The sequence below is a fragment of the Aedes albopictus genome, chromosome 2 (genome assembly GCF_035046485.1).
Source record: "Aedes albopictus strain Foshan chromosome 2, AalbF5, whole genome shotgun sequence".
NCBI lineage: Eukaryota > Metazoa > Arthropoda > Insecta > Diptera > Culicidae > Aedes > Aedes albopictus.
The window spans coordinates 240653612-240797790 of record NC_085137.1 but is presented as its reverse complement, the minus strand read 5'-3'; the positions used below and the strand labels follow the sequence as shown (position 1 = coordinate 240797790).

The 144179-nt window shown below is 41.2% G+C and overlaps 1 protein-coding gene across 1 annotated transcript; it reads right to left on the bottom strand.

Moving 5' to 3' along the window:
• Positions 1–66136: 66136 nt before the first annotated feature.
• LOC134286413 (uncharacterized) lies at positions 66137–140299 on the bottom strand. The gene is made up of 3 exons (XM_062848024.1): positions 139700–140299; positions 134008–134996; positions 66137–66276 (listed from the first exon to the last, which is right to left on the bottom strand). The coding sequence occupies exons 1-3, from the start codon at positions 139711–139713 to the stop codon at positions 66137–66139; spliced, it is 1143 nt and encodes a 380-aa protein (XP_062704008.1). The 5' UTR covers positions 139714–140299.
• Between the last annotated feature and the right edge of the window lie 3880 nt (positions 140300–144179).

Sequence of the window (144179 nt, the reverse complement as noted above, 5' to 3'; positions counted from 1 at the left end):
GTGGAACGATTTGAAATCATACGGCCCATCAATTGAAAGTTCTTGACCAGCCAAACAATTTTGTCGAGGACACCAACTGTCTAAATAGTTAGGATCTTAAAATATATGGGATGGATATTACGTCAGTGTTACATCTATTTTTGATATAACAAGAATCGCCGACAAACAGACGTAACACCTACGAAATTGAAATTCATATATCTCAGGACTCTAATTACTTAGATTTTAGACTTTTAGAATGTTGATGTCTTTGGAAAAGTTGTTTATATTGTCAAGAATTTTCAGTTTAAAAGCCGTTTGGATCAAGTTTCGAACTGACTAGTGGTAGTCGAAATTTTGAAAAATTATGCACTTTATATTTATTCAAAAAATATTCAACATGTTGTAACTTCTTATAAAGTACCCAAAGATTTTCCCAACTAGTAAAAATTTGTTGAAAACTTTTTGAGAAATTCTAAACTATTGTAAACTTTTAATTAGCGTCGCCCAGTGTGTCTGAATCTCACATCCAATAGTAAATCAGCTGTAAGTTTTTGACTTATCAAAGAGCTTTGCCAAAGACACTAACTCTCTAAGTAATTATGACTCTGACATATATAGGATGGATTTTTTTTTTGTCAGAATTAGATCTATTTGTCTCTGGAATCACAGAAATTGATGCCCCTAAGTGGTATGCAGATCCTCAGGTATGTCTTTGTTTTAATAATTGCTCGCACATCTTAAAGCGTTTTTAATTGAATCAATGACATTGCATAAATTATTGAAAAAATGTTTAATTCGACGGCGTGATGAGTTATATGCTGGAAAATGTTAATATCTGGCGGTGCAAAATAATGGATCTCAGCGCGCTAGTCTTTAGAACAAAACTAGAAGAATATGGGTGATACTGAACCGAAGATGGGTGCCGGTGTCATTAACCTTCATGAAGGAGTATTCATACTATTGATAGCAATAACTTGGCACCCCGAGCCATTTATTACAAAACGGATTTTCAATAGAATAAAGTCCCCCTTGAAGCAGTAAAGATAATGCAATGATATATTCACAAATTCGGGAAAATTTGGCTGATTATTCTGTTTCTAACATGATGTGCATTTTCGTGACGTTACAACGCGAGCAGAACCCTGTTTGAAACTGAACGGGCATTGTAACGTCACGAAATGTAAAAGTCGATTATCCAAAAACAAATCCGAAATTTAAATGTTTTATTCCATTGAGTTGAAGAACAAACCAATAAATTTCAATGGTGGAAAAAAAATCAGAATATCATAAAAATCCGAGCAGATATTTGAAGATGTTGGTAGCGCGTTAGAGAGGGTCGGATTCTAGCGCGTTGTAACGTCACGCTACAAATACGCATTTTGAACACGTTTTTCTAATGAAAACTAAATGTTAAATAGGTCAAATATATCAGAAATTTTACAAGGAATCCGAATATGAAAAAATATTTTGAGGTTTACGCTCGTTTTCATGAGTTATAGTGGAAAATCTGACTACGAATGCGTCAAAACGTTGTAACGTCACGGTAGAATGTGTCTAATACAGTTTAATGGTAGCTTACCTAGTTTCACACCATGTGTTGCAAGTTACCCCACAGATGGGCTAACTTGCAACAAGCATGTATTTCGCTCTTCCTGATAAGGTGGCAACGTTTTTTAGTAAATGAAGTCCTGCATAGTATTCTACTCGTGGTAATTAGTGTACACGATGCTTCACAGTGTGTTTCAAATGCTTAGAATTTCAATGATATTGCTTCAAAGTCGAAAAGTGTTGCAAGTTACCCCATTTGACGGTACACTGTAAATACAAATGATACGATATTGTGATGTTACTTACACCCGCAGCGGCTCCTCGTGCAGCTGCTACTTCCTAAAGTTCTAATTTGGTGCATTCCGACACCTGATCCGTTTGGTGATCAACCGCAGTGAACCTCGGAAGCCAACAATCGTAAAATGTACAAGCTATCAGTTCGTACCACCACAATATCTGTAAGATTTGTGTCCAAAAACAAATCATACAATCTAAACAAAACTAAAATAGAGTTAGTTTATTTAATTGAAAGTTTACACAGGTAATTTGACAGCAATCATTGTCGAATTCACGTGGTTTTATGGTACGACACGGATGGATTTGATTCAATTTCACATTTACAACTTTCGGTTCACATTTTACCACTTATCGATTGTCCCTGATGTGGTCTTAGACTAGTTTCATGCAAATTAATCATCAGTTCTCCTAAAAAGTCGCAAATTGATATAATGCATGTATGGGTTTGGTTCATTCGTGCATTTCGCCAGTTCCGGCGAGGCACTCGCATCTGGTTCCGGAACACTACTGACCTGAAACTATTTTCTTGCTGACCGTTCTTCGCGTTATCGAAGAAGCCGTTATTTAGTGTGCTGCGTGTATGCGTTTGGTTTTTTTTCTACATTTGACAACTTCCGTCGGGGCACCTGGAACCGGTTTCGGCACACTATTGGTTTTCCAAAGTATGGTCTATGATTTTTTTTTTAACCGTTCATCAGCTTACCTAAAAAGTCATTAAATGTGTCGAATTTATGGGTTTGGTTCTCCTTTACATTTGACCGCTTCCGATGGGGTAACCGTAATCGGTTGCGGAACACTACCGGTTGTCCCCAATATGGCCGGAAACTTTTTTTTCGTCAAATCAAGATGCCTTAAAATCCGCGATTTGATGTGTCGCTTGCATGGGTTTGGTTCCCTTTTATATTTAGCCATTTCCGGCGGGACACCCGGAACCGGTTCTGGATCACAACCGATTCAGATATGTTCTGAAAATATTCTCCTGCTTACTGTTCATCAGGATATCAAAAAAGCCATGATTTGATATGTCCCTTGCATGGGTTTAATTAACTTTTATACTTTGCCACCTTCGGCGGAACATCTAGAACCGGTTCCGATATGAACTGAGAATGCTTTCCTGCTTACTGTTCATCAGGTTATCGAAAAAGCTGTGGTTTGATATGTCACATGCATGGTTTTATTTCAATTTTATATTTGGCCACTTCCGACGGGACACCCGGAACCGGTTCCGGGACACAACCGGTTCAGATATGGTCTGAGAATATTATCCTGCTTACTGTTCATCAGGATATCAAAAAAGTCACTATTTGATATGTCGCATGCATGGGTTTGATTAACTTTAATACTTGGCCACTTCCGGCGGGACATTTGCAACCGGTTCCGGAACACTACCGGTTCCGATATGGTCTGAGAATGTTTTCCTGCTTACTGTTCACCACGTTATCGAAAAAGCCGCGGTTTGATATGTCGCATGCATGGGTTTAGTTCACTTTTATGTTTGGTCACTTCCGGCGGGACACCCGGAACCGGTTCCGGGACACTACCGGGTCAGATATGGTCTGAGACTATTTTTCTGCTTACCATTCATCAAGTTATCGAAAATGCCGTAGTTTGATGTGCCGCATGGATGGGTTTGTTGCGTTTTCATATCTGGCCCCTTCCTGGGGTACCGGTCCGGAACACATAAATGGCCATAACTCCGGAAAGGCTGAACCGATCTGAACCATTTTCAATAGGAAACAATGGGACCAGATTCCGCGTCGAATGAACCGTCGGTCAATAAAATCGTTTGAGGTTTACTGCCAAAAAGTGATGTGAGTTTTTTTGTACACACACATACACACACACATACACACACACACACATACATAGGGCAGCAGGGACAGGAGTCCAGGGGCCTGACGAACCTCCCCTTCTGCGAGTCGGGTGGAAGCTTGGGAGTCTTCCCCAAGCGAAAACCATTCACACAACCGTGTGGATTACCACCTTTGGCGCTTCCCTCGGGGAGTGACCGGGCTTCTGGTCTCCAGACAGCTCAAGAGGAGGATGCCTAGGATGTGGTGGGGGTTCAACAGTGGGCTCTGTTGGATTCCCATAAAAAGCCACACATCTGCAAGCAACTCCGTACAAGCGACCTGGTACCGCTTCCAAAGTGCCTTAGCCCAAACACCCGGAGTGCCAACCGGCACATTAGGATCGACGCCAGTAAGACCCTAATTATGGCAAACTGGCAGCACATGGACATGGACACGAGCAAGGAATACGTATATACTACCAGACGCTACAGAGCTGACAACCGTACTATTCCACTACCCTAGTAAGAATGGGTGACACCTTTCCGAAACGGCGAGTGGGCTAATGGTATGGTTGCCCCCGTCCCGTTAAAACTTTGGCAGGCCTCCAAGTACGTTCCGAACTCGCCACCTTAGCCGGTGGAAGTAGGCTCAGTTGAACATTCCTGACTAGTGCCGATCTGGCTCTGAACACGGTTCCCCATAAAGGACCGTGTCAACCCTAGCATGGCCTCACTGCTTGCAAAGATCACCATGGGATCACGACGGCAACTACTTACGACGGGCGAAGATAGCGGCTTGGAGGGGGGACCCAACCAGATGGAGAAGAACAACAATTACACAACAACGGAGGTAGCAGATGATAAGGATGCGAGCGCATTCCTAAGGAGCAGTAGGTTGACACGTTCGCCGGTAGAAACTTTTAGTATCGCGGCAACGGATAACAGCAGCACGCCACGAGGTAGGCGACATGGACTCTTTGGAGCAAAAGGGGTAACGAGTCAAATGTCCACACCAAGCGGTAGCACTAAAGGAGGGCCCCCGGTGTCTACACCGAGCAGCAGCACCACTCAAGAAGGCCTACAACTTGCGAGGCCCAAGGTGTCAATGGTGGAGTTGAGCAGGAAGGTCATCGAGCTGCACGAATACGTAAAAGGCCGTAACAACGTGCACACTGAGATTAAACAAAGGGTGTCGAGCCTCAGGTACGCCGTGTTGGAAGCTGACCGCGAGCACACAGCGTTGCGTAAGAGAGCTGAGACTGCTGAAAAGGCCTTGAAGCTGGCCTTGGAGCAGATTGCGGCGGTGGAAGCATCAACAGAGTTACAGGAGACGCCGAAAGGACGCAGAAATAAGAGCTCGAACAAGCGGGATAGAGAAACACCAGGAGAGGAGGAACGCCCGAAGAAGACTAAGAATGTTCAAGGTAGCGAGGAGTTGAGCGACGAGAGAGCCAACAGCGATTGGAACGTCGTCAAAAATCGCAAGGAGAAGAAGAAAAATCAGCCCAAAAAGGAGGAAACGAAAGGGAATAATCGGATCGAAAAAGGTAGAATGCCGGCTCGAGACGAAAGGAGATCCAAAGAAAACAGGCAAGAACGCCGTCTGCCCCATCGAGAGAGACACATGGGAGACGCCCTGCTAGTCAAGGCAAACGACCAACAGTCGTACGCAGCAATCCTCAAGAAAGTCCGAGAGGATCCGGAGTTGAAGGAACTGGGTGAGAACGTGGTGAGAACCAGGCGCACTCAACAAGGAGAAATGCTCTTTGAGCTGAAGAAGGATCCGGCGATTAAAAGTTCTGCCTACCGAGAGCAGTTCGCCAAGTCATTGGGCGACCTCGTCGGGGATGGTGGGAACGTGAAAGCTTTGTGCCAGGAAGCAACGATCGAATGCCGATACCTGGACGAGATCACAACAGTGGAGGAGCTTGGTCGTGAACTGAAGACGCAATGCGAATTGGGAGAAGAGGTTCTAACGATCCGTCTGACGAAGGGGTACCAAGGCACACAAACAGCGATGATTCGACTGTCGGTGCCTGCGGCTAGCAAATTGTTGAAGGTAGGCAAGGTACGAGTTGGTTGTTCGGTGTGTCCGCTGAGGGTCGCCGCCCGAATAGCAAGGAGTGACCGCAAACGGGTGTTGAGATGCTTCAAGTGCATGGGCTTTGGACACATGTCGGCCAACTGCAAAGGCCCAGACAGATCTGAACAGATCAACCTGAATCATTGTGATACCGCACAGCAACTGTTGAGGCAGTCAACAACGGAAGCAAAGTGCGATGTTGCGATTATTGCAGAGCCGTACCGAGTTCCTCTCGGTAACAACAACTGGGTGGCAGATAGCACGGGAACGGCTGCTATACAAGTGATGGGAAGATTTCCAATTCAGGAAGTGATCGCAAGCGCGTACGAAGGTTTCGTCATCGCCAAAATCAACGGTACCTTCATATGCAGCTGCTATGCACCCCCAAGGTGGACAGCAGAGAAATTCGATCGGATGCTGGAGGAGTTAGCCGACAAGCTGGTTGGACGTAGGCCAGTACTGATCGGCGGAGACTTCAATGCGTGGGCCGTGGAGTGGGGTAGCAAGCTAACCAACGCAAGAGGTTACAGCCTGCTGGAAGCACTAGCGAGGTTGGAGGTACAATTGTGCAACGTTGGCACCGTAAGCACATTCAGGAAAGACGGGCGGGAGTCGATCATCGACATTACCTTCTGCAGTCCATCGCTAGCAAGCAATATGAACTGGAAAGTAAGCGAAGAGTACACCCACAGTGATCACCAGGCGATCTGCTACAGCGTTGGCCAACGGAACCCTACGGCCATGCAGAGAAACAGAATATGCGAGCGAAAGTGGAAGACGAAGGCCTTCGACAAGGATCTCTTCGTTGAGGCACTCCGTATGGACAGTGACACTCCAGACCTAGATGCGGTAGAGCTAACAAGAGCGATTACAAGGGCATGCGACACTACAATGCCACGGAAACGGGAGCCAAGGTACAGACGACGTCCTGCGCATTGGTGGAACGAGACACTCGGCACCCTCCGTGCTGCCTGTCTAAGAGCCAGAAGACGCTATCAGAGGGCAAGAAACCCCCCGGATAGGGAGGAGCGGAAGTTGGTGTTCCAGGAGGCCAGAGCCGCATTTAAAAAGGAGATAATCGTGAGCAAGTCGAACTGCCACAAGGAGCTATGCCGAGATGCCGACGCAAATCCCTGGGGTGACGCGTACCGAGTCGTGATGGCGAAGATCAAAGGTCCAGCGATGCCAGCCGAGATGTGTCCAGACAAGCTGAAGGTAATCGTGGAGGGTCTCTTTCCGAAGCACGACCCAACGACGTGGCCACCAACACCGTATGGTGAGGAAAACGACGGTAGTGCGGAAGCTCGGCGAGTCTCCAATGTCGAGCTGGAAGCAGTGGCGAAGAAACTAAAAGCGAGCAAAGCTCCGGGTCCGGACGGGATCCCCAATGTGGCGTTGAAATCGGCGGTCCTAGCTTATCCCGATATGTTCAGGACGGTGATGCAGAAATGTTTGGAAGAAGGTCACTTCCCAGACATATGGAAGGTGCAGAAACTGGTTTTACTGCCAAAGCCAGGAAAACCGCCGGGTGATCCAGCATCGTATAGGCCGATATGCCTGCTGGACACACTTGGGAAGCTGCTGGAAAAGCTCATCCTTAACAGGGTGGTACCGTTTACAGAAGGAGAGCATGGACTGTCACAGATGCAGTTTGGATTCCGTAAGGAAAAGTCGACGGTGGATGCTATCCGCACGGTCCTGGAGAGGGCCGAGAAGGCGTCCAAACAGAAGAGGAGAGGAAACCGGTACAGCGCCGTAATCACAATTGACGTCAAGAATGCGTTCAATAGCGCCAGCTGGGAGGCCATCGCCGTAGCGCTGCACAGAATGCGGGTTCCAGACTACCTGTGTCGGATCATGAAAAGCTACTTCCAGAACAGAGTCTTGGTGTACGACACTGAAGCTGGACAGAGGAGAATGAATGTGACGGCGGGAGTTCCACAGGGCTCCATCCTCGGGCCAACGTTGTGGAACGCTATGTACAACGGAGTGCTAACGCTACAGCTACCCACAGGCGTCGTGCTCGTGGGCTTTGCGGACGATATCGTCTTATCAGTAACAGGCGAGTCACCGGAAGAGGTAGAAATGTTGGCGGCAGAATCGATTGGTATCATCGAAAATTGGATGAATGGAGTCAAGTTGAAGATAGCCCACCACAAAACGGAGGTGCTATTGGTGAGCAACTGCAAGGCAGTGCAGCGAGTGGAAATCTCCGTCGGAGAACACGCAGTGGCGTCGAAGCGAGAATTGAAGCACCTGGGTGTGATGATCGACGATCGGCTAAACTTTAACAGCCACGTCGACTACGCCTGTGAAAAAGCAGCGAAGGCGATCAACGCACTGTCGAGGATCATGCCAAACACCGGTGGTCCGAGAAGCAGCAAGAGGCGGTTGCTAGCGAGCGTGTCATCTTCAATACTGCGGTACGGAGTCCCAGCCTGGGGTGCGGCGCTAAAAACCAAGCGAAATCGGGGGAAGCTAAACAGCGCGTACCGGCTCATGGCCATACGAGTAGCGAGCGCGTATAAAACAATATCGTCGGAGGCAGTTTGTGTGATTGCAGGGATGATCCCGATCTGCATCACCTTGGAGGAGGACATCGAGTGCTACGAGCGGAGGAGGACCAGCCAAGTGAGAACGTTGGTGCGAACGGCCTCAGTGACAAAGTGGCAACAGGAATGGGATTCCACGGAGAAAGGAAGATGGACCCATCGGCTCATCCCTAATGTGTCGACTTGGGTGAACAGGAAGCATGGAGAAGTGAATTTCCACCTAACCCAGTTTTTGTCTGGTCATGGCTGCTTCAGGCAGTACCTACATCGGTTTGGCCATGCCGTTTCGCCCTTCTGCCCGGAGTGCGAGAACGTGGAGGAGACACCGGAGCACGTAGTGTTCATCTGCCCCAGATTCGAGGCGGTAAGAAGATCGATGCCGGAAATAAGCGTGGACAACATCGTCGACGAGATGTGCCGTACTGAAGAGACGTGGAACGCGATCAACAGAGCAGTCACAAAAATGATGACGGAGCTGCAGCGAAAGTGGAGGAGCGACCAGCAAGCTGGGATCGCTTGAAAATTAAGTGCACAGATGAGAAGCACTGTTTAGAAGCGACAAAAAGTGCAAAAGCACTGTAACAGAAGAGCGCATGAGCGCATTGCCCCCCCTGAAGCAGTCGCAGCAGTGGTACCAGGGGGATCGAGGCATCTAGATGTAGCAGAGTTTTTCCAATCGGTTTTCTCTGCTGGGGAGGTAGGGAGGAAAAAAAAAAACACACACACATACACACACACAGACATCACCTCAATTCGTCGAGCTGAGTCGATTGGTATATAAGACTTGACCCCTCCGGAGGCTCTATCAAATTTTCGTTTTTGGAGTGAACATATAGCCTTTCGGTACACCTTGGTGTACGAGAAAGGCAAAATACAAACTAGATCCATTTTTCGTACAGAATGATAGGTAAACATTAGAGTGGGTCATCGTTTATATGGAAAAATGAAAAATTCAATGTTATCCCATCAGATCAAAGCTTTTTTGATCCCTTTTCAGGACTTAAAAAAGTGTGCAAAATTTGGGCACGATCGGTTATGTCTACGTTTTGCGCATTGCGTTTGAAGTTTGTATGGGGTTTTACATGGAAAAACACACTTTTTTGTATTTCTCTCATAACAAGCTCGAATTTTTCTAAAACAATGTATCCGATAAAGTGAAAACATAGCCTGGGGTGTCCTGAAAAACTTTGTCGAATACCGCGAAGTGATCTGATGCTTATGAAAAAAGTTATAGCGTTGGCATTGCTTGGCGAAACAGCATGATTTTGTTGCTATTGTTATTCCTTTACATGTTAAAACATAAACACATGCATGCGGTTCGTTGGTTACAACTGTTTTCACAAGCATCGGATCGCTTTGCGGTATTCAACAAAGTTTTTCAGAACATCGTAGGCTATCATTTTACAGTATCGTTTAAAAATTTCAGCAAAACTTTTTCAACTTATGACCAAAATGCAAAAATGTATGTTTTACCATATAAAATCCCATACAAATTTCAATTGCAATGCGCAAAGTGTAGAAGCAACCGATCGTGCTCAAATTTTGCATAGATATTCAGGACCCGAAACGAAACCAAAAAACCCAAATTAATCCACCTAGTGGTGATAGTGCCTTTCTCGTCGTATATGTTCTCACGATCTTTCCGTCGACGTAAGTCAAAGTGTTACAGAATCCTGATTTTTTTTTAAAAGCAAGCATTTTATCAAAGCCATCATTGAATTGACTTAAATCTTATTGGTGGCACATAGTCCGACGTTACAAGGGCGTAGCCAGCTTTTCGGCCAGGGGGGGGCGAGCACCCTTACACTGAAAACCACTTTGCAGTAACAAGGAGTTCAAATACTTCATCATTAAAAAAAAATAGAAGTGAAGTATGAAAAATGGGTGATTAACAGGAATGGTTCAATGGAAGAGTCATATATGATTATAATCCTGACGAATTCCTCAAGATATTGCTTCAGGAATTTCTTAACAAATGCCATCATGAATTTGAATTTATTCAGCAGTTTCTCCAGAAATTTCTTTAATATTTTTCCAGGTTATTTTAATGTAGATATTCCAGCAGAAATTACCTTCGGAAAACTTGCAGTAATTCCGTTGAGAATACCTTCAGAAATTTCTTCAAAAATTCCTCCAGAAGTTTTATTACGAATTTTACCATGCATTCTTTTGAGAATTTCCCCAGTAATTCTTTACAAATATCATTCTTAATTCCACCAGAAATCCGTTTAAGAAGCTCCAGAAAATACTTTAAGAATTTATCTGGGAATTCTTTCAAAAATTTCATTCAAACTAAGAATAGAGGAATACCCTAAGAAATTTTTGGAGAAATTTCTTCGAAAAATCCTTTAATGAATTCCTTCGGAATTACCGGAAAAAAATCTTTGAAAATTTCTAAAGGAATTCCTTCGGAAATTCCTGGAGGAATATCTTTGGAAGTTGCTAGAGGAATGCATTCAGAAATTTTTAAAGGAATCAATTAAAAAATAATTTCAGGAATTCATTTCGAAAATCCTTGAGGTATTCCACCGGAAATTCCTTGACAAATTCTTCAGAAATTTCTTGGGGAATTCCTTCATATCTAATGCTCCTTGAGAAATTCCATTAGACGTCGAGAGTTCTTCTACGATTTCCTTTAGAAGATTCTTCGGGAATTCCTTGAGGAATTTCTTTGAAATAGATTTAGAATATTCCTTGAGGAACTCCTTCGGAGTTTTCTTCCGAAAATTCCTTGAAGAATACCTTCAAAAATTCTTGGAGGAATTCATCCGGAAATTTCTGTGAGAATTCCTTCCCAAATTCCGGAAGCAATTCTTTCGAAAATATTGAAAAAATTCCACTAAAAGTCTCATGAGATATCCCTTCTGAAATTCCATAAGGAATTTCTTTCAAAATCTTTCAAAACTTCCTTGAAAAAATATTTCGGAAATTCCCGAAGAAATGCTTTTTGTGATTTTTTATTTCCTAGAGGAACTCATTCGGAAATTTTTTGAAGAATTCCTTTAAAAAAGCCTTGATAAGGAAAATTCGGAAATTGTTAAAGGAGTTCGTTTGGATTTTTTTTGACATATGTCTGAAATGTCTTATGGAATACCTTTGGAAATTTCGTGAGAAATTGTTTGATAAGTTCGATGAGGAATTTTTTCGGTTTTTTTATAAATCTTTTTGAAATTCCTCAAGGAATTCCAGCGAAAGATCCTTGAGAAGTTTCTTCGGAAATTCCTCAAGAAATTCCTTCAAAAATGTATTGCGGAACTCCTACGAAAACTTGAGAAACTTCTTCAAACATTCCTTCAGAAACACGTTTGGGGATTATGTGAGAAAATCCTAAGGAATTTTTTTGAGGACAACCGTCAAAAAATTTTGGAGGAATTCAAGGCAAATCCATAAGAAATTTCTTTAGAAGTTCCGGGAGGGATTTCTTTGGAAATTCGTAGAGGAATTCCTTCGGAAATTCAGGAGAAAATCCTTTGAAAATTCCAGGAGAAATTTCTTTGAAAATTCCTGGAGGAATTCCTACGGAAATTCCTGGACAAACTCCTCCGGAAACTCATGGAGGAATTCTTCGGGAAAATCCTGGAGGAATTCCCTCGGAAATTCTTGGAGGAATTCCTTCGTGAATTCCTGGAGGAATTGCTTCGGAAATACCTGGAGAAATTCCTTCCTGAAAATTATGGAGGAACTCCTTCGGAAATTCATGGAGGAATTCCTTCAGAAAATCCTTGAGCGATTCCTTCGCAAAAGTCCTGGAGGAATTCCTTCTGAAATTTATGGAGAAACTCCTTCGGAAATTCGTGAAGGAATTCCTGGAGAAATTCTTTTGAAAATTCCCGGTGGAATTCTTTCGGACATTCATGGAAGAATTCCTTCGGAAATTCCGGCAGGAAATCCTTTGAAAATTCCAGGTGAAATTCCTTTGAAAATCCCTGGAGGAATTCCACCGGAAATCACTGCAGGAATTCCTTCGGAAATTGTTGGAAGATTTCCTTCGGAAATTCCTGAAGGAATTCCTACGGAAATTTATGAAGGAATTCCTTCGGAAATTCCAGGAGGAATTCCTTCGGAAATTGCAGAAGGAATTTCTTTGAAAATTCCTGAAGGATCTCCTTTGGAAATTCCTGGAGGATTTCCTCCGGAAATTTCTGAAGAAATTCATCCGGAAATTCATGGAGGAATTTCTTAGGAAATTCCTGGAGGAATTCCTTAGGAAATTCCTGGAGGAATTCCTTTGAAAATTCGTGAAGGAATTTCTTCAGAAATTCATGAATGAATTCTTTCGGAAAATTTCTGGAGCAATTCCTTCGGAAATTCATGGAGGAACTCCTTCGGTATTTCCTGGAGGAATTTCTCCTGAAATTCCTCGAGGAATTTCTTTGGAAATTCGTGAAAGGATTCCGTCGGAAAATTTCTGGAGGAATTCCTTTGGAAATTCATGTAGGAATTCCTTCGGAAAATTCTTTAGAAATTCCTTCGCAAAATTCCTGGAGGAATTCATTCGGAAATTCATGGAGGAATTCCTTCGGAAATTCATGGAGGAATTCCTTCGGAAATTCCAGGAGGACTTCCTTTAAAAATTCCAAGAGGAATTCTTTTGAAAATTCCTAGAAGAATTTCTTCGGAAATTCTTGGATGAATTCCTCCGGAAATTCCTGTAGGAATTTCTTCGGAAATTCGTAGAGGAATTCCGTCGGAAAATTTCTGGAGGAATTCCTTCGGAAATTTATGGAGGGATTTCTTCGGACATTCATGAAGGAATTCCTTCGGAAATTCCAGGAGGAAATCCTTTGAAAATTCCAAGAGGAATTCCCTTGAGGAAATTCCTAGAGTAATTCCTCCAGAAATTTGTGGAGTGATTTTTCCGAAATTTCCTGGAGGATTTCCCTCGGAAATTCCTGGAGGAATTGCAACGGAAATTCCTGGAGGAATTCTCTCGGAAATAAATGGAGGAATTTATTTGGAAAATCCTGAAGGAATTCCTTCGCAAAATTCCTGGTGGAATTACATCGGAAATTCATTCCTTTGGAAATTTCCAATGGAATTTCTCCAGGAATTTCCGACAGAATTTCTCCTGGAATTTCTGAAGGAATTCTTCCTGGAATTAAAAAAAATCCTTCAGAAATTTCCAAAAGAGTTTTTCCAGGAATTTCCGAAGGAATTTCCAAAGGAATTCCTCCAGGAATTTCCAATGGAATTCCTCCGGGAATTTTTAAAGAAATTCCTACAAGAATTTCCGAAATAATTGCTCCACGAATTTCAGAAGGAATGCATCCAAGAGATTCCGGAAGGATTTCTCCAGGAATTTCCGAAGAAATTCCCCTAAGGATTTCCGAAAGAATTCCTGCAGGAATTTCTAAAAGAATTCCTCCATGAATCATCAAACGAATTCGTCCAGCAATTTCCGAAGGAATTCCTCCCGGAATTTCCGCAAGAATTCCTCCAGGAATTTTTGAAGGAATTCCTAACGGAATTTGTGAAGCAATTCCTCCATGAATTTTCGAGGGAATTCCTCTTGGAATAGGAAGTAATCAGCTGCGTTTTTGCTAGAGTGCCGGTAGAGGCGCTTTTCTGATAAATGCGGTAAACGTGATAACAGTGTAAAGGAACGGCGAAGGTTACGCTATGCGATCGTAGACGGCACTCGTGTTCCACGTGTTTTTCACATATACAGCGGCGCTGCCTGCACCTATCCACTCGGAAACATCATGCGCAGCACGGGTGGAAAATGCCAGTCAGAAAAAAAGAAGTAAACAGCTTGAAATTTGTATGGTGGCGTAATAAATTCTCTGTTACTGTAATGAATCCGGAAGAAACGCATAGGTATAATGATTTTGTTTCTAACTTGCAACTTTTTGCCCCAAAGCACAAATCGCTGCAATGTGGAACAAGTGCAAGCCAGCGATTTGTCCATACAAGAAAAATGATTTTACTTTTAATGTGGTGGCGCCATCTCTGATAAAAACAAGCTTAGATTTCTTACTATTTCCAAAAATAAAATCCAAAAAGAGTTTCCGAAAAAATTTCTCCAGGAATTTCCGAAAGAATACCTCTAGGAATTTCCGAAGGAATTCTTCCAGTAATTTCCGAAGAAATTATTCCATCAATTTCCGAAGGAATTCCTCCTGGAATTCCCAAAGGAATTCGTCCAGTAATTTCCGAAGGAATTCCTCCAGGGCCCTGTAGCATAATCGGGCTAATAATATTAGCTACAAGCTACAAGTTACAAGTACAAATATTACAAGTGCTAATAATTTGTGTTGCATAAAGGCTCAATTTTCCACTAATATTATTATATAGCACTTGTAATATTAGTGACCAAGAAAATACAAGTTGTTTTGGTTCATTTACCTGTCAAAATTCATTCGACAGTTCGCTATTTAATTTGAAATGGCAGTTGATGTTTGTTTATATTCTGCATTTTCCGCGTAACATCCGGAAATAACTTCATTTATTCCGAAGTTTTGCATTCTTTATACGATAGATGAAGAAAAGCATGTGCTGTTTGGATAATTTTCTGCCGCTCTGACGAAATATTTTTTTACAAAGTATGGCACTGCAAGTATCTAGATTTTTAATAAAATGTCCCAAAGATTTGATAGTACTGGTTGAAAAACAATGTATAAAGATTTAGCAACATGTATTAATGTATTATGCTTCTTGTTAAAATCCGAAGTGATCTGGGATGCAAAAATTGAGCTTTTACCTACTTTTATATGTCGCAACTCGATTCGAGTTAGTGTATGTATATTGTAGCTCTTGATTAGCTTAATGATGCACAATACAAGCAATTGGTTCAAATTTATTTCGCATCTGCAACTTTACCTGTGCTTATGCAGTGACCATAATATATAACTTTACCAAGAACCTTCAATCAAAGATGGGTAATGTAGAAACTTTGGAAAACTTGAGAGACTCAGCAGAAATTATATTTGGGATACAAAGTGTACATCAACGCAATTTTCTCTTCAATGAGTTTCGAATACATACTGCCAAATTTAATCGTCGAAAACTGGAATTAAGGTTGACATGTTAGATAAATAATATCTTCTGAGTTCATCAAAATGGTAAATCGATGTATTCAAAACTAAATATGACTTTTGCAATACTTTAAATCTAACTTGTAAATTATTTTACAAGACCTTTGAGACTTGTAATCAAAAGTACAAGTCATAGCTAATATTTTATACTTGTAGTTTCTTTATGCAACATACACTTGTAAATTCTACTAATAATATTAGTCCAACCGACTTGTAGTATTGGACTTGTAACTTGTACTTGTAGTATTTTTTTGCAACAGAAAATTATAAGTTACAAGCTACAAGACTAATATTATTAGTAAAATTTTCATTATGCTACAGGCCCCAGGAGTCATGAAAAGAATTCCTCTAAGAAGTTTAGAATGATTTTTTTCCAGGAATGTCCTAAGGAATTCATCCAAGGATTTTCTCAGGAATTTCTCTATAGATTTCTGAAAGAATTCCTCCAGAAATTTCCGGAGGTATTCATCCAAAATTTTTCGAGGGAACTCCCCTAGGAATTTCCGAAGGAATTCCTCCAGAAATTTCCAGAAATTTCTGAACGAATTCCTTCAGGAATTTCCGAAGGAACTCCTTCAGGAAATTCCGAAGGAATTCTTCCAGGAATTTGTGAAGGGATTCCTCCAAGAGTTTTGGAAGGTATTCCTTCTGGAATTTTTTTAGGAATTCCTCCAGGATTTTTTTAGGAATTCCTCCAGGATTTTTTGAAAGAATTGCTTCAGGAATTTCCGAAGCAATTCCTCCCGGAATTTCCGAAAGAATCCCTCCAGGAATTCCTAAAGAAATTGCTTCTGGAATTTCCGAATGAATTTTTCCAAGAACCTCCAAAGGAATTCGTCCAGCAATTTCCGAAGGAATTCCTCCCGGAATTTCTGAAAGAATTCCTCCAGAAATTTCCGAAAGTATTCATCCAAGATTTTTCGAAGTGCCTCGCCAAAGAATTTTCGATGGAATTCCTCCTGTAATTTCCGAACGAAGTCCTCAGGAATTTCCGATGGAATTTCTCCAGAAATTTCCGAAGGAATTCTTCCAGGATTTTGCGAAGGGATTCCACCAAGAATTTCGGAAGGAATTACTCCAGGAATTTTCAATGGAATTCATCCAGAAATTTCCGATGGAATTCCTTCAGGAATTTGCGAAAAAATTCCTCCAGGAATTCCTAAAGGAATATCTCCTGGAATTTCCGAATGAATTCCTCCGGGAATCTCCAAAGGAATTCGTCCAGCAATTTCCGAAGGAATTCCTCCAGGAATTTCCAAAAGCATTCCTCCAGGAAGTGTGGGATTATTTTGTCCAGGAATTTCGTAAGGAATTTACCTAAGAATTTCCTCACGAGTTTCTCTATGGATTTCTTAAAGAATTCCTCCAGGAATCTGCAAAGGTATTCATTCAAGATTTTCCCAAGGAACTCCCCAAGGAATTTCCGAAGGAATTTCTCCAGGAATTTCCGAAGGAATTGCTCCAGAAATTTCCGAAGGAATCCTTCAGGAATTTCCGAAGGAATTTCTTCAGGAATTTCCGAAGGAATACCCTCAGGAATTTTCGAAGGAATCTTCAAGAATTTCCGAAGGAGTTCCTGCATACATTAAAAAAAAATACGAGGATGCAGGAGAATTTTATTTTTACTAGTCAAAAACAGCTCTGATCATCTATGTTTCTCGGTTAAGTTAGAATATAGTTGCTCGGTCAGGGGGGGGCCACGCCCCCCCCCTGCCCCCCCCCTGGCTACGCCCTTGCGACGTTATGTTATTTAGCAGAGCTAAATAATATCAGATTTCTCAGTTGACTGCTTGAGCACCTTCACTAATACTGGAGGCTGATCAATATCAAGATGATACTAACAAGCTAAGATATAACTTTTTACACAATCACAGATCACTTTGCGGCCTTCGATAAAAAAATTCTGAACATTTTTGGTTATATTTTATTGACCGTTGAAAACAAGAACGGAGTTGGTTAACGTGAGACATCTGCTTGTATGTGGGTTAAATTTGTCAAGAGTTTGTTCTCTTATACATATTTATCGCTTGCATTGATTTTATTCACTTTCGTAGTTCTGGCGAATCACCATATGCTGGTTGTGCAACCCTACCGGTAGTCTCTAATGTGGTATGAGCCTATTTTGTAGTTAACCTTCCTCAGGTTATTAAAATAGCCGAGATGTGTTGTGTCGCTTGGTACATTTGGTTTCTTTCGATGCAGTACCGGAACAGGCTCCGGAGCACCACCGGGTCTCCCAAATATAGTCTGAGACAATTTTATTGCTAACGTTCATTAGGTTACCTAAAAAATCCACCATTTGATTTATTTTATGCATGGGTATAGATCACTTTTACATTTGACCACTTCCAGTGGGACACTCAGCACTGGTTTCGGGACACTATCGGCTGTCTAAAATATGATCTGAGGCTTTGTTCTTATGAATCGATCATCGTGTTATCAAAAGAGGGTCTCCTGTTGGCCTTGTGTTTAAGGATATGGATCGCCAATCCGGAAACGGCGGGTTCGATTCCCGTTCCGGTCGGGGAAATTTTCTCGACTCCCTGGGCATAGTGTATCATTGTAATTGCCTCACAATATACAAATTCATGCAATGGCAGGCAAGAGAAACCCTTCAATTAATAACTGTGGAAGTGCTCTAAAGAACACTAAAGTGAAAATAGGTAGGCCAAGTTCCAATGCGAACGTCGAGCCATAAAGAAGAAGAAGTTATCAAAAAGCTGCTATTTGATGTACTGTCAAACCCCGCATATCCTCCTCTCCTCTCCTCTTCTTGGCGTAACGTCTTCACTGGGACAAAGCCTACTTCTCAGCTTAGTGTTCTATAAGCACTTCCGCAGTTATTAACTGAGAGCTTCCTCTGCCAATGACCGTTTTGCATGTGTATATCGTGTGGCAGGCACGAAGATACTCTATGCCCAAGGAAGTCAAGGAAATTTCCTTTACGAAAAGATCATGGACCGACCGGGAATCGAACCCGTCACCCTCAGCATGGTCATGCTGAATACCCGTGCGTTTACTGCCTCGGCTATATGGGCCCTCCTATCCGCGTATCCATCACTCTGTAATACGACACTTTTTAATTCGTACCCGTACATTTGTCGAATTAAAAAATGATCAAATGTCAGTGTAATACACTGTAAATACGAATGATCCGATATTGTGATGTTACTCACACCTGCAGCGGTTCCTCGTGCAGCTGCTACTTTCGGAAGATCAAATTTGGTGCTTTCCGACACCTGATCCGTTTGGTGATCAACCGCAGTGAACTTCGGAAGCCAACAATCGTAAAATGAACAAGCTATCAATTCGTACCACCACAATACCTGTAAGTTTTGTGTGCAAAAACAAATCCTACAATCTAAACAAAACTAAAATAAAGTTAGTTTATCGAATTAAAAGTTTACCCAGGTAATTTGAAAGCAATCATTGTCAAATTAGCGTGATTTTATGGTACCACACGCATGGGTTTGGTTCAATTTCACTTTTTACAACTTTCGGTTCACATTTTACCACTTACCAATTGTCCCTGATGTGGTCTTAGACTAGTTTCATGCAAATTGTTAATCAGTTTTTCTAAAAAGTCGCAAATTGATGTAATGCATGCATGGGTTTGGTTCACCGGTAAATGTGGCCTGAGACTATTTTCTGGCTGACCGTTTGTTGACGCCGTGATAGACTGGGCGTACTCATGGCCTGGGAGTGCAGTGGTCACAGAACTAATGAGCACACTATTGTGCGGTACACTTTAAAACCTTCTTCACGTAAGTGACTAACGTACACCAAGTTCTTGTAATAAAACAGTTTATTGCACTAACGACTAAGGTTCTATATTTACATATTTACACAATTAACATGTTGGTTCTGATTAATTACTATACCCTTCCCGGTCTGTGGGCGAGAGGTGCGACAACGGGCGAGCGCGCTCGGGTACGGTATCGATCGTGCAGAGGGACCGTACAGGCTGGCGATCAACAAAAGTACTGACTCCTTTACTGTTGTTCAGTTGCTGATCTTCGTTGGTTATTCAGTTGTGTAAGACAGATATCAAAGGGGGGGTGGTGTTGGAACGGTGCGTGGAAGTATCTACTCAGTCTCGTATACTGCTGCAAGATACGACTGGCTCGACGTAGCTATTGTTTCACCAAATGAATGCTATCCACATCTGTTTACGTACCAGCGTGGAGGCTATCGAAAGCGAGAAAGTGATTGTACCCTTGCTAGCTGGATTCGACTCTCTGTAGCAACACAGCAGAATAATTGCATTCTGTCTACAGTATGGTTGTTATAGCATGCAGTACACATCTGTTTGCACAATGGGTGCGGATGGATTACCAAATTGGTCAAAATACAAAACTACGTTCACGTTAGGCGTGAACACCGTTCTTCGCGTTATCGAAAAAGCCGTTATTTAATGTGCTGCGTGTATGCGTTTGGTTCAGTTCTGCATTAGACCACTTCCGTCGGTTCACCTGGAACCGGTTTCGGCACACTATTAGTTTTCCAAAATATGGTCTATAATTTTTTTTGTTAATCGTTAATCAGGTTAATTAAAAAGTAATTAAATGTGTCGAATTTATGGGTTTGGTTCTCCTTTACATTTTACCACTTCCGATGGGGCAACCGTAATCGGTTGTGGAACACTCCCGGTTGTACCTAAAAATTCGCGATTTGATGTGTCGCATGCATGGGTTTGGTTCACTTTCATATTTGGCTATTTCCGGCGAGACAACCAGAACCGGTTCCGGATCACTAGATATGTTCTGAGAATATTTTCCTGCTTACTGTTCATCAGGATATCAAAAAAGCCACTATTTGATAAGTCGCATGCATAGGTTTAGTAAACTTTCATACTTGGCCACCTCCAGCAAGAGATCTGCAACTGGTTCCGGTACACTACCGGTTCCGATGTGCTCTGTGCATGGTTCCCTGCTTACGAAAAAGCCGCGGTTTGATATGTCGCATACATGGTTTTAGATCAATTTAATATTTTGCCACTTCCGGCGGGACACCCGGAACCGGTTCCGGAACACAACCGATTACGATATGGTCTGAGAATATTTTCCTGCTAACTGTTCATCAGGATAGCAAAAAAGCCACTATTTGATATGTCGCATGCATAGGTTTGGGTAACTTTTATACTTGGCCACCTCCGGCGGGACATCTGGAACCGGTTCCGGATCACTACCGGTTCCGAAGTGGTCTGAGAATAGTTTCCTGTTTACTGTTCATCAGGTTATCGAGAAAGCCGCGGTTTGATATGTCGCATGCATGGGTTTAGTTCACTTTTATGTTTGGCCACTTCCGGCGGGACACCCGAGACCGGTTCCGGGACACTACCGGTTCAGATAGGATCTGAGACCATTGTTTTGCTTACCGTTCACCAAGTTAACGAAAATGCCGTAGTTTGATGTGTCACATGGATAGGTTTGTAGCGTTTTCATATCTAGCCCCTTCCTGGGGTACCGGTCCGGAACACCTAAATGGCCATAACTCGGGAACCGCTGGACCGATCTGAATCATTTTCAATAGGAAACAATGGGACCAGATTCCGCGTCGAATGAACCATCGGTCGTTAAAATCGGTTGAGGTTTACTGCTTAAAAGTGACGTGAGTTTTTTTTGTCCACATACATACACACATACACACACACATACACACATACATACACACACACAGACATCACCTCAATTCGTCGAGCTGAGTTGATTGGTATATGTGACTCGACCCTCCGGACCTTCTATCAAAAAGTCATTTTTGGAGTGAACATATAGCCTTTCCAGTACACTTAGTGTACGAGAAAGGCAAAAAGCTTTGATCTGAGAAAACGGTTCCGATGACCCACACTAGTAAACATCTATTGCAAGTTGATGCACAACAGAAAGACTTCAAATTATTGTTAAAGTTTTCAAAAGTGTGTTTTTATGGAGGCATGTCTTATGATGTATTTTTCAAAAATGGGTCACAATTGGTCCCCTTTTGTGCACATGGTTGATTTAAAGGGAAAATAACTCCAGAAGCTTACTATTCATTTTGTTTTCAAGTTTTCTTGCATTTTTAATGAATACGGTGTATTTGAAATTATAAGATTTCCCTAAATTGTTAAGGATATGCCGTATTTTGAAAATGGGGATACTTGATCCCCCTTTTAATGGTGTGTAATAAAATAATAATTATCTGACACGTTTTATCATTGAATATACTAGAATTCCGAGTAAATAGAGGCTTCCAAATAGAATTTTATTTTTCACATGTATAATGTGTGTGTTATCCTCGAGGGATCAAGTCTCCCCATGTCACTGTTGTATACACTAAGCTACATTCATTAAAATATTTATAGAACAGTCTTATTTGGATAAATACGTTTGATAGTATTTTATTTATATTATATAATGTGAAATTTTGACACGATTTGGTTCAATTTTCACAAACTTATTGTGATTTTTCGGAATCGTCTAAAAGATTTCTGAAGGACTGCAAACAAACCATCAGCCATTAAAAAATAATGCAATACACAATTAAAATCAATTGTAGTCAAAACATTGTCCAGATGTTGTTTTGGAAAAAATATGCTAGAAGAAAACTGTTTTTGATTCCGAGAAAATATGGGGGGAACAAGTCTCCCCAGGGATCAAGTCTCCTCAGTCTCCCCTAATGTTGTCTATTTCAGGGCTTGCCATGTCGTACGAGATCTCTTAATACATGAAATATTATTATTTACGTCTGATAACACTAGTTTACAAAATAAAATGAAAGTCGTGAACTTCTGTCAACGACCAAAATTTTTTAAGCACAATTAAGTGCTGATTTCGAAACCGTGCTTTAAAAAATTTAAAGTAGAGCAGTTTTTGAGTTTTAGCTCAATATCGAGTTTTACAGCTTTCAAAAATATAGAATTTACTGAAATTCAAATATCTTGCGATTTGTTAAACCAATTTCAAATCTTTTTCCATAAATTTAAAGCTGAATACAATACCATTTGACCATCTGAATGCAGGTTTTGCGTCAGATGGATGAAATTTAAGATATTGGCGAGTTTTAGGGACGATCTTCTTAAATTTTAGCCAAATTTCCAAAAATATGTGAAGAAATTATTTTTTTTTCCAATAAGAAAAAAAAACAATCTAAAAATTCTTTCTCAACGTTTATTTGACATATCATTTGTAGGCAAGTTACAGTAAAAAAATCAGCTTAATCGGAGCATTGATTATGAAGAATGAGATGTGTGAAGTGAGCGACGTTGCTTAAAAATAGAACAAAAAATGATTTCAAATCATCAACCTTGTATGAAAAGTCGAAAAAATTTCCGCTCTACTGTAATTTTTTTCTTTCGCGTTTTCGAACTCAGGGCATGATTCTACACCAAAAATGATCATCAGCTTACCGAGTTCAAAAATGCTGTAAACTAATGTAATTTGTTCCCAAAGGGTGCGTCAAACACTCAAGCAACACACATCCCAAGTAACAATTCCATTGCAGATTGGTTTTGTTTGATTTTTATTAAGGTTTTATTACAGCAATAATTAAAACTCACAGTTTTATGACTGCTTTTATGAAAACCATTTCTAAAATGTTTTATAGTATACTTGAAGATATCCATAAAGACAAATTTCAAGAGTAAACAAAACTTTCCGATATGTAAACCTTCTGGCAATCATTATAACCACAATAAAACTGTTAAAACTCTCAACAGATGGCGATCCGTTCGATTAGTAACGACATCTGTTGGTGGAAAAGCAGAAACTACGACACTGCTAGGTTTATTGCGGTCATCATAAAAGCAAACTTGCTTTCGTTTTATTTTCGCTGATTATGGTCGTCGCCATATTGAAGAATTAGCTTACGTGAATGGAAAATAGTTAATTTTGCTTAAATTAGCAATAAATTGATAGTTTGTCACCATTTTCATAACATGCTCACATAAATAAACTCTCTCTGCTGAGTTTTCTTGTGATTCGAGATAGTTTTACTAAATTCAAAAATTGATTTAGTTCATTCCAAGATGATAATATTCACTATTTTTGAAGCGCATTAATTTTATGATTCTGCACCCCCAATATTCACGGTAAATTCGAATGCGCATAAGCCTACCAGCACAATAACTACTGAAATATTACTTTGAAATGATCGCTTTCTACTTACGAATGATGTATTCTCCTGAACTTTACGTGCCATCGCAGAAGCTTCTCTGCATCTTGAGCTGTCATAGTTTTTGTTGAAAAAAAAACAACAACAAACGAGAATGGAACATTTTTCAGCTAGGTTTCAAAACGAGTTTATTGCTACTCTTAATGTGGTTTGCAAAACCTCTCCGAGAGTGGTCCACTTAGCCGGAAGATGCTCTTAAAGAGGTTATCAAGAGGTTTTGATGCATAAATCAGTTTTATTGCAAGTTTTATAAAATTAGTTATGAAGATCTCTTATAGATCCAAACAAAACCTAAAATGTTACTTGGGATGGTTACAAAACAGTCACGGCAGCATATGTAGGGGTTGCACAGAAGTCACTGTGACTTACCGCGCAACCCTGACATCCCAAGTAACATTTTAAGTTTTGTTCGGCTCTACAAGAGATCTTCATGACCAATTTAATGAAACTTGCAATAAAACTGAATCATACATCAGAACCTCTTGATAACCTCTTTAAGAGCATCTTCCGGCTAACTGGACCACTCTCGGAGAGGTTTAGCAAACCGCATTAAGAGTAGCAATAAATCCGTTTTAAAACCTCTCGATTGTTGTTGTTGTTGTTTTTTTTTTTTTCAACAAAAACTATGACAGCTCAAAATGAGGAGAAGCTTCTTCGATGGCACGTTAAGTTCAGGAGGATACATCATTCGTAAGTAGAAAGCGATTATTTCAAAGTTATATTTTAGTAGTTATTGTGCTGGTAGGCTTATGCGCATTCGAATTTTACCGTGAATATTGGGGTTGCAGAATCATAAAATTAATGCGCTTCGGAAATAGTGAATATCATCATCTTGGAATGAACTAAATCAATTTGTGAATTTAGTAAAACCATCTCGAATCACAAGAAAACTCAGCAGGGAGAGTTTATTTATGTGAGCATGTTATGAAAATGGTGGCATACTATCAATTCATTGCTAATTTAACCCGCAAACACCCGGGACGATCTACTTTTGGCAGAAATGCACTATCTTCTTTGTTTTAAAAGATTTTACCCCGGATTTTTTTTTATAGTCAAGGGGAATAGTTGTGCAAAGAAATGTATGGTACCTCCCCCCTTTGCACCCTCCCCCCTTTTGCGGGGAGGCGAAAATACGTGGCTTTTTTTTGTATTTTTTATAAATTCTACATGTTTTTGCTGAAATTTCATCGTTTTGCTAATCATCAATAGTTTTCACTGATCCTAGACATGCAATGTATTACTACCCATCATAGTCTGTTGAAGTTTTGATCCCAGAGCTATTCTAAGGCCTCCAAAGTACTCCGAAGTTTTTGACACAAATCTAACATTCTCAACCAAATTTTATACACGATGAATGATGACAGAACATTGTCTACGGTACTCAGAAAGCCTCAAAGCACCCCTAGAAAATTCATGGTACATGAATTGGGTGATCTAGGTCATCCAAACTACTCTGGAATTCATTTTCTTAAGATCTAAAACATCTACCATCGTTTGTGTTCACTCTGTCCAAGAAATTTAGTCACGTTAATGTCCATTACATTTCACAATGCTATGAGCAACTTGATGTTGTTGTAGTTGGACATTCCGTGAAATACAAATGGCCTCCAAAACACTTTGAAGTTTGGCTTACGATATCTACATACTGTCTCATGCTTTAGTTGTGAAAATTTTCCATGGAATGTAGTCTATAGTGCTGATGGAACCTCAGTGCACATCTATAATGCTTTTGGTACATTCATGGGATATTCCAGGCTTTCCAAACTATTCTGGAATTGGGAACTTCAAGGTCTACAGGCTCTACTCGTGTTTTTATTCACTCTATTGGCATAATTCTTTCACTATTGTGTCTGTTGCACCTCATTATATTACGAGTATCTGTATTTGTTGGTATTTGGGTGTCCACTGGCATACAAATGGACCCAATGTATTTTGAAGTATGGGTCGCAATACAGATAATCTTAGAAAATTTCTATTGTAGCGAATGCTTGCGGAATATAATCTACGCTACTCTTAGAACCTCGGAGTGCAGTTCTGATAACTTAGCAACATTCACTTGGTGATCTAGGTCATCCAAACTATTCTGAAATTAAGACTTTCAAGTTCTACAAGCTCTAATCTTGTAAATCTCTATTTTATCGATGTACTTCTTCCACGATTACCTCTGTTGTATCTCATAATTTGTTGAGTATTTGTGTTACTTGTTCATCTACTGACATACACATGTTCTTTATGGTATTTGGAAGTGTCGGAAATTACCCAAGAATTCCTCTAGGCGTTCCTCGGAAATTCCTCCAGGAGTCCCTCAGAAATTCATTGTGATATTATCCGAGAAGATCTCGATGAGTTCCTAGGGAATACATCAACATGTCCCGAGAAATATTTCAGGAGTTTCCAAGCGTCTACTCGAAAATCTATTCAGGAGCTATGCTACAATTCCTTCAGGAGTTCCTTAGGAATTACTGCAAAAACTTTTCGAAAAATCATGCAGGAGTTCCTCGGGAATGCCTTCAGAAATTCCCCGAGGATTCCACGGGATTTCTTCATGCATTCCCTAAAAACTCATGAAGGAAGTTTTCCCAAGAATTCCTCCAGAAATTTCTCCTGGAATTCCTCCAGGAAATTTTTCAGGGATTCCTCCAATAATTTTCCTAAGAATTTATCCAGGGATTTCTCCAGCGGTTTCTCTAGAAGTTCTTCCAGGGATTCCTTCAGGAATACCCCCAGGAATTCCTGCATGGATTCCTCCATGGATTCATCCAGGAATTCATTCAGGTATTTCTCCAGGAATTCCTCCAGAGCTCTCTCAGAAGTTCTTCCAAGATTTCCTCCTCAGGGATTCTTCCTGAAGTTTCTCCACTGGTTCCTCCAGAGTTTCCTCCAGCAATTCTCCCAGAAATTACTCCGGAAATTTCTTCAGAATTCATCCAGAAATTCCTCCAAGACATCTGTCTAGAATTCTTCCAAGAATCCCTCCAGGAATTCCAAAAATTCCTACTGTACCTTCCCCAAGAATTTTACCAGAGAACCCTCTAAGAAATCTGCCAATAATTCCTTCAGGAATTTCGCTAGATATTCCTCCAGTTATTTGTCAAGAAATTCCTTTAAAAATTCATTCAAAAAATCCTCCAGAAATTCCTTTATGAAAACCTCCTAGATTCTACAGGAAACCTCCAGAAATTCCTCAAGAAAATACTCCAGAAATTCTTTCAAGAAGTCCAACATGAACTCTAATAAGAATTTCTCCAAGACCTGCTCCAATATTTATGTCAAAACTCCTCCAAGAATCCGTCCTGGAATTTGGCCAGGAGTTCCTTTATAAATTTCTCTAGGAAAACCTCCAGGGTTTTTTCAATAAATACTTTCAGAAACTTCTCCAGAAATGCATACTGGAATATCCCCGGGAATTCCTCCAAGAATTCCTTCAGGTAATCCTCCAAGAATCTCTCTAGGAATTTCTCCAGGAATTCCTCCGAGAACTCCTACAAGATTACTTCCAAGAATTTCTTGAAGAAATTTCTGGAGAATACCCTGGAGGCATTCCTGGAGTACTTTCTCCAAGAATTCATGTAGTAATTCGTGAATATTTTTTTAAAGAATTTCTCAGGGAAATTCTAAGAGGAATTCCTTAAGGATTTCCTTGAACTGCGATGAAATTTAGAATTTTTTTTTCAATTTTATTTTTCTGGAGGAATTTCATGAATTTCATGAATTATTTCCTGTAAGAATTCATGGAGTAATTTATGCAAGTGATTCCAAATTCACGTGAGGTATTTTCTGTAAGAACTGGAATTGAAGGAATTTCTGGAGAAATTCCTGTAGTAATTCCTACAGCAATTCCTGTTGAAATTCATGCAGTTATTCCTGGAGGAATTCCTAGAGTATTTCTTGAAAGAATTCCTGGGGTGTTTTCCGGAACAATTCCTAGACGATTTCCTGTAGTAATTCCAGAAGGGATTCGTAGTCATTCCTGGAGTAATTCCTGAAAGAACTCTTGGAATATTTGTTGAAGGAATTTCTGGAATATATCCTGGAGTATATCCAGGAAGAATGACTGATCCCTGAAGAATCTGAAATAATTTAAGATCCCTGAAATAATTTAAGATCCCTGAAATAATTTAAGGAGGAATTCCGGTGAGGAATTACGGGAAGAACCCCTGTTGGAATTGCTGGCGAAACTCCTGGAGGTATTCCTGGAGGAACTCCTGGAAGAATTTCTGGAGGACACCGTGGAAGAATTTCTGAAGGAATTCCTTGATGAATTCATACATAAATTAGCATCTTTGAATGAGTGTAATCAGTTTCGTACCTTTTAATTCCGCCCTATGTTGCTTATCCTTTGACAGATACGCGTATTTCGACTACCACTTGTAAGGAACACACTGAGGAAGATTACACCTCTCTCTCTCTCTCTCTCTCTCTCTCTCTCTCTCTCTCTCTCTCTCTCTCTCTCTCTCTCTCTCTCTCTCTCTCTCTCTCTCTCTCTCTCTCTCTAGAAGAATTACAAGTGGTAGTCGAAATACGCGTATCTGTCAAAGGATAAGCAACATAGGGCGGAATTAAAAGGTACGAAACTGATTACACTCATTCAAAGAGGGTAAATTAGCAGTCATTCATGGAGGAATCCCTGGAAGAACTTCTCGAAGAATCCCTTGAATCCTGAAGAAATCCCTGGATTAGTTGTTGGAGGAAAACTTTGATGAATTCCTGAAGGAGCTCTGGAGAAATTCCTGGAGGAATACCTGACTGAATTCCTTGATGAGTCCATGGAGGAATTTGCGAAGGAATCCCTGGGGATATTCCTGAAGAAAACCCTAAAGGAATCCCTTAAGGAATCCCTTGAAGAATCCCTTAAGGAATCCCTGGAAGAATTTCTAGAGAAATCGCTGGAGGAATGCCAGGAGAAATTTCTGGATGAACTCTTGAGAAAATTTCCTTGAGGAGTTTTAAGGGAATGCTTGGAGAAATCTTTGGAGGACTCCCGTGGAATCCTCGGGGAATTTCTGGAGGGATTCCCGAGGAACTCCTGCTGGATTTTTCGAAAAGTTCTTGAAGTAATTCCTGAGGAACTCCTGAAGGAATTCCAGCATAGCAACTGAATAAACTTTAGAGAAACTGCTGGGAAACTCTTGAAGAATTTAACGGGAAGTCCTGAGGTTTTCCCTAGGAACTCGTAGATGTTCTCGGAGAACATCACGATGAATTTCTGAGGGACTCCTGGAGGAATTTCCGAGGAACGCTTAGAGGAATACTTGGGTAATTTCCGACACTTCAAAATACCATAAAGATCATTTGTATGTCAGTGGAAGCACAAGCAACACAAAGAAATACTCAAAACATTACGAGATACAACAGAGATAATCGTGGAAGAATAAAGTAAAGAGATACAAGAGTGTAAAGCTTGAAGGTCTGAATTCCAGAATAGTTTGGATGACCTTGATCACCAAGTGAATGTTGCTAAGTTATCAGAATTGCACCCTGAGGTTCTAAGAGTAGCGTAGATTATATTCCACGAGCATTCACTACAATAAAAATATCCTATGATTTACAGATATTGCGACCCATACTTCAAAATACATTGGGTCCATTTGTATGCCAGTGGACACCCAAATATCAACAAATACAGATACTCGTAATATAATGAGGTGCAACAGACACAATTGTGAAAGAATTATGCCGATAGAGTGAAGAAAAACAAGAGTAGAGCCTGTAGACCTTGAAGTTCTAAATTCCAGAATAGTTTGGAATGCCGGGAATACCCCATGAATGTACCAAAAGCATTATAGATGTGCACTGAGGTTCCATCAGCACTATAGACTAGATTCCACGAAAATTTTTCACAACTAAAGCATGAGACAGTATGTAGATATCGTAAGCCAAACTTCAAAGTGTATTGAAGGCCATTTGTATTTCACGGAATGTCCAACTACTACAATATCAAGTTGCTCATAGCATTGTGAGGTGTAATGGACATCAATGTGACTAAATCTCTTGGACAGAGTGAACACAAACGATGGTAGATGTTTTAGATCTTAAGAAAATGAATTCCAGAGTAGTTTGGATGACCTAGATCACCCAATTCATGTACCATGAATTTTCTAGGGGTGCTATGAGGCTTTTTGAGTACCGTAGACAATGTTCTGTAATCATTCATCGTGTATAAAATTTGGTTGAGAATGTTAGATTTGTGTCACAAACTTCGGAGTACTTTGGAGGCCTTAGAATAGCTCTGGGATCAAAGCTGCAACAGACTATGATAGGTAGTAATACATTGCATATCTAGGATCAGTGAAAACTATTGATGATTAGCAAAACGATGAAATTTCAGCAAAAACATGTAGAATTTATGAAAAATACAAAAAAAGCCACGTATTTTCGCCTCCCCGCAAAAGGGGGGAGGGTGCAAAGGGGGGAGGTACCATGCATTTCTTAGCACAACTATTCCCCTTGACTATAAAAAAAAATCCGGGGTAAAATGTATTAAAACAAAGAAGATATTGCATTTCTGCCAAAAGTAGATCGTCCCGGGTGTTTGCGGGTTAAGCAAAATTAACTATTTTCCATTCACGTAAGCTAATTCTTCAATATAGCGACGACCATAATCAGCGAAAATAAAACGAAAGCAAGTTTGCTTTTATGATGACCGCAATAAACCTAGCAGTGTCGTAGTTTCTGCTTTTCCACCAACAGATGTCGTTACTAATCGAACGGATCGCCATCTGTTGAGAGTTTTAACAGTTTTATTGTGGTTATAATGATTGCCAGAAGGTTTACATATCGGAAAGTTTTGTTTACTCTTGAAATTTGTCTTTATGGATATCTTCAAGTATACTATAAAACATTTTATCAATGGTTTTCATAAAAGCAGTCATAAAACTGTAAGTTTTAATTATTTCTGTAATAAAACCTTAATAAAAATCAATCAACACCAATCAGCAATGGAATTGTTACTTGCGATACGCTGCTGTTACCGTTTTGTACGCACATGGTTACAAATTGTATGCATATTGTGGACTGATGGAACTGATCTAATCACAGCCATAACAATAGCATAATATTTCCGTGATTTCGGATTGGTACCCACGACTCCTGCCCCCAGTCAACAACATGTTTAATAGGTACCCTCCTAATTACCCTCCTCCCATAAACACAGAGAAAGACAAATGTGCAAACGGTAGTAGATAAAACATGGAACAGTCTCACCAAATTTGAAGCAGCTCCGTCGTCTACGCTAAGCTGGAATTTTTCAACATTACGATCAGCCGTCGGACGCTTGCTCACATGACCCACTCCATCACATTAACGCTTGAGCTTTTCGTTGCCAATCATCTTTTGTCACTTTATTTATTTATTTTATTTATTTATATAACGAATACTTGCTAAGTAAGGAACAACCTTTTAAATTTTAGCAATCGGAATTCAACATTATTCATAAATCATTATTTTTAACTAAACTATACAAACTAATTCCTTCTACTGAAATGGTGTGTGCACTGCCTGCGGAACTCTTTAATATTGGTACAAGATTTTACGTCAGGTGGAAGTTGATTCCAACTTACAATACTCCGAACGAAGAATGACGCCCCATAATGCGATGTGCTGTATTGCGGAATAACAAAGTTTTGTACGCGAGCACTTTGGAATGCTTGTAGTTTGTCAAAAAGAAAACGAGGTGCCTTTGTGGTTATTATTTTGTATAACGTTGTACATGATCGCACATTAAGGAAATCATAAAAACCGCATCCAAGCAGTTCAGATTGGAGATGAGTAACGCTTGAAAATGATGTTAAATCATAGATCCAACGCACACAGCAATTTAAAACCACCCTAAGTCTTTCAAGAGATCGTGCAGAAGCATTTAGAAATAATTCTAAACCATAAGTAAAATGAGGTAGTAATAAGGCTTTGAACAAACGTAATTTCACTTGATTAGTCAGCATGCTCCCAGTTTGTTTGAGGTGTCGTAGGCCACCAAAAATTTTACCACATACTGCATCTATATGAGCATCCCACTCTAAATCACTCTGAAAGATGATACCAAGGTTCGAAACCCTATTTACGTATTCATTTTTTTGGTTATTTAAAATAATGTCAGGAAGAATACTAGACGTGTTACGGGATCGTGTAATAAACATTACTTTTGTTTTGGATGAATTAATTGGAAGAAGGTTGTTGTTTGACCATGATAAAACTCGTGACAAGTCGGCATTAACAAGTTGAGCTAGCTGCGATTTAGAGTGATTAGTAGAGCAAATATAAATTTGCACATCATCAGCAAACATGTGTATACTACAGTGCCTCAGTATTAACGGCAAATCATTAATAAATAATGAAAATAACTCCTGGAGCCGCATCGTCTTCTGGGCGTAACTCCCGACGAACGCGGCACACAAATCTTTTTTCTCCTCCTACTAGTTTGTTTTTTTTTTCTTAATTCTTAACCGCCTAACCTTTTGTCCACTGGAGCACTACGAGCGCGATTACAACTAACAGCAGCACTTACAGTTAGTACCTACAGCGCCTAAGTTTACTCTATTCTACTACATCGAACTGGTCTTTGTTTTGCTTTCACTTTTACCATGGACAAAGTACCATAGTAAAATGATGAACACGAGGATGTTGACGTGTTACTGTTGTTCCTTTTCCGATTGATGGTCTTTAGAGTAGCCGTTTCTCCGATATCCAATTATCCAGGTCCGTTAGAGCTATGAGCTCAGAAGAGGATCAGTGTCTGACGAAAAATTGCAAGTGCCGGAACTGGGGCCGAACCATCCGCTTATGAAGCGAACGCGTGATCTCAGTGCCACGAGCCCCAGTCTTCTTGTTCTTTAGGTGAGTATTGAATATTGAGTATTTTCAGGCCACAGTTGTTCACGAGTAGGTTTGTTTGCATCTGCGTCTACTCAGCTCCAACTGTAATGTTCGTAAAATGTCATCCCTGAATCCTAGGGGCTGACAAAATGATACCTACAGCACAGAGAACAGACATCCAAGTCCAGTTCCCAAACTGTGTAAGGAATTCAACGGCCATTTGAAATCGGCAACACAAGTGGCAACACAGCGGCGCTGCAATCGGTTAATTTCCCACACTAATTTAATTCACCACTTGAAATGTTTCAATTCACCACTGACTGTGGCAATATGGTGTTTGGCGGCGTTAGTGTGTTCATCGTGCATTGGTTTGCAACCTTACTCAAGTGAAGATTCAAAGCCTTACACGACTTTCTGAATGAAATTTGTTCTAGCCTGGATGTCTGTTCTCTGTGCCTACAGACCAAGTGGCCTTAATTCAAGAACTTTACTGTCATAAAAGAAAGCTTTGCCTAGTTAAATTTCTAAGCCCGGTGTTTACTACATTCAGCGAAAATGTATCTGACACATTCTACGGGCCCCGTATCATCAATACCAATTTTTCAAAGTTGAGCTATGGTATATTTGACATTTTTATCACATTCTACATTACTTTTGCCATCCAAAAATGTATTCGACATGATATTTGTATAACAATAAATATAAATTGAACGACGATTAAGATTAACATTAAAATCGTGATTTCAAGTCATTTAGGCACACTTTTCATCCAAACTATAGCATTTTAAACACCAACAAACTGATTTTTCAAAAGTCTTCCATCACTTGTAGATTAATGTATGTAGATTTTATAGCATAAAAAGATTTTTAATTGGAAGACTTTACAACTCTGAAATATGGCTGATCATAGTATGGGTTTTTATTGCGTTGTAACGTCACGAAAAATCAACATTTTTAAATTTTATTCAAATACGGAAAACGCTACAAACATGGAATTTTGTATGCTCTTTGTACTCGAAAAGATCTTTCAAATGAGACTAAAAGAGAGAAAATCGGTTCACGGAAGCCTGAGTTTCACCTGGTTGAAGTTTGCGTTGTAACGTCACGAAAAAAAGTTGTGTGGAAAAGACCAAATCTTTCTGGCTTGGGCAGCTTCTGAATTGGACAAACGTAGTTCTATATTCAAAACAGATTCGTTCTCGTTGTGTATGAGCTCTTTTTCAAGATATCGTTTATAATCTGCGTACCATTGCCCGTTCCTGAACTACGTAGACTTTTGAAGGACGGGGGGCAAAATCTACGATGTAATTGTACTGTGATATTGCAATTTTTTTAATCGTAATCAAATACCACTCAAACCGAAAATTTCCCTATTACATAGAATTCTTCGGCAAAGTTGTTTGGTAAGTAAAGGACTTGCAGTTGATTTACCAATAGATGCGAGATATTGCCACCAGAAGACGTTAGTTTCCATTTTGCAAAAGCAGTAAAGGGATTAGAATTTCTTGAAAAGTATTTTACAAGCTGCAACTTTTTTCACTTTAGACACATTGTATTCAAATCAAATAGTAATCAAAGATCAATATATAATTCTTAACTTTCAAAATTTAATTTGATTTGATTCACTTATTCCTAAGATATAAGAGTTAATAGAACAACAGTCAAAAATATGATTCTGCTTAAAGCGCTCTATATTTGTGTAGAGTCAACCAATCAAGTCCAAATGTGTAGAAATTACAGATAACAAGATGAGGAACTATCAGTCAAAATTTGAAAATTTTTGATATATTTTATAAAAAGTTACGGCTTGTTGAATGTGTTTTGGCTAATTAAAAAAATTGGCATGCTTTTGAAAATTTGCAACTACCACCACTGTGTGGCAGAAACTTATACCATACGGCTATTAAACTGAAAGTCCTTGATCTACAAAACAACTTTAATGGAGCAACCATCTTTCCAATTAATCACCATCCTGAGATAAGTAAAACTAAAAATGTGTATGCCCTCTACCGCCTCCTAGTGGAAGGATTTGAAATCATACGGCCCATCAATTGAAAGTTCTTGACCAGCCAATTTTGTCGAGGACACCAACTGTCTAAATAGTTAGATCTTGAAATATATGGAATGGATATTACGTCAGTGTTACATCTATTTTTGATATAACAAGAATCACCGACAAACAGACGTAACACCTACGAAATTAAAACTCATATATCTCAGGACTCTAATTACTTAGACTTTAGACTTTTAGAATGTTGATGTCTTTGGAAAAGTTGTTTACTTTGTCAAGAATTTTCAGTTTGAAAGCCGTTTGGTTCAAGTTTCTAACTGACTAGTAGTAGTCGAAATTTTGAAAAATAATGCACTTTATATTTATTCAAAAAATATTGAACATGTTGTAACTTGTAAGTAAGTGTTGTAAGTGCCCAAAAATTTTGCCAAAAAATAGTTTCTCAATTAGTCAAAATTTGTTTAAAACTTTTTGAGAAATTCTAATCGTTTGTAAACTATTGTAAACTTTTAGTTAGCGTCGCCCAGTTTGTCAGAATCCCACATCCAATAGTAAATCAGCTGTAAGTTTTTGACATATCAAACAACTTTGCCAAAGACACTAACTCTCTAAGTAATTATGACTCTGAAATATATAGTATGGTTTTTTTTGTCAGAATTAGGTCTATTTGTCTCTGGAATCACAGAAATTGATGCCCCTAAGTGGTATGCAGATCCTCAGGTATGTCTTTGGTTCAATAACTGCTCGCACATCTTAAAGCGTTTTTAATTGAATCAATGACATTGCATAAATTATTGAAAAAATGTTTAATTCGACGACGTGATTAGTTTTATGCTGCAAAATCTAAATATTTGGCGGTGCGAAGTAATGAATATCAACGGTTTAGTCTTTGGGACAAAATTACATGAATATGGGTATTAGGCCGAAGATGGGTACCATTAACCTGCATGATGGAGTTTTCATACTGCTGATAGCAATAACTTGGCGCTCCGAGCCATTTATCACAAAACGGATTTTCAATAGAATAAATTTGCTCTTGGAGCAGTGAAAATAATGCAATAATATATTTACAAATTCGGGCAATTTTGGCTGATTATTCTGATTCTAAAACGATGTGCATTTTCATGACGTTATAACGCGAGCAGAACCCTGTTTGAAACTGAACGGGCGTTGTAACGTCACGAAATGTAAAAATCCAAAAACGACTCCGAAGTGTATATGTTTTATTTCACTGCATTGAAGAACAAACCAATAAATTTCAATGGTGGGAGAAATTTTCAGTTTAAAATAGTAATACTACCGATACTAAAGCGAAGATGGGTGCCGGTGTCATTAACCTTCATGAAGGAGTATTCATAATACTGATAGCAATAACTTGGCCCTCCGAGCCATTTATCACAAAACGGATTTTCAATAGAATCAAGTCCCCCTTGAATCAGTGAAGATAATGGAACGATGTATTCACAAATTCGGGTAAATTTGGCTGATTATTCTGATTCCAACATGATGTGCATTTTCGTGACGTTACAACGCGAGCAGAACCCTGTTTGAAACTGAACGGGCGTTGTAACGTCACGAAATGTAAAAGTCGATTATCAAAAAACAAATCCGAAATTAAAATGTTTTATTCCATTGAATTGAAGAACAAACCAATAAATTTCAATGGTGGAAAAAAAATTCAGAGTATCATTAAAATCCGAGCAGATGTTTTAAGATGTTGGTAACGCGTTAGAGAGGGTCGGATTCTAGCGCGTTGTAACGTCACGCTACAAATACGCATTTTGAACACGTTTTTCTAATGAAAACTAAATGTTCAATAGGTCAAATATATCAGAAATTTTACAAGGAATCCGAATATGAAAAAATATTTTAAGGTTTACGCTCGTTTTCATCAGTTATAGTGGAAAATCTCACTACGAATGCGTCAAAACGTTGTAACGTCACGGTAGAATGTGTCATCTGATGAAATGGTAAATTCGCGTGTCACACCCCTACATTTGTGTTTGTCAAAATAGTTCTCATACGGTACCAGAGGGGTTTCAAACAAGTTCAGGGGCAGTTTCAAAGAGATTTCAGGTGTTTTCAGGGAATACAGGGATATCTAGGGAGCTTGAAAGACTTTCAGGGTATGTATTAGAGGGATTTTCAGCGTTTCAGAATAGTATATAAAGACGTTTTAGGGAGTCTCAGTGTCTTTCAAGGGGTTTTCAGGTGGTATCAGGAACGTTTCAGAGGAATCTCGGGAAGATCGAGGAAATTTTCTAGGGCGTTTCAGGGGTTCTCAAGGGTTCCTCAGGAGGTCCCAAGAGAACTCATAGGAGATTTCATAGAATCTCAAGAAAAAAAAGTGGAATTTCCGGGCATTCCTAAGGATATCCGGTGGATTTAGTTGGGGTTTCAGGATGTCTCAGGAGATGTCAGTGGAGTTTCAGTGGTTTTCAAGGTATATCAGGGTCAAAGAAGCTTCAGGGAGCCTTAAGATCAGAGTTGTTAATAGTCATCGCGGTTCGAGTTTCATGGAATATTTAAGTTGTAGGGTTATTTAACATACATAGACAACTGCCCAACCTCATGGTATCTACTAGCGAAGCCGTAACACTCTGTTCAAGCAGAGTTAGTCACGAGTTTACCAGTGGACTTGATTTTTATTTGTCCTATTCAAGCAATTCAGACCTCATTCACTTCAGGTTTAAGTTTTACGGATTTGATTCAATTTTAAGGTGAATATATGACGAAGCCACACCTGGAGGTGTTGCTTCGTCATATATTCACCTTAACTTATGCTAATTCTTCACACCACGATGTACTACAGGCATATTATTTTTTTTTTGTCTACACGGTCCGCGTTTTTCAGTTGACAAAGATAAAAATTTTCTTGGAAATTTTTCAATTCAAATGAAATTTTGCTCATATAGGAGCTTCTGTCTGAAATTTTTTTCATGTTATTTGGTTAGCAATATTCTTCACCTAACTTTTGAAAAGGGCGAATAAATTTAAAAAAAAAACAAATAATCTTCTTCAAACAATGATAACTCTAAAACGGATTGTTGGACTAAAATGATGCCTTCGGAGATATGTGAGGATACATTTCGAAGCACTATGAGAAAAAAAATATATTGAGAGTAACATCCATAGCCAATCTATGTAAGATGTCAGATAATTCCAATTTTACAGAAACCTTTATTATTTCTCTATAGAAAGGTGAAAAGGTCCGGATAGCCAAATGCTTCTAACTTTTTTTTTCAATTGTTTCCAATTATTAGATTTTTGCCTTTCTCGTACACTAAGTGTACTGGAAAGGCTATATGTTCACTCCAAAAATGACTTTTTGATAGGAGGCCCGGAGAGTCGAGTCACATATACCAATCGACTCAGCTCGAAGAATTGAGATGATGTCTGTGTGTGTGTATTTTTTTTTTTTTTTTTTTTTTTCCTTCTAAACCATAGGGGGATAATCTGCTCAACAGACACCCTAACAGAAGGTTAGGGTAGTGTAGGTCTGACAGGCCGTCTTCTACAACAAAAGTAAAATCCAGGACTACTCTCTCCTCGTACCCACTAAACCATTCCTATGGTCGCCAAACCCTACGTCTCTCCGGAACCACCAAGAAGGTATTGCTTCAGAGAGGGGCTAGTGCACATCGCACCCACAAGGTTAGCTGCGTAGCCTGCAGCAACGAACATCGATGACTCGCTTTGGAGAGTCCATCACGGTAGCATGCTGGCGCTTAGCCAGTTTCCCGAGTGGTCCTCGCCACTCCCTTTGTCCTCGGAAGGCGGGCAGAGTCAACCCCGCCCGCGCCCTACTGCTGAGCGGACATCAAGAACTGATGCCCACATGCAACCCGATCTGACCTGCCCGCAAAGGAAGGGTATCACTACCCTTCAGGCCCTATCAGATGCATCCGTAGGTTGCTGACGGCAGGGTCTCCACCTGCCCCGACCCTTGCCGGGGACCCCTTTCCAACCGCGGGCTTGGATCCAACCCAGTAGACCGACGCCACGACAGCACCGCTACCGGGACTTCCTCTCCGCGGCCACTTAATCGTTGTAAGGGTCTATCTCGACCGCAGGGCACCGGTATGACCTACGAAGCCGACTCCGAACCCCTGGACCACCTCTTGTACTGCATCTGGACTAGCCATTCTCCGAGTCCACGCGCCACCTCCTCTGTAGCTCCCAGACGATGTGGGTAATAGCCGTTGAAACGGCGTTCCAGCCAAACTCATCCCTACACATCCTCTGGACCAAGTTGTCCGGAGTTGTGTCCTCCCCGCATGTGGCAAGCATGCGGTCACGCATTGTGCGAAAACGCGGGCACACGAACAAAACGTGTTCCGCCGTTTCCTCTAAACCATTGCACACTGGGCATTCGGGAGAATCCGCATGCCCGAAACGGTGTAGATACTGTCGGAAGCAACCATGACCTGTAAGGACCTGTGTCAGGTGGAATGTGACTTCCCCATGGCGCCTATTAATCCAACTATCTACCCTCGGTATCAACCTATAGGTCCACCTTCCTTTGGTGGAACTGTCCCACGCGCGCTGCCATTTGACCATAGAGGCCATCCTGACAGTCCTGCGTATGCCTCTTGTGCCGCGCATTTCGAAGCACTCCATGTCCTCACTGATAAGAATGCTGATAGGCACCATACCAGTAATGACGCAGAGAGCGTCGTGTGACACGGTACGGTACGCGCTCGCAACCCTCAGGCACATAAGCCTGTAAGTACTTTCCAGCTTCCGTCGGTAGCATTTAGTACTTAGCGCGGTGCCCCACGCCGGGCCGCCATACCTAAGTATGGATGTAGCAACACTAGCCAGAAGCTTGCGCTTACTGGCGTACACCGCAGAGCTATTGGACATCATCCGGGACAGTGCCGCAATAGCTGTGGAGGCTCTTTTACAGGCATAATCGACGTGGCTACCGAAGGTAAGCTTATCGTCGATCATCACGCCCAAGTGTTTGACGGAGCGCTTTGACAGGATAGTACAGTCTCCTACACTGATCTCCGTCTGCTGCTCCGACTTCAGGTTGTTAACAACCGTCACCTCTGTCTTGTGGTGAGCCAGCTCCAGTTTCCTGGACCGCATCCACGCCTCCACAACCTTGATCGAGTGGTTGGTAGTCAACTTTACCTCCTCGATCGTTTCACCGTAGACTTCGAGCGTAATGTCGTCGGCAAATCCGACAATCACCACTCCCACTGGATACTCTAACCTCAACACCTCGTCGTACATGACATTCCATAACACCGGACCCAGGATGGAACCTTGCGGGACTCCTGAGGTTATGTGAAAGCACTTCCGACCCACCTCCGTGTCGTAGACTAGTACACGATTCTGAAAGTAACTTCCGAGAATCTTGTACAGGTACTCCGGTATCCCCAGACGCAAGAGCGCATCGGCAATAGCAGACCAGCTAGCGCTATTAAACGCATTCCTTACATCCAGAGTCACTACCGCGCAAAAGCGAATTCCCCTCCTCTTAGGCTCGAGTGCTTTCTCGGCGGTTTTTGTAACCGACAAGATAGCGTCTACGGTGGACCTCCCCTTCCGGAAGCCGTACTGGTTACCCGAAAGACCATTTTCGCCCTCGGTGAACCGCAACATTCTATTGAGGATGATCTTTTCGAGCACCTTCCCCGCCGTGTCAATCAAGCATATTGGTCTATATGCCGACGGGTCTCCGGGTGGTTTCCCCGTCTTTGGCAATAGTACCAGGCTCTGCCTCTTCCAAGCTTCTGGGAAAACTCCCTCGTCCAGGCATTTCTGCATAGCAGACCTGAACATCTCGGGAGCCTCTGCAATAGCTACTTTTAAGGCCAGGTTCGGAACTCCGTCCGGACCTGGGGCCTTACCTACGCTAAGGGACTTAGCTATCCCCGCAAGTTCCACATCGGTGACCCTCTCCTCATCGCCAGCCCCAGTCCCCGGCTGTCCTACGAAAGGAGGCCAAGGACTAGGATCATGACGCGGAAAAAGTCCTCCAATGATCCCCTCCAACATCTCTGGAGATTTCTCTGTAGGAGCCATCACACCTCTCGTCTTGGCCATAACGATCCTGTAGGCGTCACCCCACGGGTTCGTATTGGCACTTTGACAGAGACCCTCAAAGCAGGCCTTTTTGCTTGCTCTTATCTCGGTCTTAAGCGCGGCTTTTGCAGCGGCGAACACCACCCGCCGTTCGTTTCGCTCTTCCTCTGATCGTGCTCGCTGCATCCGCCGCCTAGCCCGTAGGCAGGCGCGGCGCAGGTCCGCAATCGCGTCGGTCCACCAGTAAGCCGGTGGCCTCCCATTTCTAGGGTGGACTCGCCTAGGCATGGTCGCATCACACGCACGTGAGAGCACCGCTACCAGCTCGTCGCCGTCTAAACCGATTAAGTTTCGCTCACGGCGGAGCGCCTCCCTAAATACCCCTTCGTCGAAGTATGATGTCTTCCACCTGCGAGGGCTTGGCCTTGGCCTAGCCGCCTCTTCTTCTATCCGCTGTCTGCTGTTATTGTAGTCGATACTGTAGCGAACCGCCAGGTGGTCGCTGTGAGTGTAGCCATCATCTACTCTCCAGTTCGAACTACTTGTTAGGCCAGGACTGCAAAAGGTCACGTCAATAATTGACTCCGCTCCATTCCGACTAAAGGTACTCTTGGTACCGACATTAGCCAAGTCGACATCTAAGATGGCCAGTGTTTCTAGCAGGATCTGACCCCGCTGGTTCGTGAAACGGCTTCCCCATTCCACGGCCCAGGCATTAAAGTCACCCGCTATTACCACCGGCCTTCGCCCTGTTAGCACGGTCGTTAAGCGGTCCAGCATTTGCGTGAACTGCTCGATCGGCCACCGCGGAGGCGCATAACAGCTACAGAAGAAGACCCCGTTTACTTTGGCGACCACGAAGCCCTCATAGGTAGTAGACACCAACTCCTGAACGGGGTATTTACCCGTCGTCCATATCGCCGCCATTTTTCTGGTCCCATCCGCGACCCAGTTGCCGTTGCCGGCGGGTACTCGGTATGGGTCCGATATGATGGCGATATCCGTCTCCCACTCAGAAACTGCCTGACAAAGCAGTTGCTGAGCCGCATCACAGTGGTTCAGGTTCAGCTGCGTTACCTGCACTGTGATTTGTTGTTCACTGCGGCTTTCTTAAAGGCCGGGCACCCTGGACCACCCATCGCATGTCTGTTTTTCGAGGTTTTCCCGGTACAGATCATGCAGATGGGCGGACTCGTGCAGCTTTGGGCCTTATGACCTTCAGCGCCGCATCGCCTACACAGTTTGCGCCTGTCGGGGCCTTTGCAGTCCCACGACTTGTGTCCTGGTTCCAGACACCTGAAGCAAACCTCTGGTGGCTCGTGGAATGTCAGGTGACATACACACCAGCCCACCTTTATCCGCCCTACTTTAACGGACTTTTTAACGTCCGCCACAGGTAGCTGAACCAGAGCTATCTGTGTCCCTGCTGGCCCCTTCCGCAGCCTGACGGCTGTGGCGGCCACCTGAACATCGCACTGTTGCCGCAGTGCCGTGACGAGCTCTTCCGCTTCGGTGATCTCGTCTAGGTCTTTGACCTTCAGAGTCGCCTCATGCGTAAGAGCCCTCACCTCCACTCCATCACCAAGGACCTCTTCTGCCAGCCTCTTGTAGGCGGCGCCCTTGTGATCCTTCTCGCGCTTAAGCTCCAGGATCATTTCGCCCGTACGAGTACGTCTGATACTGCGTACGTCGGCTCCAAGACCCTCAAGCTTGGCGTCGCACCTCATCGCCTTCAAGACGTCCGAGTATTTCGACTGTTCGGTCTTGATGACGATAGCGTCACCTTTTTCGCGCCTGGCACCTGCCTTCCTACGCCTTGGCTTGGCGACCTGCACTTCTGCCTGCGGATTCCCCTTCTTCTTCCTCTTCCGCTCTACCTTTGTCCAAGGAGGGTCCTCTCCTTGGATCGCCCTGCTCTGTGGCTGCTGAGGGCCCACCATTGGTCGCAACCCCTTGTTCCCATTATTCCGGGACGGGCCGGCCTTTTCAGGCCCACCCTTCCCAGCTTTCCGGGAACCCTGGCTGGGGTCCGACTTTCCGGCATAACCACCGGCTTTCGGGGTTATTATACGCCTGGCCTTGCGGGCACCGCCAGACAGCTCCTCACCTGACGGCTGCCTCGCCCGCTTCTGCGAATGCTTGTCACGTTTGTCACGAGCATTCGCTTCCACACTCTTCGGACTACCCGCGAAGGAGAAGGCCTCCGTTTGCGTAAGCTTAGACGCTTTCTCCTTTGCGGGTTCCGCCGCTGCCGCAGCCAGCAACGCGACCGCGTGCTCCTGCTTGGCCTCATCAACTGACGCTCTAAGCCGAAGCAAGGCCGTTTTCAGGTCCTTACTTATATTCGACTTAGTTGTCGCGAAGTCAATAATTTTGCCAAGCTGCTGCTCAGCTACCTCCAATGCGGGCCGTCCTTTTCCTGCTACTTGGCTGATGGCCCTCAGCAACCATGCTCCGTCCATAACCTCCGCCGGCTGGCTTGCCGTGGAGTGGACAGGAGCTCCCACGCTTGAGCTGCGTAAGCAGCTTCCAGCACCTGACTCCTCGCTTCTCCTTGTTGGAGACCGCATCAACCCGCTTCTTGCGAAGGGGTTGATCGCACCACTACTACCTGTTGCACTTGATTTCGAAATTTGTTTACTCATATTTGATTCCCACGAGTCGCACGAGAAAGAATGTCCACCACGCCAGAGCTCTGCATTAACGCGGTAAGGGACAGCTTACTGTGGGGGGTGCCCAGGTGCCCCACAGGCTCCGTTAAAGATCGAGCATCTTTTTTACCCCCTCGATCACTCATTCCTCGGCACGGGTCGCTTGACACCTTGAATTGGGGTTAGTAGTCCTATTCTTAGCCGGCAACTACGCGGCTGACTCGCAAGCGGGGGGGTGCGTCAGGCCCCAGGACATCCGTCCCTGCTGCCCTGCTGTGTGTGTGTATGTATGTATGTGTGTGTATGTGTGTGTACAAATAAACTCACATCACTTTTTGGCAGTAAACCTTAACCGATTTTAATGACCGACGGTTCATTCGACGCGGAATCTGGTCCCATTGTTTCCTATTGAAAATGGTTCGGATCGGTTCAGCCGTTCCGGAGTTATGGCCATTTAGGTGTTCCGGACCGGTACCCCTGGAAGGGGCCAGACATGAAAATGCAACAAACCCATGCATGCGACGCATCAAACCACGGCATTTCCGATTATCTGATGAATGGTAAGCAGTAAAATATTCGCAGACCATATCGGAACTGGTAATGTTCCGGAACCGGTTCTGGGTGTCCCGCCGGAAGTGGCCAATTATAAAAGAGAACCAAATCCATGCATGCGATATATCAAAGCGCGACTTTTTTGATAACCCAATGAAAGCTTGGCATAAAAAAAGACTCAGACCATATCTGAACTGGTAGTGTATCGGAACCGGTTCCGGATGTCCCGCTGGAAGTGGTCAAATATAAAAGTGATCCAAACCCATGCATGCGACACATCAAACTGCGGCATTTTCGATAACCTGATGAGCAGTTAGCAAGAAAACAGTCACAGACCATATCTAAACCAGTAATGTTCCAGTACCGGTTCCAAGTGTTCCGCAGGAAGTGGCCGTATATAAAAGTTGACAAAACTTTTGCATGCGGCACATCAAATCACGGCTTTTTCAACAACTTGATGACCGGTTATTGAAAAAGTAGGCTAAGACCACATTATGGACTGTCAGTAGTGCCGTAACTAGTTCCAGGTTTTCCTCCGAAAGCGACTAAATATAAAATTGAACCAAACCCATGGCATTTTTGATGACCTAATAAACTTTAGCAAGCAAATAGGCTCAGACTATTTAATAGTCTATCGGTAGTGTTCCGCAACCGGTTCCGGGCCGGAAGTGACACCAAACCCATGCATGCGATACCTCAAATCACGGCTTCTTAGGTAACATGATGAACTGTTGCAAGAAAATAGACGCAAGCCATATCAGTGTGTTACGGAACCGATTACGGGTGTCCCGCCAGAAATGGTGAAATGTAAAAGAGAACCAATACATGCGACATATAAATGACTTATTCAGTAACAAGATAAACAAATAAATAATCTCAAACCATATTTGGGAGAACCGGTAGTGTTCCAGAACTGGTGACAAGACGAATAACGCGTCGGAAGTGGTAAAATATAGAAGGGAACTAAACCATAGCGACGTTTTTGATAATCTGATGAACGGCCAACAAGAAAATAGTCTCAGGCCACATCTAGAACTTGTAATAATATTTCGGTTGCGGGTGTTCCATCTGAAGTGATTTAATAGAAGTGAACCAAAATCATGCACGCGATACATAAAATCGTGACTTGTTCAAAAATTTGCCGAACGGTTAGCAAGAAAATAGACTCAGATCACATTAACTTTCGGCTTTTCAGGTGAACCGATGAACAATTGACAAAAACATAATCTCAAACCATATTTGAGACAACCTGATTCGGTTCCAAGTGTCCCGCCGGAAGAGGTCAAACGTAAAATTTAACAAAGCCCATGCAAGCTGCACATCAAATAGCGGAATTATAAAGGTGAACAAAATAAATGTCAAAGCGATAAATCAAATTGTGGCTTTTTTGATAGAATGTAAACGTTGGGCAAGATTATAAGTGAAGAAATGATCAAAGTCTTCATATATGCAGAGAACAAAATCGTGACCATTGCGATCTCTTCAAATCACACCATTTCAGATTCCTACGGTGAAAATGTATGGTAGGATGGATCAACGTTTTATGGAAAAAATATAATTTGCTCGCATCAACACCTTATACAGTTTTTCAATCTTCAATCTCCTTATGCTTCTAAAATTACTGCTCACAATTTGGGTGCGGCTGGTTGAGCCCTCACTCTTCTCATTGCGATTGAAATTTGAATGGAAAATTTACATTTCTGCATTTTTCTCGTAAGGGGCTGTCCATAAACCACGTGGTCATTTTTTTGGGACTTTTCAACCCACCCCCGTGGTCATTTGTCCATACAAATTTTTTTATTTGTCCATACAAAATGGTCATTGGCCGAACCCACCCCCCCCCCCTCCTCATGACCACGTGGTTTATGGACAGCCCCTAAGAAGGTCAACACATGAATCGTGTTCATTTTTTTTACATCAAATTCAAGATAAAAACATGAATCGTGTTACCAATGGTAATAAAATATAGCCTAAAGTGTGCTGAAATAAACATTGGCGAATATCACAAAGTGATCTGTGATTGTGAATAAAGTTAACCTTCTACATGCATTAGCTGACGCTCACCCCGCTGCCGTAGTGAATGGAATGGGGTCATAATGACTCCAATACACGACTAGGGTTAAGGTGGTCAAGCAGTCACTCGAGAGGTCGGATATTTTTCTGCTCTGTTTTGCTGTTGAACATAACATCGGAATATGTATCATCAATAAGTTTCGAAAATCGATGATGACTTTGTTAACATTGTTGCTTTTCTATGTAAAGTGTTTTCAGGATTCAGGAACATTCTGGCTAACGTCGACGAAAAGTTCATGAGTACATATTAGACGAGAAAGGCACTATCACCACTAGGTGGATTAATCTGGGTTTTTATATTAAAGAAAGAATCTACGTACAAGCTTCAAGAAAAGAAATTATGTATATTTTTTTTTTCTATATCCAACCGGTTCTATGACAAAAGGTCGAAGGATCAAAAGGTCGAAATAAAAAAAATACAAAGACAAAAGGTCTAAAATACAAGTGGTCAAAAGGTCGAATGGTCGAATTGAAAATATAACTAGGACAAAAGGTCGAAAGGTCGGTGGGTCAAAAGGTCGTAAGGTTGTAATATAAATAAACCGATGAACACGAGGATGTTGATGTGTGGCTCTTGCTCTTGTTTTCGATTGGGGGTCCATTATGAGTTGCCGTTAATTGATATCCAAGTTTCCATATGCTCAGCATATGATCAGAAGAGGGTCAGGACACTACGACACGGGCCCCGGCATTTTAATAAGTCTTTGAGGGAGAACTTTTTGGAAATATCTAAAGTCAATTTAAAAAAATGTGACTAGAAGTCATGGAAGGTTTAGATAAATGAAGTTTTTGGAAAATTGAAATTATATGACAGCTTCCGTGACGTAGTTGGATGCGTTACGGCTTTAGATGTGCCATAACAAATTTTGGTACAGTCAGGTCTTTTTTTTACGCGGTTTTCATTTACGCGGCTACTTAATGGCGTTATCATGGTTTAGAGAATTTTCACCCTAAAATAACTCAAAAGTAGTTAACTTGTAACAATTTGGGCAACATATTAGAAATCAGGAACCCCGAAGTTAGTAAGTAAAGATGTTCTTAACACAAACGAACATTGTAAAATTAGGTGATCAATGTTACCCCAAATTAACAATATCCAAAATGTGATTAAAAAGCTTACATATTTTAACATCATTAAATATTTCAGAACACTTTTTCAAGTAGCTTAACACGTACTAAGAGAGCCAGTACTTGTTTTAAAAATATAAATCATGTAACTTATGCTTGCGCAAAGAAACTATTAAAGAAAGATCAAAAAAAAAATGATCAATGTTACCCCGAAATACGGCATGTTTTCAAGCGAGTCCGTACTCATGGCGGCTATTTAGTGTACATAAAACTTCACCCCCTTAAGATAAATTGAATTAAAAACACTTACAGGTTAAAAAAAAACAAATAGGTAGAATTTGTAAAGGGTAAAGAGATTAGAGAACACGAAACGCTGCTTGTTCTGGATATATGTAATAATGGGTCTCCAGTTAGCCTAGTGGTTAAGGCTATGGATCGCCAACCCGGAGACGGCGGGTTCGATTCCCGTTCCGGTCGGGAAAATTTTCTCGACTCCCTGGGCATAGTCTATCATTGGTGCTTGCCTCACAATATACAAATTCATGCAATGGCAGGCAAAGAAAGCCCTTCAATTAATAACTGTGGAAGAGCGCAAAGAACACTAAGTTTAAGCGAGGCAGGCCAAGTCCCAGTGCGGACGTAGAGTCAAAAAGAAGAAGAAGATATGTAATAATGGTTTGTTCCATCAATTATTCGAACGATCCATCCTTTTTCTAACCGTTTTCATTAAAAAAAAACTAGACTGGTGAGCACTCTACGATGTTTATCATTGTGTTTCTTGGATGACTGATTTCGGTGGGATGTCTAGTGGTTTCGGCTTGGATTCACAGAAATAAGCATTGATTCTTTTAATTTATCGTGGTTGGTTCATTGTGCAACTTTGTTGATTGTGAGAAGTATACAGTTTGCTCAACCTATCACGCTCAAGCTTCACATATGTTTCGTTTATGCTGCAGAATATCAACTCACATTTTTCTTCTCCGATCGCATCCTGCATTCTGATATTGAGTTAAAGCATCTGCTTGGCACAATCTCGGAATATCGATTTTTATTGCATTCCACGTTGTTGATAAATTTTAATTGAAATGTCAAGATTGTGCTTGTTTTATGATCGGTTAGCGAACATGCACTTGGGCTCGATTGCGTGTGACCGTGAAGCTGTGTGTATTGTAAGCTGCGTACCTACATGAAGGCAGCAGCCACATATCATGTGGGATTGGCACCACCCGTTTTGCAATGTTTGGATATTAAAGAAGTCTCATACGCATGATCGAGTGAGCGTATGGGGGAGAAATATAAATGGTTTGAGTATTCTTGTAAGCGAATCATTAAATGGAGCGTTTTCCCATTACTTTCAATAGATTGAAAGAAATCCTGCAAAAAGGCATTCATTATGGTGTTCGCGTTTGCACTGACTTTACAGGCAGGTAGTAACCATATTCGATTGAACCAGCTAGTTCACCGGGCATTGTAACCTCCAATCGAGGTGGGGTGAGTTGGGGCTACCGAGGGGAAACACTGAATCAAAAGGAATAAAAGTGAAACAAGTTTTATGTAACTGAGATCTGCGGTTGTAAAGTGATAGTAGAATTACGTACCCCCTTCTCAGTGTAGAAAGGGGTTTCTTGGAACCGGGATAAAACACAATGGGCCCATGTTTAGGGTCCGCGGCATAGTGCTCCCTGCGGGAATTCGGAGCACGACTCTTTGCGGTGGGCTTTATTTGGAGTAAACACCATAACCTGTATCCAAATACTCGGTGGTACTAAATCTTGCTGCCGGCACCGGCGGATTTCTTTTACGACACCGTATTTGCAGGCAGCAACACCCTTTGGACGCTTTTGAACGAGAATGCAAACTGATAATTGCAGATAATTGTTTGCGCTAGCTGGTGCACCACCACTACCAACTCCGAAGGGTCGCTCACTTGTGTGTATCCGAGGAAGCACTATTGGTCGCGGGTTCAAGCCGCTCTTGGTTGTGGTGCAAAAGGGCTTCTGTCTCAGCCATGACCACAGTGCTTAGATGGTGTTGCTGGATTGTTCCGGTCTTCGGTTGGAGCAACCACAGTGCCAGTGGTGATTATTCTCCGCTGCTTTTTTTTTTCTTTGGCAGAGCCTTGTTTACTGCGAGCTGAGTCGCGCATAGGTCAAGCACCGAGGGTTCGTCGCTTATGCTACTGGTTGATGAGTTGGAGCGTTTAAGTCTTCTCTTTCGTGGTAATTAAACGCGGGGTCAAAAAGGCCGTGGCCTAGGGGGCCAATAATGTGACAGTAAGTTGTCATCATAAAGTGTCACAGAAAATAGCCCAAAGCAGTGCTATACAATGAACCGAACTGGATCAGAAAAAGTATCTACATGAATTACTGCTAATCCTACTATGCCACAATGAACCTATTTTAGAAAACATTCCAAATCTCAACTGGTAATCTGAACCCAAAATCGAAGAAGATACCATGTAACCACAATAGTAAACAACCAGAAATTCAGCATGTAGAGGGTGTGTGAGTTTGATCCATAATTCCAAAATGTACTTGAACATAGAGTATCTTCGTGGTCATCACACGATTCACGAATGCAAAAATGATCAATTGGCGAAGAAAAATCTTGATAAACAACTGATGAAGAACTCAAAGAACACTCGGCAGCGAAGCGAATTCAGTCCCAGTTTAGACGAATGTCAAGAAGATAAAAAATACACAAGAAGTTATGACATGTTTTCATAGGTTTTAAACTTTTACTATCTAAGACTATCATTCACTATGTTTTTTTTTCTACTCATCTTTATTTCAACCAATTCCCCCGTTCATGATCCACTTGCTAGAGTGTGACTGACATCTTCGAATCGCCCAGCATAAATTAATACATTATGTATTATGGAACGGGACTTCGCAACGTTCAACAGAGAACCGCACTAAGGATGTAGAATCAAATTAACATAAGTTCTGCTATTTGTTGAATGTGATGCCAGAAATCAGCACTGCCATCAAAGCCAGCACGAGATAGAATTTGACCGAGTGTGAAGCTCATCGTTGAGATTTGTTTTTATGATCTGTCATATAAATCAATATTGGATCTTAGTCCGTCATAAATTGTGTTTGTTTTATTTCACTTAATCCGATGATCCCAAATATACAAAAAATCACACTGGTGAAAAGGATGTAACTGATGGTGCTGATTTTTTGGGATTTTTTTTATGATTATACCTGCGAAATGGAATAGTTTATGGGAGAGATTGATGGAGGAGAATCTCAATTGATACTATTTCTACATGAGAACATTCTGTCTTTTCTTATCTGGAAAACTTTATTAATTAGCCCGTGCATGTAAACGCGCATGATGAAGCTTAGATTGCCTTATGATTAGTAGTTGATTGACGATGTATCAGAGGGCCGGCTCCAGAAGCACGTTATCCTCCATTTAAGACATTTGTGCCATATAATTGTGATTCAACTCGATCGAAGAATCGTATCATAAGCTGAACTTCTGTTGATTTCTGAATAGCAATCCGGCAGCATTTCTCTTGTTAGGAAAATTCCCACGCTAACGTTGTACAAAGCTGAAGGCTGATTGTGTTCGAGATTTTAATCAGTTGAGGGAATCATAGACGAATATCGGTATCCATCTCCAAAGCAATAAGGATTCTATTGGCGTAAAATATACCATACTAAGCATGACGAATTCGATTCTCAATCGGCCCAGGAACTTTTCGTAAAATATTTTTCTTTGATTTTCTTGTGGTCAGAGTATTTTCGTGCCTGCCACACGATTTCCACAAGCAAAAATGGTCTTTCGTAGTAACTGCCAAGGGGCCGTTCATAAACCACGTAGACTTTTTGGGGGGACCCAAGTAACACAACTTGTTACAATACTGTATATAATACATGATTCATACAAACGTCAATGTTTCGTTCCGAACATGGAAAACTTATTTTCGTACACTTATATCACCGAAAAAGCGCAAAAAATGGCGGCTTATAAAACATCTTTGATGTTACTAAAGATGTATTTTAATACATTCTTATAACATAAAATTAAGTATCGAATATGCTCTCGGCAACATCGTAAGAACTTACGTGTTGCTATCAGGAAAGTATTTGTTATCTATCGCACACTGTGCAAATAAATAGGTGTCACATTGATCAATGATATTGTCAACATGATATTTGGTAATGGCTCAAAATAATTGTCAAGCCTTATATTTCATTTGCAATTTACCATCTCGATGTTTGGTCACAATGACCTAAATTCATGTGCCATTCGAAATTTATGGTAAAACAAACACCTTTGCTCTTCATAAATTATTTCGCCTTCCATCGGACTGAAAACAAGAAGGGAGGTTGTAAGATTTTCGAGCACATTTTCAGATATTCAACATGGTGGGTTCTTGACACAGTACCGTCAGAAAGTTTTGGAAAGCTATTTTCAATTATATTGTATTAATTATGTGCTGTAGAATTTGTATTCGTCTTCAATAAGGCAATTATATTATTCCATTGAATGCTTAAATTTTCCCAGATAAATAATTATTGGGAGAAAAACTTGTAGATGAACAAGCGGCTATACATCTATAAAAGCATTTAAGTCAAATCGTTTAGTAGGCACTGTAATTTATTTGGCCTGATAGTAAAAAATCAAAATATTGAAAATACGTTCAAATTACAATTTTTATACATCTTAATAACATGTTTGCCGGGTACTACCTGAACAGATTAAAATACATTGGAAAAACATCTTAGCAACGTATTTTCAACATCCATTGGCAAACAGCATACAGGATGTGATTTTTGGTTTTGGGTACTTGTTTTGAACATAATTATAACAATAACAAAGGCTGAAAGTCTCTTTAATAAAGACAAATCAATCAAATCAACAATAACAAAGTTAGACTGCAGCTGCTGGGACTAAATTTTTCTCTAATTTTACGGGAGTAAATAATTGTGTTTCAAGGTGAGTTTTATTCGCCACGCAAGCAAAGTGATCGCAAAACATAAAATATGTATTTCGGGTGCCTTTATAGTTAAATTTCAGTGCATGGGTTTTTTCATAAATTCAAGTGAGTGAGAGAAAACATAGGTCTGATAAACTTATACATTAACGTATTGAATACGTAAAAATAACGTATTCGTAACATATTTGAGCTCAAAAGTTATAACTATGTGCTGCTGAGGTTTAACATATCATCTTGAATTGAAAGAAAACAATGGTACCCCAATCAAGTTTAAGCAACGTTATATTTACGTATTTGTAACATGTGGTGAGGTTGATAAGTTTTTGCAGTGGTTTGTTAATGCCAAACATAGTTTAAACTTGATTTCAACATAAGATGTGTATAGATACGATTATAGTACTGTATTACAACATCTTTTCCAAATTTCATTTTCAAAGATGTTTTCTGTGTTACTTGGGGAGGGAGGTCTGATCAAAGTCTACAATCTAAACAAATTTAAAAAAATTGTATGGCCGAATGTCTACGAGGGGAGAGGGGGGTCTGAGATGGCCGCATTTTGGTCTACGCGGTTTATGAACAGCCCCTAAAGAAACTGCCAAAAATCTACACGCTGGACCTCAGTTTCTTACGTCAAGCATTCACGTGAAGTTTTGGTTTCCTTGTCTTTGAGATCTAGCTAGAAGCGTGGTGCACTCCTGCGTAAGTTGCATTCGTTGCCGCCCTCGTCATACCGAGCTGCGCATGGGAGATTTGCCGCCAGAGAGAGTTACTCCTGTGTTGCTCTTCATCAACACCGTTCCAGTACGGTAAAACCAGGAAGACACCTCCCATACAGTGATTCGTAGACATCTTCGTGTGCCTTGTAACTAAGACAGTACTTGTAGAGCTGTCTACGATCATTTCACTGCAGCGCTACACAGCTCTGGTTCTAACAAGTCCCTTTTTATGCTTCCTCGGATCGCTCGAATACAAAGACCGCCAGCTGAGTTGTGGGCTTAGCTGGTAATGTAGCCTGGGCACTGTTGTTCTTCTGACTTCAGCTAGATTGAAGAGGCACGACCCGAGCGTATGTTCACCAAGGAGGTGCGGCTCAAACAGTGTCTGTTCTGGCTTCCAGCGACTGAGTAAAGCGCTCTTCTCACTTCACCGGGCCGGGACCGTGCCGGACCTCGGCCGTGCCCCGGTCATCGATTTATTTCTAACGATATCAATGGCGTGCTTCTCACTAGCTCGACCGGGGCCGGACCGAGCCCCGGAACGGTGTGATGTGAAATACGCCATAGTAATCGCATGTAAGAAATCGATGAACGGGGCAGGGCGGGAGTCCGACACGGCCCCGGCCCGGCGTAATGGGAATAGCCCTTAAGAAATGTTACATCATGCCCAGCTAGATCAAAGGTGGGAGCCCCATCAGCGTGGTCGTCCCAGTGTTGGTTGGGAAGCTAAACAGAACTCTGTAACCGTTCGCCAAATTTACTCGAGAGTCTTAAAACTCGGTGGCTTTTGCGCCACTCTCGCGTACGAGAGACCACCGGTTCATTTTGAGGTTTGCCCGACTATACGACGACTCTACTCTCAAGGGCTTTCTCGAACGGCCGTGGCTCGACTGAAATCTCCAAACGTACTAGAACGTATACACAAACATTCGGACTAAATCAATGACGGAAATCTACTCAAAAAGATCATTAAACTGAATGAAAAACAAGAACAGATAGAGATCGCTGAAGTGAATTTATTAAAACAGACTAAGGAAAACTTAAGGAACAACAAACAATAGAATTCGTTTGAAATGTATATTATTTTCACAAAAGCTCGTCAAGTGTGTGTGTGTGTTGTGTGTGGCCATGATTGTAGGCCATGAACTCAAAACGACATATATGCGCAGGCTTTTTCGTTGTCGGTGCTTCGTCGTGGCCAATCGTCGACGTTGAGTAGAACGTCAACAAAGAACATTAGAAACAAATTCACTTCAAAAACACCAATTTACTAAACTACAACTCTAAGCAGCACTACACACCTTTAAAAATGACAAACTGGGAGAAGGTCGCCGAAGCTCACTTCTATTGACCAGCCGACTCTAACTTAAAGTGATGGAGTCAAGTCGAATTTCCTAGTCAAGTAAATTTCCTGCTATTGAAGCAGTCGTCTATTCAATCTAAAACCTATTATATACAAGTGCGCCAAATTCAAATCGCACATGGCCGTAAAAACTATTTAACGCCATCGAAAAAGTCCTATAAGATACGTAACATGAATCGTCATTAGCTTAGCCTAGACACAAACCATATATGAAACGGATAATCTATACTAAATGAAACGGTTCAAACTCTAAGGCAAATTCAACGGATCCAATTCAATTAGGATTTTACTTAAAAAAGATAAAAACGTCAAAAGCTACAAATTAACTAAAATAGTAACAATTTAAAGAAACGAACTTTGAATTAGAAATCTTAAATATTGAAAAAAAAAAACATATTTATCCAAGTTTATCGAACTGAATTCAAACTTTATTTTACTTAAAAAGATGAAAAACGTCAAAACGTTACAACTGACACGATGACCCTCCGGCGAGACAGGAGTGTTGAGTTGTTGACATAGGCCGAATAAACCACACGTAATAATCCCCATTACATATAACATAGGAGAAAATACGATCAGCAAAGACCCGCTCAATGAAAAAAGGACAACGTTTGGAAACTTGGAACATGGAATTGCAAGTCACTTGGTTTCGCAGGATGTGACAGGATAATCTACGACGAATTACATCCCCGAAACTTCGACATCGTGGCGTTGCAGAAGCTTTGTTGGACTGGACAAAACATGAGGAAAAGTGTGCATCGAGCGGCTACTTTCTACCAAAGCTGTGACACTACGAATGAACTGGAAACAGGATTTATAGTGTTGGGCACGATGGTTGCTCGTCACGTGATGTAAAAATCGTTGTCGGCGACATGAACGCGCAGGTAGGAAGGGAGGAAATGTACAGACTGGTAATCGGGTGAAACAGCCTGCACGCCGTATCAAATAAAACTTCGCTTCAATGGCGTGGTTACAGATCCAGGAGCACGTATGCAGGACGAAGACGAAAGATTTCCTGTCTCTCCAAGAGATTGAGGAGGAGGTTAGCAGGTTTAAAACAAGAAAGCCGCTAGAGCAGATCAATTACCAAGCGAGCTTTTAAAATACGGTGGAGAAGCACTGGTGAAAGCACTATACACTAAGTCATTACCAAGATTTGGGAGGAGCAAGTATTACCAGAAGAATGGATGAAATGTATCGTGTGCAAGGATGAGATCATTCATTTGCAATCATTTACATTCACTTGCTGTTAACTCGCTTCAGAAACATCACAGCAAAAATCAATGTATGGAACACTTTTTCATTTTTCTTTTACCTGAAACTTTGTAGAAGAACATATTAGCGTAGAATCAATAGTTTATTCAACAGAAGGCAGCAAACGCAACTCTCCACGGCGTGAATTTAATTTACATCCACGGCGTGGAGAGTTGCCTTTACAGCTCGCTCACGACTTTGGTATGCGTGTGCGACCTCAATGTTATTCGCCAAACTTTCAGATAAAACTACAAGGTTAAATTCATCCATACATTGTTCTTCGATAGCATGCTTCTGAACAGAAATAATCATCCTCATTCTTGTTTACGGACGTATCCACTTTCGAACGTTTTTGGTTCGATCGAATCAGTAGGCTATTTGATTTTGCTGGCGTAAACGGGAATGCGAACGATTTACGTTCGAAAATGAATTCGATCGAAAACAAGAATGAGGGTGAATAGCAAGAGAATGTAACTCTTTGCAAATGAATGGTCCCATCCCTGATTGTGTGTCCCATCTACAAAAAGGGCAACAAGTTGGATTTCGGGAACTATCGCGCGTTAACACTCCAGATCGCTGCCTTCAAGATACTCCCTCAAATTGTATGCCACCATCTATCACCGATTGCAAAAGAGTTCGTGAGGCAATATCAGACTGGATTCATGGGTGAACGCGCTACAATGGACCAGATGCTCGCCATCCGCCAGGTAATGCAGAAATGCCGCGAATACAACGTGTCCACACATCACTTCAAAACACGGATACGTTCAATGCTTAAAGAAGATTTTCGCTCTTCGATGGAAGCACGACACTCGACAACGGATTAGCTTGCAACACCCAGTGGCACAGCCGAAAACTTTTCCTGACAGCTGCGGCGGGAATCGAACCCCCGCTACTCAGCACGATGCGACTAAGAGCTTGGTGACACTAGCCGTACGACCGCGGAGCCGCACTTGAGACCAGCTATGGCAGATTATTTATGAACGAATATGGATTCCCGAATAAACTGATACGATTGGTCAAGGCGACGATGAATCGAGTGATGTGCATAGTTCGAGTATCAGGGACCCTCTCGAGTCCCTTCAAATCTCGCAGATGGTTACGGCAGATGGTCTTTCGTGCTTACTGTTTAACATTGCTTTAGAAGGTGAATACGGAGAGCGGGAATAAACACGAGTGGACGATTTTCATGAAGTCCGTTAGGTTGTTTGGTTTCGCTGTTTATGTTGATGTTGATAGTACAGCTTGCCAATTTGAGACGATGGCAACATCGTACATCCGACCAAAAAATGAAGCTAGGCGAATCGGATTGATCATTAATGTGTCCAAGACAAAGTAGGGTCTTGTACCATTTGGGCAGGTGTACCTATTTTGGGCACTTGCCGCTATAACTAAGTCAATTTCAAACCGATTGATTTGAAATTTTTTATAGAGTTAGGCACGTACAGTATCTAGGGAAGAATTACCGCGCCCGCCACCCCGAATTTTAATCGACGGTGATGAAATCGAGGCGGTTATAGAATTCATGTACTTGGGCTCACTGGCAACCGCCGACAACGACATCAGCAAAGAAATTCAGAGACGCTCTGTGGCAGGAGATCGAGCTTACTTTGGACTCAGCAGAACTCTATAGAGTATACGATTGAACAGAGTTCGGCGTCACACGAATTTAACTGTTTTCAAAACGGTCGTCTAATCTATGGGCGCGAAACATTGACCCTACGTGCAGAGGGCCAACGCGCCCTTGGAGTTTTCGAAAGAAAAGTTTTGCGTATCATCTACGGCAGAGTGCAGAAGAAAGACGGGATTTGGAGAAGGCGAATGAACCACAAACTGCATCAGCTGGCTGAGAGAACCAACCATCGTCCACACCGTGAAAATCGGGAGGCTTTGGTGGGCGGGTCACGTCATCAGGATGTCGGATAGCAACCCAACTAAAATGGTTCTCGAGAGTCATCCGACCGGTACAAAAAGACGTGGTGCGCAGGGAGCTAGGTGGGTCGATCAAGTGGAGGAGGACGATTTGCGGACCCGTCGCAGAGTGCGGAACTGGAGAGACACAGCCATGGACCGAGTAGAATGGACACGGCTACTATGTACAGCAGAGGCCTCTTCCACGTGATCTCTGAAAGATTGAAGTCACCCATCACGGCGACTTCATCTCTAGGTTTAGCGATTTCCAGAATGGAGAATACTGACTGAAAATGCGACTCGATGAGGGATATGTCACGTACGCGATCAGGAGGAAATACAGCACGCAAAGAAAAAGGGTACGATCGCCCAGTTTGATCGATACCCAAACTTGCTCCAAACATGTCCATGAGGGGTTACCTAATCTCCTCGCCCTGTGCCTAGTGTTCACAGCTGTTAAAACGCACCCACCTATTAGTTTAATGATGTTATCGGCGATTCGGTCACGTCGAAAAACCTCGTAGTCGTTTCCAAGCACGTTGTGGGGAAGCGTTCGTGTATCCAACCAAGCCTTGAGAACGGTGATGCCTTAGCAACTTCCGGAGATAGCAACATGGAAATCCGCAACACCGCATACGTTCTGATAGTAAAAGGTGATCTCTTGATGACTGCTGGGCAAGGGAGCGCTAGATAATGACGGATTCAATGTGACGGTTGGATCGGCAGTTCGACAACTGGCAAAAACGCGTTTTGCAGTGCATGAGTTGCACAAAGGGACGCTGGAACTTGCCCGCACAAGAGCTTCGGAAGACCTCTTCACCGACACCACACACAGGACCGGGACGGCTGCTGGTCGCTGGCGGGAAAGGCTCGACTGAAGTGGGCGAGTTCAAGGCTTCCTAAGTACTGGGGGCGGGCGTGCGTCGCGGCGTCCAACGATGGACTGTTATCTGTTGAGCGGATTCTTCTCTGCTATCACTAGGACGACCCTTCGTTGGTTTTTTGGCTGGACTTGAAGCTCACATGGCTCGGTTTAAAACATATAATGACATGATTTTGAAATTGTTTGTTGGAGACATGAAGCTGAATTTGTTGGCGTACTGTTCATCTCGTAAATAATCAATTATTACACACATAGTCATGATTCAGTGACTAATTCTGAAACATCTCAAAACGGATACCTGAAAATGGGATAGTTCAAATTATTATTTATTAAATGAATTAAACAAACTGGTTATGAACGTCGTTTGTTCATTTAATAATTTCGAAGCCAAACATAGTTAAATTAAACAAAACTATTTGAAAATTGCAGATTGACTACATATTCCAGAATATGTGGATGACCTGGGGATCTGAGAAACATTCGTAACAAATCAAATACCCCTTCTCAAACGGTATTCCGTTACTTGTAAAACGCAGCTGTTCAAAAAGCCTTGACATTTCCTTCTCACTTCAACGGTGAATATTTATTGCCACAGATAAAAAATATTCCACTGACAATGACAGCCTGACCATCGCACATTCAAAGTAACAATCCCTTTTCGTCTGTTGGCTTTACATGCAGAAGAATTTCATAATTTCATGCAATATACAATCTTGCAGCTCCCAGCACACACCGCACACCGCATCATCTAGCAGAGTGCCCAAAGTGGATTGCCCAAAAATGGCAAAACATGGCGTCAAGTCCACGAGAAATAAAATTCCAGTCCATGGCCGAAAGATATGTGGCATCCCAATGCAATGTAGGTAAACAATCCTTCCCGGAGAAGAGACTGTGACACCAATCTGCCAAGTAACGAACGAAGATGGTCGCCGGCCGAAAATTACACACTGACAGGAGAAATTTATCACTTATTCATTCCTCCCCCCCCCCCCCCCCCCCCCGGCGGCACTTCTTGGTGCAGATTGGAGGATCATGGTCAGAAACAAGGCACCCAACCAGCGTCTTCGTCGTCATCGTCATCGTCACGTCTCCAATTATGTGAAGAAATAAATCTCAGTGTCTTCGGAGCAAGCAGTTACATTACCACTTTTCTTATGGTCCCCCATGCAGCCATTAATCCAACCGAGGAAAAAGTGTGTCCGTATTAGACGTCGAATCTCTGTTTTCTCCTTGTAGTAGCAGATGACTTGACTATTGCACCAAAGTTATGAAGTCATGTGCGCACACGAATGAATCGATATTGCTCTATTCCATTGAAGGATATTGATTGCACTCTATCGACGCGACGAGCTGCTCTCCACGTCTAGACGCTGAAGCTGGCGGTGATAGACCCAAAAAGGAAATGCAGCATTTTTGTGGGCCGTTGTTGCCTGATTAAAAAGTGGGTTTCAAGTGGAATAGTAACTGGTTTCGTACAAGTTGGAAATGCTACTGGTGTATAAGGCATATCTATCGGAGTAATATTCAAACAGCTTTAAACCGGTTGAGTTAACAGTTGACCGGGTCAAGCATATGAAGCCTATGTCTTATTACCAGAAACGAGATATTTCTATGAATGATATATTAAATTTTTTAACGAATAGCACTCAGAAAGCATTTCAACACAATTTCCAATGCATGCATATAATGTTTCTGTAAACCTTAGCGTCTATTTTTCACGTTAGGGTCGGATAATCATCGTCCAAGTACCCGTGAAGGAAGTTATTCAAAACTGTTCACTGTGGTTCTTCGGAAATTGAGGAGGCTGGTGTGAGCCAACCATGTAAAAAGCAACGAAAATGGCATGTGGTTGGAAGCTCGGTACGTGGAACTTCTGATCACTCAACTTCAAAAGGAGCACCCGCATACTAACCGATATACTGAATGACCGCGCGTTCGGTATCGTAAATGCTGCAGGTGATGCTTTTAAAAGGGTGCTTATTTATAGAGATAAATTCAGGATAACGATAGGGAAGCTCTGCACCCACCATCTGACGAACGAAATCAGAATCCTTCTTCCAGCACAGCCTCGTAACACTTGGGCACGGCCATCACCTAGATGACATAATCGCAAATTAATCAAGTTCTGATTTGTAGACTTCTTCGACATTATCAGCGAAGCGTTGACATCAATCTGATCGCTACCGGTGATCAAATGGTGATCAAGCCAGGTCAAATATCTACATCAATCAACAATGCACTGTGCCGGAGTGGACCAATGCAACTGAAGCAACTGGGTGTCACCACCGCATACGTAGGGAATCTCTTGATAACGTTAATGGACAATGGTGACCCCCAGGTGATCTCTCATCCCGATTGCTGCATTACAGCAAAGTTATCATATCCAGTCAAAGCAGCCATCAACGACACAACCGAGAACATCGTCAGGTACGTAGAACGGAGTCACCGGAATGTCTCTAAGAAGAAGTGACGAACCCACTCGCTTGCGAGTCATCCGCGTAGTCGTCGTCTAATAATAGAATATCTAACCCCAATTCATGGGCAATCAGTCTTCGTACTTCTGGAATGGTCTAGAAGAAACCTGCTGATGATTAATCCCAGTAAAACTAAAGCTCTTCTCATCAATAAGACTAGATCTAGCCTTCAACCTCCAGATTTATATTTTGACAACGAAAAATTGCAGTTTGTAGATCAAGCTTTAAATCTAGGAATGATTTTTACATCAAACCTTAGTTGGGATGCCCAAATAAACCAGCAATGTAGAAAAATATACTACGGTTTAAAACAATTAAACTTAACTACTCGACATTTGGACACTCATACAAAAATAAGACTTTTCAAAACTCTTTTACTTCCGCACTTCATATTTTGTGATTTCATTTACAGCAATGCTTCTATGGCTGCAATGAATAAAATGCGTTTAGCTCTAAATGCTTGTGTGCGATACGTTCATCGCCTTCCTAAATTTTCTAGAGTTTCTCATTTACACGAGACTTTGCTTGGATGTTCGTTCATGCAATTCTTTGAATACAGATTATGTTTAAATTTATATAAGATTATAAAGTCTAGAACACCTCACTATCTTTTTATAAAATTAACTCGAATGCGACAACCTCGCACCATGAACCTAAGTATACCTCATCATAATTCTGCATACTACGGGAATTCATTCTTTGTTCGAAGCATTGTACTTTGGAACGCGCTGCCAGTTAATGTCAAGATATCCTCCTCTTTAATTGGGTTTAAGCGAGACCTTCTTCATAGATTCAGCAACATGAATTAGTTAACATGAATTAGTTAAGATGAATTATGGAACCTTCAGGAACATATTATAGTAAGTAAAACATGATTTTGTATTCTCATTGAAATCAATTTGCGACATTTAAAAAGACTTTGTCTTACGTCGCAAGAGTTATTATAAATAAATAAATAAATAAATCAGTGGAGAATGTTGAAAGCTTCCAATATCTTGGTAGCCAAATGGCGGCCGATGACCAAAATTCGAATTTTCAACTCGAACGTGAAATCTGTGCTGCTATACGCCAGTGAAACCTGGTGTGTATCAGTGGAGAACACTCAACGGCTGCAGGTCTTCATCAATAGATGCCTGCGGTATATAATTCTTGCATGGTGGCCTCACAATTGGATCTCCAACGTGGAGCTCCATTGTTGATGGCATCAAAAGCCGATAGCGAGAGAAATTCGGGAGCGAAAGTGGAGGTGGACGGAAACGAAATCTGCAAGCAAGCGTTAGGTTGGAACCCAGCAGGACTTCGCAGCAGAGGCAGACCCAGAGGTCCATGGCGGCGCAGCCTCAACAACGAAATCAAGCAAGTCGACAGAAATTTGACCTAGCTACAGGTCAAGGCGATGGCCGGCAATCGCCCAGGATGGAAATCTTTCAATTCGGCCCTCTACATCACCGTGGATGCCCAGGACTGAAAGCAAGTAAATAAGTAACCCCAATTCAAGGTGAGGGCCATCTACCAAAACCGAGATGGGATGTCTGCAATTGGGGTGGTTGAGCAGCATCTTGACAAGATCATCGACTTTGCGTCCAAGAAGTCCAACATAAGCAAGGACCCTAAAACGGCCCTGTTGCGACTTCGTAAGTCGATGGACGATGCCAAGCAAGATCACGAGAGACTCGTGAAAACTGCAACAGCTGCAGAACCGACGAAAGCAATGATAACGAAGTCTACCCAGACGGAGGCCTTCACTTTCACAGGAAGCGCCAAAGGTGTGGGGGAGCTATCTGGCAGTACCCGCAAGGCTAGGTCCTCGAAGGTTGGCAGTAATGTCGGCAAGTCGGACCCCATCCAGGTGAATCGGAAAGCTGGGAAGGGTAGACCTGAAAAGGCTGCCCTGGATGGAAGGGAACAGAGGGTTGCGACCGTTGCTAAGCCCTCAGCAACCACATAGTAGGGCGAACCAAGGGGAGGACCTCCCTTGGACGAAAGTCGAGTGGAAGCGAGAGAAGAAGAAAACGCTAGTCGAGGAGACTAGGGACGTCAAACAAAGAACGGGTATGAGAGTAGGTGCCAAGCGCGTGAAAGGTGACGCGCTCGACATGAAGACCGAACAGTCTAAGTACTCGGTCGTGTAGGTACTCGAATATCTTGAAGGCGATGCGAAATAGATCTGGAAGCCGATGTGCGCAGTATTAGACGGAGTGAAACGATCCTAGAGCTCAAGCGTGAAAAGGAACGCAAGGGCGCTGCCTACAAAAGTTTGGCGGAAGAGGTCCATGGCGAAAGGGTCGAGGTGAGGGCTCTTACACAAGAGGCGACTTTGAAAGTAAGAAACCTAGATGGCGTCACCGAAGCGGAAGAGCTTATTACGGCACTGCGGCAATAGTGTGACCTGCAGGTGGCCACCACAGTCGTTTGGCTATGGAAGGGACCAGCAGGTGGTCTTGGTTAAGCTACCTGTGGCGGACGTTAAAAAAGTCCGTTAAAATAGGAAGGATCACGGTAGGCTGGTGCGTATTCTGGCATTCCACGAGCCACCGGAGGTTTGTGACGCAGCTCACCAATTGCTTTGATGGTTTCTGAGTGGGGGACGGTCGCCATCTTAGTGGACCAACAACGAGTATCCGCCAGCAACGGCACCTGGGTCGCGAATGGGTCCAGAAAAATGGCGGCGATATGGATGACGAAAAAATACCCCGTCGAAGATTTGGTATCTAATATCTATGAGGGCTTCGTGGTTCGCCTCCACGGTGGCCGACCGAGCAGTTCAGCAGTTCCTATTAAACTGTATGACGACCGTGCGACGAAGGCCGGTGGTGATAGCAGGTAATTTCAATGCCTAGGCTGTGTAATGGGGAAGCCGTTTCGATAACCAGCAGGGTCAGATCCTGATAGAGACACTGGCCACACTAAATGTCGACCTGGCTAATGTCGGTTCCAAGAGTACCTTAAGTCGGAACGGTGCGGAGTCGATTACTGACGTTACTTTTTGTAGTTTTGGTCTTACAAGTAGTTCGAACTGGAGAGTGGACGATAACTACACTCACAGAGATCACCTGGCGGTTCACTACAGTATCGACTACATCAACAGCAGGCAGCGGGTAGACAAGGCGGTGGCTAGGCCAAGGCCAAGCCCTCGAAGGTGGAAGACATCATACTTTGACGAAGGGGTATTTAGGGTGGCGCTCCGCCGTGAGCAAAAGCTACTTGGCAACGAACTGGTAGAGGTGCTCTCGCGTGCGTGCGATACGACCATGCCTAGGCGTATACACCATAGAAATGGGAGACCAACGGCTTACTGGTGGGCTCAAGCGATTGTGGACCTGCGCCGCGCCTGCCTACGGACTAGGCACTAGAATGCAGCGAGCACGGCCTGAGGAAGAGCGAAACGAACGACGGGTGGTGTTCGCCGCTGCAAAAGCCGCGCTTAAAACCGAGATAAGGGCAAGCTAAAAGGGCTGCTTTGAGGGTCTCTGTCAGAGTGTCAATGCGAACCCGTGGGGTGACGCCTGCAGGATCGTAATGGCCAAGACAAGTGGTGTAATGGCTCCTACAGAGCAATCTCCAGAAATGTTGGAGGGGATCATGGAGGAGCTTTTTCCGCGTCATGATACTAGCCCTTGGCCTCCTTTCGTTGGACAGCCGGGGACAGGGGCTGGCGATGAGGTGAGGGTCAACGATGTGGAACTTGCGGGGATAGCTATGTACCTTAGCGTAGGTAAGGCCCTAGTTCCGGACGGAGTTCCGAAACTGGCCTTAAAGGTAGCTATTGCAGAGGCTCCCGACATGTTCAAGGGTGACAAGCAATGTATTAGGTACCGTAAACCGGGGTCAAATTGATCAGCGGGGTGAAATTGATCACTCGGATACTACATTGTAATTCCATACTAGGAACTCTTAAGCGCCGTAATGATCTTAAACTTTTACGTCATCTGATTCGTAGATGTCTAGAGATGAGTGTAGATTTTTAATTTAAAAAAAAAGTTAGTTTTGCCTTATTTTTTCAAGGAATTTGCAATGTATTTCTCATTTAGCTGAAATCATTGCTGCTAAACAATCAATTGCTAATAGGACTTCACGTAAATTCTCTGTTTTAACATTTTTGTGAAGCCTTGGGTGGGGTGTTATGCAGCTAATCAGAACATGAAATTGTTATAAAAAGTTCATTTTATGAAGAAATAGTCATTTATTTTAATAGAAATCACTTATTTCAAATGAAATTGCCTACCTTTAGGCGTTTAAGGGGAAATTTCAAAATTTAATTTTACATTTAAAGTATTAAATTCACTAGTTGTAAGATTTAAGACGCGTTATTCGGTTTTAGAAGAGCATAATCAAGCGGGGAAGGAAATTTTCCTTTCCAACCGATGCCTAATTGTATACTGATCATTTTCGCCCCAAAGTGGCATTTCCAATATTTTGATATTTGAAGTTATTTAACTTAAAGTTTAAATTTGTTGAACAAAATTCTTTCACAAGGTTCCATGGGGATCCACTGGGTACTGGTTTTACAGAAATTCTTTTGGCAATATTTGAACAGGCACTGATGTTATCCGCAAAAGTTGTTTTAAAGTGATCAATTTGACCCCGGATTACGGTATAGGAAAACCCCGTACAAAGGGGGGGGGGAAGGGGTGTTGAAAATTCCCATTTTTAGCATGACGTACTAAATGAATGCCCTCATAGAGGTGGGTCGGAAGTGCTTGTTTTTAGGCAATGTTTCATAGATTTCTTCAGAAATTCTTCCCTAAAAACAAATAGGGGTTCCTTCAGAATTTGTTTCAGGGTTTCCATATGAAATTCCCGCTAGAATGCCTCTAGGAATTTCCTCAAGGATTCAAACATACCTTCCTGTCAAAATTGATGTAGTTAATTAATTCCCTTAAGATTGTTCCCACGGATTCTTCCAGGGACTCATTCAGGAATTTCTTTTGAAAAATTTCTATAGGGTTTTCTTCACCAACTTCACAAGAGATTGTTCAGAAATCTGCAGAAGTTTATCCCGGTGGTTCACCAGATGTTCGTTCAGAAGTGCGTCCACGGTTTTCTACAAGAACTCCTTCTGAATATCATCCAGAAATTTATTTAAAAAAGATTGATCCATGGAAATAATGTAAAAATTCTCAATAGCTTCTACAAGAAAGTCCACCAGGAGTCTTCCATGCCGTTTACACAGGTATTCCTTCTGGAGTTTCTTCGAAACTGAAAAAGGTAAACGCAAACACATCATGTATAGAAATCATGATGGAATTACAATGATTTATTTTTAGTTATCCACAATATACGGGTCAGACACAATTCACATAAGTGGAAATCTAACTCAAAAAGTTGGAGCCCTTTTCGATTTCGGAAAATTGAGATCGATATGTGGAATGTGGATGTGTTATTCCTTAGATTTCAATCATTTAATGACGGAATGAGTAAGTAGGTTGCCAGCAGCAACTTTTGCACAGGTCCTAGCTGCTATTCTTCGTAACTGTGGTCTTGGCTAAAACTGGACTACTGCTCGGATCAGATGTTCTTTGTTCACAGCCCTCAACAGTTTGATGCCTTTTATACTAGATATACCAGTATCGTGTGCTAGAAAAAGGGTGCAACTTTTTTATCCGCTCCGAGTATGGAATTCGACAAAGCCTGCTTCTTAGTGTATCATTTCCATAGGGTGTACTAACATATGGACTCAAAAATTTGGAAATTTGAGTAATCAGCTCTGATTTTACCAGTACTGCATTCTATTTATCTTCGAAAGCCTCTTCTACCTGGCTGCCACCATTGCTCTATCTGTTAGAATATTTCCTTTCTGGTCATTCTTGTGCCTCACACGATTGACAGTAGCAAAAAAAAAACTCCACATAGCGTTCCGACCCATGCTTTTCTTGCGCTTTAGCAATCACTGTCTCTTTGGGCTGCCCTTTTGCTTTGCTGCAGGGGATCCATCTCTCTCGTGCTTTAACCACCCTGTACAGCTCTCTGTTGAGCCTCTAGCATTCGACTCCTGGCGGCATACTTCTCGTTTATAACTCGTTTGCACTCCTCATCGAACAAACCATTGCGTTGGCGTCGCTGAGCGGTATCTATCACTGCTTGCGCTGTTGTTGGGTCCCTAATAAATTAAAGACACACTAATCATTATCTCGAACGATTAAACCCTACCGAAAACCAACCTAAAGTTCAACGCCCCACAAGTAAACCAACTGTAGTCCCAGTCCAAACCACTGCCATTCATTGATGGCATGGGAGTTGACCTTGAATGTGTAGCGAAACCGCGGTCTGAATAGCCTACAAGTGCTTTTTCGCCCAAAGCCAATCTAGAAGGAAATGGACTCAAGTCACACACGATCGGGCTTTCAGCCACAGTCTTTTTTATTTGTTGTCCGTCCTCACCTTGTTCTAATAGAAGCTCATCGTTTAATTACTCCCTGCAAAAAATATGCTTCCCAGCTTCAGATTCACCTCTCATCATCAGGACGTGTGTGTGTGTGTAGTTTGGAAAGAAGATGGGACCCACAAGAGAAGATGAAAATCAATTATCTTCAGTGGAGACTCCCTGCGGTCAGAACCACAGAAATGCCCCGAAAAGAACAGAATGGTGCCAGCTCAAATTAGGATCGGGATCAGTTTGTTTTTGTTCAGGTGGTTTTGTTTTTTTTTATTCTGCAAACGACCAACTTGTACCAGAATTTAATCTTGCGGTTCCTGCTCCACCGAAAAGGTCGACCACAATGCGGTGGAACTGGTATCCCACTCACTAGCCAACAGAGACAACTCTATGACACATGTTTGTGTGCTGGAAGTCGCTGAAAGGGGCCATAAACAAAGCGATCTGATACAGTTTGGTCGGACTCGTTCGGTAAAATGTCATTTGGGCGGCTACGTGACTTGAATAGTGGACCAGATCAAGCCTCGGGGCTCGCTGCATTGGAAATGTCATTGACAAAATGTTGCAACTGCAGAATGATAGCGACGATTTTTTTTTTTTATTTTAAACTTTCAAAGTTTCCAATAAGTGTTTGTGAATCTAATCTTATTAAAGCTTTGTTTCTGAGTGTTCACCTCAACCAACTTTGACACTGTGAGTTCGATCCATTTTATGAACAAGTAGCTGGTTTCAACCTGAATGCAACCCACACTGATCCGGTCGGATCAATGAGCAACGACGAGGACTGACGTAAGCCAACCGCCATTGACTAAAGAGTACCAAGACTTCCACCTCGGGGATCGATTTGTATTGGTACCACCTAGGCCAGCCTGCGGCTGATGATCAGATTGTCTGCCACTACCGCTGCTGGTTTGCCTTGATTCGAATTTGCTGGCACTTTTAATGTGCTACACAATATCCAGGTACAATTACTCTCTTTGGTACTCCACCCTAAAGTGCTGCGAGGGTTGCAAATGAAGCGATTCCAAAGTACCTACCACCATGTGATTAATTTTAGCAAATGCGTCGAGCAAAACAGTGTTTAAAACACCTACATGGCTCTAGTATGGAGTGCTCTGTGGAGAGTTGGTCCTCGCGTTTGGGCGGACCGGTATTCGCTTGGTTGGAAATTCATCAGTACATATAATGGGAATTTAATTCAACTTTCGTCCTCTTGGGTTTACAGAATCGTCGTCGAGTCAGTTAGATGTGAGATCGGGTCATAACTTCGTTATATTGCGTATTGAGCTTCTCGAGAATTTTTAGCATTTCGACAAGTTTCTTTTCGACCTCTAGGTTGCGCGCCAGGGTATAATGTGTGTTGGGTGCTTTGCGACGATTAACTCAAATCCACACACCAGCGCTCAATTTGCGCGCCGATTGCCTATGCGCCAAGTTTTTCACTAACCAAAACACTATTAATCAGTAATCACTGAAGTGAAAGCGTTGTTATCGTCAATAATATCTTTGTTGTACATTATTTCCAGACATAAGGAAGTAAAATGTTTTAGACAAAAAATGGTTCCGAACCCTAAGAGAGATAGAGCTCTTGGCGCGAACCATTCTGCCGCCGCCGCCGGTCAGGCTAAGGCCGGGGTGGCCTCTGCTGTACATAGTAGCCGCCTCCATTCCACTCGGTCCATGGCTGTATGTCTCCAGTTCCGCACTCTGCGTAGGGTCCGCAGATCGTCCTCCACTTGGTCGACCCACCTAGCTCGCTGCGCTCCACGTCTTCTTGTACCGGTCGGATGACTCTCGAGAACCATTTTAGTCGGGTTGCTATCCGACATCCTGATGACGTGACCCGCCCACCGTAGCCTCCCGATTTTCGCGGTATGGACGATGGTTGGTTCTCTCAGCAGCTGATGCAGCTCGTGGTTCATTCGCCTTCTCCAAGTCCCGTCTTCCATCTGCACTCCGCCGTAGATGGTGCGCAACACCTTCCGTTCGAAAACTCCAAGGGCGCGTTGGTCCTCTGCACGTAGGGTCCATGTTTCGTGCCCATAGAGGACCACCGGTCTAATCAGCGTTTTGTAGATGGTTAACTTCGTGTTACGGCGAACTTTATTCGATCGTAGAGTTCTGCGGAGTCCAAAGTAGGCACGATTTCCTGCCACAATGCGCCTCTGGATTTCTCTGCTGGTGTCGTTGTCGTCGGTCACCAGTGAGCCCAAGTACACGAATTCTTCAACCGCCTCGATTTCATCACCGTCGATATGAATTCGGGGTGGCGGGCGCGGTAATTCCTCCCTGGAGCCCTTTGCCATCATGTACTTTGTCTTCGACACATTAATGACTAATCCGATTCGCCTGGCTTCACTCTTTAGTCGGATGTACGTTTCCGCCATCGTCTCAAATTTACGAGCAATAATATCAATATCATCGGCGAAACGGGATGCTAACAAAAGGCTGAATTTCAAAAGGCTGAATGCACAAAAGGCTGAACACGAAAGGCTGAAAGTAACATAAGGCAGAATTTCAAAAGGCTGAATGCACAAAAGGCTGAAATTGCAAAAATGCAGGAAATGAGTTATAGTACTTCTTCTTCTTTTTTTCTGGCGTAACGTCCCAACTGAGACAAAGCCTGCTTTCAGCTTATATACGCATTTCAACAGTTATTAATTGAGAGCCTTCTCTGCCAATGACCACTTTGCATTGGTACATATATCGTGTGACAGACAGGAAGATACTTTATGCCCACGATTGTCAAGGAATTTTCCATTACAAAAAGTTTCTGGCCCGAGGGAGAATCGAACCCATCACCCTCAGCATGACTACTCGTTCGCTAACCAGATCGGCTACATATATGAGTCCTCGTCATAGAATGTGCTTAGTGAAGAGTGCATACCAACTAACACAAAAAATGACTGATGGTATTTCAATAGAAGATTATTCCTTCTTTGAGCATGAGCTATTCTTTCGAGTCATGCTGTTATGGAGATTGGTTGCCATTACAGCTGCGAACAATGTGATCAGAGATTTTTCCTTCTTTTAAATATATGCTATTCTTTGGAGAAACACTGTCATAGTTATGTAGGCGATCAATAATGCATACTTTAGCGCGGAAAAACAGTCTTAACGCTTTCCGATTTCGAACATAGTAACGGAAGCATGTTCGTCCAATGAACCATCAACCAATGAGAGGTAGTGTGCGTCAAATGTAAAACTCAAGCAAAACCAATGCAAGTGTCAGGGCTGAGGGGTCGGCCAACTAGCAAATTTTTATAAAGATCATTATATCAGTGTACGATATGAATAATTAGAGTGTTATGTATGTTTGTCTGTGATGTTAGTGTTGCCTTTAGGCTCGTATGACTGCCTTTAGGCTCGCCGTTTGAAAACTAGTCGAATCATTATATCAGCCTTATGTTATTTCAGCCTTTTGACATTTTCAGCCTTTTGTGATTCAGCCTTTCGTAATTCAGCCTTTTGTTATTTCAGCCTTTCGTGTTTCAGCCTTTTGTACGTAACCCGGCGAAACCAAGCAGCTGAACGGACTTCGTGAAAATCGTCCCACTCGTGTTTATCCCCGCTCTTCTTATTACACCCTCCAAAGCAATGTTGAACAGCAAGCACGAAAGACCATCACCTTGCCGCAACCCTCTGCGAGATTCGAAGGGACTCGAGAGTGTCCCTGATACTCGAACTACGCACATCACTCGATCCATCGTCGCCTTGATCAACCGTATCAGTTTATCCGGGAATCCGTATTCGTGCATAATCTGCCATAGCTGTTCTCGATCGATTGTATCATACGCCGATTTGAAATCGATGAACAAGTGATGTGTGGGTACGTTGTATTCGCGGCATTTCTGCAACACCTGGCGGATGGCGAACATCTGGTCCGTTGTAGCGCGTTCACCCATGAATCCAGCCTGATATTGCCCCACGAACTCTCTTGCAATCGGTGATAGACGGCGGCATAAAATTTGGGAGAGTACCTTGTAGGCAGCGCTCAGTAGTGTGATCGCGCGATAGTTCCCGCAATCCAACTTGTCGCCCTTTTTGTAGATGGGACACACGATACCTTCCATCCATTCCTCCGGTAATACTTCCTCCTCCCAAATCTTGGTAATGACCCAGTGTAGTGCTCTCACCAGTGCTTCTCCACCGTATTTTAGAAGCTCGCTTGGTAGTTGATCTGCTCCAGCGGCTTTGTTGTTTTTCAACCGGCCAACCTCCTCCTCAATCTCTTGAAGGTCAGGGGCCGGAAGTCTTTCGTCCTGTGCACATACTCCTAGATCTGTTACCACGCCACCTTCGGTACTTGCAACGTCGCCATTGAGGTGCTCATCGTAATGCTGCCGCCACCTCTCGACCACCTCACGCTCGCTCGTGAGAATATTCCCGTGATTATCTCGGCACATGTCGGCTTGTGGCACAAAGCCTCTGCGCGAGCGGTTCAGCTTCTCGTAGAACTTTCGTGTGTCCTTAGCGCGGTACAGCTCTTCCATCGCTTCGCGATCTCGTTCTTCCTGCTGGCGCTTCTTCATCCGGAAGACTGAGTTCTGCCTGTTCCGCGCCTGTTTGTAACGTGCCTCATTCGCTCTCGTACGGTGTTGCAGCATTCTCGCCCATGCTGCATTCTTCTCGTTTTTCAACTGTTCACATTCGCCGTCGTACCAGTCGTTTCTGTGATTCGGAGTCGCGAAGCCTAGTGCTGTAGCCGAGGTACTACCTATGGCGGATCGGATGTCCCTCCAGCCATCTTCAAGTGTAGCTGCGCCAAGCTGCTCTTCCGTAGGTAGGGCCACTGCTAACTGCTGCGCGTAGTCTTGAGCCACTTCTCCGTTACGAAGTTGCTCGATGTTGAGCCGCGGCGTTCGACTTCGACGCGTGGTGATAACTGTCGAAAGTTTTGAGCGCATGCATACAGCGACTAAGTAGTGATCCGAATCTATATTCGCACTGCGGTATGTGCGGACGTTGGTTATATCCGAGAAGAATTTACCGTCGATTAGAACGTGGTCGATTTGATTTTCTGTTTGTTGATCGGGTGATCTCCAGGTGGCTTTATGGATATCTTTGCGGGGGAAGAAGGTGCTTCGGACTACCATACCACGGGAGGCTGCAAAGTTTACGCATCGCTGGCCGTTATCATTCGATACGGCGTGCAGGCTGTTTCGCCCGATTACCGGTCTGTACAATTCCTCCCTTCCTACCTGCGCGTTCATGTCGCCGACAACGATTTTCACGTCACGCGGCGAGCAACCATCGTATGTTTGCTCTAACTGCGCGTAGAACGCTTCTTTCTCGTCATCGGGTCTCCCTTCGTGTGGGCAGTGGACGTTGATGATGCTGTAGTTGAAGAAACGGCCCTTAACTCTCAACATGCACATCCTTGCGTTGATCGGCTGCCACCCGATAGCACGTTGTCGCATCTTGCCCAACACTATAAATCCTGTTCCCAGTTCATTGGTGGTGCCACAGCTTTGGTAGAAGGTAGCCGCTCGATGCCCGCTTTTCCACACTTTCTGTCCAGTCCAACAAAGTTCCTGCAACGCCACGATGTCGAAGTTGCGGGGATGTAGTTCGTCGTAGATTATCCTGTCACATCCTGCGAAACCTAGTGACTTGCAATTCCATGTTCCAAGTTTCCAATCGTAGTCCTTATTTCGTCGCGTGGGTCTTTGCCGATTGTATCGAGTCGTATTTTCTCCTATGTTATTCGCAATGGGGATTTTTACGGGTGGCTTATTGGGCCTACGCCAACACTCCTGTCTCGCCGGAGGGCCATCGTGCCAGTTCTGTTTAACGTCCCAACCAACACTGGGACGACCACGCTGATGGGGCTACCACCTTGGATCTAGTTGGGCGTGGTGCAGCGTTTCTTACTCAGCCGCTGGATGCCAGAACAGACGCTGTTTGAGCCGCACCTCCTTGGTGAACAGACACTCGGATCGTACCTCCTCAATCTAGCTGAAGTCAGAAGGACAACAGTGCCCAGGCTGCACTACCAGCTAAGCACACAACTCTTAGCTGGCGGTCTTTGTCATCGCTTGACCCGTGGAAGCATGAGGTAGGAACTTGTGAGGACCAGAGCTATATTGGACGCTCTCCTTATCGACTCACCGTTTTGCAGCCCACAGCGAACCATTCTGACACTTGTTTATTTACATTTTGTATGGCGCACAACCCGGCGCATGGGCTGTCGACGCACAACTTGTTGCCCAGTATGCGGATTGCAGAAAAGATTCGCAATATTTATGTGCCATGGCGGTACCGGCCGGAAACTATGAGCAACCTTAGGGAAGATCGGGTAACCCACCCCGGTGGGAACTTTGGTCGTAGGCTGACAGGGAAGAGGGGGTTTGCTTCGGCAAACCCGAGCGTCTGTTCTCCAGGAAGAGCGGCTCACAACAGCGTCTGATCCCCATGTTAGGGGCGGCTGATCTACGTCCGAGTGGTCCTCCGGAAAGTAGGGGGTTGGTGTCAGGCCCTACGAGCCAGCCGTAAAAAACCATTGTAACGGAAAATCAGCAACAGAATAATACGAACCGAGACCAACGGCAACGACCCTAGCGAACAAAAAGGACTTGCGATTGGAAACTCGGTACGTGGAACTGCCGATCTCTCAACTTCATTGGGAGTACCCGCATACTCGCCGATCTACTGAAGGACCGCGGGTTCGGCATCGTAGCGCTGCAGGAGGTGTGTTGGACAGGATTCATGGTGCGAACGTTTAGAGGTAATCATACCATCTACCAGAGCTGCGGCAACACACGCGAGCTGGGAACAGCTTTCACATTGATGGGTGATATGCAGAGGCGCGTGATCGGTTGGTGGCCGATCGACGAAAGAATGTGCAGGTTGAGGATCAAGGGCCGATTCTTCAACTTCAGCATAATAAACGTGCACAGCCCACACTCCGGAAGTACTGATGATGACAAAGACGCATTTTACGCGCAGCTCGAACGCGAGTACGATCGCTGCCCAAGCCACGACGTCAGGATCATCATAGGAGATTTAAAAGCTCAGGTAGGCCAGGAGGAGGAATTCAGACTGACGATTGGTAAGTTCAGCGCCCACCAGCAAACGAACGAAAACGACCTACGACTCATTGATTTCGCCGCCTCCAAAAATATGGCCATACGTAGCACCTTTTTCCAACACAGCCTCCCTTATCGATACACCTGAAGATCACCACAGCAGACGGAATCTCAAATCGACCACGTTCTGATTGACGGACGGCACTTCTCCGACATTATCGACGTCAGGACCTATCGTGGCGCCAACATCGACTCCGACCACTATCTGGTGATGGTCAAACTGCGCCCAAAACTCTCCGTCATCAACAATGTACGGTACCGGCGATCGCTACGGTACAACCTAGAGCGACTGAAACAACCGGATGTCGCCTCAGCATACGCGCAGAATCTCAAGGCCGCGTTGCCAGACGAGGGCGAGCTCGATAAGGCCCCTCTAGAGGACTGCTGGAGTACAGTGAAAGCAGTCATCAACGACAAAGTCGAGAGCACCATTGGGTACGTGGAACGGAATCGACGAAACGAATGGTTCGACGAAGAGTGCAGAACGGTTCTGGAGGAGAAGGACGCAGCGAGGGCGGTAATGCTGCAGCAAGGGACTCTACAGAACGTGGAACGTTATAAACAGAAGCGGAAACAGCAGACCCGCCTCTTTCGGGAGAAAAAGCGCCGCCTGGAAGAAGCGGAGTGTGAAGAAATGGAACTGCTGTGCCGTTCCAAAGAAACACGAAAGTTCTATCAGAAGCTCAACGCATCCCGCAACGGCTTCGTGCCGCGAGCCGAAATGTGCAGGGGTAAAGACGGAGGCCTCTTGACGGACGGACGTGAGGTGATCGAAAGGTGGAAGCAGCATTTCGATCAGCACCTGAACGGCGTGGAAACGTAGGCACGGGAGCCCACGGCAACGGAGGAAACGACGACGCCAGTGCAGCGGAGAACGGAAATGAACCATCTCCCACGCTGAGGGAAGTTAAGGATGCCATTCACTAGCTCAAAACCAACAAAGCAGCTGGTAAGGATGGTATCGCAGCTGAACTCATCAAGATGGGCCCCGAAAAGTTGGCCACCTGCCTGCATCGGCTGATAGTCAGGATCTGGGAAACCGAACAGCTACCGGAGGAGTGCAAGGAAGGGGTAATCTGCCCCATACTCAAGAAAGGCGACCATTTTGAATGTGGGCGATCACTATTTTGAATGCTGCCTACAAAGTGTTGTCCCAGATCATCTTCCGTCGTCTGTCACCTAAAACGAATGAGTTCGTGGGAAGTTATCAAGCCGGCTTCATCGACGGCCGGTCGACAACGGACCAGATCTTTACCGTACGGCAAATCCTCCAGAAATGCCGTGAATACCAGGTCCCAACGCATCAACGATTTTCACAAAATCCGGTCAATTTGTATGCTTTGCGGACGACATAGACATTATTGCCAGAACATTTGGAACGGTAGCAGAGCTGTACACCCGCCTGAAACGTGAAGCAGCAAAGGTCGGATTGGTGGTGAATGCCTCAAAAACAAAGTACATACTGGTAGGCGGAACCGAACACGACCGGATCTGTCTGGGTAGTAATGTTACGATAGACGGGGATACTTTAGAGGTGGTGGAGGAATTCGTCTACCCCGGATCCTTACTGACGGCTGACAACAACGTGAGCCGTGAAATCCGGAGGCGCATCATCAGCGGAAGTCGGGCCTACTACGGGCTCCACTAGAAGCTGCGGTCTAAAAAGATTCACCCACGCACCAAATGCAGCATGTACAAAACGCTAATAAGACCGGTGGTCCTCTACGGGCACGAGACATGGACCATGCTCGAGGAGGGCCTGCAAGCACTCGGAGTTTTCGAGCGACGCGTGCTAAGGACGATCTTCGGCGGTGTGCAGGAGAACGGTGTGTGGCGGAGAAGGATGAACCACGAGCCTGTTGCACTTTACGGCGATCCCAGCATCCAGAAGGTGGCCAAATCCAAAAGGATACGGTGGGCAGGGTATGTTGCAGTTGCAAGAATGCCGGACAACAACCCTGCCAAGCTGGTGTTTGCAACTGATCCGGTTGGCACAAGAAGGCGTGGAGCGCAGAGAGCACGATGGGCGGACCAGGTGGAGCGTGACCTGGCGAACATAGGGCGCGACCGAGGATGGAGAGCGGCAGCGTACTATTGTTGATTATGTCTTGTCTTAAATGTGATGTTGAACAAATAAATGTACAAATGTATGTATGTTTTCCCCCACGAACTTTCTTGCAATTAGTGATAGACGTTGGCATAAAATTTAAGATAGTATCATGTAGACAGCGCTCAGTAGTGTGATCGCGTGGTAGCTCCCGCAATCCAACTTGCCGCCCATTTTGTAGATGGGACACACGATACCTTCCATCCATTCCTCCGGCAATACTTCCTCCTCCCAAATCTTGGTAATGACCCAGTGTAGTGCTAAATTTATGCTTCATGTCATGAGAATTTACAGTAAATCATCTTCGAAAATGTTTTAGTATAGTTATTATATTCATTCAAATGACACCAACGCATGAGAAAATAAATCTAGAGAACTCTTCCTAGTGAGAAAAATCGGAAGATACCTAATCGAAACCCCACGCAATCGCGAAAAACCAATTACAACTGTAATCTTCACTTCCAGGAAATTGCCAAACCATAAGCTGTTAAAGACTATGCTCGCCCCACAACACCCATCGATTCCGCACACATTCGACGTGGGGGTGGAAATCCAATTTCCGCGGGTGCAAGGCGTAAATTTGGTTATTTCTGTTTCCATTCCTACACACTGAACTGCTATCCGATCGTGATGGTGCTCGCTATTCTACAATGATGATCATAGAAAAAAAATAGTTGCGCTCGCTGACTTGCAAGATCAAGGTTGTGCCGGACTGCCGGAGGGCATTTACTGTTTCGTTGCGGATTTACACCTGTGCTCCCCATTCGATCGCTTCACTACAACCAATCCAGTCAGTGTGGTGTACTTCCGACAGCCCTCCTCTCTCCACCAACATTCAGATTCCGACGATTACCGAATTGATTAAGATAATATGTGCGTAATAGATGGAAACAGATAGCAGAACAGATCGATCGTCTGTTCTGTTGCAGCAGAGAGAACAAAAAACAGGAACCATCCAGACGAGAGCTAATTAAGACTGTATGGGGCTATAAAGACCAACTGTTCACATTATTCAAAGGAAACCACGAACAGCAAAGCCGGCGGTGCGGTCAGAAAAAGGGGCAATTAGACGCTCGTTTTTTTTTTGCGGTTTGATACAACGAAAAAACATTCAGAAGCGATTTCTTCTGGGAGAAATTCGACTGTGTGAAATCGATGGAATTGAGTGCTGAAAACAGAAACAGAATGAATTATGTAGAACAGTGGCTCTCAATCTTATTGTCTACTACCACAACCCAGTTCATATTTGCCTGTTTTCTCTCAAAGCTTATTTGAATTTGGTAGTTACTGGCAGGGGTTCAAAAGCATTTTTCCTCGACCATCAATTCGTCGGTTCACGTTATTGTTTTGGCACAGCTGCTCAGTTTTCTTTCCGGCAAAGGCCAGCCAACCTAGTTTCTGGAATCCAGTAGTGTATGAAAACGAATCAAGCGAATTTTTTTGCCACTGTTCATGTGTCCAGCCGAGTAGGAAACCAGTTTCCAGTTCCGAGAGGGAAACACAGACAGCAAGCAAAAGATTAAAGAGCATACGAATTAGCTGAAAAATGGTAACTTTTGAGTAGGTTTTTAATAGTTTCTTTGCTCCTCGTTAAACGACCGAATGGCTGGTGGTCATCCGTGTTGGGTCAGGAATTTATACACCGACATTTTGGCGTAGCCCCATCGCATTGCTCCGTTCGGGATATGGCACTTGCGGGCAGATGAGCAAGTTTTGCTAGAGAGGGTCGTAAAAAATGTAAGGCTTGTAGAATAGGCTCACGCTGAGGTTCGCATGGTAATGACACGATGGGTAATTTGAATTCGTGCTATGAAAAGGAATACCTACTGTGAGGGAAATAACCATTTTTATTGCAGCATGTTCTAGTGGTAACAAACCTACGGTGACGACCTTGCCCTTGTTGGTGTGATGAACCTTAGAGAATATACCACGTTCAGCTGGACGGGGTTTGAGATTTGTAATATTTGGGAAACCTGGGTTGTACCACCTGCGCAGTTAGTATGCCTTGGATTTTCGTCGAATTATGGTTAAATTGTTTAGTATATTAGCCATTTTGTCTTATGACCATTTGGCCGCGCCGTTTTGGATACTCACTTATCCGGCTTACATTATCATAAGTTAAAAAAATCAAATATATTTCTTTTTATTTGCTATTGCAAGCATATAGACATTGACTTATACACTATCATGAAAAAATAGTCATATATACCCCAAATGTACCCAGAGAGAAACTTTGAAGTTTTCGCATTTTTTTTTCTTACCGCAACCTGTTAATACGTCTGCGACAAAACTGGAAAGAAAAGGATATAATTTAAGAAGGAAACATTCCTGCAAAATATACCAATAAATATTTCATTAACACAAATTTTAAGAAAATCATATTTTCTTGATTATTGGTTGAACGCCAGGTCAAATTCATGATTCCTGGTAAAATTCGTTTATTGAAAAACTGGAAGTGTGGTTTAAATTTTCCGGAAAAAAAATGTTGTAATAACGGAAACATCTGAAAAAAAAATCTTCTTGAAATATCTGGTAGAATTCCATAAGATTATGATAAAATTATTTGTGTAACACTAGTTTACAGTGTTTTTGAACTCGGTAAGCTGAGAAAAATTTTAAGTACCCATTGCAGCTAGCAGTAGCCCTACCAACGCACTATGGGGTGGCTACATACAAACAGGTGGCCAAAAATATTTTCGCGTCAATTCTATAATGTTTTGCTCCTATTCGTAGGGTTTGTGCCTGAAAAAAATGAAAAACATGTTGTACAGGTTGTTTTAACACGACAGTTTCAAACAGCATGAAATCATAAGGGCATTGTACACTTTTAGACGTTTAAGGATTTCTGTTTCTATTTACAAAATGTATTCCAATTCGTAAAAAACATGCTTCCCTAAGAGATTCAAGACAAAAGTTAGACTGCACTATGATTGATCTACCGAGAAAAGCGGCCATGGCGACCAAATGTTTCCTCAGAGCTATTTCATGGCCAATAGAATGATTTTATACAGCAATATCTCAATCACCGCCGACATCTTGATTGGAATTGCAGAATAGCAGCTAGTAGCAGCCAAATTTAATTTCAGTGGCTCCCAGGGATCTTGTACAAAGACATAGAAGTAGTCTCGAAGCGAAATTTTGCGAAACTTTTTTGTATGAGAAAATTTTGACTTTTTTTAAAGTAGCACCATTTAATAATTTTACAATCAATATTTCTAGGTCTGATACGTCATTCGAAAGGTTCATAAGTACACTTTTAGATACAACCTTGGATACAACTTTAAAAAATTAATATTTATCATTTAAGCCGAAGATATGCGAAGATGAACAATTCTTTTAGTTTACTAAAAACTGCCAATGGTCTCATTCTGCTGCCAATATCTCGATAATCATATGGAATAGCAAACTAATATTCTAGAGATCACTGGTCCTAGTGGTCTACTTCCAGCTACCGAACCTAAATCTCAAATTAAATTAAGTCAATTTTCGATTTTTGGCCACCTGAATCCCCTTAGTGCAACGGAAGAGCAGCTTGGCGCAGCTACACTTGAAGATGGCGGGAGGGACATTCGATCAACCATATGTAGTACCTCGACTACAGCACTAGGCTTCGCGACTCCGAATCACAGAAACGACTGGTAAGATGTCGAATGCTGCAACACCGTACGAGAGCGAATAAGGCACGTTATAGACAATCGCGGAACAGGCAGAACTCAGTCTTCCGGATGAAGAAGCGCTAGCAGGAAGAACGAGATCGCGAAGCGATGGAAGAGCGCTATGGACACACGAAAGTTCTACGAGAAGCTGAACCGCTCGCGCAAAGGCTTTGTGCCACAAGCCAACATGTGCCGAGATGATCACGGGAATATTCTCACGAGCGTGAAGTGATCGAAAGGTGGCAGCAGCATTACGATGAACAGCTCAATGGCGAAGTTGCAAGCACCGAAGATGGCATAGTTACAGATCTAGAAGTACATGCGCAGCACGAAAGATTTCCTGCCCCTAATCTCCAAGAGGTTGAGGAGTAGGTTAGCCAGTTAAAAAACAATAAAGCTGCTGGAGCAGATCAACTATCAAGCGAGTTACTAAATACGGTGGAGAAGCACTGATGAGAGCACTACAAAAGGTCATTACCAAGATTTGGTAGAAGAAAGTATTACCGGAGGAATGGATGGAATGTATCGTATGCCAAATCTACAAAAAGGGCAACAAGTTGGATTACGAGAACTATCACGCGATCACACTACTGAGCTTTGCCAACGAGATACTCTCTCAAATTTTATGCCGCCGTCACCCATTACAAGAGAGTTTGTGGGGCAATATCAGGCTGGATTCATGGGTGAACGCGCTACAATGGACGAGTTGTTCACCATCCGCCAGGTATTGCAGAAATGTCGCGAATACAACGTGCCCACACATCACTTGTTCATCGATTTCAAATCGGCGTATGATACAATCGATCGAGAACAGGTATGGCAGATTATGCACGAATACGGATTCCCGGTTAAACTGATACGATTATTCAAGCGACGATGGATCGAGTGATGAGCGTAGTTCGAGTATCAGGGACGCACTCTCGAGGCCCTCAGAATCTCGCAGAGGTGATGATGTTTCGTGCTTGCTGTTTAACATTGCTTTAGAGGGTGTAATAAGGAGAGCGGGGATAAACACGAGTTGGACGATTTTCACGTAGTTCGTTCAGCTGTTTGGCTATTGATGATATTGATATTATTGCTCACAAATTTGAAACGATGGCGGAAACTTACATCCGACTAAAGAGTCAAGCCAGGCGAATCGGATTAGTCATTAATGTGTCGAAGACAAAGTAGGTATATGATGACACAGGGCTCCCGGGAGGAATAACCGCGCTCGCCACCCGAATTGCTATCGACAGTGATGAAATCGAGGCGGTTGAAGAATTCGTGTACTTGGGCACACTGGTGACCGCCGACGACGACACCAACAGAGAAATTCAGAGACGCATTGTGGCAGGAAATCGAGCTTACTTTGGACTCCGCAGACCTCTACGATCGAACAAAGTTTGCTGTGACACGAAGTTAACTATCTACGAAACGCTGATTGGTAGTCCTCTATGGGCACGAAGCATGAACCCTACGTGCAGAGGACCAACGCGCCCTTGGAACTTTCGAACGAAAGGTGTTGTGAACTGCATCTTTCATACCGAGAAAACCGGAAGGTTACGGTAGGCGGGTCACGTCCTGATCGCCTACGTGACGTATCCCTTATCGAATTGCATTGTCAGTCAGTATTCTCCATTTTGGAAATCGCTAAACCTAGAGATGAATTCACCGTGAGAGTGACTTCAATCTTTCAGAGATCACGTGGAAGAGTTCATGCAATGGATTTCTCTTTCCTGATGTGGATCGTTCAGTCATTCACTCCTCCGCATCTTGCCTTCTGGACAACTGCAACTTTTTCTCAAATCAACCACGTTAAAAATCAGAACAACCGTAGCTTAGACCTCGGTTTCGTCAGTGTGCAGGACACCGCACCACTCATATTCGAAGCACCTGCTCCTCTAGTGAAATTAACACTCCATCATCCCCCTTTTGTTGCTAAGGCCAGTAGTACACAGGGTCAAATATTTGACAAGGAAAGAACTCAAGAAACAACATCAGTTTGACACTAATTAAAATTCGATCGAGTCAAACAAGATGTTTGAGCATTGGTTTCTTTTTGGACAAATATTTGACCTTGTGTACTAACAGCTTAACAATCGACGTTAAGTTGCCTCTGGATGATTACGATGATTTCAATGACGAATTGTTCAACGTTAATCACAAGGAAGGATTCTGATTGATATGTTCTGCTTTTAACACGCTCCTTTTTCAGTCAAAATCAGATCTTTCAACAAAAAGTCCAGAAATGATATCGATATTGACCATGCATCGGAAACCTAGCCCTTACTGCATCATAGGTACCACAGAACACCAAATAAAAGATAAGGATTATTAATTCATTTTCCGTGTCCAAAAACGTGATATAGGGGGATTAGGGGCATAATGGACACCCGGGGCGAAATGGACACCCCTGTTTTTGCCGAAACCGTTGACTTTTATGTAAAACTTTTAATCCATAAGTGTAAAGGAACAAGTTATTGTTCTATTTTTCAAAAGTACCATTAATATTTCTTCAAAATAACCAAAATATCATTGAAATTGAATTATGTTTTTCATATGGTGAATTTCTTATAATTTCGAAGCAGCAGCAAATAAGGTATTACGAGTTTCTGAATGTGTCCACCTTAAAAACAAGTGAATTGTTAGCTTATCTACATGTATACGGAGATTAAGCAATGGGTTAAGTATTATATTTTTGATCAGAACTTACCCAAAATAGCTATTTCAATGTTGTAGTCGATTCGGGGCGAAATGAACACTGGCAATATGAATGGATGTACGCGCGTTGCATACTGTTAGGCGTTTTAAAGAGTTTGGAAAAAATCAATCCGATTATTTTAGCCTAAAATTTATTTGAATTAGGGGGATTAGGGGCATAATGGACACCCTAAGCAAATGAGTATGTTAGGCCTGTATAACAGACAAAAACTTAACATATTATCAGTTGGCTTACAACTTTAACTTATTTCGTACGTATTTCAATCATTTACAGTACGCAGAATGTCATTATTGTGAAGAAATAATGAATTGTAAACCGTGTGTTTTTTGGGGCTGGCAGGAAAGGTACGGGGCGAAATGGACACCCATCGGGGCATAATGAACACCCCAGCATATTTTATGCTGTATCTTTTATAATATCGACCAGTTAAGTAATTTGCCTACGGAGATCAATACCACAGATATAATACTCCATCTTAGACGAGTTTACATAACATCAAAGTTAATTAAATAAATTTTAGGCTAAAATAATCGGATTGATTTTTTCTAAACTCTCTAAAACGCCTAACAGTATGCAACGCGCGTACATCCATTCATAATTGCCAGTGTTCATTTCGCCCCGAATCGACTACACTGAAGTTTTTTTTTACGCGGTTTTTTTTTACGCGGTTTTTTTTTACGCGGTTTTTTTTACGCGGTCCGTCCTAAAAAAAAACCGCGTTATTTCAAGACCCGTCGTAAAAAAAAACCGCGTTATTTCAAAAACCGTCGTAAAAAAAATCCGCGTTTTTTCAAAAACACGCGTAAAATAGTCAGCACCACATCTAACGTGACTTGACTTTTTTTACGACGTTTTTTGAAATAACGCGGTTTTTTTTTACGACGGGTCTTGAAATAACGCGGTTTTTTTTTACGACGGGTCTTGAAATAACGCGGTTTTTTTTTACGCGGTTTTTTTTTACGCGGGACCATTACCGTCGTAAAAAAAAAACTTCAGTGTACAACATAAAAATTGCTATTTTGAGTAAGTTATAATCAAAAATATAATACTTCATCCATTGCTAAATCTGCGTATACATGTAGATAAGCTAACGATTCATTTGTTTTCATGGTGGACACACTCCAACACTCGTAATACCTTATTTGCTGCTGCTTCGAAATTAGAAGAAATCCACCATATGAAAAACCTACTACAATTTCAATGATATTTTGGTTATTTTGAAGGAATATAAATGGTTCTTTTGATAAATAGAACAATGACTTGTTTCTTTACACTTATGCATTAAAAGTTTTACATAAAAGTCAACGGTTTCGGCAAAAACAGGGGTGTCCATTTCGCCCCGGGTGTCCATTATGCCCCTAATCCCCCTACTTTGATGTTATGTAAACTCGTCTAAGATGGAGTATTATATCTGTTATTGATCTCCGTAGGCAAGTTACTTAACTGGTCAATATTATCAAAGATAAAGCATAAAATATGCAGGGGTGTCCATTATGCCCCGATGGATGTCCATTTCGCCCCGTACCTTTCCTGCCATCTCCAAAAACACACGGTTTACAATTCATTATTTCTTCACAATAATGACATTATACCTGCTGTAAATGATTGAAATACGTAGGAAACAAGTTAAAGTTGTAAGCCAACTGATAATATGCTAAGTTTTTGTCTGTTATACAGGCCTAACATACTCATTTGCTTAGGGTGTCCATTATGCCCCTAATCCCCCTACCCACGCTATTGGCACCGTTAAAGATCGAGCATCTTTTAAACCCCCTCAACCATTCATCCCAAAGCACGGGTCGCCTGACATTTGGTATTAGGGATACCTGTTTTGTAGACTTTTGACCCTAGAACATATGATCCGTTGTGCTATTCTAAGCTGTCAGCTACACGGGCATCTGTGGCTTAAAACTTGCAACTATTTTTAGACTATTATAGGAGAGAGTTTCTCCGGGTTAGTGTGGCATACGTTCTGCCATAAATTCATTATTGCGTCCCGAAAAATTACATAAATTTCTTTGAAATCGTCTAGAAAAGTCTTCGTAAATTTGACGAACTTCATGATTCTGAGTATTTACATGACATATAACACAAATTTACATGATATATCATGTAAACCATCATAACACTAAGTTTACATGACTAAAATTAAGTTTACATGACGTGTAAATATCATTATTTTTATCTGTGTAACGAATACTTGAAGGTCCACAATTCATGTTATTATAAACAAAAGGTTTCAAAAATACTAAGGTTGCACAATTGATTTACTGCTGCGTACATTTTGTGCCATTTTTCATCGATGTTCATTCGTAACGATCCACTGAGCATATTGGACACAACATCTGATTAATAAAATTCATCATAAACAACGAACTTTGATAATTAACAACCACCACCACCAAAATGAAAAATCGTTGAACTGAAGAATATAATCGATTGCTGCAAAAACAAAACTTTAAAATTTCATTCCATCATTATTCACATCCACAGTAACCTTTGCAGTTACACAGAGCAGCTTTTGATCGAGACTGATCGAGCAGCAGGTTCTGCTTGGTATCTGCACTCTCCTCTGGTCCCGTTCGCGTTCACAATTCGTCTCTCGATTGCGCCACCAGAGCGAGCTGAGCGAACCAGAGAGGGAGTGGAGTGCTGGGAAAATGGGAATACAGTAACTGTTGTTCGAATGGTAGGTTCCCAGCGTGTCTCTCGTTTAAGTCTCTCAGCCAGAAGCACGGTTAGAATGGCTCACACACAGACAAACAGACGTAACACCTTGAACGATTTTCATGGAAATCCATCGCCCAGTTCACACTAATATCACCTGGTGGAAAAGTTGCACGAATCACTGTGTTGTGCCATATCGTCAACAGAAGGCGCTAGTGTGAAACGTCAAACGCATAGAAAAACGATGCGCGCGCCTCTGGTTGTGAAAGCCACAACTATGAAAATTTAAAATGATCGTTTAAAGCGTGGTCGATGGAAATTTCGTAAGTGTTACGTCTGTTTGTCTGTGGCTCACATATCAAATTAAGCTACCAAAAGTACGGAGTGTGCTGCAAGGAACGAGTATAAATCAGTGCGGGTTGAACTGAACAGCTTTATTGAGAGAGCACCGAGAGAGTAAGTAGTGGGTCTAACGCAATACCAAAAGTGGATTATTTTGGAATTCACAAGCGTTACTAGTGAACTCTATCTAGGGTATGTGTGCCAAAAGTAATAAAAAAATACAAAAAAAAACCAACAGCGCTTCAATCCTTTGTTTTTCGTAGGATGAAAATGGTTGCCACATGCTTAATAAGGGAACCAATACCCTATTTAATAAAATAGTCCCAATTAAGTTATAATTACAATCTATGTTTTATAGAATTTTGTGCAATTCAGTATCATAATTTCCATTTTATACTGAAATGGGTAGTATCATAATAACCTTCTTTTCCGTACCGGTTCATTATGCAACTCAAATGAGTTGCATATTGCAAAAAAATGCATATTTTTTATGCAATTCAGTATCATAGGTTCTATTTTATACTACTCATATCAGTATCATAATGAACTACTTATCCATACTGGTTAATTATGCAACTGAAATGAGTTGTATAATGAAAAATAGTTGCGTAATGTTCATTATGCAACACATTTGAGTTGCATTATGAACATTATGATATTAGAGTGAAAAAAATCATAAAAATTTCATTAATCATTGTTAAAATATCAAAAGTATGTTGAAAACTACAGTGACGCTTACGTCAACTATGCGATGATGGACAGTGTATGCTCCAGAATTAACTGCTATCAAAAATTCACCAACGCGTTTTCGAACAACGTGTGCAAAGGACGATCTCCTGTGGTGTGCAGTGTTGGAATATTGCACAGTGGACAACTTCTACGGCGGACGGATTTCACGGACCGGGACGAAAGCCAAACACCGGTGTACTTCTTAACAGTACTCGAACGACTAATTTATTCACAATATTTACATAAACAATAACAATACATTCGACAGCACACACACACTCATGGTGTGTCTACTACATAACGGTTGTCTCGATATGAGGGTTGATCGACTGTAACATTTCATACACTCGCAAAGGCAGGATATATTGTCGAGCAACAACACTTCAAAGTTGGTGTTCGCTATCGCTACTGATTCGACTAGCGCAAAAGGCGTGGAGCGCAGAGTGCACGATAGGAGGAGCAGATGGAGCGTGATCTGTCGAGCACTGGCCGTGACAAAAGATTGAGAGCGGCAGTCCCAAATCAAGGTTTGTGGCGTACTATTTATTGTTGATTATGTCTTATCCTGAATGTGATGTTCAACTCGTATGCAGAGCCGTAGCGTGGGGTTGGCCAGGTTGGCCCCCGCCAAGGGCGCCAGCCTCAGAGGGGCGCAAAATTAGCCAAACGCTGGAAGGGATGAGATGGTGTTTTTAACAGGATTCAAACTAATGTACTGTATCTCAGAAACACACAAGGCCAAGGGGAATGACTATTCTATGTTCACACCCCACAGTTATCGTGTTTTTGTTGTTGTTGCATTTTTCTATATACAGATTTGTTCAGAGTTTCTTTTGCATGTTTACAACAGTTTTTCCTGGGAATTCATACCCTTTTCAAGACAATAATATATATATTTTTCCCAATTTTATCAAATGAAATAAAACAGGAAGCTTTGTGTAAATTTTCAAAAATTCCCAATTTCTGTGGAAGTTTTATAGAATCCATCAGCATTCTCACTGTGTCTCAATTTATCTTCCAAATATTTTTTCGACCAATTCGCAAAAACAGATTTTTAAAAAATCTTGAGCATTAAATTATAATGCTTATTCTCGCCAATGAATATGGTTCTTGTGAAAATCTAGCTTTATGGCTACAAGTTGTTTATCTCAGTTATGTTCCTTCAATTTTTTTTTTTTTTGCTAAGCGTTCTACTCAAAGTCCAAGCCCCCAAATTTACTAAAGTTGATGAAAGTTAAGGTTGATAAGATAGATTTTGTTATTGGAGCAACTAATTTAGAAAATCATCCCTTACCAATTTCAATTGCTTTTACAATTAACTACCACAGATCTACTTTTGAAATATTTCGATTTAATTTCTTGAAAATTTCATAAAGCACATATGGTAAGTACAAAACTGAATGAACTTTCCACGGAAAATATAAAAATGGATCGTTTAAGGCTTCTTAGAGGACTCCAGGATAGTTATAAACTTTAGGAAGTATGCTGTAAAAAAGCTATTTAAATTGTGTTGAAAGGTGATATAAAAAACTGAATGAAGCAAACAGATCAATGTATTGAGATATTATAAAAACAATAGACATTACTATGGGGCGCAAATCTGGATGCTTGCCAAGGGCGCCGGGGAACCACGCTACGGCTCTGCTCGTATGTAAGCTCTTCCAGAGGCTGCATGAAGTGTGTTGCCATTTGTTTCCTAAAATTTTTTGAACCAAAAAAATCAAAGTAATTCCGTCGACATAATCGTGACTTGCTCACGTCGTTTAAATTCCACTCACGAGCATCATTTTATAAGCATTAGAACTTTACATATTTCGCAGTTGGCCGTCAAACTTCAACTCAGCATACATCTCCAAATATGGCAATAAAGCCAGCACCAAATTTACTGCATTGGATGGGTTTATTGCTACCCAAAACGAGAACCAAACTCAGCCAAAGTAAAGAGCGGGGAACGATCATCATGTGCATCACTACATTTCGCCGAAAATAATACTGTGCGTCATTCTCCGGTCATCAAACGTCTGCACTTCTCCTCCTCTCCGTAACCGTTGCCGCATTTACAAACCCACGGGTCCTTCCCGCTAAGTTTTTTGTTTCGGTTCTCATGTTCCAGCATAGCATAAAAGGTGCGAAGCAACATGCCGGCAAGCAACCTGATATCCCGACCAAAAACAAAACGACCCGAATGAATCCAAACAACTCATGGCACGATCACGATCACATGATCAGTGAAAACCCTTGCTTGGAGCGGAGCAGTTCAAAACAAACCACCTAATAATGTTTGTTTGCAGTAAACATGGGCCTCAGCCAATTTTCTACTCGCCGGGCCGGGCGCTGCAGTAACCAACGGATTGGTCGCAAAGTGTCTGTCGGGCAGGGTTTCTTCCGTTCCGTTTTGTGCCCTTGACGGCGGCGGCAGCGACGGACGACCGACACCACACCGGGCTGATTCTTTCTTCCGTTCTAATGCCGGTGCATGGGTGGGTGTAGTTGAGTTGCTATCCAATCGGTCAACATCGTAAAAAGTGAATAAAGTTGCATTTCGGTATTAGATGGAGAGGGAGGAAGTTTTTGTATATTTTTTAATGGAGTTCTCTGTGTTATATGCATGGAAGAATATCAAACCTTCAGGACAGTAGCCTGAGTGCGCCCACAGCAATTCCAAAAGTTGACATAACAAATGAATGTGAAGCAATCCCTGAATATTTGAATCATGTTGAGACTTTTACAAATTGAATTGATAGAAAGATCACTTGCAGTGATATCTGCCCGGCTACGTCCTTCAATAATAACCGTTCTCAAGCTTTTCGTAACCAAATTCAAGCACGATTGTTCTACTTGCAATACTCACTCCAGACAGAGGATTTTCCTATACTAACTGCATTCACGCTTCTTCTGCAGCAAACGCAACAAAAGATCGTTCGACACTGAGGTTTAATACTTTGGCTGTATAAATTCAATAAAACAGAACTCTGTCTTTGGCATAGTTGATGCAATATTTTTAACATCATAATAGTTTAGATGACCCCAGTCAATCTGATGATGTCCATTGAATATTCAGAAGATTTACTCATGTCCAGATTACATATCCCAAGTAACTTTTTTAAGTCAAATTGACTAAAACAGGTTCTTAGAACCATCATTCAACCAAAATAAAAGGTATGCATTAAGTTTTATGACGGTTCTCAAAACGCCTACAAAACAAATTGATCATCAAAACGTTACTTGGGATCGTAGCTTTGTATAATGAAAGAAGTTACCGTTAGACGCGTAGACTTTAGGATCTAAACTTAAAAACAGTTTGGATGACCTAGGATATCTCAACTGATCTGACACTGTCTCTTAAATTTTCAGAAGACTTATGAGACATGATAATATACAAATCGTAAACTTGTATAATGAAAGAAGTTAATGTTACACCCGTAGACTTTAGGATCTAAACTCAAGAACAGTTTGGATGGCCTAAGATATCTCGACTGATCTGATATTTACTATTGAACTTTTTGCAGACTTACTGGACATGATAGAATACAAATCGTAGTTTTGTATAATGAAAGAAGTTACGGTTACACCCGTAGACTTTAGGATCTAAACTCAAGGTTAGTTTGGATCACCTAGAATATTCCGACTGGTTTGATATTGTCTTTTGAACTTTCAGAAGGCTTATTGGACATGATAAATTACAAATCGTAGCTTCGTATGATGAAAGAAGTTACCTTTACCCGCGTAGACTTTGGGATCTAAACTCAAGAAACAGTTTGGATGGCCTAGGATATCCCGATTGTTCTGATACTGACTATTGAACTTTCAGAGACTTACTGAACATGATTTATTACAAATCGTAGCTTCGGATAATGAAAGAAGTTACGGTTACACCCATAGACTATAGGATCTCAACTCAAGAACAGTTTGACCTAGGATTTCCTGAAAAAAATATCAAAACGTCATAGTCTGTCCTTTCTATGCTATTGAGTACCAAAACCACTGAAATACGTAGGAAAACCTCTATAATAACGCTTGGAAAAAATCTGGCATCAAAGGGTTAATCAGTCATTTAAACAATCGCAAAAACCTTATTCCTTCTCCCGTCATGATACCTACATCCGCCGCCACCGACGACATTGACGCATCTTGGAATATGCTGTTGATCAAACATACCTAACATGAAGGATGATGATGATGGCCGTATGATTTCACCATCAAGAACCATGCACTTGAATGTTGTCGAAAATGTGCCCAGAAGCCCCTATTGAAGGGATCTTAAGCTTAGGGCTTAGCCACCAAGGCTTACCGACTGCACAAGCAATGGCTAATAGGGCCCGACAAAGGAACGAAGGAAGTGGCAAAATGCATCATCATTATTATGATTGTTATTATGATTGTATTGTGCTGTAAGTCAACGAACATCAAATACAAAGAATTATGATAACTATCATCCACTGAGACTATGATACTTCAGAAATGTTCACTCTCTGATGGCGTTTTAAAAAGATTCAATTGCATAAAAGCTTCGACAAGTTTAGTTATTTTATATAACCAGATTTTAGTTCTTGTTTATATCACCTTGGCACCAACGAGTTTTTGCATCCCTCCCGAAGATAGAGCTCCTGTAAGTGTTCTGCTTCCTCTTCTTCTTGGCGTAATATCCTCACTGGGATAAAGCCTACTTCTCAGCTAACTGTTCTATGAGCACTTCCATGGACGTAACCAGAGGGGGCAGCGCCACCATATGTTTTTCATATTCGAGTCGACTTGAGATTATCAATAATTCAGAGTGCCAAAAAATACTCTCAAGTAACAAGCCTGGTTGAATGGCTAAATTTTGCGATTTTTATTCGTGGATGATGATGATGATTGTAGGGCCCATATATCCGAGGCGGTAAACGCACGGGTATTCAGCATGACCATGCTGAGGGTGACGGGTTCGATTCCCGGTCGGTCCAGGATCTTTTCGTAAAGGAAATTTCCTTGACTTCCTTGGGCATAGAGTATCTTCGTGCCTGCCACACGATATACACATGCAAAATGGTCATTGGCAGAGGCAGCTCTCAGTTAATAACTGTGGAAGTGCTCATAGAACACTAAGCTGAGAAGCAGGCTTTGTCCCATTGAGGACATTACGCCAAGAAGAGAGAGAGAGAGATGATGATTGTGTACCCATCCCGGGTAGAGATGAATAACAAACCAATAACTAAAGAATAACATATTTTGTCATCACATCTAAATTAGTAATTCTTTAGTTATTTTAAGGAATACCTCAGGATGACACATAAATAATAAAACATGCTATCATTGTTAACCCTTTATAAGGCCGAGAAAACCAGGCACGGAATCCACTCGTTTACATTGGAATATAAAGTACATGTGGTGTAATGAACAAAAACGATTTTTTTTTCAAAAAATTCGATGGTTGATTTTGTATGAAAAAAATGGTCTAAATTTCAATTTTTTGTCAACAAAGTTTAAAATGTTGTTATTTTGTGATGCGTTTATCAATCATGCTTTTTTGATTTTTTGATAAGTTATTGCCCCAATATTCATGAGTTACATGTGTGGATTTGAACTCGATTGGTCAATCATTTTGGACGATATGGCAATTTTAGTACATGCCCATTTATAATACTACATTTTTTCAAAAGGCTTAGTTCCTAAAAGTAATGAAGCAATCAAGTTGAAAAGTTGTCCACAAGTATAAGGAACATAGGCCTTTTATTCCTCATCATTTGATTTTCAATTCGCTCACCACAACAGAAGTTCGAGCTTATAAACCTTTATGCACCCAAAAATGGCAGTTTTTGGACAGACATTTCGTTCTAAAAAAGTCCATTCATATTTGTTATGGCTCAAAAAAATCATGAGTGTTCACAAAGGCCTAATGCGACCATCAGTTAAAACGAAAGTTGTAAACAATTTCTAAACGAACAGAAAAAAAATATGTGTATAAGGTGGCAATATAGTTGCCATTGCCTTATAAAGGGTTAAACTTGTAATTGGCGAGTTATTATTATTGAATAGTTTAATAACATAATAATAGCAAATATTACTATCATGCTATCAGCCATAGTATCAAAACAATGGCATAATTTACCATCATATTAAAATATGTTATTATTTAGACATTCTTTTTGCTATTTTTTTTTTGTTATTAGAATGGCAAAATCAGTTATTCTTTAGTTGTTATGTCATAGACATTTTCAAACATTCTATTTTAATGTTAAAATTTGCCCTTCATTTGCCATTTTGTTCCACCCGGGATCATCAGCGCAAGGATTACCTATGGCTGCAGAGTTATACCAGAACGGAATGATCTACCTGATGGTTTGGTGTAGCAGGGTAAGCTAAATTCACTGGAGACCTTCGGAAAACAACGTGAAGGTTGTTTTTCTTGACAACCAGGCCACTCTACGAACATTTTCCCGGAAATCAGTTTATTTGGCTTCCTTAGGCTTAAACCCTAAAAACGGAATTCGTCACACGATTTATTTTTCAGAAATACTTACAGATTCTTATAGGAATTGTGTTACAGTTTCCTGTGCTTTTTTAATGATTCCTTCAAGAATTAAGTTCATCTAGAATTCCGATAAAAATTGCTCTAATAATTCCATCTCTAATCATTCAACGCTGGAATTTTCTAGGTATTTTTTTCAGAAAATCCTACCAGAGATGATTCAAAAGTGAATCCTGGAATTCCTTCATAATTTTCCACAAAAAAATCCTTTGATAGATCATCCAAGGATTCCTTCAATAGTTTGTCCAAAAATTACTGCAGCTATGGATTTTTTCAGAATTTTTGCAGCAATTTTTCGAGGAATTTGTATAAACATCCCTTCAGGAATTTTCCAAAGATTTTTTTTTTGAAATTTGTATGGAGCGTAGTCTTTGGCCAGACCCACCCCCCCCCCCCCTCCCCCCAAAAAGTCTACGTGGTTTATGAACGGCCCCTTACTTCCGAAATTCCTCCTGGGGTTTCTTCAGAAATTCCTCCAGTTATTCCTCCAAAAGTTCGTTCAGGATTTAAACCAGGGATACCTTCAATAATTCTTACAGGGATGCACTCTGGGGTTTGTTTTTTTTTGTTTGAGAACAGCTCCAGAGATTATAAGAAAATTCCTACAAGGATTTCTTTTAGAATTCCTTCTAGAATACTTTCAGGAGCCCCTTCCAAGAATTCATCTAGGAATTCGTCCAGAAATTGTTTTGAGATTAGAATTTCCTCTTAGGATTGTTTCCGGAATTCCTTCATGGATTCCTTTAGAAAGTGCCACTGGGATTCCTCCATATATTCCTTTACAAACTCTTCTTGTAATTTCTACATCATTCTTTTCTAGAGTTCCTTCGGCAATTTCTTCAGTACTTTATCTTGAGATATCTTCAGGAACTCCAGGAATTCCGCCGGGAATACCCCCAGAGATACCACCTGGAACTCCTCCAAGATGTTTTCCAGGAACTCCTCCAGGTATTCCTCCAGTGATTTCTCCAGAGGAATCCCACGAATTCCTCCAGGCATTTTTGTAGGGTTTCCGCATGGGATTGCTCTAGAGATTCCAACAATAGTTCCTTCACAGAACGCTCTATGAATTTCTCCAGAATTTGCGCGAGGAATTCTTCCAGGTATTCCTCCTAACTATGAATTCATCCAGGATTTTCTTCAGGGATTTATCCAAGAATACATCAGGGAATAATCGCAAGAACTTCTCCAGAAACTCATCCAGGAATTCCTCCGTAAATGTATCTAAGATTCCTCTAGAAATTCCTATAGATTTTTTTTTCAAGCATTCCTCCAGAGATTTCTCCAGAAATTTATCCAAGATTTTTTTTCAGAAATCCCTCCAAGTATTTCACCAGGATTTTATTCAGTAATTCCTCTATGAATCTCCAGGAATTCTTTCAGAAATACCTCCAAGAACTTCTCCAATATTTCCTCCAGAAATCCAGGGATTCATTTAAATTTTTTGAGCTTTGTGTTAACGTAAGAACCTCGACAATACACAAAGAACGCGATGCGAGACAGGACACAATACTTATAGTTCTTAGGGGCTGTTCATAAAGCACGTAGACTTTTAGGGGGTATGCGGGGTCTACGTAAAAGTCTACGGGGGGGGGGGGATCTGAGATGGTCAAATTTTGGTCTACGTGATTTATGAGCAGTCCCTTACCTTTTAAGTCGACTGGTTTCGAGCTCGATGTTGCCCAACGACAGATCGAACGGTGGCCTTGTTGATGGATAACGTCGACCTCAAAACCGGTAAATAAAAGCTCCTTTTTGTAAGATCTGTAAGTGTTGTATTTTGTCTCGCTTCGCATTCTTTGTGTATCCAGGGCTTCCTCTAGAAATTCCTCCAGGCATCCCTCCAAACATTTCTCTAGTAATTCAGGAATTGCTACATGCATTACTCCAGGAGCTCCTGTAAATATTGCTACAGGAATTCCTCCAGAAATTCTTCCAAGAGTTCATTCAGAAATTCATCAAGGAATTCTTGAAGAGATTCTTCCTGGATTTTTTTCAGGGATTCCTCCAATACATTCTCCAGAAATTCCTCAGAAGAAATTTCTCTAGGAGATTCCTCACATAATTCCTCTATTATTTTTAGCAGGAATTCATCTAGGAGTTCGCCCTGAATTGCTCCTTCAAGATTTTTTCCAGTATCCCTTCCCACAATTCCCAAAGAATTCATTTTTATTTATTTACATCAAATTCAAGATAAAACTGAATCAACAATTTCTCCATAATACACGGTTCGTGGCTGCCGTTCTCCATCCTCGGTCACGCCCGATGCTCGCCAAGTCACGCCCCACCTGATCCGCCCATCGTGCTCTCTGCGCTCCACGCCTTCTTGTGCCAATCGGATCTGTCGCGAACACCAACTTTGCAGAGTTGTTGTATGGCATTCTTGCAACATGCCCTGCCCATCGTTCCCTTCCGGCTTCGGCCACCTTCCACATGATGAGTTCGCCGTACAGTGCAGCGAGCTCGTGGTTTATCTACGTGGTTCTCCGCCACACACCGCTCTTCTGCACATTTTGTGAAAATCGTTCTCCGGCTGTTGAGCCCGGCTCGTCGCATCACACCTTCCAGAGCGATGTTGAAGAGTAGGCATGAAAATCCACCACCTTGTCGCAGACCCCGGCGAGATTCGAATGAATTGGATATGAAACCCTTACGCAGTTTTGCACACCATCCATCGTTGCTTTAATCAGTCTAGTCAGCTTCCCAGGAAAGCCGTTTTCGTCCATGATTCTCCATAGCTCTGCGCGGTCGATACTGTCGTTTGCCGTCCTGAAGTCGATGAACGAGTTCATCCAAGGATTTCTTTAATAGTTTGTCCAGAAATTACTGCAGATATGGATTCTTTCTCAGATTTTTTTTGCAGGTATTCTTCCAGGAATTTGATTAGAAATCCCTCCTGGGATTTCCTAGCAAATTCCTCACGAGATTACTTCCCAATTTCCTTCTGGGATTTCTTCAGGAATTCCTCCAGTTGTTCCTCCAATAATTCAACCAGATGCACTAGGGAATTCTTTATGTTTTTTTTTTGAAGAGCTCCAGGGCTCACAATAGAAATTCCTCCAAGGATTCCTCCATGAACTCTTCATGGAATTCCTTCAGGAATTCCTCCTAGGACTCTTTTAGGAACCGCTACAGGAATTCATCCAAAAATTCCTCCAGAAATTGTCCAGAAAGATTTCCCTAGAATTACCTTTTAAAATTGTTTCCGAGATTCCTCCTGGGGACCTTTTGGAATTCTTTCAGGAACTATTATTCCTCCAGAACTTCCTGCAGGAAATCCTCCTCTAGGAACCCCTCCAGGAATTCCTCCAGAAATTCCTCCAGGGATTCCTCCAGTGATTTCTGCAGAGGTTTCTACGGGAATTCTTGCTGGGATTCCTCCACGGATTCAACCGAGAATTCCTGCAGGGATTCGTTCAGGAATTCCTCCACGGATTCCTCTGGGCACTCGTTCAGAGATTCCTCCGGAGAATGCTACAGACGTTCATCCGTGAATAACATGACCAATTCCTCCTAGAATTGCTAAAGTGATTTTTCAAGGATTTTTTCAGGAATTCCTACAGCAATTCCTTCAGGGAATCATCCAGTGAGTCCTCCAGGGGAGTCCTACAGGAAGTTCTCCAGGAATTCCACCAGGAATTCATCTTATAATTTCTCCGAGAGTTCATTCAGGACTTCCTCCTGGAACTCCTCCAGAAATTCCTCCAGGCATTTGTCCAGGGATTCCACTTGGGATTGCTCTAGGGATTCCTTGAGTAACTCCTCCATTGAATGCTCTACGAATTCCTCCAGGGATTTCTCCGAAGATTCCTCCAGGGATTTCCCTGGGGATTCCTCCAGGGATTTACCTAGGGATTCCTCCAGGAATTCATTCAGGCAATTCTCCAAGAATTGCTTCAGGAATTACACCAGGAATTTCTCGAGGAATTCCTCCAGTATTTTAACGAGGAATTCATCCAAGGACTTTTACAAGAATATCTCAGGGAATCACCCCAGGAATTCCTCGATAAATTCCTTCAAGATTCCTCTAGGAATTAATCTATGCATTCCTTAACCCTCCATCAGTCTCATCAAAAAAAGTTACACGAGCGGTCGCGTCGTGTACTCAGTACACGGCAAACGCTTTCAATTATGGTTTATATGCTTTACTAGATACAATGTTCGTGTCTTCGGCAAAAATGTCCTACTGGATAATGCACGTCTGATAGTGGACATGTGGAACCGGTCAATACGATCTGGTCCTGCCCCGGGTGTCGGAATGGCCCTCGCGGGAACCTGTTTCGTGGACATTTCAGTTATGGCACCAAAACTATGCATGCGACAGCTCTATCTGCATGATTTTTCATGTACATCATCTTAGTAACCATGAAAATGACCAGTGACCTCCCTGGCTAACCCGTGGCCACCGGAATTTGCCCTGGAGGAACCTGTTTCGAAGACATTTTGACCATGATACCAAAACAAGGCATGCGACGGCTCTATCTTCATGATTTTCCATATCAATTATTCTAGTAACCATAAAAATTACCAGTGACCTCCCTGGCCATCCCGGGACCACTGGACTGCTCTATCATTTTGATGTTATATATCCATCATCTAGGGTAAACCGCCAATTGTTACACACCTTAAAAACTCGCCAATTGTTGCACATCTCATAAGCAAAGCATGGAGTGTGCAACAATTGGCAAGTTTTCAAGGTGTGCAATAATTGACGATTCACCCTAAGTAACCGTGAAAAAGACCAGCGCTCACGGTCCCTACTCTATATGAGGGCGGTCATCCATATAATTTTCGCTTATAGCATGGTGAATCCGTTAATTTGATACCTATTTGCCACCCAAAAGCGTTTATTGTATTGTATGAAAATATGTTCAATCTTGTTTTGTAATTTTCGAATAGAAAGTAATAAAAAATATTTTATTTGCTTCACGGAGCCGAAATTTTTTGTTTTGTGGTTTTGGTTACCAACTGATTTGTATACAGTCATACCTCGGTATACGTAACTCAATACAGTAAGGACCCGATTCTGTCAGCCCCTGGTAGCATTTTGGGCTGACAAAATCGGGACATTTTTGAAATCATTTTTTTATTCGTGAAAAAATGTTCTGAGCACGTCAGAGACGGAGATAGTTATGGAGGTTCTGTATTGGGTTCGTTCAAATATTACGTAACGCTAATAAGGGAGGGGGCAGCCCTGTGTTACGTTTCATACAAAATTTTAAAACTTCTCTTACAACAAAAATAGCTCGCGTAACTATAGGAGGGATAGCGGATAGGGACTAAACTTGCCACATTTACGTTACGTAATATTTGAATGAACCTTTTGTGGTAAAACAAATCGAATGGGTGTTGAGGGTACAGAAAAAATGGATTTGGTAAAGTTAACATTCAGTGCCTTTAACAGCAGAACTATTAAATCGTTTATTTCTTTTTCTTCTTATTAAAACATACCTACTGGAACACAGCCTTCTCCTAGCTTATAGTAATTGAGGTCTACAGAAGCCAGTGGATACTGGCTAGCGCAGCTTACAAGTGAAAATGAACCCACATCTGAGTGACAAGTATAGACACTCATACTGCCCGCATTGGCTACATCTCCACTTTAATTTCCAGATCCTAATCTCTAAAACATATCTGGAGAAATATTTTAAGAAATATTTGGGGGAATTTCTAGGTAGTAACGAAAAGTAACCCTCAAGATATTCCCGAAGGAATCTCGGTAGTAGTTTCTGCAAAAACCTTTACAGGAGCTCCGGATAAATCCCTTGAATAATTTCTGAAAGAATCCTTATTGCAATCTCCGCAGAAATAAATAGAGACATCCCTGGAGAAATTTGAAGAAATCTTTTTGAGAAATCCATAGAGGAATTCTTGAAAAAAGTACTGAGAAAATATCTGGAGTAGTTTAAGGAGAAATCACAGCTCAAATGGGTTAAAAAATTCTAGCATGAATTCCAGGAGAATTTCCAACCAAATTTTCTAAAGGAATTTCTGAAGCAATACCAAGAAATTTTAGTATAGAAATACCAAGAGGTAACCCTGGAAAAATCTCATATATTTTCTACTTCAAAAAAGGCTGACAAAATCGGGTCAAAAAGCTGACAAAATCGGGGGTTGACAAAATCGGGGGTAGACAAAATCGGGGGCTGACAAAATCGGGTCCCCACTGTATAACGTAGCTTTAACCTCGATATAACGTAACTTTTTTATGGTTCCAATGTTTTGCTATTTGAATAATAAGCGTGATTCACGGAATAGTCTTTATGATATTACGCTCCTCCTGGAACCATCATCATCATCATCATCATCATCATCATCATCATCATCATCATCATCATCATAGTTTTTGGTGTCAGCATTTTTGTTTAGCTGCTAACTGCAACATGTTTACGTTTCACTTAACGAATGAAGTTGAGTGACTCCAGCGCCTGACAGATGTCATCAAGTCATCAATTGACGTAAAATGAACGTGAACTTCATGTGACTGTTCATAGGCCAGAGGAACTTATTCACCTAGCGTGAATGAGGATGTAGCATCAGTTACTTCTGCATTTTGTTATATGAAGATCCTACTTTTTCTATTCATTTAATTTATCCACATTCATTTAATTCCTCCAGCCTATTAGGGCAAACATGGCACATCATTTTGACGTTTGGCGGTGCGATAACTCCAAATTTGTTGAACTTACCGGACTTACAGGTAAAAAGCATTGCAGTTAAACCGTTTGCGCCGACCGAACGTCTACTGTACTTATTCTTGATATATCATTCCTACTGAAACATAGTCTTCACACTGCAAAAGACATGACAGTCGACAGCAGTGGAAGCAAATTCGGTTTCATGCAATACTGCGAGTTATAACGCCGGGGCAAGTCCGCCTTGTCTTAGAAGAATCCTGCAGAAAATCGCTTAAGAAATTCTTTGATAAATCCCTTGAGAAATTTCTTGAGAATTTTTTGGCGAAATTTCGTGGTATATCCCCCGGATGAATTTCCACCGAAATACGGAAAGGTATTCTTGGTATAATTCCTAAAGGAATTCATGGAATAATCACATTAAGAATTTATGTAGAAATGCCACGTGAAGTACCAGCGGGAATTTCTGCAGGGATTCAAAGCAAACTTGTAGAGGAATCACAGCGAGAATCTATGTTAAAGGCGAAATTCCTGACGGAATCATTAAAAGAAGTGCTTTGAAAGAAAATGAGGCATCCCTGAAGTAATTCAGCAGGGTTTCCTGGAACCAGCAATCTTTGATTGAATCTCTGAAGAAATTCCTGGTGGTTTTTGCCGAAATCCTAGCATGAGTTTTCGGAAGAATTACCGGTGAAATCCCTGGAAAAAAATTACTTATGAGATGTGCATCAATTGACTAGTTTTTAAGGTGTGTAACAATTGGCGATTTACCCTAGATGATGGATATATAACATCAAAAAGATAGAGCAGCTGCATGCCTAGTTTTGGCGCCTTGGTCAAAATTGTTCTCAAAACAGGTTCCTTCAAGGCAAAGTCCAGTGCCCATGGCATGGCCAAGGAGGTCACTGGTCGTTTTCATGGTTACTAAAATGATGGATATTGAAAATCAGGAAGATAGAGCCGTCGCATGCCTAGTTTTGGTGTCATGGTCAAAATGTCCTCAAAACTGGTTCCTCCAGGGCACATTCCGTTGGCCACGGGTTGGCCAGGGAGGTCACTGGTAATTTTCATGGTTACTAAAATAATTGATTTGGAAAATCATGAAGATAGAGCCGTCGCAAGCCTGGTTTTGGTGTCATGGTAAAAATGTCCTCGTAACAGGTTCCTCCAGGGCACATTCCGGTGGCCACGGGTTAGCCAGGGAGGTCACTGGTCATTTTCATGGTTACTAAGATGATGTACATGAAAAATCATTAAGATAGAGCCGTCGCATGCCTAGCTTTGGTGCCATAACTGAAATGTCCACGAAACAGGTTCCCGCGAGGGCCATTCCGACCCCCGGGACAGGACCAGATCGTATTGACCGGTTCTACATATCCACTATCAGACACGCATTATCCAGTTGGACATTTTTGCCGAAGACACCAACATTGTATCCATTAAAGCATATAAACCATAATTGAAAGCGTTTGCCGTGTACTGAGTACACGACGCGACCACTCGTGTAACGGTCTGGTTAAAAAAAAAAGTTACACCAGCGGTCGCGCCGGTGTACTGAGTATACATTTAAAATGTGAGGTTAGAATTACGTATTTTTCGAGTACTTTCCGTGCATTTTTTCATTTGTTTTCTGCCTTACTAACAAGAAGAAGAGTGGATCTTGGAATAGGACCAACACCCGGTTCAATTTGGTGCGAATTTCGATTATTTTTTTTTGCATTTTTCTGAGACGCGTGTACTCAGTACACGCAAGCGACTGATGGTGGGTTAAGAAATTGTTTCAAGAATTCCTCCAGAGATTCCTCAAGACATTCCTCCTGGAATACATCTAAGCCTTTCTTCAAGAAAACCTCCAGGCGTTTTTTCTAGGAATCCCTCCAGGCATTTTATCAGGAATTCCACCAGGGTTTTATTCAGAAATTCATCCAGTAGTTTTTCCAGGAAATTTTCCAAATATTCCTACTAATATTCCTCCAGTAACTCCTACAGGATTTCCTTCAAAAATCCAGAGATTCCTCCAAAAATTCCGCTAGACGTTCCTCCAGAAATCCCTCCAGACATCCCTCCAGACATTACCCCAGACATTTCTCTAGTAATTCAGAAACTCCTCCAGGCATTTCATCAAGAATTCCTACTGGCATTACTCCAGGAACTTTCCAGTAATTCATCCCAAAATTCTTCCAAGAATCCATCCAGGATTTTTTCCAGGAATACCTCCGAGCATTCTTCCAAGAAATCCTCCAAGAATTCCCCCAGGTATTCCACCAGCAATGCCTCAGGGGATTTCGTCAGAAATTCCTCCAGGGATTCACCCAAGAATTCTCCCAGGGATTAATCCTGTAGGGATTAATGCAACAATTCATCCTGGGATTCGTTCAGGAATTCTTCCATTGATTTCTCCAGGAATTCCTCCTGGGATTCCATCATGGATTCCTTCAGAACTTCCTCCAGGGATTCATCCGCGAGTTTTTTCAGGAATTTCTACAGGGATTCCTCCAGGTATACCTTCAGGCATTCCTTCAGGCATTCCTTCAAGGATTAATCCATAAATTCCTCTAGGGATTCCTCCAGGTATTTCTCCGGGAACACCTCCAGGAATTCCCCCAGAAATTCTTCTATGCATTCCTCCAGGGGTTCTTCCAGGGGATTTCTTTTGCTTTAAATATCATAGCACAATGTCTTCAGGAGCACCCGCGAATTCCATCATCATCAGGGTATAGAATAACAGACAATGAGTACAGAAAAAAATCCAATTATTTGTTTGATATGATGCTTCCTTGTCATTCAGTTCACACGGTTGTTCGTTGACCCTAATCAGAAATACTTAATTATTCTTTCAGAAAGGTCAAAACCCAAAAGCTGGAGATTATTTCCGCGTATATCACTCAATGTACCTATCGAAATGACTACACCTGTCACGTAAGGAAACCGAATGCTGTCTGTCACGCCACTCGACACACGACATCTCAACATTGGAATCAAGAATTCACAAGCGTGATTGTGGACAGAGGAAAACATTCTTGGAGATGATTCGTTTATCTCTAGAAGTATGTATAATGACGGCATTTGCATGACTGTTACTACTTATCATTACCCAATCCCGTGGAAGTCAAACATCTCATCAAGTGCATACTTGTCATCGTGATCATGATCACCGCCAGCAAGAATTTTAACCTCTTATAGAATTTACCAGCTCATTAGGAAGTCGATGGGTCCATGCATTTGAACAATGCATCATCCGTGAAGGATGCTCGCCAGGATGAGGTCATTCCTTTGAATACCAAATTTTAGAAGAAACACTCACGCGACGCATCATTCGACCATGAGAGTCGGCCCATGTCGAGGGTGTGAGGTAAAAAAAAAGAGAAGCACACAATTAAATTATAGTGAACATCGAAAACGTTTAATTTTACCCTCGTCATTAATATTCTGCCGCCCAGTTCACATATGGGCGGTGACGCCACCACCGCATTCAGCTTCAAGAGGTGCTCGTTAAGCCATTCACGTTTTGCTCGGGCGATCTTGACACATAATTCCCCAAAACCCGGAAAATTATTTGCAAAATTAAACGCCCGCGGCGTTAAGGCAATATTTTTTAAGCAAAATTAGCCAGTGTCTCTATAAAGTGTAATATGAATCAGCCCCCTTAGTTTATCGCAATCCGGATGGGAGATCATCTTCAATTGCTGCAAATCGCGAAAGTCATGTTCATCAATCACGGGGATGATTGGATGATGAGATCGTCGCATCGCAAAATGCAGATTATATCAGTGGACCAAAACTTAGATCATCATTCAATTTACTTAATGTATCGATTAGAAGATGTATGTAGGTGCTTTGCCAACCGGATCCGGTTAGAGTTTCGATAATCGTCAGAACGAAAAATCCGAGTGCTTGCAGGTTCTTCTCGAACATGGCCCATGCCTTGTGTTCGCAGAGAATCGCCGGTGTTATAAGCGTTTTGTAAATGGTAGATTTGGTGCGGGGGTGAATCTCTCTTATGACCTCAGTTTCTTTTGGAGTAGGCACGATTTTCACTGAAAATGCATCATAGTATTTAACGACTTACATCCCGAGCAAAGACGGATAACAAAATGATAACAAGTTCTGTTATCTGGTTATCATTCGTTTGATAATGGAGTTTGTTATCATTTAGGTTGAATTAAGAGCCAACATAACAAAAATGATAATTCAAATTTACTTCTCGAATACCAAAATGATTAGAAGTTAAGTTATCATTGAGTTCAAGTTGATAACTAATTTAAAACACAACATTTTGTTCAACATTACATTTCGTTAACAACATGAAAAATACAGCTGATTGATAACTGGTTTTGTTATCTATTAGTTATCATTCAGAGCTATTTTATCGACCAAAATAGTAAAAATTTACTTTACCGACATTGTCAGCAATTGAAAAAAGTTTCTTATAATTTACAATCAAAGTTTTCAACTATTACGCACAGGCGAGTCTCGAACCCTGATCAAGTGATTGTCGGTCGCAGCCGATAGCCCATATACCAATGGGATTGTCGCATTGAAGATGAAAAAACGAAATCAATTTTTAGATTCGAGGTTCATCAAACTCTCAATCTTGCTCTAAGTTTTGAAAAAGCTTTGTAATATGCCTTTGGAAACCGATCGATAACATATTTTGTTATCATTTAGTATTTCTATGTTATCACGAAAGACCAAAGTTATCGATAACTAACAGTTTGTTATCAAAGCGATAACATTTTGTTTTCCGCCTTTGCTCGGAATTGTTGTCAGCCAGTAGTATCCGGATCAGCATCCTAAGTAGACAAATACTTCCACTATCTCCAAAAAAGAGTTTTTTGGAGAAATTCCTAGAGAAATTTCTGCAGGTATGCATGAAGTAAATCGTGTAATAATCCCTGGAGGAATTTCTTAAAGCATACTTGACGGAATCCCTGGAGGAATCCTTAGAGAAAATAAAAGGAATCCTCAGAAATTTTTTTGAAGAAATAGCTTGAAGAATCCTGGGAGGAACTCCTAGACAAATTTCTGGATGTATCCTTGCAGGAATTTTTGGACGAATACCTGGAGGAATTTCCAGAGTATTTTCTGGAGAAATTCTTAGAGAAATCCCTGGAGGAATTCTTGAAAAAATCCTTAAAGCAATTCCTAGAGGAATCTCTGGAGGAAATCCTGGAGGAACTTCTGGACAAACTCCAGGTAGAATCCCTGGAGAAATTCCTGGACGAATGCCAAAAAAAAATCTAGAGAAACCTCTGGATCCATGGAGGAATTCCTGAAGGAATTCGTGGAGGAAACACTGGAGGAATTCCAGGAGAAATTCCTGGATGACTTACTGCAGAATTTTCTGGATGAGTTCCTGGAGCAAACCCTGGGAGACATCCTGAAGGAATCCCTGGATGAATTCCTGGAGGAATGCCTGAAGAAATTTATGGCGAAACCTATTGGGAAATTCCGGGAGGAATCCTTAGAGAAATTTCCGGAGAAACTCTTGGAAGAATCCCAGGGGAATTCTTGGAAAAAATCCCTGAAGGTATTTCTGAAGGAATCCCTGCAGCAGCTTCTGGGGGTACCCCAGGAGGAATGCCTAGAGAAACTTTTGGACAAATTCCTGATGGAAATCCATGAGGAATTTCTCGAGAAATATCTAGAGGAATTCTTGGGATACTTCCGAGAAACTATCCCTATTAGAATTCCTGGAGGAATCCCTGAATGAAATTCTGGAGGAATCTCTAGAGGAATTCTGGGAAAGTCCCTGAAGATTTTTTGACGAAATTCCTAGAGAAACTTCTAGAGGAATTTCTGCAGGTATGCCTGAGTAAACCCTATAGGAATCTCTGGAGAAATTTTTGAAACTATACCTGGAGGAATCTAAATAAACTCCTGGAGAAATCCTCAGAGCAAATCTGGAAGAAATTCTTGGAGAAATTGCTGAAGAAATCGGTTGAAAAATCCCGGTAAAAATTTCTAGACAAATTTCTGGAGGAATCTTTGGAGGAATTTTTGGACAAATTCCTGGAAGAATTTCTAGAGGAATTCTTGTAGAAATCCCTACAAGAATTCCTGTTAAAAATCCCTGAAGCAACTCCTAGAGGAATTTCTGACGGAAACCCTGAACGACCTTCTAGACAAATTCCTGGCGGAATCCCTGAGCGAATTCTTGGAGAATCGCTAGAGGAAATCTTGGAGAAACCCCTAAAGGAATTTGCGAGGGAACTATTGAAGGATTTCCTGGAGGCATCCCTGGAGAAATTCCTGGACGAATGAGTGGAGTATTCCCTTGAAAAATTTCTAAAGAAATCCCTGGATGAATCCGTGGAGGAAACCCTAGAGGAATTCTTGGAGAAACTCCAGGATGACTTACTGCAGAAATTCCTGAATTAATTCCCTGGGAGAAACTCTGATGAATACCTGGAGGGTTTCCCAGAGGAATTCTCGGAGGAATCTCTGGAGAAATTTGTGAGAAACCTTTTGAGAAATTCCGGAAAGAATCTTTAGAGACATCTCGAGAGAAATTCTTGGAAAAATCCCTGGGAAATTCTTATAAAAATCCCTCGAGGATTTTTTGGAGGAATCCCTGAATCAATTTCTAGAGGAACCTCAGGAGGAATGTCTGGAAGAACTTCTGGGAAAATTCCTGGTGGAATCCCTGGAGGAATTTCTGGAGAAATCCCTAGAGGATTTCTTGTGATACTTCCGAAGAACTATCCCTTGAAAAAATCCTGGAGAAATCCCTGAATGAAATTCTGGAGCAATCTCTAGAGAAATTCTGGAAGGAAGCCCTGGAGAAATTTCAGAAGAATTTCCTAGAAAAAATCCTAGAATAATTGTCAGAGGAATTTATGGATGAATTACTGGAGGAATCATCGGAGGAATTCCTAGAGGGATTGCTGGAATAATCTTTAGAGGGACCCCTGAAGGAATTCCTGTTAAATTCTTGGTGGAATATCTGAAGGAATTCATGAAGACATTCCTGCAGGCAAGGATGGGAACACTCAATTGCAAAGATTTACACTCACTTGCTATTTTCTCAGCTCAAGCGTGCAATCAAGAAACGATGAATGGACGACTTTTGCCTTGTGGTTTTGTCTAAAAGTTTGGAGTAAGGGTCGCACACGCATAACGAAGTCGTGAGGGAGCTGCGAGGATAACTCTCCATGAGGTGAATGTATATTACACTCACCTCGTGGAGAGTCGCTTTCACAGCTCTGTCATGACTTTGATATGAGTGTGTGACCCTTACTCTATTCGGTAAACTTTTAGACAAAACCACAAGGCAAAAGTCGTCCATACATCGTTTCTTGATTGCACGCTTCTGAGCTGAGAAAATAGCAAGTGAGTGTAAATCTTTGCAAGTGAGTGTTCCCATCCCTGCCACTTCGAACGATTCCAGATAAAATTATTGGAGCAATCTTTAGTGGAGTTCTGGCTACAGGCACCAAATTTTTCACTCACTCACGCGAGCAACGATCTATCACACAGTGATATTATCCGGATAAAGCAGCCCGCGATATTTTCCATGAACCCATAGACGATTGAAAAGGCGCTCACTCCGGTTCCTTTGCGTGATAAAAGTAAGCTCTCTCCAACCAGCGCTCGTTCGCTTTTGCAGGAGAAAAGGGTTGCTCAGTCTGCACCAATCTACGTTTTCACCCGGTTGACGTCTGAGCGGTGCCGTGTTATCTAGATGGCCTTGAAAATAAGTAGATTTTATGTAAACACAGCACCATTAAACGTCAAATAATTAATCTCGTGCATCGGTGGAGACGTTATGTGGCTCGCGGGCGGAGTGAAGATTTGAATGCTTTGTTGTTTATCCGTGAGTTGTGCATGGAGAGAAAGAGAATTATCGTGAGCGCTGGAGTGAGAGACTTTTATTTTTCATCCCATGCAGTGAATAATCATGATCGCGGAGGCAGATATATCCGGAGATTATTATCGCGTGAGTGAAAAATTGGATGCCTGGGCTAGAATATATGGAGAAATCCCTGAAGAAATCTCTGAATACCTGTAGAAATATCTTAAAGGATCTCTGGAGAAATTCCCGAAGGAAACCGTGAAAACAGCACTGGAACAAATCTAAAACAGTCATTTTGATTCCTCAAAACATTTGATCGTTTTTTTTTTATTGAATTCATGAAATAATTCCTGGAGGAATCTGTGGAGTAATAATTGGAGGAATCCATGAAAGAGTTATTCCTGGATAAACTACTGGAGAAAGCTCTTGAAAAACTTCCAGCAGAATCCCTGAAAAAATTCCTCTAACAATTACGGAAGAAATCTTGACAGAATTTCTATCTAGAGGAATCCCAGGAGGATTTCCTGGAAAAAATCCTGAAGAAATTCATGGGATGTTTCCTGAAGGTATTCTTGGTGGAATTCCTGGTGTAACTCTTGGAGAGGAGTCCCTGGGGAAATGCCCAAATGAAATCCTGGAGGAATACCTGGAATTATTCCTGGAGGAGTCCCTGGGGAAATGCCTCGATGAAATCCTGGAGAAATACCTGTAATAATTCCTGTAAAAGTACCGGGAGCTTTCCTGGGATTTCCTGGGAGATTCATGAAGAAATTGTCTGGATGAATACCTGGAGAAATCCCTGGTGGAACTCCTGGATAAATTCCTGGAGACATGACTGTAATAATTCCAGGAGGAATCTCTAGAGCAATTCCTTGAGAAATCTCCAGTGGAACTCCTGGAGTAATCCCTGGAGGAATCCGTAGAGAAATCCCTGGTGGAATTTCTGGAGGATTTTCTTGAAGATCGAGAATCACTGGAGAATCCCTAGAGGAATCCCTGAAAGAATTCCTGGAGGAATTTCTTGAAGTATCTCTAGTGTAACACCTGGAGGAATTTCCGGAAGAACTCTCAGAGAGAGCAATCTCTAGCGAAATTTTTAGAGAAATTCCAGGACGAATTCCAATTTTTTAGACGAATCCTCAAAGGAATTCACAAAGAAATCCTGGAACAGTATTCTTTGAAGAATCCCAGGGAGAAATCCGAGGTACATTTTCTGAGGGAATTCCAGAATGAGTTTCTGGAGAAAGTTTTGAAGAAATCGCTGAAATCGTGAAGGAAACCCAAAATGAGTGCGTAGAAGAACTCTTAGAGAAGTTCCTGAAGAAACCCCAGGAATTTCTTAAGGAATGCCAAAAGGAATTCTTAAGAAAATCTCTAAACAGGAGAGCCAGGAAGAATTTCTTTAGGAATCCCTGGATGAAAATCTGAAGAAATCTATATCTGCAGTAATTTTAAGACGTATTATTAAAGGAACAATTGTTTTGTAGACTATTTTTTGGATAATCTCTTGTAACATTTTATGAATGAATTTCGGGAAGAAATTCCTGCATAAACACTTCGAACGATTCCAGATGAAATTATTGGAGCAATCTGTAATGGAGCTCTGGCAAGAATATATAGAGGAATCCCTGAAGAAATCTCTGAAGGAATACCTGTAGAAATACCTCAAAGGATCTCTGGAGAAATTCCCGAAGGAAACCGTGAAAACAGCACTGCAACAAATCTAAAACAGCCATTTTGATTCCTCAAAACCGAAATTTCGGCGTGGCATATTCACACATCGGGCGACCATGCCGCTTACAAGCCATCTTATGTCAGGCCTTCCCTGGCCTCCCTACAGAAAAAAATCCTAGCTATGTCAATGACTATCTCGAAGGTATCCCTGTTTCGTACCATTCCGTGACATTGTCGCAAGGCAGCGTCCACTAATTTCGTAATGCTCTAGGGGGAGGGAGAGTACAGCCGACCGCTACGGCCCATACAAAAATGCTAGGGTTTTACAAAAAAAGCGCTACGGGGGGCGTGAATCTGGTCGAAAATGTAAAAAAAAATATGTTACACCGAGTCTACCAGCTACTTTTGCGAAATAACTGCTTCAACTAATGCAGAGGAGGACAGACATCTTTGCAAACGTCATCTTGTCACCAAGGGGAAATCGAATCGTAATCCAGGAACAATGTCCATTTTGGTAAACGTGGGCAAATTTACGGACCCCGTTCTGTCCTAATGGAGTGCTTGCTAAAAGTGCGATAAAGAAGGCCAGAGACAGCAATGGGATTCGACGGGTCCGTCCAGGTGGCGGCAACTATTTTATTGACACCTACAACCGTTTTGCCATGTTTGGGCCGAGCCAAAGTTGATCGAATCGGTTTCGTGTGGTGGCCCAGCAAGCGCACGGTGACGCCAATATTATTGTACGTTGACCTTTTCGCTGGAATGGAATCGTTGTACCGGATTCGTGGAAGTTGTGAATTTCACCACATTGTGTAAAGTCAATAGAGTATCTACACATATGATCAAATCATCAGTGCTATTAATCGTTAAGCATCTCATGGCGGAGATTGATGTCGCGTCCAGTCTATCCTGAGGCTCAGAGTTTATCGAGGCCCTTAAGTCATAATCTCTTTTTGAGAAGAAGTGCCATTATTATCTTATGGATAAACCATCCGTCCGTTTAAAAGATAATCGCGATACCTATAGTAGAGTTGAACAGAACATGTCCCATGGAAATGTTGTGAGCCAGCGGGCCCCACAAAGCACCTAACGAGAATCGCTTAGCCAAACGACGATGGGCCGTAATCAGTGTTTCTAACAGCGCCTTCTATCCGCAAGCTGTTTGCCACGGCGCGGCGGCGGGAAGCTATCATTTCCATGTCGATAAATAAATCCCATTCTACCTTTTTTCGCAGCTGTTGTCAGTCCCGAATCACCATCTATCGGCAATTTACACTTGATCGTTTCGAACCTATGGACTCCACAAAGAAGTAGAGTTATTCAATAGCTCTTCTTCCTCCTCTGATCCGCGCCAAGTTCGACAAGTTCCCTTTGGATCGGTTCATAACTTACTAATCTTCATTGCACATATTAGCAAAGAAATGAGCGTTGGATGGGGAAGCGTGAGGAAGTTACTGCAGTCTTTCGGCTTGGGAGCGATTATAAAAACGCGAAGACAGCTCTCGACTTGTCTAATGAATGACCTTGGAGACCTTGGAAGAGGATACACAATTCGAGAGGTGGAAGAGGCGGGAATGACGTGTGCAAATTCATTAGACGTATGCGGTGCTTGCCAGCCTGACAGAATAGATTGTGGAGGTTCGATGAAGCAGTGCTCACGAGGATGGATTGAACCGTTGAAGAAGGCTATTAAAAAGATTTCAAAATGGATAACTAGCGAACAATATTACATTCAGGCTGACTTTGGCGTTCGGGTTTGATGTATATGATGCAGAACGAAAGGTACTTGAAGTCTAGAAATAGACCCAAAACGAAGGTATGCGATTGAGTCACAGGAAAGAAGAAAAACACTACGTTAGCGTACATGTCATAACATTCTTTGACTACGAATATGATTCCTTTAACCGAAGTAAAAACTTGTGAGTTCACTATTTCAACTGATCAACTCACATAACTTTAAAGGGACGAATGACCTTCGGGTTGAAGTCCCTCGACAACAACAAAAGAAGAAGAAGAAGACATAGCTTTAAAACGGGTTATGGAACTTTTTGGCGCTATATCGATCCTCGGGTTTCTTTCAAAACAACCGGTTAGGTGAAAAGCCGACGTTTCGAATGTTTATTCATTCATCCTCAGGGCAAACTACAAATTTCACATTTAGTCACTTGTTTACCAGACATTCATGTTGAGATATGTTGAGCCTAACTCGTCACCTTACACCTTACAGAGCAATGTTGAAGAGTACAACGTCCGTCGCTTACAGCAAAGCAAAACCCAGCAAAACGATTTGCTTCAGCAATATTTTGCTGGGATCCAGCACATTGTTTTCTATCAGCACAAATTGCTGGATGTTCCAGAAAATTTTGCTGAAATTCAGCTATTTGTATTTCTGAATGCATACAGCATGGCAAAAACCAGCAAAATTTGCTGGTTAGCTGTCAAAAATGTTTAGGGTGTAGGCCTCAGAAGAAGATAGCTCCAGGAATTTCTTCTGAGGATGTCTCCAGGAACTTTATCTACGAATACCATCAGGAGATACCTTCTGAAATTTCTGGAGGAATCCCAGTAAAACAATCCGAGACAAAATACCTACCTAAGACTATTCTGAAGGGAAACCAGCAGAAGCACATGGACAATTCCCAGATAGAATCCTAGAAAAAAAAAATCCCAGAGAAATCCCAGGATGAACTATAGAAGAAATTCTTCAATAAATCTCAGGAGAATTTCCTGGAAGAATACCAGAAAATTCCGGGTGGATTCTTACAAGGAAAACAAAACTCCTGAAGGATTCCCATAAGGAAGTTCAAAAAGAACTCCTGCAGAGTTCTTGAGAAGAAATTCTGGAAGACTTTCAGATGGAACTTCTGAACGAATCCAACAAGTAACTCCTACAGGATTTTAGAAAGAAATCCTGGAAGATTTTCACATGGAACTCCAGGGAGGCTTCCTGTTGGGCGGTAAGCGAATGTAGATTTCGTGAACTCTTTATTCCAATTTACACGGTAGGAACGGTTACAAAATTCCTGCAAGTTTACGATTTGCATCAATAATTACGTTTGGTTGTCTTAGTTACCTAACTCACTTTTGGTGATTCGCTATTGCCACCGTGATTATTTAGGAGCTGAGATACACTGACAATTAGTGCCTAATTATTAGAAATAGTATAAGGTTCAATAGCATATAGCGTATAAATTAAGACAATCTCACCACAGTTTGCTTGAGGATGATGGGTAGATAGATTCCAAGACTCTCGGGAAATGTAACTACACGCACCTATTTGTTGTGAATGTTTGTATAGTTTAAGTAATTGCATGTTCTGTTTAAGCTAACTAAGCGCATGTTCTCACCTTGTAGGTTTAGGTAAAAAAAATACTTTTTCAGTAAGAATGGAGTGAATGAACACTAGGTAATAAGATTTCACTGTAAATAGCATAATATAGGTTTATCAATAACACTAATTAGGCACAACCCCCAATATTCAATTAATTCAATATTACCTAGTTTTAGATTATTTAAGAATTAGGGTTTAGAGAACTAGCATTTGAAGTAGCGATAAGAATCAGCTTTAGATTAATTTCATTTTTCCTAGCAATGAATATCGGCACTGTATCTTCACCAATGGCTGTTTTGTTTGTGTTCAATTTATCTGTCCATTCTTCTCATCTCGGATGCACGACCGTCCGCATTATCGACGATCCTCTCTGTGCGGATTGTGTGTGAACACGTTTGTTTAGAAATGGGGACGTTGGGGCTCGTCGGATCTCTGGACGTGGCGGAATCAACACTTCCAGAAGGGAATTTCTAGAAGTTCTCCTAGTTTCTGGAGGATTATAGAAATATTTTTGGAAGATTTTTTCAGAAGAAACTCCAGGATGATTTGGCACGGTAAAGGCTGGGTATGCTGCACAATTCAGATCCCATTGTGATCCACTAGCCTCTGCCCAGCAACTCCTATCCCTACCTCCTCGTGGTACCGGACAGAAACTATGAACAACCTTAGGGAAGATCGGGTAATGAAGCCCGGTGGGATCTTTGGTCATAAGCTGACAGGGAAGGGGTGGGGGAGGGTTTGCTTCGGCAAACCTCAGCATCTGTTCTCCAGGAGGAGCGGCTCACAACAGCGTCTGATCCCCATGTAAGGGGCGGCTGACCTGCGTCCGAGTGCCAGGGAAGGACTCTAAGCTCTGTGCATTATGGTCCTCCGGAAAGTAGGGAGTTGGTGTCAGGCCCTACGAGCCAGCCGTAAAAACCATCGTAACGGAAAATCAGCAACAGAATAATACGAACCGAGACCAACGGCAACGACCCCAGCGAACAAAAAGGACTTGCGATTGGAAACTCGGTACGTGGAACTGCCTATCTCTCAACCTCATTGGGTGCACCCGCATACTCGCCGATCTACTGAAGGACCGCGGGTTCGGCATCGTAGCGCTGCAGGAGGTGTGTTGGACAGGATCCATGGTGCGAACGTTTTAAGGTAATCATACCAAAGCTGCGGCAACACACGCGAGCTGGGAACAGCTTTCATAGTGATATGAAGAGGAACGTGATCGGTTGGTGGCCGATCGACGAAAGAATGTGCAGATTGAGGATCAAGGGCCGATTCTTCAACTTCAGCAAATAAACGTGCACAGCCCACACTCTGGAAGCACTGATGATGACAAGGATGCATGTTACGCGCAGCTCGAACGTGAGTACGACCGCTACCCAAGCCACGACGTCAAGATCATCGTAGGAGATTTGAACGCTCAGGTAGGCCAGAAGGAGGAATTCAGACCGACGATTGGTAAGTTCAACGCCCACCAGCAGACGAACGAAAACGGCCTACGACTCATTGATTTCGCCGCCTTCAAAAATATGGACATACGTAGCACCTTTTTCCAATACAGCTTCCCTTACCCAAGCAACACACATGTTATATAAGTGTTACGACAGCGCAGATTTTGGTTGTATAGTAGTTAATTTTGTGTTGGAATAACGTTAAATAAACTTCTATACAACCTAAGCTTGCGCTTTCGTAACTAATATATAACATGTGTGTTGCTTGGGTATCGTTACACCTGGAGATCACCACAGAATCTCAAATCGACCACGTTCTGATTGACAGACGGCACTTCTCCGACATTATTGACGTCAGGACCTATCGGTCAGGACATCGACTGCGCCCACTATCTGGTGATGGTCAAACTGTGCCCAAAACTCTCCGTCATCAACAATGTACGGTCCCGGTGACCGCCACGGTACAACCTAGAGCAGGGGTGCCCAACGTACGGCCCGCGGGAGTGATACAAAATATAAGTGTAATAAAAACATCACTAAGGTTGTTCAAATGAATCCACTAAACTACTACGATATATTCAAAGTTGAAAAACTACATATCATTGCTTTTAATTTTGGCTTATTCGCTTTTTGTGGTATTTTCGTACATTTTTTCATAAAACAAAATATAAGTGTAATGTAAACATCAACATTTTATCAAAAACAGGTTCAGTACATTGTAACGGAAAAATTAAGGCCATACAACTACATGTTATGGCTTTAAATTTTGTTTTATTGACTGTTTTGTATGAAAATTATAATATTTTGTAGCTTTTCGAGTAAAATAAATTAAGTGTGTCATAAAAACGTCACTATTACTCATCAAGAACGTCCGGTACGCTTTCACGAATAATTTAAAGGTAAAAAACTACTTTGCATTGTAAGTCATTATTTTTGTTAAGCACTTTGCGTGAAAAATGTGGTACTTTCGTTGATTTTTGAGTGAATCAAAATTTGAGTGTAATGAAAACATCACTGTTATTCTTCAAGTATGTCCCCCAAACTGCTACGAACATTTCCAGGCTAAAAAACTACATGTTATCGTTTTAAATTTAGTTTTGTTGACAACTTTGTGTGAAAAGTATGGAATTTTCGTAGTTTTCCGGGTAAAACAAAATAAGAGTGTAATTAGAACATTTTCATTGTTCATCAAAAATGTCGAATACAATCCTACGAACAATTTAAGGCCAAAAAAACTATATGTCATCGCTTTGAATTTTGATTTATTGCTTATTTTATGTGTAAAATAGGGTATTTTAGTAGTTTTTTGAGTAAGGTAATTATCAGTGTACTGAAAAATCACTAGTTTTGCATAAACATGTTCACTCCAGCTGTACGCATGATTTAGGGTCGAAAAAACCATATGTCATCGCTTTAAATTTTAATTTACTGATCAATGTGCGCAAAAAATGCGCTCTCAAAAAAACTAGGAAGTGCCTTTTGCTTAATAACTTTGGGTAGACGCATCTATTTTATATTTTTTTAAATGGACGATGATCTTGAAACCTGTCCGGTTCCATCGCAAAAAAAAGTGTTGAAATCGGTTGAAAAACGGCCGAGAAATGCCTTGTCAAAGTTGGACTTCCGACTTTTTTTGGACCCTTGGTAGTTCGCGGGAGTTTTTACCCCCTCGGTAGTTTAAGTGTTAACACTAGAAAACGGACGTCACATCTAGACCAGGGATGGGACCATTCATTTGCAAAGAGTTACATTCACTTGCTATTATCTCAGTTCAGAAGCATGCTATCAAAAAACAATGTATGGATGAATTTAACCTTTTAGTTTTATCCGAAAGTTTGCCGAATAACATTGGGGTCGCACACGCATACCAAAGTCGTGAGCGAGCTGTGAAGGCAACTCTCCACGCAGTGAGTGTAAATTACATTCACGCCGTGGAGAGTTGCGTTTGCTGCCTTCTGTTGACTAAACTATTAATTCTACGTTAATGTATTCTTCTATAAAGTTGCAGGTAAAACAAAAATGAATAAGTGTTCCATGCAATTATTTTTGCTGCGATGTTTCTGAAGCGAGTTAACAGCAAGTGAATGTAAATGATTGCAAATGAATGATCCCATCCTTGCTAGTGACCTAGTGGAGAACTTATAAAGAAACGTTTTTTCCTACTGGAGCGGGAATCCATCCAATATTCCGAGGCGTTTGAAGTATCCGAAAGACCGTGCAGCGTCAGTCTTAACGCATAGAAATTTTTTAAATGGATGTGAATATGGGCGTGCTTTATGGGATTAGATTTGAAAAAAAAAAACCCAGATTAATCCACCTAGTGGTGATAGTGCCTTTCTCGTCGAACATGTACTCATGATCTTTCCGTGGTTGGGATACGACTGGGATGATTTTGCTTCAGAATGTTGGCTTCAGCCTTTTGGGGGAATCTAAAACACTAGGTTATGATTTTTTCCGACGTTTCGATCTGTGTGGGGCCTTTTCAAGGGTTCAATCGGTCAAGGTTTCCTAGTCAAGATGGCCTTCCCGAGCAGGAATGAATAACTGCCACATAACTAGAGCATACCAAAGTCAGGTATCATACCAAGACAAGGTTTTGGTCGGTTGTCCAGGTATTGAAAATAACTTATTTTGATATTTTGTAGGTATGGATACAATACCTCAACGAGTTATTGATTTGGTGTTGAGGACTGATTGAGGTATTATTCAATAATGGGAAAATCGCTATTTGTATGGAAAAATCTCCTATTATTATTTAGGTATTGCTATACCTGATGTCATTATTCACGCGTTATGCACAGAATACACACCAGTTATTATTTTAGGTATTTTACCTCTTATGCAGGGCTACTTAATACCTCATTCAGGTTGTAGGTATTCGGTTTTCCATACTTGAGTTAGTTATTCTTCAGCTTTTTTCTCCTGCTCGGGTTGCCTAACTTAAAAATGTCATACGGAAGTTTTGGTATTTATTGAGTCCGTTCGGTTTGAAACCGTCGTGATGTGGACAATCTCTTACCTATCGGGCGGTTTAGAATTCGGTCCCTGTTTTTGAAATCTTCTACTATTGTTTGTTTAGCTAGTTTCTGTGCTAGGGCCATCATTCCGAAGCATGATCTTTCCGTCGACGTAATGCGAACTGTTCCTGAATCCTGAGAATACCTTATTTAGAAAAGCAATAATTTTAATAAAATTGGGAAATTTATTAATTGAACATATTCCGACGTTACGTTAACCCGAGCAGAAGAGAATAACAACAGCATAACAAAATGCGTTATTTTGGTAAAATAACTGCATAATGGAATTAGTTATTTTTATGTTATTAACATAATATATTGAGTTATAAACTTGTCTGTCATAGGCGGCAAAATAACAAGTCACATAACAAAAAAATGTTCCTGGAAAATCAATTTAATAACATGTTTTGTTAGTGTCAATAACAACCAAATAACAGTGAATTTGGGAAATATTTCAATAACAAACTTTGATATTAAAGAGTTATTGATAACATCTCGAAAGCAAAATTAGTTATTATATCAAACAATCGCACATGCCGTTGAATAGGATGCTAAAGTGGAGGCGATATGCGTACACTTTACCCATGGTAAAATGAAAGCATGTACGCATATGGCCTCCACATTAGCATCTTTTTCTACATCATATATGACTTCGTGTTGACTCAGAATGCTAGACATATTTAGACCAGCATGTGAGAATGGCGGAACAATCATTGCGAACTTTGGTTTCTCTCTTCCCGCATAGGCGTATGGTAATCTTTTACCACAAATAGGTAGAACCGACATCATCCTCTGGAACGACAGGGAAAACATGTGAAAATATAAAATATTTCTTAAAAATTCCATTCAAAACCACCTACAACTTTGGATTCAGCTGTCTGTATCAGCTTCGTTCAAACAAGTTTACTCAATAAGTTTGACATTTTTATCATTGAAATTCTCATGTCAAAGGCGGAATCTGGAACGTTCCTTCCAAACCCCACCTTCAATATCGTCTGCTATTTACCAATCCAAATTCCTGTGTGGTAGTGGTTTGTGTTCAGATTTCCCGTGTTAATCTATCTGTAAGAACTTTGTAAATATCTTTTGTTCTCACGTGTATGGATAGGCTTGCATTAGGTTTCGTGAGACTTTTTTTGGACAACTCAATGTTCTCGTTTTGATGTATGTAGGGTGCTGCGCCACTTGGGCAGTGGCTGATATTTTGGGAACTTTTCAGCTACAACTCAGTCAATTTCAAACCTCGCGGCGCCCAGCAGGGACTTGGTTTTGTGCACATTACAGCACCTCCATGTCCCGTAATATACCACACCTCTTATCAAATGTGATGCCGTAAGCATAACTCGCGAAATACTGCAAATAACGTTGTTAAATGACGTAGGATTTATTTCAAAACTTGTTTTAGTTTTGATAGCAATAGCATAAAGTATTTGTACACTCTCAATAATACAATAATAATTAAACTTGTTCCACAACAAAATGTAATATTGAAATGTTATTTAATGGCTGTATACCAATAGCTTGGTCATAACAAAATAAGATTGTCCAACAAAACATGTTATGGAAACGTAATGCCTTGATAATACAAAAATAACAAAACGAGATATAAAAACAGGTTTTGTAATTTCGTAGTTATTAATTTGATATTTCCCTCTGCTCGGGAAACGTATAGACTGGGCTGAAAAATATCAGAATTTTCAGGTGACTGCTTGAGCACCTTCATTATCACTGAAGACCGATCAACATCAAGACGATAATTACAAGCTAGGATATAACGTCTTTCACAATCACAGATGACTTTACGGCAGGCCTGCCCAACCTTTCGTGGCCGCGGGCCACAAGTGATACACCATACCAGTCGACGGGCCAGACATTAAATTTCGACATCAAATTTCGAAAGCATGAATGCAACAGTGAAATGTTGTACATCCGATTACCCGTTCTCACGGCAACTCACAACACTGACATCATTTGGGTCATAAAAATGTGAGCAAGAATTCTTGATTTTTTGCAAAAATCACCCTGAATACTTTTGAATTTTGCCGAACTGCAGGTTGCAGCAAACAATTTGCTGAAATTTAGCAAACTTTCCTGATTCGTTCAGTAAACTCTGCTGTTCAGCAGCAACGTTTTTCTGAAATTCAGTTAATTTTGCTGAAATTCTGCTTCAAATTTGGCTGTACCTTTCAAGTTTAAAATTTTTAAATTTATGTATTTAATTTTTTAATCTTTGAAAATTTTTAACAAAACACTCTACCTATTTCGGGTTTATTTTTTTATATTAAATTTTATTTGAATATGAAATATCTTCAAATATTTCAATCCTTGGGCCAAGTTTCATTCATCGATTCCGCGGGCCGTATGTTGGACAGCCCTGCTTTACGGTCATCGACATAGTTTTTTCTTCACACTTTAGGCTATATTTTATTATCATGGGTTACAAAATTCATGAAAAATTTGACAAAAAATGCAAACACGTGAAATTGCCCATACTAAATCCCATAAAAAAATTCCCAGTAGTTTTAGACGGAAAAGAGGATTGAAAAAACTTTCTCCGGGGTTAATGCGATAATTTTCTCATATAACGTTGACCTATCCTACTGTATATTTTTACACCTCAGTGATTTGATGAGATTGCTTTAGTACAGACAAATAGACATATCATTTGTAACATATTGCTATTATATGCATCGTTACGAAAAAATAATCGCCAAATGCTAATCAGGTTGCGTTCCACTGCGGCTTGATGTTGGTAGTGAGTAGACGTCAAACGGGCAACAACGATTAATATTTGTTTCAACCGTTGAAAACAAGGACGATGGAGAGTGAGTAGAGTAAGACGTCTGTATGTATGTGGCCTTAGTTCAGTCAAGATTTTGTTTTCTTACACATATTTATCGCTTGCATTGACTTTGTTCATTTTTGAAGTTCCTGCGAAGCACCCTAGGAAGCACCCAATGCTGGTTTTGCATCACTATCGGTAGCCTCTATTGTGGTCTGAGCCTATTTTCTTGCTAATCGTTCCTCATGGTTTAAAAAAAGACCGCGGTTCGATGTGTCGCATGCATAGGTTTGGTTCTTTTTGGCATTTGGCCACTTCCGGCTGGACACCCTAGATCGGTCCTGGAACACTATCGGTAGCCTTTATAAAGATCTTCGTTGTGGTCTGAGCCTATTTTCTGACTAATCGTTCATCACGTTATTTAAAAAGCAGTTTTTAATGTGCCGCAGGCATGGGTTTTGGCATCTACTACATTTGACCACTTCGAGCGGGACACCCGGAACCGGTTCCGGAACTCTATCGGTTGATCCAAATATGATCTGAAAGTATTCTCTTTTATTAACCGTTTATCAGGTTGCCTGAAGAGCTTGCGATGTGATGCGTCGCATGTAAGGGGTTGGTTAACTTGGTTATACTTGGCTACTTCCGGCGTGACATCTTTAACCGGTTCAGTAACACTACCGGTTCCGATATGGTCTGAGAATGTTTCCCTGTCCACTGTTCTTCAGGCTATCGAAAAAGCCGCTGTTTGTTATATCGCATGCATGGGTTTGGTTCACTTTCATATTTGACCACTTCCGGCGGAACATCCAGAACCGGTTCCGGCACACTACCGGTTCAGATATGGTCCGAGAATAATTTCCTGCCTACTGTTCATCAGGCTATCGAAAAAGCCGCTGTTTGATGTATCGCATGCATGGGTTTGGTTCACTTTCATATTTAGCCAGTTCCAACGGAACACCCAGAACCGGTTCCGGAATACTACCGGTTCAGATATGGTCTGAGAATGTTTTCCTGCCTACTGTTTATCAGGTTATCGAAAAATCCGCTGTTTGATGTGTCGCATGAAGGGTTTGGTTCACTTTCATATTTGGACACTTCCGGCGGGTCACCCGGAACCGGTTCCGGAACACTACCGGTTCAGATATGGCCCGAGACTATTTTCCTGTTTACCGTTCATCATGTTTTCGAAAGTGCCGTGGTTTGATGTGTCGCATGAATGGGTTTGTAGCGTTTTCATATCTGGCCCCTTCCTGGGGTACCGGTCCAGAACACCTAAATGGACATAACTCCGGAACGGCTGGACCGATCCGAACCATTTTCAATACGAAACAATGGGACCAGATTCCGCGTCGAATGAACCGTTGGTTATTAAAATCGGACGAGGTTTACTGCCAAAAAGTGATGTGATTTTTGTTTTGTACACACACATACACACTAGAGTGGGTCAACGTTGTATGGAGAAACTTTAAATTTGATCGTATCAACCCGGAACAAAGCTTTTTCAATCTATATTAGCGTCCAAAACAACTGTGCAAAATTTGGGAGCGATTGGTTGCGTCCCCGTATTCCGCTTTGCGATTGAAATTTGTATGGAAGTTAGTATGGGAAAACGTACTTTTTTGCATTTTACTCATAAGTTGAATTCTTTTGTTCAATACCATGTAACTGATGACGTTAAAATATAGCCTAGGATATGCCGAGAAACTTTGCCGAAGACCGCAAAGTGATCCGACGCTTGTGGGAAAAGTTATTCGCCTGGTAACTTAGGCCAAAAATTGAGATTTTATTATTGATGTTATTCCTTTACATGTTAAATGTTAAGCACCACCGGGCAATCTGTACGTTATAACTTTTTTCACAAGTTTCGGATCACTTTGCGGTCTTCGGCAAAGTTTTTCGGCATATCCTAGGCTATACTTTACCGTCATTGGTTAGATTGTTTTAGATGAAAAAAATAAACTTATGAGAAAAATGCAAAAACGCACGTTTTCCCATATTAAATTCCATACAAATTTCAATCGCAATGCGGAATACGGGGAAGCAACCAATCGCTCCCAAATTTTGCACAGTTACTTTGGACGCTAAAATGAATCGAAAAAGCTTTGTTCCAAAAAATCGACTTTGTTGACCCAGTCTAATACACACACATACATACACACACACACATACATACACACACACAGACATCACCTCAATTCGTCGAGCTGAGTTGATTGGTATATGTGACTCGACCCTCCGGGCCTTCTATCAAAAAGTCATTTTTGGAGTGAACATATAGCCTTTCCAGTACACTTAGTGTACGAGAAAGGCAATAAAAGATTTTCGCTATATAAGTCAGAGTTAAGCCTTCGCGGATATGTATCAATGAAACGGAATGTCGTAATAGGTAGAAATTTTGACTAGTTATTTATCAAAGTTGCTCCTCAGATTTGTGAAAATTTCAGCGGTGCACAAAACTGTATTTCAAAGATACCGTAATCTGGGGGGAAGTTGATCACTTTCGCTCTATTCTTTTGAATAAAATCAAGTACAATGCACATGACTCCAAACAAATATTTTTTAAATATGTACTGAGTGGACCTGTTTCAAGTTCCGTAAACGAAATTCTTACAAGAAATTGCTAAATTTTATAAAAAATGCTCAAATGGCCAAATTTGAAAACTTTCAATCCGGGGTGAAGTTGACCAACCAATGACATAACATTCTAAGAATGGAAAATTATTGAACAAACCAAATTTGATGATGTTGAATCTGAATAAGTTTTCAAAATTCTTACAACTGGTGTAATTTGTATGTTAAAAATAAAATAAAGTTTAGTAAGTTACAGAATGACCCACATTAAACGCCTAAAGGTATGCAATTACCTTAAAAAATCGTCTTACTTTCGCAAAAATATGCTTTTTTCAAATAAAACTTATATGTTAACATCGATTTCAACTCAAAGCTATGTTCAATAAGCCTACCATGAGTAAATAAAAGTGTTTTGTGAGCCATCTGATAAACAAGGCGTTGCTGGGAGGCGATTTTTTGAAAGGCAGTCTTTTCACCGAGTTTCAATACACATCTAAAAAGTCGATATTTTTATGTAAAATCTGTCACAATTGCCATAAAAACCTTCAAAAATTCTTCAAATATATTCACACAATCGAATTACATCAAAAGTTCTTACATTGATACAGAATTATGGCGTCCTCAGCGGTTGAAGGATGTGGATCCCAATGTGATCAACTTCACCCCGCTGATCAACTACCCCCCCAGATTACGGTATTGTATTTTAAATGTGTTTATGATGATTTCTAAAGCTCTTGTCGAACCTTCAAAAATGAATACAATTCAAACTCGTCTCAAAAAGTTTCTTGGGGTGCTCCAACAGATTTGAAAATGGCATTTTTCTACATTTTCCATGCGCTTTTATGCCCTACTAATGGGGTCTCTGATCACGGCAAAAGTTTTTTTTTTGTCGAACAGTGTAATGAAGGCAATTAAAAGCGGCACCAACAATGTTTATAAGACTGGTGTCATATGACAGCCCTTATTAGCCCCGAATCCTCTTAGATCCACGGTGAATGGTGCCTTGACGGTACTTCTACACCACAAAGCTTTAATAAAAAAAAACCCTTGACATAGTCCCTAAATGATACGTATGCACGAGTTGAGTTTGCATCGATGTTGCTGGAAAAGATTCATATTTTTTAAGATTTAATGTCAATCCAAATCCGTTGCAAATATGACTTCATCAAGTTATCAGTAGAAGCTATGTTAATCATCACATTTTAAAATTTGGAACACGAATCAATAAATTGTCATCTAGTCCAAGGCAAAATAAAGTTCATGCTTATCAAATGTCGGGACACGATCGGAAATGCATCGTTAATACCAAAAAGACATCTATTTTGGCTACTTTGTGCATCTTGGCCACAAATGAAACTAGCACCCGTTAAGCAAAAGCAAATGCCAAAATTTACAATCGGGCCATGCAAAACGTGTTTGTCTATGCGGTGCAACTTTCTCATCTCATAAACCTTTTGAGATCAATCTATTGTGTCCGTTCGTCGTGCATCCTCTGTTAGGAATGGGCTGTGACATTCTCACGCAAAGGTTCCATAAAAAATGACATTTTCTTGACATTTAGTGTGAATTTCATAACACACATATGGCACGGGCCAGATTTGAAAAATGAAAGCAATCTATAGCTACGTAACCCCTAATAATAGCCACGCTGACTACGTTACGACATACAATTAGCTATTAGAACGTGATAGGATCGCCGTTGCTTGTTGATGTTCCCTGATTATGACCAATGTTATCATCATCATCATCTTCATCACCGACTTAATCTACTCCCCCGACACCCAGTACATATGGACGTGCAAGCAATGTGCTGTGTAGTTATAATTATCCCGATGGAGTGTTTTGTACCTACATCCCGGGCTAGCACTTCCCGAGCACGTTCCACAAACCTAACATTTTGCTCGTTCTCATCCCGATAGACACCCGTCCGTAGCGCCCGGGAGGAACACAAAGCGTCCACGTTTGATAACGATTCATTTCGAAACGCCGGCCATCCCAACAGACGTTTGCCATTTACCTTTTTCTATATCTTTCGCCTTAATTGGCAGTGTTGTTTGTTGGAGTTTTTTTTTAGTTTCGATCGCATCAAATGCAAACAATCATAATAACGTAATGGGTGATCACATGATGATGGGATGTGCTAATATCTAAAGGCGGCTTCTTCCGTCATGGCAATTGCGTCATGCAAGATGCACTTCGTTGTCCGGCTTTTGTATGACCAGAACATTTGTATCATAAATTTCTGGATGGAGTCATCAAAAGTTTGTTGGAAGGATTCCTGGAGGTGTTCAAAAAGAACTTCGTTCTTTTATTCTCAATTAAGAATTGCTGGAAGGATTACTGATAGATTTTCTCATAATTTTATTGCTTCAAATTGGGTAAACATTATCGATGGAATTTCAGAAAAAACTCAAGGAACTTATGCATCCTTGTAGGGAGAGGGAGTCATTCAGATCTGTGGTTGTTCCACAGTGCAAGCAACCACTGTTTAGAAATCTTTGCCTGCGCGTGTATAAAGCACCACAACTGCAAAGCATATGTTCCGAGGATTCACGTTCCGTATTACAGAAACGACAGATATCACTCTGAATCTGGTCAATATTTTTCAAGTGATACCTGCTCGGGCAGTGTCCAGTTATTAGACCAGTGTATGCACATAGGGCTCTCTTGTTGAGCTCTAAGGGTCGATTTCTTCACCTCGGCTTAACCGGTAAGCCAGGCTTACCCATATAGTTAAACCAGGTTTAACGCTTAAGCCGGGGTGAAGAAATCGGCCCTAAGATCTTTTTGGTTTTATAAGCATTTGGTGTTATAAATCGTTTTGACTGATTGCAATTCTTGAAATCCATCCATAATAACAACGGAATCAGAAAATCTGTTTTTATATCTTTGTGTGTTATTATTAACTTATTGAGGTATAACCGTTCCATAACATATTTTGTTGGACAATCTCATTTTGTTATGATCGTGCTATTGGTATATTTTCCTTGAATTAAGTTTCAATAACAAGTTTTGCTGTAGCACAAGTTCAGATATTGTGTTGTTGAAACTGTACAAATATTTGATCATTAATAGCACAGCAACAAGCTTTGCAATCAAAACTACACCATTCGAGAATAACGTTGTGCACAGCATTCCGTGAGCAACTGATGAGACAAATTTATTTCCTCATTAGTTCCTTTTCCACTTATTTTCAAACTGTGACAGAGCCAACTGATCAGCCTTTTGTTTTATAAACACTTTGATAAGTACATCTGTTTCTCCAGTTTCAGTTGGGTACATAAAGCTATGTTCACTTAGAATCCGGAAGCATGTCACATTTTCTAGTGGCGCTCTCAATGAAAATAATCATCATTCTTTTGCAGCACTCTGATCATACACTAATCCTCTTTAAATGGTGAAAATTTCATCGATTTTCTTGCAACGAGTAAAAAGTTATTTCAGATTGAAGGCAAGAGGAGGAAAAAAAATCTTGCACAAACACGTTGAAAATTTAGCGTGGTCAGGTACGACAGTCGCGAAAAATGTTAATATCGTCAAAACCATTATGTGTTATGTGCACAGATGTTGTTAACCATGGCATAAGGAAGTGTCCTCGAAAGAAAAAAGCTTGGGTTCATTGATAAATCTGCTTTGAATTTGAAGATTTGGCAAGAAGTTCGAACTCTGGGCATGGTTTTTTCGCAACAAGATGATGAGAACCAATTCATACAAGGATGACAGCCTCAAGAATCCCGTGCTGCTTTTCAAAAACGCACACAAGGGATATGTAGAGGTTTTACCTATTTTGATGAGCTGCCATGACAGCCGGAACGAAAAAAACACTCAAATTCCGCGTTTTCTCAATTCACTGAATTGCCCCTCATTTCGCAATAAAAAAAAGTTTGGCAATTTTTCTTCGGAATCCTAGTCAGACTAGTCAAGGCACTCAGGACACTGCATAGATGACCAGATTGTTGAACAAACGTGCGGAAGGGGTTGTTGCTAAAATTTACCACCGTTGTGCAGATTTTTAGAGAGGTCAACACTGAAAAAGTGAGAAAATGTGTGAAAAATAAAAATAAATAATTTCAATGATATTCTTCCATGAAAGTACAATAAATAACCTTTGTCATTCCGGATTCTAAATGAACATAGCTTTATACTGTGCTAGAGTGTTAGCCATTTTACGTATTGGATCAGCTGGTGGAATTCCAGGATGAACTACACATTTTGACAAAATGTCAAAAAAGAAGTCTGTCACCAAGAAAAAGAAGAAAAACTTGATTATTTCTAGAAATTTTTTCATTGCATTAACTGCAGCAAGGCCACTTTGATTTTGATATTAAAACTCATTTTGTTTTCTGATTGTTATCAATAACTTACTTATTTCAAAATTTGTTATTGAAATATTTTGAAAATTCACTATTATTAAGTTGTTATTGAAACTAACAAAACGTGTTATTTAACTGGTCTTCCAGGAACATTTTTTTGTTATGATTTTTGTTATTTCGCCGCTTATGACAGACAAGTTTATAACATGATGTGTTATGTTAATGACATGGAAATAACTCTTTCTGCTATTCAGTTATTTTGCCGAAATAACATAATTTATTATGCTGTTGTAATTCCCTTCTGCTCGGGTGCTCAGCCCAGCATTTCAGGTCCAGTGGCGGAGTTACTGATGCAATTACTGAAGATATTCGTAGACTTCTGGAAGCATACCTGCTTCAATTCATGAAGAAAACTGTAGTGGAACTCCTTGGGGAACTCCACGTGAAACTCCTTGATCAATTCAAGGAGTTATTCCTGGAGGAGTGCTGAAAGGAGTTCTGGAGATATTTCTGGAAGAATTTCTGGAAAAACTTCTGGTGGCTTTCGTGGAAGAACTCATGGCGAAATAACTGGTGGAGCTTTTGGAGGAATTCTTGGAGTGAATCCAGGATGATCGTTTGAAGAAATTTTCGAAAGAATTTCTGGAAACGGAAATGAAAACAAATCCTAGAAGAATTTCGTGAAAACTCCTAGGGGTATTTCTTGAGAGACTGTCGAAAGAACTCGTGAAATTCATGAAAGAGTTTTGAATTTCTATTGGGATCCCTGGATTCCTGGTGGTATTCATAGAATTTCTTCTGAACTAATTCTTTGAAACCAATTCTTGGAAAAACTTCAGATTCCTGCACAGATAGAACAAAACATGGAATTTTACGCAAATAATAATGCATATAACGGAAATGTCAAGAGATATTTATGAAGGGATAGCCGAAGAATTCGCGGAGAAACTCCCGATGAAATTCTAAGCGGATCTTCTGGTAGAAATCCCGGCACGGTGTGCCAAAAACCGTTATTAACAAATAAAAATGTCCACCCAAATGGCACCCGGCATTCGAAAGATATACTATTCTAGTATCTCCTCTGAAAATTTGAAAATCTTTCATCGAGGGAAACTAAAGTTTTTGTGATTTGAAGATTTTGAGCCATTTCTCTAGGATTTTCTTAAATGAGTAAATATGCACGCACGGTGTGCCTGATACCACTATTAACAAACAAAAACCCGGCGTTCGAAAGATATACTATTCTAGTATCTCCTCCGAAAATTTGAAAATGTTTTATCGAGGGAAACCAAAGTTTTTACTGTTTGAAGATTTCCCTATATTTTCATAGAATTAACTCATATATGGGAATATGCGGTGTTCTTCATATCTTAAACAAATTATAACACTGCTAAACAAAATTAAAAAAAAAATTGTATTATGAGATGAGAAAAAAAGAACAGGGTTTTGGAACCGTGGAAGTGTCATAGTGAAAGAATTTTCGAAATAATATTGGATTTCACAGTTAAAGACCGAAGTTTGAATTGAGAACTTGGGGTGTTCAACTGATATTCGCATTAGAGTTTCTAGGGTCCCAAACCCCTATTATTTTTTTTTCTCATCCCATGACGCGAACTAGTGTTGAACGGCGTCATGAGTTTCACAAATTCCAAAAGGACAATAAATATTCAAGCAACTTCTCTGAAAATTTGGCAACATTTTGTTTTATCTGTATTAACGAGATTTTTAGCCCTAGGCTAGTATCTCGGGACCCACGCTTTACTTCCCTTTCGAAGAAAGAACTCAAATTTTGTGAGTTTGTCGGGAGTGGGATTCGATCCCAGGTCTTCGGCATAATAGTCAAGTGTTCTAACCATCACACCAGGTCCGCTCCACATTTGGCAACATTTCATTGAGAGGAATGTCAATTACCGTAGTTTAATATTTCATATTTAGTTCTACCTGCTACTCGAATACAAATAAAAATGTGGCATGCCGTGAGCGTTGATTACATAAACTTTCTAAGTGTTTGGCATCGGATTTTTTTTTTGTTTTTAAGCACGTTATAAATATATTGGTATCTTGTCGGTGAATTTGATAACGTTTCATGGTGAAACGAGAATTAAACTGAATTAACAGCCCAATGTTTTGGCATTCCTAGGAAGCTTTGTCAATCGTTGGTATAATGTTTAAGATATTGAAGCTTTTAAAGTAAACCTAAATGCTAATCATTTTACTACCCAGCTTTTATACGTCATGTTACTAACGTGTCTTCCGTGAATTTAGAAATTTTACATTTGAACGATCATCAATTTTTAGTTTTCAATTTCAATTTCATTGGAGATATGCATACTACCGCTTTATCTATAAACACGTTAAAAACACTTACTGAGTTTTGTATTAGTACCGCAAAATATGTGATATATAATCAATGTTTTAGATGAGTTACAAAATATATATACATTGCGAGGAATGAATAACATGAGAAATTGAAATAATATTCTATGAAGTTACTTCATTTTCATTACACTTTATCAAGATATGATATGATATTTTCAAACCACTGTAATTTGCGAGCGTTTCAATGAAATGTTGTCAAATTTTCAGAGAAGTTGTTTGAATGTTGTATCTTTGAAATGGTGTTGGTGAAGCTTATTAATATGTATTTGTTTATGATTTGAAGAGCCAATGAAACATCCTATGACAATATTACCATATATGAGCTTATTCTATGAAAATAGAGGAAAATCTTCAAACAGTAAAAACTTTGGTTTCTCTCGATAAAACATTTTCAAATTTTCGGAGGAGATACTAGAATAGTATATCTTCCGAACGCCGGGTGTGAGTTTGGAGTACAATTTTATTTGTTAATAGTGATATCAGGCACACCGTGCGTGTATATTTACTCATATAAGAAAATCCTAGAGAAATGGCTCAAAATCTTCAAATCACAAAAACTTTAGTTTCCCTCGATGAAAGATTTTAAATTTTTCAGAGGAGATACTAGAATAGCATATCTTTCGAATGCCGGGTACCACTTGGGTGGACATTTTTATTTGTTAATAACGGTTTTTGGCACACCGTGCCCGGAAGATCATTTGAAGGCATTCCTGATGGAAGTTTGGGTGGAATTCCTTGAGGAATTTGAGAAACATCTGAAAACAAAAATCCTGGTGTAAGTGCTGACGTGGTTCGAGTTTGAAAATATCGCCTCGCTGGAGGTTGGTGACCTATCCGGAATACGGACAAGCATACGTGCGACCTTACCTGAGCCACAGGATCATTTTAGTGCAGTGGTTGTTCTAAATCCAGTGAAAGCAGAATGAATCAATAAATCATCGGGTTTCGGTAGACACCGAGGTTATAGAGGAGCCCGGGATGCAGCTACAAATTTTCTCGACTCTCTGGGCATAGTGTATCATTGTACTTTGCCACACAATGTATAAATTCCTGCAATGGCAGGCAAATAAAGCCCATCAATTAGTAACTGTGAAAGTGCTTAGAGAACACTAAGTTGAAGAGAGGCTGGCCAAGTTTCATTGGGAACGTAGAGCCATAAATAAGAAGAAGAAGCCAGAAAATGCTACGATCAAAATGGTAGCATTGAAAATATGCGAATTTTTCCAAGAGATTGTTATGGGAAGTTCCAAAGGGAAGACTTACCATTTATTTCAGATATACTTCTACAAACAATTCCACGGGAATTCATCCAGGAGTTCTGCGGAAGTTTCACCAGCAGTTCATCGGGAATTCCTCAGGAGATCATTAAGATTTCCTCCAGGAGTTCCTTCCTATAGGTGGTTTTCGGGAATTCCACCAGAAGCTCTTTGAGAATTCGGTCATGCGATCCTCGGTAGTCCCTTCAGGAATTTGTCGGGAGTTCACCCTGAAATTTACCGTGAATTCTTCCAGTAATTCATGAATTCATATCTCCACAAGTTCCTCAAGAATTCCACTATGAGTTTGCTGAAAATTTCTCCTGGAGTTTCTAGAAAATTCCTCCAGCAGTTCCCCAGGAGCTCCTCCAGCTTTTTCACGGGAATTCCTCCAGAAGTTCTCCCGAAATTCCTCCAGTAGTTCCTCGCGAATTCCTTGAGTTCTTTAGGAATTCCACCAAAAACTGCTAGATCATTCATCTAGGAGTTCCTGGGGAACCCTTTCAGGAATTCCTTTGGAATTCTTTCGGAAATTCCTCCAAGGATTCTTCAGGAATATCTACAAGAGTTGACTGGCAATTTCTTCCGTAGTTTCTTGATAATTTATGTATGATTGGAGAGACGAACCGGCCAAGGGCTGAAAGTCTCTTAAATAAAGACAAATCAATCAAATCAATGTATGAGCTTCTCGGGAATTCCTTCAAGAGTTCTTCCCAAATTCCTCCAGAAGTTCTTCGGAAATTCCTTCCGGATTTGTTCAGGAATGCCACCAGAAACTCTTCGTGAAACCCGCAAGGATTCATTCAGAAGATTCTAGGAAAACCCCTCCGGAGTTCCTCAGAAATTTATACAGATATTCCCCGGAAATTCTTCTGGAGTATCTGTAGGAGTTCCTCAGGAATTTCAGTGGCAGTTTTTCGAGGAGTTCCTCGGAAATTCGTTCAGGAGTTCCTTGGAACTCCTCCAAAAGTTCGTGAGGCATTCCTTCAAGAGTTCTCCGGAAATGCCTCTAGCAGTTCTTCGGGAATATATTCAGAAATTCCTTAGGAATTCCTCAAGCAATTTATCGGGAACTTCTCCAGAAGTTTCTTGGGAATTCCTTCAGAAGTTCTTCGGGAATTCCACGGTGTTCCCTCCAGGAAATCCTAGGACATCCTTGAGGTGTTCCCTGGGAATTCTTCCTGGTGTTATCCGGGAATTTCTCCAAGAGTTCATCAGAAAGTCTTCCAGGAGTTCTTCGGAAATTACTCCAGATGTTCCCCGGCGATACCTCCAGGAGTTTTCCGTGAATTACAGGGGATGGAAAAAATGTTTGGGATAGGCAACTTTTTTTCTCTCTCAAAAAAGTTCAACAAGCTATAACTTTTCATAGAGCGCATCAACAAATCTCAAATTTTAACTGTTTGTCAACCTATTATGTGTGCATCATTGGTACAAATTTGGGCTTGATTGATTGATATTTCGCAAAGTTAGAACCGTTCGGGTGAAACACTATTTTTCAAACATCTCATTTTTGAGGTGTCATATCTCGGAAACCAGTGAACCGAATTGAATGAAATTTTGAACGTACACTAACAATATGTAAATGCTTCACAAACTATTAAAACATAGGTACTTTTTAAACGTTGAAAAAAGTTATCATAGATTGACACTTTTTGGATTTTTCTCGAAAAAATGTATTTTTTTTTTATCAATGTCAATAATTTTAAATGTTGATATCCAAAGATTTTCCACTTCAGTTCTCAAGTTATCTCTAATCAGATATATTAGAGCCTATTTAGATTGAAGGAAGAACACATTTAGTATTTTTTGTGTGGTATTGTAAATTTGACTTATTTTCCTCTAAATGGGTAAAAATTTCAATCCGGTGCAACTTAATTCGCCGTGAGAAAATACTACATTTTATAACGTCGTATTAAGTATCAATATATTGGGGTCTCCAGTTAGCCTAGTGGTTAAGGCTATGGATCGCCAATCTGGAGACGCCGGGTTCGATTCCCGTTCTGGTCGGGAAAATTTCCTCGACTCCCTGGGCATAGAGTATCATTGTACTTGCCACACAATGTACAAATTCATGCAATGGCAGGCAAAGAAAGCCCTTCAATTAATAACTGTGGAAGTGCTCAAAGAACACTAAGTTGATGCGAGGCAGGCCAAGTCCCAGTGGGGATGTAGTGCTATAAAGCAGCATATTGTTGATAAACGTTATAAAATTCATTCAATTCGGTGCACTGGTTTCCGAGATATGACAGTTAAAAAATTAGTTGTCTAAATAATAGTGTTTTACCCAAACGGTTCCAACTTCACGGAAAATTAATCAATCGAGCCCAAATTTGTAACAATGATGCACATATAATAGGTTGACAAACAGTCAAAATTTGAGATTTTTTGATGCACTCTATGAAAAGTTACAGCATGTTGAATTCTTTTGTGGGAGAAAAAAAGTTGCCTATCCCAAACATTCTGGCCATTCCCTGTACTTTAGCAGTTCCCAGGGAATTCTTCCAGGAGTTTCACAGGAATTCCTCCAAAGTTTTCCGAGAATTCCTCTAGGAGAAGTTTCCCGGAAAATTCTGCAGGAGTTCCCCGAGAGTTTCTCCAGGAATTCTTTAGGAATTCCTTCAGGAGTCTCGAAAATTTCTCTAGGAGTTCCCCGGGAATTCCTCCTGGAGTTTACCTGGAATTCTTCCAGGAGTTTATCGGTAAGTCTTCCAGAAGTTCTCCGGAGATTCCTCCAGTATTTCTTCATGAGTTCTTTCTGGAGGTATTCTCCAAAAACTATAGGGTGCGGGCACCGGTTTTGGCCAGTCTAAGAGAAATCATTTTTATAAAATTAACCAATAATCCTATGGAAACAACCAATGCGTCAAATGAAAGGTTTATATCTATACTTCATAAGAAAAATACAGAAATCAAGCTAATACTTGATTTTTGTATTAAAAGTGGCACTGGCCAAAATAGAAGCATTGCCGCAGTTTTGGCCATATTTTCAACTTTGGTATCTATTTTTGCCAATCACGTGTATTTCTTATGGAAGTGGCCAAATTAGAAGCACCCTGGCCAAAATAGACATATGGGAGTTGATTTTTTAAGGAAACTTTTTTTTCTCCTAGTTTTTAATCAAAACGTATGGTTTTCACAGCTTTAATCATAATATTACATTAGAATCCACTAATAAAAAATAAATTTATGCCAATTTAGAACGTAACAGGCTGAATACCGCACTATGGCCAAAACTCCGGGCTGGCCAAAACTGAAGCTTCTACCATAGGAGAAATTCTCTAAGAACTCCTGGAGGAATTCCCGAAGAACTTCTGGAGAAATGCTTGAAAAATTTCTGGAGGAAAAACCTGGAGAAATTCCCGGGAACTCCTAAATGCCCGATTGTTTCTGGGAGAATTCCCGGCGAACTCAAAGAATTCCTGAAAGAATCTCTAGGCAATTCCTGGTGGCTTTCCCGAGGAACTCCTAAAGAAATTCCTGAAAAACTTCTGGAGGAATTCCCAAAGAACAGTTAATAAATTTTTAACTTAAAATAGTTTTTTAAAAAAACTACAAAAACCTACATTAAGAAACTACAAAAACCTAATGACGTTCGGATAACCAACCAACCTCTTCAATTAATTAACTACCTAACACTGACTAATCAGTGTCAGTCGAGCCTCTGCCCTTTTATTGATTTATCATGTTTTGAATTCCATTTGTGTGTTTAGTCTTTCTTGTGTTGTTTAATTTAGCTGGAATGGGTGCTGCTGTACTGGCTGGTGTTGGCGCTAACTGCTGTGCTGGCTGGTGTGGTGCTAACTCCTCCCCCTTTAAATGACTTTGTCCTCAAAGTCGTATGGATCGATCTGCTGTTGGCATTCTCAAGTAATTGTTAATTTGTTGAAGTCTTTCATCGGAAACATCAGGATACGGTGATTTGATTTGGATACCTTCTGGTGCCGATGGTTTTTCTTGCTTATGTAAATTAATTTCGATTTGTGTTTTTTTAGCTTGTCTTTTTAGTACGAGTACGTAGACTATAATTGCTGCGATGATTAATGTAAATGTTGTGATAGTAATTGATCCAAATATGTACAGTTTCCATTTGAAAGAATGATTTTGCAAGTACACATGTTTGAGTATTCTTCTATGTTCCAATGTCAAGTTTGCCAAATATTCTGGTGGCGGAACATCGATGATATTTTCTTTGTATGCTAATATTCCTGTTGTAGGTCTGAATGATGTTTTCGGGGTCTCCATGAAGATGTTTGTATAGCGAATGTTGTCGAGGTACAATTCACATTGTTCGAAATGAATTAGGAACGATCCTTCCAATAGTTTACTTGAATTACTGCAGTTGGTGTGTAGCGATATATTCACATTATTCAGAAGCAATGTTGCATCATTGATTCTATTAATTACTCCAGATGAATACACTTTTTCAAATATACAATTTGCGTGTCGTGACAGAATCAAATTTCTGATGCATGGGCTTGTAGGTTTTATCAACTTGGATTCACATAAAAAATATTTGGAATCTTCTTTACATGGTGCAGATGTTTCGAAAGTATGCGATTCATTAGTGATAATGTAGCTTGATTCAATATGTATTTTTGTTTGGTTTTGAATCAGAGGACTAATGAATTCGTAGTTGTAAGTTTCGTTTGAAAGTTGTGGAATTTTTAGCATATACATCACGTGCGTATTGTTCATGGCAATTTGTGTACTTGTTTTAGTTAACATCTCTTCAAATGACGTAACAGGGATGTTCTGTTGCTGTAGGAAGTATTTTATTTTTGAATAATCTTTCATAGATAAGATTTGACTGCTAGGAATGCCATTTTTTGCGAGTAATAAGGCATCTTCAAGTATTTCAATTTGATGTTGAGCTGCATTCAGGTTAAGCAAGATTGTTAGAAGGTTGATTTCAATAACATGTTGTTTTTGAGATTTAAAGTCCAGTTCTAGTAATTCGTTGGTGACTTGATTCAAATGTTTGATTCGGGAGTTTATAGCTTCGTTGATGAAGGTTTGTTGATTGTTGTTGTCGATTAATGCGTTCATTGTGTTGTTAATTATACTCAAATCCTCAGCATCGGGAGTTCCAGCAACCCATTTCAAGATTTTTCCAATAGTATCCCATCGTTTTATACGAGATTGTGAATTATTGTGTGGTGCGATTTTTAAATATGTTTGGTATAGCAAATGGTTTCTATTTTGTAACAGTCTATAAAGGTTATTATTATAAACATTTGTTCTTACCAATTCATCAAATTTGGTGATTATATCATGAATTTGCGTAAGATCTATTGGTTGTATTATTCTCACATATCCTAATGTAAGTTTTGCTTTTCCCAATGGAATTATTGCCAGTGGATTTTTATTCAAGTTATGAATTTGTATCTCTCCTTGCACCAACAACATGGAACATATTATTAATCTGCAAATAGAGTAAATTGATATATGTGTATGTTAGTTTTTTCTTAAATTCATTTTATGTATTTTTCGATTATTACTGTCTATAATAAATGTATCAAAATTTTCTTTAACTTGTATCTTTTTATATCTACTTTTTCTTTTTGAAATTTCTTTTGATTTTTCAAAGGCATAGGATCCTGGTTCGTAAATGGGATAATTTTTGTCTTGTATATTTTCATTCTTTTTCTTATATAATTTTATAACATTCTCATGAGTTTTAGCTTTTCTTCTGTCTATTTCTTGTGTACTTAAGTTTCTATTTACTTCACCAATATAAATGTTGTGGGGGGTGTTTTTGACAAAACTGTGAATTGTGTTGTTGTATTTATGAACAGCTGATCTAATTAATTGGGAAACATCTATTTCTGGCAATTCTTTTTTAATACATCTCGCAATTTCGCGTAAAGTAGAATGACAACGTTCGATTTGTCCATTCGTTTCAGATCTGTTTATCGGAGTTTTATAAATTTCAATATTTAAATTTCTTAAACGTTGTTCTACTACATTTGAATTAAATGAGCTTTCATTATCCATAATGATCATTCTAGGTATGTTCCATTCATGCATAAGATCCAATAGAGCATCTTCAATATCAAAAAGTGATTTGCTTTCTATTGCTCTATATTTCAAGTATTTAGAAAATTTATCAATTGATGTAAGAAACAGATGATCTTGATCATACGTAAATATGTCTACATGTACAATTTCACAAGGTTGATTAGGAATTGGTGTTTTAAATGATATAAACTTTTGTGGGTTCCTTTGATATTTTTCAGTTTTGCATATCTCACAATTTTTTACAAAATCTTCTATCATTCTAGTCATTTTTGGAAAATAAAAAGTTTTTAACAATTGTTCTGAATTTTCTTTCGAATTTCTGTGGGCAAATTGGTGAACCTTTTTTATTTCTTCCAATTGTTTTTCTAAATTATTCAAATCTTGGACTTTACTTTGGGAAAATCTAGCTTTTATTAATCTTGGATTGAACATTTCTCTGTAAATTTCTTGTATTGTTGCCATTATTGGTTCATCAGTATATATACCATTTATAACATTTGGGTTTAAAAACTTTTTTAGCTGTTCTTTTAAATATGCACTTGAAAATCTTGGTTCAATAAATATGTGTCGTTTGTAATTATCAAAAGGAACTACTAGGCCATAACTGGATCTTGTTCCAATTTTGAAGAATAATTGATTTTTAAAGACATTTATGGGAGCTTCTGTCGAAGGGATAAAGGAACTGTCATCTTCTTCTGCCGAATGTTGAGTCGCAGTGAGGGAATTAATTTGAATACGTGACAAAGCATCTGCCACAATGTTAGCTTTACCAGGCTTGTAACAAATCTCATGGTCATGCTCTTCAATAAAAGCTTTCCATCTTTTTAGTTTTGCATTATTATTCTTCGGAGAAATTGTATATGTCAAGGGTTGATGATCAGTATAAATAATTATTTTATGACCATAAATAAAATTTCTTAGAGTATGCAATGCCCAAACTATTGCAAGCATCTCCTTTTCATTCGTTGCATAATTTTCCTCCGTGTTAGATAACGTTTTTGAAATAAATGTAATAGGTCTTTCTCCATCGTTAAAATTTTGAGATAAAACAGCACCTATTGCTTTATTAGAAGCATCGGTTGTAAGTAAAAAGGGTTTACTAAAATCGGGGAACGCTAAGACATCTTCTGAGGATAAGATTTCTTTTAACAATTTAAAAGCTTTCTTTCCCTCATAATCCAATAATATTTTGAAATTTTTTGACTCATTTTTAGAAATTTGTCGATGGCCGTTTTCTCCTTTCAAAAATTTAGTTAATGGCTTTGCAATTTTTGAATAATTTTTCACAAATCTTCTATAATATCCGGATAATCCAAGGAATGCACGTAATTCTTTTAAACTACTAGGTTCTGGATAATTTTGGATACTTTCAATTTTCTTTGGATTTGGTTTCAATCCATTTCTGGACACAATAAATCCAAGAAATTCAACTTCGGGTTTTAGCCATTCAGATTTGTCTAATTGTATTTTAAAATTTGCATTACGAAGAGTTTCCAAAATGATTTTCAAATTGCTCAATTGTTCTTCCAAAGTTTCTCCGAATACTATTATGTCATCAATATAGACATAACAAATTTTACCAATATATTCATGCAACACATCGTCCATCACACGCTGAAAGATGGCCGGGGCATTCTTCAGACCAAACGGTAAACGCACGAATTCATACTTTCCGTTATTTACTGAAAATGCAGTTTTTTCTACATCTTTACCATTCAAGGGTATCTGGTGAAAACCAGACGCAAGGTCTAGAGTAGTAAAATATTTCATTTTTCCCAAGTTTGCCAAAATAGTGGAGGTATCTGGTATTGGATACCTATCACTTATGGTTTTCTGATTTAATTTACGGTAATCAATAACAAGTCTATATTTTTTCTGTCCTGAAGCATCTAGCTTCTTAGGAACTATCCAGACCGGAGAATTATAAGGCGATCTAGATGGTCTTATTATCCCATCTTGTAACATTTTGTCAATTTGAGTACAAACCTCATTTTTCAAAGCTTGCGGATAAGGATACAATTTTGAATATATGGGATTATCATCAATTGTCCTTATATCAGCATTCACTTTTGTTGTGAAAGTCAATTTTTCATTAGGTGGTTGAAATAAATCCTTGTATTGTTCTAACAAATTATGCAGTTTTTCCTTTTCATGTGTTTCCAAATGTTCATCTCGAATATCTATTTTATTGATCATTTGTAATTTACGCTGCAATAAAGGTATTTCAAATTTTGAATCAATTATTAGTTTTTCTTTTGATGTATCAATTACAGCTTTAATTTCCCTAAGTGTATCGTGACCTATTATTGCATCAAATGTTTTTAGCATTGGCAAATGAAAAAGTTTCACATTGATATTCGAATATGGTGCAAAAATTTTACCTTGAGAAAAACTTTCAATTTTGATATCTCCTCCTACCGATGAGACATAAAAGGGGCTTTGAACCGCATGGGATATTTTAGCAAATTTTGGATGAATAAAATTTTTATTCGATCCGGTGTCAACTAAAATTCGAAGTGGATTTTCCAATTTACCATTACCATAATGTAAAAAATATGGTAATGATGATTTTATCCTAAAAAATTCAGTTCACTTTCGCCTACAGGTTCATCATTAACAGACTGTTCTTCAAGTGGTTGTTGATATTCAAAGTTTTCGCAATACCTTTCAAATGAAGGCATTTCGGGGAATTCATTATTTGTCAAATATGGAAGCTGTTGGAAATATTGTTCTGAATCATCAGATTCAATATGGAAGTTTCGTGGTCTGTTGGCGTAATTCACCAAATTAGTTTGAAGCGAGGAGTCAACTTCCATTGGAGCTTGTCCACGTTGGAAGGGATTAGGTTGATACACTGGTTGTGGTTTAGGTTGAGATATTTGTTGAGGTGGTGATTGAACTTTTGTAAATGGTTGAGGCATAACTCTAGGTGGAAACATTGTTTGTTGAGGATATTGATAAAATTGCGGTCTAGTAACATACCTTTGCATGTGAGGTAAAGGCTGCTTCATGTTAGGAATCATTGGTTGCCTGTTAGAGAATGGATAACTTGGTACATTGATGCTATTTGGCATCCTAAATGGTATTTTTGGTGGAATCGGAGGTGGTAGTTTTGAAGACATGAAATTTTTAGATGTTGAAGGCATATCTTGACTTTTTGGTTTGGTCATCATTTTCCTGAACTCAATGTTTTGATATGTTATGCAATACGCATACGCATTGGCTAATGATTCAGGCTCATAATTTTTCAAAAATTTACCTATGTCTCCATCCAATCCTCTAATAAACGCATCTATGGCTTTTTTATTCTACATACCAATCAGCGCTTTGGATGCTTCTGGGTGTCTAAAAGATTGGTTCGTCTTAATTTGTCCTGCAATTAATGAAAGAAGTTTATTTATTTCATCGTAATAGGTTTTCAAGTTTCGTCCGCCTTGTGTGATATTCATCAATTGGTAATCTAAGGTGGTCAGATCCCTTTTCTCGCCGTAATATGTTAGGAGTGTTTTTTTTATTAGATTCCAATTAATGTTCACGTCCGAATTAACCAGAGCCGTATTGGCTTCACCTTTTATTTTCCTCCTTATCACCGTACAGATTGCGTAAAACTTATTCTTTTGTGCAACACTGCTGGAAGAATTTACCTGATATGCTCTAACTAACGTATCTACATCTTTTATCCAGCTGCTCAATTCATCTGATGATCCCTCAAAATTTGGGATTCCGTTTATTAAGTCTGGAATTTTTTCAATAGACGATGGATCAGCAGGTGTTCCATCTGGATTTAGATAATAAAGAATCGGATCTTCATAGTCTAATTCCGGTGGAACCACATTTGCTTGTTCCAGAGCATCGAGCCGATCTAATATATCTTGCATATCGTTATTTGGCATATTAATCTTTAGTTTGTTGAATGTTTTAATTAAATTATCCAGAATTTTAATGGGAAAGATATTTTAGAATAATTCACCAAATTAACTTTTCACTACACTTAATTAACTTTTTAAGAATAATTCACCAAATTAACTTTTCACTACACTTAATTACCTTTTTTTTTAAAACTTCACACTTTTTCTGAAATTAAATGAATTATTAGTTAATACTTACAGAAACTTAACCATAATACGAATGCTCTATCCTGTACCAGAGAGCACTTCGTCTTGAAATCGGGTCCCGTCCTGTATCGTCGGGACTCCTTGAGACGACCAGACACGAGCTTCAACTGTCCCGGTGAAGCGGCGATCTTCCCGTTTCTCCTATGCTGGTTGGTGACTAGGGGCGCTCCTCTCCACGGCTGCTGTGATAGTGGCGGTCGCTACTTTTACAGCGGTAAAGTTGAAATTTTCGGATAACACTCACGATGTTGTATCACTCGCGACGAATTAAACGATACTCGCGCTGGTCCCTATTCGGGCGCCAGTTAATAAATTTTTAACTTAAAATAGTTTTTTAAAAAAACTACAAAAACCTACATTAAGAAACTACAAAAACCTAATGACGTTCGGATAACCAAACAACCTCTTCAATTAATTAACTACCTAACACTGACTAATCAGTGTCAGTCGAGCCTCTGCCCTTTTATTGATTTATCATGTTTTGAATTCCATTTGTGTGTTTAGTCTTTCTTGTGTTGTTTAATTTAGCTGGAATGGGTGCTGCTGTACTGGCTGGTGTTGGCGCTAACTGCTGTGCTGGCTGGTGTGGTGCTAACTGAACTTTAGAATATAGTCCCTTGGAACTCCTGGAGAATTCCCGAAGAACAGCTGGAGAAATTATCGAAGAACTTCTGGAAAAATGCTCGAGGAACTGGAGGAATTTGTGGAGAACTTCAGGAGGAATTCCCGAATTCCTGGAGAAATGCACGAAGATTTTTTGGAGAAATTCTGAAGAACTTCGTTTTTTTAAATTTACAACACCGAGAACTCTAGGAGGGATTTCCAAAGAACGTCCTTTCTATTCTTCTAAATTACTTGATAAATTCCACGAGGATATTTTAAATAAACTTTTGAAGGACGTCTTAAGGGATTGAAAAAGAAGATTCGGAAGGATTTCCTTCGAGTCCCCTTGGATGAATTCCTATAAAAATCACTTGATAAAGTTCCTTGATTACTCCTGAACGAACTCATAGAGTAACTGCTAGAGAAACTCTCCTGAGATACCTTAGGAATACCCTTCTTCTTCTTCTTCTTCTTCTCCACCTCCTCCTACTTCTTCTTCTTGACTTTATTCTGGGCGAAATCAAATCTGGGCGAAAAATTCACGGAGAAATTCCTGAAGATACTCGTGGTGGAATTTATGGATGAATTCTTAGAACAAAAAATCTGTAACTGCAGAAGATGTTCTTAGTTGAATGTTTGAAAGAATTATTTCATTTATTTAGTATTACATCAAATTCAAGATAAAACTGAATCAACAATATTTCTCCATAATACACGGTTCGTGGCTGCCGCTCTCCATCCTCGGTCGCGCCCGATGCTCGCCAAGTCACGCTTCACCTGGTCCGCCCATCGTGCTCTCTGCGCTCCACGCCTTCTTGTGCCAACCGGATCAGTTGCAAACACCAGGGTTGTTGTCCAGCATTCTTGCAACATGCCCTGCCCACCGTATCCTTCCGGCTTTGGCCACCTTCTGGATGCTGGGTTCGCCGTAAAGTGCAGCGAGCAAGTGCTTGCAGGTCCTCCTCGAGCATGGTCCATGTCTCGTGCCCGTAGAGGATTACCGGTCTTATTAGCGTTTTGTACATGGTGCATTTGGTGCGTGGGTGAATCTTTTTCGACGCAGTTTCTTCTGGAGCCCGTAGTAGGCCCGACTTCCGCTGATGATGCGCATCCGAATTTCTCGGCTCACGTTGTTGTCAGCCGTCAGTAAGGATCCGTAGACGTAGGTAGACGAATTCCTCCACCATCTCGAAAGTATCCCCGTGTATCGTAACATTACTACCCAGATGGATCCGGTCGTTTTCGGTTCCGCCTACCAGCATGTACTTTGTTTTTGAGGCATTCACCACCAGTCCGACCTTTGCTGCTTCGCGTTTCAAGCGGGTGTACACACAGCTCTGCCACCGTTCCAAATGTTCTGGCAATAATGTCCATGTCGTCCGCAAAGCACACAAATTGTCCGGATTTTGTGAAAATCGTTCCCCGGCTGTTGAGCCCGGCTCGTCGCATCACACCTTCCAGAGCGATGTTGAAGAGTAGGCATGAGAGTCCATCACCTTGTCGCAGTTCCCGGCGAGATTCGAATGAACTGGATAGTTCACCCGAAACCCTTACGCAGTTTTGCACACCGTCCATCGTTGCTTTAATCAGTCTAGTCAGCTTCCCAGGAAAGCCGTTTTCGTCCATGATTCTCCATTGCTCTGCGCGGTCGATACTGTCGTATGCCGCTTTGAAGTCGATGAACAGGTGATGCGTTGGGACCTGGTATTCACGGCATTTCTGGAGGGTTTGCCGTACGGTAAAGATCTGGTCCGTTGTCGACCGGCCGTCGATGAAGCCGGCTTGATAACTTTCCACGAACTCGTTTGGTTTAGGTGACAGACGACAGAAGATGATCTGGGATAGCACTTTGTAGGCAGCATTCAAAGCAGTGATCGCCCTGAAGTTCTCACATTCCAAATGGTCGCCTTTCTTGTGAATGCGGCAGATTACCCCTTCCTTCCACTCCTCCGGTAGCTGTTCGGTTTCCCAGATCCTGACTATCAGCCGTTTCTTCCATTGCCGTGGGCTCCCGTGCCTACGTTCTCCACGCCGTTCAGGTGCTGATCGAAGTGCTGCTTCCACCTTTCGATCACCTCACGTCCGTCCGTCAGGAGGCCTGCGTCTTTATCCCTGCATATTTCGGCTCGCGGCACGAAGCCGTTGCGGGATGCATTGAGCTTCTGATAGAACTTCCGTATTTCTTGGGAACGGCACAGCAGTTCCATTTCTTCACACTCCGCTTCTTCCAGGCGGCGCTTTTTCTCCCGAAAGAGGCGGGTCTGCTGTTTCCGCTTCTGTTTATAACGTTCCACGTTCTGTCGAGTCCCTTGCTGCAGCATTACCGCCCTCGCTGCAATCTTCTCCTCCAAAACCGTTCTGCACTCTTCGTCGAACCATTCGTTCCGTCGATTCCGTTCCACGTACCCGATGGTGCTCTCTGCTGCGTCGTTGATGGCTGCTTTCACTGTACTCCAGCAGTCCTCTAGATGGGCCTCATCGAGCTCGCCCTCGTCTGGCAATGTGGCCTCGAGATTCTGCGCGTATGCTGAGGCGACATCCGGTTGCTTCAGTCGCTCTAGGTTGTACCGTGGCGGTCGCCGGTTTCGTACATTGTTGATGAGGGAGAGTTTTGGGCGCAGTTTGACCATCATCAGATATTGGTCGGAGTCGATGTTGGCGCCACGATAGGTCCTGACGTCGATAATGTCGGAGAAGTGCCGTCCGTCAATCAGGACGTGGTCGATTTGAGATTCCGTCTGCTGTGGTGATCTCCAGGTGTAACGATAAGGGAGGCTGTGTTGGAAAAAGGTGCTACGTATGGCCATATTTTTGGAGGCGGCGAAATCAATGAGTCGTAGGCCGTTTTCGTTCGTCTGCTGGTGGGCGCTGAACTTTCCTATCGTCGGTCTGAATTCCTCCTCCTGGCCTACCTGAGCGTTCAAATCACCTATGATGATCTTGACGTCGTGGCTTGGGCAGCGATCGTACTCGCGTTCGAGCTGCGCGTAAAATGCGTCATTGTCATCATCAGTACTTCCGGAGTGTGGGCTGTGCACGTTTATTATGCTGAAGTTGAAGAATCGACCTTTGATCCTCAACCTGCACATTCTTTCGTCGATCGGCCACCAACCGATCACGCGCCTCTGCATATCACCCATCACGATGAAAGTTGTTCCCAGCTCGCGTGTGTTGTTGCAGCTCTGGTAGATGGTATGATTACCTCTAAACGTTCGCACCATGGATCCTGTCCAACACACCTCCTGCAGCGCTACGATGCCGAACCCGCCGTCCTTCAGTAGATCGGCGAGTATGCGGGTGCTCCCAATGGAGTTGAGAGATCGGCAGTTCCACGTACCGAGTTTCCAATCGCAAGTCCTTTCGGTTCGCTGGGGTCGTTGCCGTTGGTCTCGGTTCGTATTATTCTGTTGCTGATTTTCCGTTACAATGTTTTTTTACGGCTGGCTTGTAGGGCCTGACACCAACCCCCTACTTTCCGGAGGACCATAGTGCACAGTTGAGCTTAGAGTCTTTCCCTGGCACTCGGATGTAGATCAGCCGCCCCTGAAATGGGGATCAGACGCGGTTGTGAGCCGCTCCTCCTGGAGAACAGACGCTGAGGTTTGCCGAAGCAAACCCCCCCTTCCCTGTCAGCCTACGACCAAAGGTCCCACCGGGGTTGGTTACCCGATCTTCCCTAAGGTTGCTCATAGTTTCCGGCCGGTACCGCGTGGAGGTAGGGATAGGAGTTGCTGGGCAGAGGCTAGTGGATCACAACGGGATCTGAATTGCGCAGCATACCCAGCCTTTACCGTGCCAGAAAGGCCAGAAAGAATTATTGCGAGAGTTTATTGACAAATTGCACGAACAATTTGTAAAGAAATCGCTAA

Coding starts and splice junctions, on each gene's coding strand:
- LOC134286413 (XM_062848024.1), bottom strand. Junction 66,277..134,007: donor TCTGTCACGACACGCAAATT/GTATATTTGAAA, acceptor ACCCAACAACAG/CGCAAGCAGTGATAGATACC.